The following is a 144,179-nucleotide window of genomic DNA, read 5'->3' on the forward strand; positions in this document are numbered from 1 at the left end:
TTTGGACAGAGAAAAAAAGACACTGTTACATAAGAGGATTGTGACAGAGAAGCATGGTGCATGTCAGTTCACCATTAATACACATTGTGTACCATGAGTTCTAAAGGTTACACATTCATCATTTGCTGCTAAGACATCAGGACTGTGAATGTTTCCACCCCCACTAGTACATTAATTATTGTTAATGCAGTGTACATTAGTTTACATTCACAATATAATGGTCAAACTCGAGGCCAAACTTAGTCATTGCTTAGGTTTTTTACAGATCAGAAGGAGACCTAGTTAGCAGATGGTTAAATATAACAAATGAAATGAATGAGTGCCTTGAGACTAAAAAAAGCACTGTGGTCAGTACTATTCAAGATAATGTGGAGTTATTACAGTTTATAAAAGTAATGCGGTCAATCTCATTCTAAAGAAATTTATTCTACCAATGTTTCATGGGAAGATCAAGGTCAAGCCTTTGAGTAGAATTTCCTTATGGTTACATTGGCGAATATTGGTATCTTACAGCTGAAGATTATGTACAGCCTGTTCTTGTTTTGAAGACCGAGTATAGTACCTGGGAAAAGTGATGCAGTACCTAAAACATAAAAGGATGCCTTGATGTTGCCTGGACCTTTCACTCCGATGTAGGTTGTGTACGTGTGTGGATTTTCAAACCAGGGTCTATTTGTACAAGTGAGCGCCTTCATTAGATTGAATTCAGTGTCATGTTGAGTACTGGCAATTGCAGAGACTGGGGTTAAAGTGATCAGGGAGCCCCACAGCATTCATTGTTACTACAGTCCGGAACAAACAAAAGTGATGCATTAGGCATCATTCGAGTGAGGGCTCTTAATGCACTGTGTTGATGTCAGCCTGCCAACCATTCAGCAACTAAGTATAAAACTTTATTGGTGGTCTGCTTTCCGATTCAATAGGAGCAAAAATAGAAAGCCATGGCAAACCAGACAGACTCTTCTCCTTGTTGTTATCAGTGATTGTAGTGCAGGGGTCTCAAAGGATACAGTGGAACAGGTTTTCTAGGGCCTGCTTAAATCATTAACAGCTTAAGGACGTAAAGAGAAGGGTTAAACAGGTTCGCATTGGTTTATCGTTTTATAAGGGGTAGAAAACCAGGATTGTGTTTCTTAACGGGTTGAGGGACTGTTGCTGTATTGTGTTTAGGTTATGTTAGGAGTTCTCACAATCTTCCAGTATGACCGCTACAGTGCATTATCTTCTCAAAGGAGTTACAAACAGATGAATAAAGAAAAAAAAAAAAACACGGTCTAACCAAGGATGATGTGTACCCTAAGATATATAGGTCTCACAAGCTGCAGCCTGTTCATTTTCACTGCCATTTTTGGAGGAACACCACTGCATTGCAGAGTAACTATGGAGGCAGATTTGTAGCTATTCTTGTAGCAGAACTGCCTATTTCTCTGAGACACCCCCTGATGCAGAATGATGATACCCAGAGCTCAGGTGTTCCACACAATAAAATTGCAGGAATACCTAATGGTTTTGTACCTAATGGTTTTGTGCAAATTGACCTTCTGCTATGCACAATGACTTTGGATATTAAATATAAAACACAAAAAATATATGAATAGGTGATGAAAACATAACCCATGAACTATACCTCTCTGATTATCAAAGTATTCAGTGGTTAAGAATATTGAAATAATTGAAAAGGACAGAAAAGCTCCAGTGAAAAGTTCATAGTTAAGGTATAACAGTGTTAAGCACTTTCTTTCAAAGGCAGTCAATCCTCTCCATGTCTAATTGAACATTTTTGAAGGAGGAAAGACTTCTGATTTAATTAGCTTAACCACCCCTCTGCAGAATCACTTCTTGGTGTTTTTTGGTCACTTTTCATAGCTTGATCTGCATATTTCAATAGTCACTACTGCAAATCTGTAATAAATTTAGGGGGTTGCTTATTTTTTTACTACATTTGTCATGTATGTCTTTATATTTCCAACGAGAAAATAGTACAGTGCATACAGTAGGATTGTTTAGACTTGATATTATTGATTGGGAGCTGGATGGATTGGTTTGGGACACATCTGGGTAGATGCTTAATGTGGACTCTCATGATTACTTATGACCCTGACCTTGTCTCTTTCCCAAGTGTTTAATGATGTTTTCTAATTGATAGATTTGTGTGCATAAGCAGCATTGTGAGGAGGCATTGTGAGAAGGGCAGGGCCGAAATCCAAATCCTGGAGGATGGCAGGCAAATGTTTCACCATGTTCACACAAGTTTATTTTGAAAGCTGATTGTAATGAATTGATTAAATTAATCTGTATTCCCACCACAGTTGGGCATGTGCATAGAAGCTGGCTGCCTCTTACACTCATGTGATATAGATATTTTTACTGTTTTTTTATCATTCTCTCCCCTGGGTATGTTTTTGTCTGTTTTCCGCACAATTCTGAAAAAGTGAAAGTTTGTTTGTTTTGTACCATGTGCCTCATTTTGAAATCTCATAGCTAGGGTTCACCTTTGCTACATCTAAGATTCAGCCAGTCAAAAGTGAACATCCAACTATTTTCTAACCACTTTATCCAATTCAGGGTTGCAGGGGAGCTTGAGCCTATCCTGGCCAGCAATGGGCAAAAGGCGTGGTACACCCTGGGCAGGACACCAGTCCATCACAGGGCACCAACACAAACACGAGGGCCAGTTTTTCCAGAAGCTAAATGACCTACCAGTTCGTTTTTTGGCTGTGGGAGGAAACCAGAGCACCCATAGGAAACCCACGAAAACACAGGGAGAACATACAAACTCTACAACAAGTCCTGAATTGAACCCAGGGCCACTGCACTGTGAGGCAGAAATGCTAACCACTGCGACACTTTGCCACCCACAAATGTATTTACTAAATGCATTTAATTTTTTATTTTCATTACATTAAGTCCTGTGGGAGGTCACTCGAATTCTCTTACTTCATTGTAGATTTCAATTAAAAAAGTTTTCTCCATATACATTGTTTTATGTGCATTTAGAATTTCCTTGTTCTTTATAAACCATTGCAGAGAGAACTTTTGGCATGCCTTGTGCTAAAAGGTATTTCACAATGATTTGTTTTGTTAAAAAAATATGGTTTAAAGAGTTTTAATTATCAGTTCTGCAGACTCTATTTCTATGACATTATGGATCATAATAGTCTTCAATATGATTCTTGAGTGTAAACCAGTGCTCTATATTTTTAAATAATAATGGTAGGTTTGTGTCATAAACAAGCAGTGCATTTTTAGTAATTATTTTAGATTAATGTTGTTTAAGATTAAGTTTTTCAGTTTTTCTAACTGCAATTGTAAATTCATCCATTTTCTAACCACTTAATTTCATTCAGGATCACGAAAAAGCCGGAGTCTTTCCTGGCAAGCAACGGGCACAAGGCAAAATACACCCTGGACGGGACGCCAGTCCATTGCCAGGCAGACATACACACATGCATTCACACCAGAAGCCATCTAACCTCCCAGTATATGTTTGGACTGTGGGAGGAAACCGGAGCATGCAGAGCAAATGGACACAAACACGGGGAGTTCATAGACTATACAGTACATATGCAGATAGCATCCCCAGCCCAGAATTGAGCTGAGAACTCCTGTGCTGTGAGGCTGCCATTCCAACCACTGTACCATCATGCCACCTGCAATTTAAATCATTGATCAATATTCTCGATTGCACTTAAATATTTTAGTGCAATCTAGATTTGAAGACAACAAAGGAATTTGACCCCCTAGGGTTTTGGCTCAGGGATTAGTAGCACAGTGCAGATGGTTTAATTTAATCAATATGATCTCCAAAAGTGGTCAAACAAACATGGTCAAGGATGACCTATAGATATGATCAGCTTTTACAGAGGAACCCACCAGTGCTTTTATGATCTCACTCTGTTCATGTTTGGAGAAATGAATCTATCTTTTATGCTATATTCAAATTTGTTGGTGCTCAGCTGCCCACTAAACATAGAATGTTGAAAGCTCCTTAGTGGAGAAACCTCTTATAAGTTCCTTTCCATGAATAGCATACCTAAAGATACTTAACGAAAATCCTTCTGAGGTATTTAATACTAAATGAGTGATTACTTGAGAGCTAAAGCGACTCTTTCTCTCCCACCAAGCGTCAGATCAGCATAGTCGCCCCAGGACTCTGACAGAGATATACAGCACAGTGCATTTTAGCTTGCTAAGTAGAGTACAATCAAAAGCAGCCAAAATGTGTGACATGGGAGGACTAGATAACTTGATAGCCAACACTGCTTACCTGCAAGCCCGGAAAAGTGGGGATGGTGACACAAAGGAGATGCAAAAAAGGCGGAGGAGCCTGTCTCTTCCCAAGCCCGAGCAGTGTGTGGAGCTGCGGCAGAAGACCGAGATTAATTTTGAAAACCTGTGTGAGCAGCAACCCATAGGGAAAAAGTTATTCCGGCAGTTTACAGCAACCGTTCCTGAGTACCAGGTGGCTATTGATTTCTTGGATGAGCTCAATAACTGGGATCTGGCAGAGAGCACCTCCAAAGACAACCTCCGCCAAAACATCACCACCAGCTTCCTTAAGCCAGGCTCCAAAAACTTCATTGCCTACCTGCGTGCAGAGCTGGCCGAGAAGTGCAAAAACGTCACCGAGAAAGATTTTGAAGAAGTCATGGAAAAGGCCAAAGAGGAGACAAGAAACTTCCTCAAGGGAAACGCATTTGACGAATATCAAAACAGCCCCTTCTTTGAAAGGTTTCTGCGGTGGAAAGTGTTTGAACGCCAGCCCATCACAGAGAAATACTTCTATGAGTTTAGGATTCTGGGAAAAGGTGGTTTTGGTGAGGTAATGATGGTCTATCTTTGTTATCCGCTGTAGTATACACCTTGCACTATCTGCAATATGAAATTCTGGTCTGATGTTTCTTACAAATGACAAATTTTCTACAGATTGCATGTTTCACAGCCAGTGAGTCCTAAATGTATCCCCTTGGGTAGTGGAGAAATTTCCATTTATGATACTCATTGGCAACAACAGATTTTTGTTAAATGCCAAAACATAGAAAGAAGATACTAATTATAATGTAACCTGAAATAAAAGGGCTACTGTATTTCAGGAAATAAATACTCCTGATGTTGGGACCACGTTTCTTTTTCTTTCTTCTGCAGGTCTGTGCTATTCAGGTCAAAGTGTCTGGGCAAATGTATGCCTGTAAGAAACTGGACAAGAAAAGGCTGAAAAAGAAAAAGGGGGAGAAGATGGCACTTCTAGAGAAGGAGATTCTGGAGAAAGTCAACAGCCTCTTCATTGTCAAACTGGCGTACGCGTATGAAACCAAGAGCCACCTGTGTCTAGTGATGAGTCTTATGAATGGAGGGGATCTGAAATACCACATCTACAATATCGGAGAGAGAGGCATAGAGATGAACCGAGCCATCTACTACACAGCCCAGATAACCTGTGGGATGCTGCACCTTCACTCCATAAACATCGTGTACAGGGATATGAAACCAGAAAATGTGCTCTTGGATGACAACGGCCAGTGCAGATTATCTGATTTAGGTCTGGCAGTGGAAATTAAAGAAGGAAAATCAGTCAATCAGAAGGTAAGTAGAGAGCAGGCTTCACTCACTCCAACAGTCATCAGTATCAATCTACTTTACTCTTAATGCCAAAGGATTTGTCCTCACTGAGGGCCTTACTAATGGCCTCTTCATTACACAACAGATGTGTGGTTACTTATTTTTCATTCTATTTATAGGCTTAAGCCCTTATATATATTTTACATTTAATGCAATATTTCACCCTTACATATTTTCATTTTCAAATGAGGCTATAGCCTAAACATAAAGTTTGGTGATTAAGCCGAATGTTTTTGTTTTACAGTAAATTGTGATTTTGAAGATAAAACTGCTAAAACATAATCTGATTGTGCTGCTCTTGTGTTAACTGGAAAAGGATACAGATTAAACCTACTATACCATCTTTCCATCCCTAGAGGAACTAGAATTTTTATTTCATTGGTGAATGGTATTGCCCTGCCATACTGTACATTGATACAAATTAAAACTGACAAATGTACTGTATACTCCCACAGCATTACATACCTGAAGAACTACTTTACTGTGGTTTTCTGGGCTGCGACACAAATAAAGAATGAAGCTGCTCGACAGTAATGTGCTTTAGTAAATGTTATTACATGAGATTACTTTCTTCAGGATAATTAAATTGCTATTGAACATAAACATATAGAAGTACAAGCACTTCTGCTTCACACATTCACGTAATCAACAGACTGCACCCCTCACCAACAGTGTCATTATGGTTAGAACACTGAAAAGGAAACAGTGTTTTGACAGTTAATCTAATTATCTAATGCTCTCCTACAGCCCAAGCCAAGCAAGTACGACATTGCTGGCTTTGTGAACATAATCTTCTTTAGCAGGCATTGCCTAAATCTGTTTCAATCAGATAGTCGTAAAAGCAGGACCTTTATTGTAGTTAGTCTAACTCAAACCAGTTACATTTCTTTAATTAAATCCTAAAACCATTTATATTTTCTCTGATGAAATATAAATTTGAATCATGGTGAAGTAATAAGGCCCTTAATAGGCCTTTGGCACGTTGAGGCATCATCTTCTGTAGAAGTGCTGCTCTCTTTAGACGGATGAAGATGGGCTCAAACAGACAGGAATCCCTTTAGGAGAATCTGATGCATTCACTGTTGGAAATTGGAGCTCTTTTGCCAATCCCCAGATGTGACCAATCAGTGAGCCCAAATGACACCACACGCAGTGGAAAGTGAGGACATTGCAGTCCTTGGCTGGGTCTGAACCCCAGGTAGAGAGAAGAGATATATCTGTTTCTGCTTTGTCAAAGCAGACTACTTGCTTGCCAAAGCTATAGTGACATGGTTCATCCCCAATTCACTACAGTACCACAGCTCTGCCACACTTGGCCAGTCTCTACACAAGAACCCCACTGAGCTATATTGATGGTCCTTCTGTTTTACATTTGTTATCATGACAGAACGTATCCATCCAGTACGTACAGTATGTAATTCTCAGTAATCTCTTGAACAGAGACCTCAATAATGAAAGATGCACAAGCTGAAAGGCACCCAGCAAATAAAATGCCCTATTTTTTTTATTTTTACACAACTTCCTCTTTATTTTTAATGGAGTAGGCTGGCACCAATGGATATATGGCCCCAGAGATCCTGAAGGAAGAAGATTACACCTATTCTGTGGACTGGTTTGCCCTAGGCTGCAGTATTTATGAGATGGTGGCAGGCCGGACTCCTTTTAAAGACTTCAAGGAGAAAATTAACAAGGATGAAGTCAAGAGGAGGACCCTGGAGGAGGAAGTGAAGTATGACCACCCCAAGTTTGATGAGCTCACCAAGGACATATGCAAACAGTTTCTAATGAAGAAAGTTGAGGACCGCTTAGGATGCAGGTATGTGCCCTGGAGCCAAAATGGGTGTTTTGCTAAGTTTCCTTCCACCATCTGATATGTGCATTTCAAATTTTATGTGGCCAAAATAAAAAAAGAAATTACTCTTTAAGAAGATGAAGATTATGTGGTTTTCAAATAAAAACTCACTAACCTCTAAAGCAAATTGAATAGCACAACTATTGACCCACTCTCTGAAAAGTATTGAGGGGGAATGTAGCTCTTGCTATTTAGTTATTGATTTTTTTTCCAACTTTATAGGGCAATACTTACAAAAGCAATGAGGAAAAATGTAGAGGGGCTTACTTTTTTACAGCTTGTCTTGGACCAGCTTGTCTTGGGAGAAGGTACATATATTGCAATGGGGGAAGGAGGAGTAGGGGAGTGGGAGAAGATGGGAAAGCTTGTTCCCACTGTGTTCCTGAGGATGAGGAGTTGCTTCTGCTACCCTGGCTAGAGCAAGAGGAGGATGACTGTAGGCCTTGATGGAACATGAGAAGGCCAGAACCTGAAGTTGGAACTATCTGAAGTCCCCAAGCTTGAAGACAGAGATCCCCAAGAGCCGCACCAGGTACCCCAACCAGAAGCATGTCAACCTTCCACCTGGCTTACGCCTACAAGTGGAAACTACATGGAAGTGCTTTTTAAACCTAGAAAAGGAGGCACTTCTTTACCTGAAGGGTTGGGGTGTATGAGTCTGGAACAAACTATGCAGACATGCTGTTGAAGGCCAATGTTGTTGAAGAAATGGCTGGAAGAGATCCTTGAATCAGTTCACTTCTAACTACCAAATGGGCATAATGGGCCAGTGGCATCATCCTCTTGTTTGTAACTATTCTTATGCTCACTGTGGCCAGCTCACCCCGTTTCCCTGAAGCTGGGAGCCCCTCTCTGTGACATAGACTGTGGACGCTGGCAGCAGCTGCCACTCGCTCTCACTCATTCTTCCAGCCTGTGCTCCCCCTTCTGGCGTAGTGGTGTAGCTGCAGCAGGGCTCCCCTCACTGGACCAACAGTCATACCTCGGCATCATCCTTTTGCAGGGGGGTGGCAACTTCTCCTCCTTCTTCTCATGCCCCTCTTCAAGACTGGGGGCATCTTTGCCTTCTGCCTCCAATCTTCCTCAGGCCAAGGTAGCAGTAGCAACTCCTCATCCTCCTTTCTCTCCCAGTGTCTGAAGCAAGGCAGCCCTACACTGTTACAAAGTCAATTCTTAGAACCAATGAATATTTTTTTTAATTTCCCACCTATCAATTACTTTAAAACACTGAAAGAATTAAAGTGGTCATGCTCCATTCTCAAATATGCATGACTGTCCTTCTGCACTAAGCTTTATTTTAAATAAGCTGAATTCAGACATCATAGTGCTCCTGGTTTTACAGAAAGCCAGGTGTACTACACCTGTAGGTATACTTTATAATGCTATAAATACAAGCCTGGCAGCTCATACTTACAGTAAGTGTTAGGAATTTATTTTATAAAGTATCTTAAATCAGCTGCAATTTCTTGACTCTGAAACTTCTGTAATCTGTAGTGCAGTGTGGGTCAAGAGGCGTAAAGATTAGTGAAGATTCTCTTCATGTGTGGTGCAATCACAAAACCCTCAAACTGAATTTCGGAACGTGATTCACAAGTTGTGAAGTTTTTCGTTTTCTCTTTCAAGTGACAATACGTTATCTCTTTCGTAATGAACAATGCAAAACATCTGTGAATTAATTCTTGATTTATTTTATTCTTCAGAGGGACAAATGATGATCCAAGGAAGCACGCATGGTTTAAGTCTATTGTCTTCCAGCGTCTGGAAGCTGGGCTCACTGACCCACCCTTTGTGCCAGACCCCTCTGTTGTGTACGCAAAGGAGATCGGAGACATTGCAGACTTCTCCGAAATCCGGGGGATAGAGTTTGACGACAAGGATAAGAAGTTCTTCAAGAGGTTTGCCACTGGGGCAGTTTCAATCCCGTGGCAGGAGGAAATGATAGAAACGGGATTGTTTGACGAGCTCAATGATCCCAGCAGGAAGGAGTCGGTCGCAGGAACAAATAGCGAATCCAAGTCAGGTGTATGCGCACTCCTCTGAAAGACGTAACGTCAGGAACACACAAAAACTTATCACAGCACTATGTCTCTTCTGGGTTATCTAAAGACTCTGAGTAGGAATCTGATCGGGCCTGTCTCCTGAGTCTGCCTGGGTGGACCCTAAACAAATGCGCAAGGGATAACTTGTCTGAAGGTGAAACGGGAGCGCCACTTGAGAGCAATGCCCATGAACAGAAAGCCTGCGGAAATCTTCCAGATGCGTAGTTGTGTAGTTCACGAGTCTAACAGAAGAGGGAGACAGAATCTGTGTGTTCTTAATGCTTAAATGCGAGGCAAAATGTGGATTCTGAAATGCAAGCACTGCTTTGCAACTCCTTGATGCTCTGTTTGATCTCAATCTCAGATGCTGAAATCTGATAATACACAGCCTGCTCCTGGATAGATGGGCTCTCTGCTCCCTAAAAAGTTAAACTCAACGCAAATATGCTGATAAATGTATGGTATTGGTATAGCATTGTACTGATGATTCAGAAGTGTAATGCAATGCTAAGACTATACATGTTATTTTTAACAAAAAGCAATACAGAACTGGAATTTGGTAATTTTATTGACATGTTTGAAAATGGAATACTTAGAAAACCTTCACCTTCTTCACCATCTTCAACAGTGGTATTTACTAATTTACAAAGTATATCAAATACCACGTTCATTTGAAAATCAATAGAAAGCCATGGAACTCCAGCCATGGAGCAGTATATACTGTATATTTAAAATAATTGTCCATACCCTTTTTCTGAAATATCTTAATGAACTAGAAAACTATTAACTAATTAGTTTAATGAACTAGCAAAGGTTCCTCACTTGCAGTTATGTGTTTAATAAATACATTACACTTAAGATAAGATGAGATCACTTTTTTAGACGTATACAATTTCTTGCATTAGGAATTTGTCTTTTCACATACCCCAGCTTGCTCTCCATGAGACACACAGGCACACAGACAGGGAGAGAGAAGCTTGGGGGGCAGAGCACAGGGTCAGCCATTTATACGGCACCCCCAAAGCAGTTGGGGTTAAGGGCCTTGCTCAGGGGCCCAGTGGAGTAGGATTCCTGTGCCGGCTGCAGGATTTGAACCTGCAACTTTTTAGCTACAGGTGCAGATCCTTAGCCACAGTGCCACTGCTCTTAAATTACTAAATGCAATTTTTGGAGATGAAGACTGTCAGTGTTTATGTCTACAAATGTATTAATGTTTTAACATATTTAATGCCATTCATTTTATGTATATTCATGCACCAAGTTATAAATGTGTGGTTTCCATTCACATTTGAATATTATTAACTTCATGAATGATGAGCTAAAGCACTAGCTCAAGAGTAGGCTGAGCTCTAAGTTCCCGGGTTCGAGCCTGGTCATGCCACTTGCTGACTTTAACCAGGATTCCCCAAGCAGTGGCCAACAACTGTCCCCAGGGGTAGGGTAGGGATTAGTCAGCCAGGTCTCTCCTGGCTCTTGGCCAAGCAGCGACCCAAGTGACTTCCCGGGTGCCTACAGGCACATGGTGCTGTCAGTGATGGTATCCCTCTCCTCCAGTAGGTGCTGAAGCTCCTGCACAGGGCTGGGATACTTGTGAGTTATGAAAGACAAGTGACTGGAAAGTGAACAGGTCAGAGAGTCTCTCTACACTTCCTCATTCTCCTGTGTGCAGAGACAGGGTTTGCAGCTCTGAGCTGAGACTGACACCACAAAATAATAAAGTGTCTTTTTTTACACATTTTTACAACTGACTGCGTGGAATATGTGTAAGCAAAATGTATGGTCTCTGCTCAGCTTGTATAGCACCACATTTGTAGATCAGATTAAAGTGAAGCTTGAAAACCTGTCCAAGCTCTACTCTTGAAGATTTTCTAATGTAGCATGTGTACACATGTACAAACATACACACATTCTGCAGATCAACAAATACCTACAGTATAATTTTGTATGACGAATACTGTTCATAAACCTTTTACTAATTTTCAAACAGTGGTTTTCTGTGGTGTTGTACATAAACCTGAAAATTCTGATCATGTGTAATGGGGCTGCTGATCTCTGTTTTGGAAGGAGAGGGTGACTTGTTGTATATCAAGAAGTTTGGGATTATTTGTACTGAAAAGTTCCATACAAATACAAAGGACTCTTCTTATCATAAGACAGTTAATCTGTGTCTAGAATCAAATATTTTTCAGTTGAATTTTTGAGAACTATTTTTCAATTTTGTAACTGTTTTATTCTTCACATTTTATTTTTTAAATAAGAAACACAGTCATAACTGTAGCTCAGGACATAGCGAAGCGGTAGGAATAAACATCTACAATCAGTCAAGATGTAAGTTTATGAAAATTGAACATCTAAACTTGGCAAAAACTAATATTTGCAAATCATATCCATTGGTAAATTCTGGAAAAACATACCAGAATCGCTTTACAAAAATATTTTTAAAAAGGTATGTGCTCTTTCCCAAGATTAGTACTACATTGTGTCTTAGAACCAATTAATCACAAATTCCTTGTACATCTGCTTGGAGCACTTTCCTGCTTTGTGAACTATATGTATGCATTAAATATTGAAATACAGTACTTACCTAAATTAGTCCTGCAATGAGGTGACACAGTGGCGCAGTGGTTTGTATTGCTGCCTTACAGCACTGGGGTCCTGATTTAATTCTGGACCTGGGGTGCTATCTGTGTGGAGTTTGTATGTTCTCACTGTGTTCATGTGGGCTTCTGAAGGCAAACTGGTAGGTTAATTGGCTTCTGGGAAAACTGGCCCCAGTGTGAGCATGTGCGTGTCTGTGTCTATGTGTGGCCTGAGATTGACTGGAGTCCCATCCAGGTTGTATCAGGCCTTGCGTCCATTGCTTGCCAGGATAGGCTCTGGCTCTTCTGCGACACTTGATTGGAAGAAGCTGTTAGAACATGGATAGATGGATGGTCCCACACTGGAAATCTCCCAGATGGATTCTGTGTTTCAGGGCTGGCGGAACAGATATCTAAAAAGCACTTTGGAGTCCTTTTGAATGAAAAGCACTATATGAAGTGCAATAAATGAAATGAATTATTGGAACTCTCACACGGTATTGATGTCGTATTACTAAATTTCCACATGCTGCTGATAAAACCTGTAGACTGTCATGGACTAAACTGCCAGAATAACTTCATTCTGCTGGTTAAAAGGTTTTATGGACAAAACGATTTTGTGAGGTAGTGTAATTATCACAGATTTACTCTACAAATCTTTAACTCTTTTCAACTATTTCTATCTAAATATTTTACTTATGGAACCGGTAAATGTACTTTTGAAGAATATAACTGCTAGTTTTTTGATGGATATATTCTCAGCATCGCGGAGCAGCAGTTAGCATTGCTTCCTCGCAGCACTGGTGCCCCTGGGGTACCCTCTGTGGATGTTCTCCCTGTGTTCATGTGTGTTTCCTCCAGGTGTTCTGTTTTTTTCTCACAGTCCAAATACATACCGGTAAGTTAACTGCCTTCCAGGAACACCGGCCCTTGTGCGAGATTGAGGACGTTTGTGCCCCATCCAGGGTGTGTCCTGCTTGCCTGTTCAGACTCCAGCTCCCCTTTGACCTTCTACTGGATAAAGAAAACAGATAAGTGAATATTCTCAGCATATTTTCAAAGTGCACATTGAGATAAGGTAGTGGTTAAAGAATATCCCTATTTGCAGGACTGTGTGCTGAGAGGTGCCTGCTACACTGTCCTGGTCTTCACTTGTCTTGAGGAGCTAATCACAAGGTTTCCTGTTTATCCGCAAAGCCTTTGTTTCAGGCTTTATTAACTGCTCTACACAACTGCATTAGTCCTGTATCAGCAAGACCCCCTCCATGACTTTTGCTCTGTATAACCTCAGAAAGGAGAAGGAGGAGCACAAGTGTGCAGTCTGAGTGCTACAGTCCAGCTGTATTATCTGTAGTCTAACATGCCACAAAACTATTGTTACTCCCTGTGAAACATTGCTCTGTACTCAATCTACACAACAAATGCTACATCAACATAATTAAAACCTGCAAACCATCTGTCAGGGGGATACTAGCAGAGTTTTACCTGGACTTTTGAAGTCCATTACTAAAGCTGTGTACAATATCTGAAGTCTCCTCTGAATGTTTTGTAGATTAGAAAGTATTTTTCCTATACCCAAAGAGTTGTGGGTGTATGCAACAAACTACGCAGCCATGTTATTGAAGCTGATTCCATGGGATCAATGGAGAAAAGACTGGACAATATGTACCGAGACATGAGATACTAACGCTGAAATGAGCGACAGGGGTCCAATGGCCCCCTCAAGTTTGCAGACTCTGCCATGTTCTTGTCACTCTACAAACTGTGCTAGCTCTAAACAGTGTTATATTGCCTATCACTTTCACCCCCGTCTCTGCTTCATTCGTTACAAATCCTCACTCCAACAATGCATCTCATTCCTTATGGCAAACACATGTAGGACGCATGCATTATTCATGCAAGAATTGAGTTCTAAATAATTAACCCTACACCTTATTGTTGTTCATATGTAATGATACACTATAATGTACATATACTGTATGTAACAAAATATTTATACATTAGGGAGTAAATGCACACTGTTTTGGAGGTTTCCCCTTTGGTAGATTGTTAATACCGGAAATGTTATTACAGGACTATTTTACAACGTAGTTGATCCAAGTGAAACTACTGCTTACTGTATGTCTGTTTTTAAACATTTCCAAAAGTAAGATCCCTGAAACAGAGACCGGCGGAAAGCTGAGGCCTCATATGTTTAAGAAGACCAGTCAATTGTTTAGGTTAAGACATGCAGGAGCTGCTTCTTTTAGTATTCTTGCTACATCATTTAGTATTCTTGCTACACTCGCTGTATCAGCTGCAGAAGTGGGAAAATGCTGAGTTCTATCTTGTGTTACTGCCGACATGCAGGGTCTTTGGAAAAACATTGATTTTTATTTTCTGTACAAACAAGTGCAGGATATTCTGACATTTCTCATAATTCATTGTTCATAATACTTTTGTTTCTGTGGCAGGAAATATTTACATTTTCTGCCCTTTGTTTCACTCTATTGTTATGTGGCTATATAGGAAGATGTGCCAGGGAGCTTTTGACCTGGCTGACAACAAATTCAGCAACTCTGCAATTCCACATCACTCACAGTCCAAATGACTGCTAACAGCTAGATATTTGTGGCTTTCTTATAAAGGAGACACGGAATCTGCTTTAAGTTGATATACAATTAAGAGAAATTAAAAATATTGTAAAAGTAGTATAAATAACTTCAAACGGGACTCTTAATTAGTAGTTTGTAATAATTCAGTGCTCAGCAATATGCAGTTCTCTGTGCATTCTCTTCTAAAATCCCAAATGAAGAAGAAATGTAGTATGCTAAACACATAATTGTTTTGCCTTTTAATCTTCAGTGGAATAATGAAAGCTGCTATTCTAATGATGCAGTAGCTATGGAAACAGGGATTGCCTAGCCTGTGGCAGCTTCAGGAATTCCTGGAGATGACCCTATGGGATCATTAAGCTGGAATGTTTTCCCTTTTTACAGTATTCCACTGCAGAAAAGAAAGGAAATCCCACAGGATTCCCTTCACATTCATGCAAATCAACACTGTTGTCACAAAGAAGACGACATTTCAGAATGTGTTCTGCTTTAATGAAGTTTCTCACATGAATTCACATGAGTCTAAACAGCTGAATATTTTTTTTAAAAATCTTTTTAGCAATTTCATTGCATGGTATGTTTAGTAGGACCTTTCCTTTGCATTATTAGTGAAACTAGCTGTTCAGGAATGGAATTATATTGATTTTTCAAATGAAGATTCTGGGTAAGCACTACGAATTCAAAGAAAAAAATAGCAAAGTTGTTTCAAATGTCATTATTAACGACTGGTTATACTAGTAACTGCATTATCAGAACAAAAACATTGAGTATGTGTCTGCTTTAACTTTCCCTGTCCAACCAATAGCATCTCAGAACCAATAGCATGTACAGTATGTGCTGATATCCTAGGTTTGAACTCTTCAGTTCTTTCCTTTACAAATATCTTCTTTAATTAGCCGCTTATGGAGTTATAAAAAAGTAATTGAAGTGTGAACGAATTATTAGGATTATCAAAGACATTTAAAAAACCTTTTAACGGATGGGAGAAACGACTGCGTGAATTGAATTGAATCCCCCTTTTAATTGTAGTTTTAAATGTCTTTCTCCAGCAAAATCCAAACCATGAGTAACTGCCGAATGGTTCATTCTTTTTAAAGAAGAACGAGAAGCCAAGCCACAAAATTATAGTTTTACTACGGTCACTCCAGAATTCTCAAGCTTATACACGAATGTGTGTCTGTCTGCATTATGCAGTGAATGCTGAGGAGGGGTGGGGTGAAAAGTCTCTATAAGGCTAGCCTACAATCGTGTCTCAACAAAATGTTCCTTGTAATTCTTTCAGACAAGATATGTACACTGTAGCTAAGCCTGGAACTTCTGAATGAAAGGGAAGATCCTGTAGAAGCTGCTCTTGTACAGTACAAGTGGTTCAAGCCCCCAGTGTAGTGTCTCGGATTTCTCTACATGTGACTTCAGAAAAAGCGCCAAAGGACATACAGTAAAGCTACCAAGTCTTTACAACGACCTTTCCATTCCCATCTTCTCCCTTAGATGGACATGCAGTCTTCTGCTACTATTTTACAGAACAGCGATAACTGTAACTAATCTCGGGGTGTTCGTACAGTATGATCTGTGTATTAAGAGCACAGAAATGCTTACTGTTGACACAAAATCCCTACTTAATAATCTTCTAAATACAGCCCAAAAACACTAGGCCGCTAAACTTGTATATAACCTGGTATGTTGTATTTTTGGAATCCAAAAATAATCAATCTTAAGAGACAAAGCGGGGTCATCTTGTTAGAAGGTATGTCGTGTCTAATGCCACATGCCTCTTTATCTCCAGAAACACGCACTGTACGGTCAAACGCCGATTTGGGGGCATAACCAACAATCGCGTATCTTGAGATAACAGTTTTCGTCTGTCTGAACGCACACGACTACAGTTCTGCTACCAGTTTACAATGTTATTATTAATAATAAATATTTGTCTCTCACGCAATGAATACGGGAAAAAATGAGAAACAACCTGCAAAGTCGACATGACTTTATTCGAACAATACAATAAAATATGGGGTCAGCAATGTAAAAGGATATATAGTGCATGCCCTTCTGGGCGACTCCGCATTCAACGAAGTTTATTTAATCGTTGTCTATTGTATTGCAGTTTTTCGGGTCCATACAATGTTAAGACTGGATTTCGGTCGTGCCTCCACTTTACCTCGTGCTATTTCAAAATCATTTTTCAGAAACTGAGAGGAGGGGGAAATCGCGCCTGAGTTACGGAAACCGATTCTGGCTTCATACATTTACCGATCAAATTTGTCCTGGAATTTGTGGAGAGCAGCATCATTGCGCTTGCGCTGCCTGTCCTCCAACTCCCTCCCTCAAAGCAGCCCAGCTCTGACTTGGTTCGCTGCTGCGGTGAGGCTGTGGACTTGGGGACAACAGCGGAGCTGCGCCTGTTCAAAAACGTCAGAGAATCTTATTATAAAACATCCCCACTACACAGGCGCCCCCATCATTCGTAATCACATATACACGCTTTATTTCGCTACACTTCATTGACAGCGTTCCCTTTGTAAAACCGAGCCCAGCCATGTCGAACAAGGAGGAGAAGCCCGCAGAACAGAACCAGTCCACCTGGAAGGATTTTATCTACAATCCGCGCAGTGGAGAGTTTATGGGTCGCACCGCCAGCAGCTGGGGTAAGGACCAGACTTTGGGGAAGCTAAAGAATAACGGGAAACGATGATGCATGTGCATAAAAGCGAAATAAATCCTGTATTCCTGCCTTTCTTAACTGTCGCCTCGAAATTCTTCGCTCTTTTTTCCCCGTTTTCGTCATTCATTCATTTCTGACACGGGTCCATACATAGGACGATACTTAAAAATGGAGCCGTGCTACATATTTAGCTTGCAATTTTGAAATATATGCGATAATAAATACGTCTTTTGCCCCTTTTCGGTCCCCTAGAGATGCATAGAAATTACGTTTTAATTTTCCCCCCTTGGGGAAAATAGCCGTCTCTGGCAGCAGAGACGGCTATAGCTATTCTAGCAATAGATGCTGTTCACTGCAATTCTTAGTTTTTTTTAAGTAATATTATCATTAAAACCATTAATGTCTCTAGGGAACGATGTTGCATTTAACATTCCTTCTGTCTTACCTATCCTGCCTTAATTTGCATCCAGATCAGGAAAGCTGGATTGGAATGCCTAGTTCGTCAGCGTTTATTGAAAAGGAAAGACATTATTGTGCCGCCGTGAAGTTCAAAATGTACTGTAGGCTATGATTTTATAAAGGCACTACTCTTCATTCTAAAATGGTATTGAAAACACCTGTGATTAGTCACGTTCTTACAAAAAGATCACTAATCAGCCTCGGTATTAAGAATTAACACAGTTGTTACCATTATAAATGTGTTGATGAGACATTAATCGAATAGTGACTACCAGGCCAAGGAAAACCGTCGAGGTAATTTTTTTTCCCCACCTCGTAAAAGGACGGCAGTCGGTCCTTTCATCAGTTACAAGTTGAAAAGATTTCTATTCGTCGGTGGCTTTTATTTTAAAATAATGCAAAGCAAATACATGGAATACAGTACAGTACAATACAGTAGTGAAATATAGTCATTTTTATCGATTTGTCTTGTGAATCGGCTGTTATCAAGGAATGGGTGATTGATATATGTTAAACGCAATCCTTAATCAGTTTTATAGGTATCGAATTTAGTGACTGTTTTGCCATTTACAAAAATAAACACCGTAAACTCTGAATATTGTCTTCTTTTCCTTGATAGATTTCCTTGTAGATATCCAGATTCCAAAGAACGGTATTTATTTTTTCTTGAAGAACCGAACTACTTCTACTTGATCAAAGGTTCTACACTAGTCACAGGAATTCCTTAGCAATGCCTGCTGCTGGGGCGCTCTCAAAGCTTGCCTTGAGATATCGTGACCGTTCGGAAAGACTTGCTTTTTGCGTTTGCCAGCCTCCTTCTGCTGTCAGTCTGAAGCCACAGCTGTGACGTGGGCTCTATAACCATTTGAAATTTAAATGAGATCTCTGGATCCCACTGTTTGCAGAGGAAATTTCCACTTCTCCGATCGCCTTGGGATTCCAACTACATTCGGTGCAATAGCGACGAGCGATCAGCAAACCGGAAACCATATTTTGTGGCACCTCACGGTTACTGTTGAGGTTTCTGATAGCATCGTTGTTTAATTATTCCAAGTGAACTCTTTGCTTTATTAGGAAAGGATTAATAATTGTTAACATGTTAACATGCTAAGGCCATTGCAGTGCGACGTTGTAAAATAAAGATTGATGCAGATAAGATACTGTATATGTTTCGAATTCTGGGTTACAGTTCTGGGCTGCTGTTTGCATTGACGTCCCATTGCGGTTAGATGTGTTTTGTATTTCTTTATTTTACTCTGTCAACTGATAACGCATTCTTACTTATAATGGCGACTCGGAGACCCTTTTTTGCAGCAGGGCATTTTCTGGAGTAGTCGTTGAGTGAAGTACCTTGCCAAAGTACATAGCAACAAGGTTATGTCCGGGGATTTGAACCTGTGACCACTATTCTAAACAGCTATTATCTGTTCAAATAGATTTAAAAAAAAAAGTGAGATCCTCATTATTTCAAGACCACTTCCCTTTCCCCCCTGCAGAATTCTCAATGGGGCCGGTACCACTGTGGTTGTTAAGAGGCATGCTGTGGTTCTTTCATAGTACACATTGTGAATATTCTTGTCTTAAGATTTGGTTTGGAAAGGAAGAGAGGAATTGTAACAACTGCCTTTAGCACATAGCTCAGATGTAATGCTATCTGCGTAAAGATGGTTACCCCTAAATGAAGGAGAAACATCTCATGTCAGTGTGGATACATTCTTCAGCAAGGATAAGCTCAAAAAATATAGAGGCAGTCAGACCAGACTACTGCTACAGGGTTTAACACAAGGGAAAAAGTACAGTAGCAGTATATTCTAGTATTTTTCCATGACATTTAGATGCCTTTCTTGAAACAAGTAACGTACAAGGGCAAGACCCTAAGCAAAAGAATGGGAAAACCAAGAAAGGAGATAGATGAAACCAAAAGATATAAATAGTTAGTGTTTTCCTAGGACAATTTAAGCCATGATTGTTATCGACGACAACAGTCTTGTATTGTTTATGACATGTATAAAACACATACAGTATATGTCTTGAAAAATATTCAAACTGTGTAGCTTCATAAACTGGCATCAAATCAAAGTAGATTGCATATGGAGGATTTCATAAACAGGGAGTATTATACCAGGCCTGGGATTTACCACAGGGTATTACATGACTGAAAAGAGCAGTAACTCCAAATAGGTGCAGTCATGTGTCAATGATGCACTTCTTTCACACAACACAATAACCCAGTTATGTGGCATTATCAATGCAAAATGATGGTCTTTTTTTCTTAGTTCCGCTTAATAGACGTTGAAGTACTGTAGAAATTAGGATGATATTTTGCTTAGAAGAGAATCGGAATCTTAAATTTGAATTGCCTGCTGTAAAATTGTAAAAGACCTGTCTTCTTTGATGGTGTTGTACCTTTGAGTTTAAAATAATAGTAATAATAATTTTATTAACAATAATATTATTCTTATTATTATTTGATGGTGTTGTACCTTTGGGTTTAAAATGCTGAGGGTGTTACCCAAATTAGGTAATGTGAGCATTGAAACATACTGTATCAGAATCATATCATTGAAATGACAAATTAATATAAAGGGAAGAAGTGCTAAAAAGATGTAAATGGAAACAAAAGGAAGACTTATTTTTAGATAGGAAGTTTATAGAACTGTAAGTTTAGCCTTTTACAAAGCAAAATACAGTTTCTATATAATTTTTATAGAACATATTAGAAATGTTGTACTTCTGATTGTTCTTTACAGTGTTTAGTGCTAAGACTGTTTATGAAAGGCAGTTAGCTATAACAGCAAAAGTGTTTTAAAGGTGTATTCAAAGCTTCAACTCAGTGTTCTTTAAGCTGTACGTATGTGTTTCTGTGACTGAAGATCACCTCTTTCTAAAACAACATAAGCTAGCAAGTGTCAAGATTCATGAATGACAACTATTTTTTTAGAGGTTAAATTTAAGGTTGTGTCATTTACATTCAAGTGCTAAAACATTAAGAACACCAGTCAATTTAATAAATTCTCCTGTTTGGAAGGTAGTTTATGGGTCACATGAGACAGTAATCTCCTTTCCTAACCTGAACTATCTCACCCCTCTGTCCTACTGAAAACGGTGAAGTAGGTTTTCCTTATACAGTATCTTACATTGCATTGAAAATGGAGAGCAGGAGACATGACTGTACAGAAAGGGTCATTGGGTTATGGAACAAGACACTCAGCCATCATACAAGAAATGGCTACATGACGTCCACACATAAATCAGTTACTAACTACCAGATGGCCAGATAACAGGCAAGATGTACAGGCATTGCATAACAGGCAATGGCCTCCTCTTGCTTGTAACCTTTCTTGTTTTCTTTAGACTGGTGGAACCTTTGAAATGTAAGACATGTAGGAATTGTAGGACAATTAGTCCTTCACATCCTTGGCCTCTCAAGTAAGTTATCAGGCTACAGATATTTCAGAACCTTTTAGGCCGCACACCACAACCTCTTCACGATATTCCTAAGGACAAACATTCTGTGGGCATTCCTAATACTTTGGCCAGTGCACAGGTGTGAAATGTACTCTGTTGTACATGCGTTGCACATAGTACAGTTATGAGATATGTTGAAGGCCAAACTGCATTTAGTTGAATGCTCAGTTTTTGCTTTTTTTTTCCGGTCTAGGGATAATTGACGTATTTCATTATGATCACCGTACAGTCAAAAATCCTTTCTGAACTGAATGATTTTCAGCATGGACATTGCACTATAAAGATAAATGGGTATAATGCCATAAGTTAGACAGTAGCACAAGCAATGCAAGATACCACACTTTTAGCAAATAAAACGGTATGGTACAATATACTATACTAGATTCGCAGCTGGTGTTAGTGATCATTATATTCTCTGTTGATATGAAATAGGTCTTATATAACATTATAATAACATTTTCTGACCTTTCTGTGAAGCACGGTATCATGACTTGTTAAACAGAAAGCTTTAAGAGCAGAAAGGTCTGTTTCTTTACACATTATTCTTCTTGTTCTAATGTGGACTGGGATTTTATCAAGCTTTAATATTTTTACCAGTCCTTCATTTTAGGATTTTGTTTGATAGGTTATCCAGTTATTTTAGTTTTATTTTCAAACATCTCTTACTGCCTGCATGCTTTTAGAAAAAGTGGGTAATGTAGTTAACGTAGAAGTCAAATGTAGTACATTTGCATGCAGTAAAGTGAAGTCTTGGCTTAAGAGACAGGGACAACTGTACATACTGACTTGTAACTGGAGATAAGGCATTCCTTTATCTTAAAACCCAGGCAAAATGCTTTTCCAAAACAGGATACACAAAACCATTGCTTTTTTATACTGTAAGTGAGCAGAATGATTAAATGATTAAAAATGAACACACAAGGATTCCCCTCTTCATTTTCAGTTATGTATTTTCCAATACAAATGCAAATCTGAAGTATTCTGAAGCATGGTATAGTATTATGAATCCACAGATAGCAGATTACAACATCAGTGTCTAATTTAGGCAGTAGTATTGCAGCCAATGAAATTTGCAGGTAGAATGAACAGCTGGGTAGTGCACAAGCAGTTAAGGCCTGCTTCTGTAATGTCTGAAAATGAATTCCACCCAGCTTGGTGTTCATCATCTAATACTGTTTACTTCAGTCTCTGATATTTTTAACTTTGATATTCATCCAATTAGTGTCTGGTACTGTAAAAAAAACATTTGATTTTAAATTGAACTTATCTCAGGCTCCTGTGAGCATTTTGTGACTATTTTCTTGTTAGGTAGCTGAAAAAAGTGTGTTTTTGTGAAGATGGTCTTGATGTTATTTTCTGAAGGAAATGAATATATTTTTTTATAATTTCAACATAAAAACTTGAATCTTAGGAATAAACCTTTTAATCTTAAATATCAAAGCCACAAACTCTGTCTCCTGTGAGTTGCAGATGATTAGAAGGCATTGTTATGTTTTTTTGTTGGGGACAGCATCACATATAAGAGGTAATACACAGATATTTATGAAATAGTTTTTTATATTTTTTATATTTATATTTTTAAAGGCTTCTGGGAAAAATGGCCCTGCTGTGAGTGTGCACATATTTGTGTCTGTGTGTCTGCCCTGCGGTAGACTGGCTTCCAGTCCAGGGTGTACCCTGCCTTGCAGCTGTAGCTTGCTGGGATAGGCTCAGGCTCCCCCAGGGCCCTGAATTAGAGAAAGTGGTTAGAAAATAGATGGAAGATGGAAAAATATTTTTCCTCACTAATATATAACTAGCTTGGTGTAACGACTTCCTTCACAGATATATTCAAACACAGAAATAAATTCAGTTTAGTATAAGCAACTTTGAACAGTTCCTGCAGTGGCTGTAGATGGATAAATCTTCAGGCCAAGAGCCCTTTCCCCTGAGGTTGAAGATTTTTCCATGTTACAGGTTTTCTGAGAGGATAGAGGCAGGTCGTACATTTTGCACTCTGTCCAGTTTGGAATGGATAATGATTTGTTCGCTTGCAGGCTCATGGCAAGTGCTGTTGTATTGCACAGGGGGAATGAGGAAGTACAGACAGGCTTCTCTAGCCCATCGTTTCATCATTTCACACACTATGGGCTCCACAGCCACATGCAGGAGGCTCAGGGCTGCCTGGAGGACAGGCGCGTCCCTTGCTAACTGCTAGCCCCTGGGGGGCAAGCCACTGGGGTCGCTGTTTCGGCGTGAGATCCCAACCCTACTCCCACCAGAGCTGAGCGAGATGGGCTCCACGAAACCCAGTCCCTCTCACATCACGTGACGTGAAAAGCCTCACATTAGAGTTTTTTCTACAGATAAAGGAATCACTGTGTCCAAGAATTCCTGGGGCTCCAGAAGGGCTCATCCAGTAAAACTGGTCACACATGTGGCTTGAGCTCAGTCTGCGATGTCATGGGTTCTTGGCCACATCAGTTGACAAATGTGGCTGGGATTCCTCATGCGAGGCCACCTAATAGAGGTCTCACCGGGTCCTCCTAGCTTTCATTGAACACACAGCTACTACAGCTCATGAGGGGTCTTCTGACTTGCAGTGACATCTGCCAGAATCACTCGGGACTTCAGGTGAATGGCAAAGTGGTACCTAGGTTAGGACTTTAGGCTACAAAGGATATACTGTACTGACAGGTTTCATTGGTGAAAGTTTGTTTGCTGAGTTAATGAGTGTTTTAAACCAAAACAGCCCTTTCAACAGAATATATAGCAATATGCTTGCTTGCTATTTAAGATTGACCAGGGAGATTCATAGTGTATTGTTAATGTGTGTTGATATTTGTCAGGTGCGCTAGAAAGATACCTCGTGTTTTGATTTATCTAATAAGCAGTTGCTATGAAGTAAAGCATGACTTTTACACAAGGTAGCATTTGCAAACGTGCTTGAGTTCTGGCTGCATTGTGTAACTCACGACAGCTTGCCTGAGAAAAGCACACGCCTAAATGTTTCATGAAATAATGAATTGGGCGGAAAGGAGGATAGAAGTCCAGGATCTAATAATGAGTAAGATTGGTATGAAAATTGTACATTCCTTTTCACCGTGGCACCCCATTCCTCTGTTCACCTTTCCGGAAATCAATGGAACAGCAGGCTGTTCAGACTCACATCTCCCACTGCGGAAAAATCTATAGCTTTCTAATCCTACAGGGGAAAAAAAAGCCTCTCTAGGCATTCTTTGTGCTGTAACAAAACTGTCCTCCCCCACTTGCTATTTATAGCCACGGTTTACCGTGGAGACTGTAAGAAATGAAAAACGCATCTATAATTAAACTCTCTTTCTCTGAAAAGGCCAACACTTCATGGCTGTCACGTGAGAACAAAGTGTTTCCTCTAGATAATATTATCCTTGTTCTTCAAGTGTCTTTCCTTGGTAACAGGGAGAAGGTTGATCGTAATAGCAGTGGACTAAAAGAAGTTTCCATCCATCCATTATCAGATGGCTGTTTATTCCTGGTGAGGGTCATTTGGAGTCTATCCCAAAAGCTTAGGCATAAGACAGGACAGCACCCTGGACTGGACAGTCCATTGCAGGGCACTTGTACAAACAATCATGCGTGGACAATATAGAAACACCAGTTCACCTTGCTAGCACATCTGGGGAGTAAACATGAGCACCTGGAGAAACTCCACCCAGAAAGCATTCCAGGCAAGAATTGACTTCAGGACCAAAGAGCTTCATCATGGTATCATGCCACCCTAAATGAAGTTCATTGTTTATTTCGTCTGAAAATACGATGTGCTCCAATATTTTTCAATCTGTTTAGTGTGTAGATATCACCATGGTGGAAGAAATGTGATATTCAAACACACAGGATGGATCCCAAGATTATATAAAGGACAGTATTTTGAAACGGTTGAAGAGCTGACAAATGAGAATGTGTGTTTTCAGTATTAATACCATTTCTGAGACGGCTGCATACGTGTCACTAGATGTGACTTCGCTTTTCAAGCTGAAGGACTTGTCATAATATTGTGCTTGCATGGGTGCCTTCCTACAAAGGCATTCCTGAGAGCATGTCATTGGAATGTTTTTGTTGTTTTTTAAATAATCCATTACATGTAAATGGTTGTACAAAAAGCATTTGGAATGTGACACACAACCATGTTTTGGTTCTGCCAGCCAAAATCCCATATTGTAATCTTGGTAAAAGCAAGTTGGATGGTCGTGTTGGCTGTGTGTATCTAGAGGGTGTGGATGTATCATTGCCTACCTCCCCTGTGCCTTTCGCAGGAATTCTTTTCCATTGTCAGACATTCTCTTCATTACAGAGATATACAGTAACAAAACAGCCAGGGGACAGGAGTGACTGGTGAGTTTAATGAAGATGACTTTAATAAAAAATGGATAAAAAATTTAGATGTAAATTCAGGTTTCATGCAAAGCTGGCGGGTCTGTTCGTGTAACAGTTTTGTGACGGCTGTGCCATGCACACTCCATAGGACGATGAATTTGGGTGTGTGCACGAACAGGAACATGGGGAATAAGCTGCACTGGATAATAACAGTACAAACTGTTGATTTGTACTGCTTGTGGCTGCCATTCATGGCCTTGGTGGTTTTTATGAAACCTTTGGTATGTGCGGTCTTACCCCTGGTATCGTTTCCATCATGCACAGATTTCCTGATGCAGTTGTTTAAATAGAATAGCTTTCAAAGCATCCTGCCGTTCATGTGTGAAGACTGTCAGTAGCATGAGAAAACTGTTTTTTTTGTGGACTTTGGTTACTGAACTTGGCCACCCTCTACATCTAAATGACGAATGAAAAATGGGATTCTTTTCATTTGGAACATCTCGGATTTTTCAAGGTCGTGGTACCGCCTAATTTTCCTTTACAATGGAAACAGTATCTCCTAGTTAGAAGAAATGGGAATCTAATAGGTACTAAAGCCCTCTTTGTGATTTTTGTAGGCTTTTTTGAGGAGGAGGGAACCAAGGAATACTATATGTTTGCTACCACCTACACACATTCATCGCATGTCACCCATCCCCGCGATGTGAACTAGTTCTCTTGTTGTAGCTCTGAGGCAGGCCTCTGGTTTCTGCAATGACACTCCCGTGCATATGAGCTCGTATTGGATTATATGCTAGAATGGACACCTGCAGAGATTTACATTCACGTACAACACAGTCTTGTGCAGACGAAAGATTGTTCTCATTCTGTTCCTTCTAATTGTGAGAGACTTCTAAAATGCTGTAATAAGAGTGAGCTTCACACAGAATTATGCTGCTGATTAATACCCAAAGTGTTATATGCCTCTCTGTGTGAATTGCTTAGACATGTGATAGAATATATATTTTCCTCTTTGCCCTTCTTTTACATTGTTTTGAATGTCCAGATACAAATTCTCCAAATTCTAATACCGAGACCTTCTTCACGTTCTGAATCACCTTGCACCTGATGTGAATTTCACGCTGCCCAGAAAGCAAGTTATGATAGAGGCTTCTTCAAATGTGAGGTGGTGGCGTGTTAAAACATTGAGGTTTCCGGATTTGTCACTGAATGAGCAAAAAAGAGGGTCTATTAAGGCTTTATTTGTTTGTGGCAAATACTGTGAAGGAAGTAAATAAACATTACTACAGAATTTGTCTATTTTACAAAGCACATGTCTTCACCTGGCAGGACCGTGGTGGCTTCACAGCACGACGTCGGATATAGACTCATTCATCTGGGTTATTGTGTTAAACTCATGGTTCCTCTCTCTCCGAGACGGGCTCTGTCACCGAGCCCTGGCGTGCAGTCTCTCACTGGCCTCTCTGGCTGCCTCACACACCTGCTGAAAAGGAGCACAGGTTTAAACAGGGAGGATTCCAGCTGTCAGGTTTAGATCAGGATTTTAAAGATTGACAGCTGGTTCCTCCTAGGTGGTGATAAGGCTGATACGGTACACCTTTTACTCAGTAGACCGCGTTTTAAAATTCTTCATCTGGGATTAATTCTCTCCTAACCACTGTTTGGGAGTTATATCTACTCAACTTGGAGTAATGCAGGGTATTCACCTTTTAAATGTTTTCCTTGGTGAATTAATCACAATACAGTATGTGTGTTTCTGCTATGCTGCACCATGGTTTTGGTATGCCTTGAATGTCCTTGGACCTTCAGACAATGAGTGAACCGCAGTATACCATTGTAGACATTCTTTAGACACATTTACTGTCATATACAGTAGATTGGGATTCCCATGGGCCAGGGTAATAAAAAGTAGTTTAGCCAAAGGAAACCATAGCAAAACTAAGAAAAAAACATGATGCAGGTGTGAAAACACTGTCATGAATTTACTTTGATACCTTTTTATGCATCCAGGACTATGGGATTTAATAACAGCCTGCATGGACAACCCCAAAAAAACCACAGCATAAGGAGCATTGCATTATTTATTTAATCTGTGCTGTATAATTGAATATTACCACAACTGGGAGAGAGTGCTTGTGGAGTTCATCACATTCCTTTGTACTGTGACTTGTGATGACATTTAGAAACAGGGGAGGAATTAAAAGGGAGACAAATAATGACTGTACATGTAATCAGATAACATTTGTTATTTTCAACACCAGCGTGTCCTTTTAATCATGGGTGGGACACAAAGTAATTTATTCTCTCTTTCTCTTCCCCAGCGCTGATCCTTCTCTTCTATCTAGTCTTCTATGGTTTCCTAGCCGGGCTGTTCACACTCACTATGTGGGTTATGCTTCAGACATTGGATGACTACACTCCAAAGTACCGCGACAGAGTCTCTAATCCAGGTAATGTCTCTTGCACTGTACATGACACAGACCGTGCTGGAATGAATGCAGATGTTTTTAATGACCTCTTCACTAAAGCTGCAGAAAGTGATTATTTACCTTTTCAGGGCAGTTAAGAATCTAACCAATAGAACATACTGAATAGTGGGTTGAAATAAAAAATGATTGATTTGGGGGAAGGTTTGTATTTTCATTTGGATCTGATTGTCAGGTTCTTGTGTGACGCAACCTTACAGGTAACAGCTGTTAATTGATTTAGAAGGTGTTTTAAGCTGAATTGTGTCCAATGAAACAAACCTGCAAAATTAACCTTTTTTTGCACATAGTGATGTATTGACCATTGCAGAGCTGAGTACTTTTTAGCTGCAATCAGAACTTTCAATTAAATGTTTTGGCTGCTACAGGAGATACCTCTATTAGGCATCATCTAGCAAGATCACCATATGCAAACAGGGAACATGTCATGTCATTTGCCAAACAGCTTTATACCCCGCAGTGTCGCGGGAATCCAGAGCCTACCCAGCAAGCAACAAGCGCAAGGCAGGGCATCTCAGGGCAAGTGCAAGCCAATCATACATGGGGACAATTTGGAGGCTACGGTAAAGGCCGAGGGGGGAAATTTGCCCTGGACACCGGGATAACTCCCTACTCTTATCGAGAAATGCCCGGGGATCTTTAATGACCACTGAGAGTCAGGACCTCGGTTTAACGTCTCATCCGAAAGACAGTGCCCACTACAGTATTGTGTCCCCGTCACTATACCGGGGCATTAGGACCCCCACTGGTCCCACTTACACTTCCAGCAGCAACCATAGCTTCCCAGGAGGTCTCCCATGCAGGTACTGACCAGGCTCAACCCTGCTTAGCTTCAATGGGTAGCCAGTTGAGAGCTGCAGGTTGATATGGCTGCTGGCTAACAGGGAACATCCCTGTTTTATTTAGAATAATAGACAACCAAAACAATATTTTCTGTAACTTATAATGAATGCCCCTTGAGTCGGTTCAAAGCTGTTCCTGCAGCTGTTAAGTGTAAATCACCTCAGTCTGTGTCATCCCAACTTCTAGAAAAAACCATCTGAATAGTGAAATTATCATTTCATTCAACTCTGTCTTTCAATGTTAAGCCTATCCCTACAGTCCGTATCTAAAGAATATTGACTCTTCATTTGATATTTTTGATTCCCAACTACTGAGCTTTAAATTTAATTTCTTAGCAAGACATCAGCACTTTCAGTTCTTTATTCAATGGATCCACAGTTGTTTTTTCCCGATATTAAGGAGCTGGTCGTCACAAAGACCTGTATTGGTAGGCACTGTAGAGTTTCATATTGTTTGAACATGAGAGCCAAAAAGGGTTTTTAAGGACAAGATTAGCAGGTTTTGTGTATCTCCAAGCTCCAAGCAGGCCTTGCTGAAAGGCGCAGAGCTCTTTGCCGTACGAAGACCCTTTCATTGTGCCGCAGTGGTGTGATGTCCCACAGTAGGCCTCTGTCACATTTCAGGCCTAACAAGGCGACGCAGTGGGAGTCTCTTGCTCTGGGGGCCATGGAAACAAGTTCCAACTTGCAAGGGAAAAATCGTTACAGTGTGAAAAACAAAAAAAAGGGTAAAGGGGCTAGCAAGCTTTACAGATGGGAAGAAAAAAAGGCCCTTCCAAACTGAAACGCTTTCGAGAGGAGATAGTTGGTTGATCGCTAGAGAATATACCATGCTTTTGCACTTTTGGTCTTGGAGTCATCGTGAAATACAGCTTTGCCTGTTGTTTCTCCCAGACTGAGAATTCCTGTCATCTGATGCTACAAGCTTGGCGCAGGCCTGGCTCTCCGCTGTGATTCAGACATTGCTGCCATGTAGTGATTCACACATGTTAATGAGTCCCGGACTGAGTGGACTAGATGTTTGAAGAAAAGCAACTGTAGGCAACATAATAATATACCTGCAAGTGCACAAGGGATGTCAGTGGGGCTTCTTGCACTGACATAGCAGCAGTTTCAAATGGCCTGCATGTCTTGCAAGGAAAACTTTTTAAATTGGTGTCTATTACAGTGCAACACTCCTTTCTACTTTCCTAGTAGATCAGTTTAGAATCCTGCTCAACAGTGATCTTATTTGGGATAGTAGCTTTCCATTTTACATGATCCTTAAAGAAATTGTTAGGAAGATGACAGTTTATTTTGTAGCACGTGTACTGACATTATATTGACATTATATTGAGCAGGCAATCATTATGCTGATGAGCATTTGTCAGCTGTAGGGGCTTATGTGAAAGTCACAGTCACAGTTTAATAGCATGCGTAGCACCAATGAAAGCAATAAAGATGCATTTGTGATGCTACTGTATACTGTAATTGCACCAGGTTGCTGTTTCTGTATTGTGGGTTTCTGTCCCGTTTCTCTCACAGGGCCTGGGCAAGCATGTGCCTGTTCACTGGTCTCTGAGCTCTAGGTGTCACACACCCTCTCATTTTGATCTTGCAAGTAAGCTGCTGTTACACGGGCAGCATGAAGACATGTGTTTTCCTGTTGTAATGTTGTCATGTCAGGCTGAGCCTGCAGGAAAGTGGAGTTCTGTAGTGACTCCTGGCCAGACCACACTTTAGTTGCATGTAAACAGCAATTAGCATTTAGTTCCAAACATCTGCACCACAATCGCTTAGCCATCAGGGTAGTCTACATAAAACCTTTATTTGTCTGAAGTGACAAAGTCCAGCCTCAAAAGGGACATTGTTCTTGTGCTAAGTAGGGCATGTTGGTTCCTTTCTTTCTGTGTTTTTCTCTCTTTATTTCTGCAAGGTTGAATCACACCGTCACCTGTTTCCAATTAACTCTGTCACTAATGAGATGAGTAAGCGCTTGTATCACAGTCAGTCATCTAATCTATTCATCAAAATGAAGCCAGAATATTAAAACAATTTCTAGAATCTGTATACTTTATTTAGGCGTGTTTTTACTAAGAAAACTACATGTAGAGTGATATTTTTTAATACTCAGTATACAGTTTAGTTTACAAATGTTAAGATGAGAGACCTAAATCTGTTACTTCTGACCACATGTTGTACATTTGTCTGTTGGCTCTTGACTGTTATTCCATACAGTCTTTGTGTTGTTCAAGCACCTGTAAGAAAACAGTTTTACCCAGATCAAGATGCAGTTTAATAAAAACTAAAATAGCGATAAATCATCTGATGCTTGTAAACAAAGTGTTCTGTCAGTATTAGTGAGTGTATTTATAAGAATAACTGCTTCTGTAAAGGTACTAAGAACTAGGGCTTTGGTTTTACTTTTCATTTGAAAGATGTGGAAAGATGAAAGATGAAGTACTATAGACATATCAAGACAATTTTACCACAATTTTTATCATTCATTACAATATTTTACATTTGTTTCCTTCGCTAACTACCAGTGAGCACACAGGAATTGTACTGAGAAACAATAAAAACAGAACAAATGGGATTTGGAACCAGTGACATGGTATATAGCCATAATTAGAATGTTAAATAGATATGTACAGTAACTTTTGTTCAAACATATTTTCTTTTCTCTGATTTAACGGTAAATGAATGTTGTCTGGTGGCTTGGTGCTGCAGTGGTTAGTATTGCTACCTCTCAGCGCTGGGGGCCTGGGTTTCTCCTGCTCACTCCTGCTGCTGGCACAGAAAGGCAGCTGCATGAGGCCCATGTGGGAGCTGTACTTCAAAGGTGCATGAAGTGGCCCACAAGCCAATATGTGAACATGTGAGATGAAAAGCACAAAGATTTACACAATAAAAATTAATTATATTAATAATAATTGCTTACACTTATATAGCGCTTTTCTGGACACTCCACTCAAAGCTCTTTACAGGTAATGGGGACTCCCCTCCACCACCACCAATGTGCAGCCCCCCATGATGCGATGGCAGCCATAGTGCGCCAGAACGCTCACCACACACCAGATATCAGTGGGGAGGAGAACAGAGTCATGAAGCCAATTCATAGATGGGGATTATTAGGAGACCATGATTTAAATGCCAATGGGAAATGTGGCCAGGACGCCGGGGTTACACCCCTACGTCCTGGGATTTTTAATGACCACAGAGAGTCGGGACCTCGGTTTTACGTCTCACCTGAAGGACAGCGCCTTTTTACAGTATAGTGTCCCAGTCACTGTACTGGGGCATTAGGACCCACATGGACTGCTGGGTGAACATCCCCTGCTGGCCCCACTAACACCTCTTCCAGCAGCAACCTTAGTTTTTCCCAGGAAGTCTCCCATCAAGGTACTGACCAGGCTCACACCTGCTCAGCTTCAGTGGGTTGCCAGTTGTGAGTTGCAGAGTGATATGGCTGCTGGCATTTTAATAAAGTTTAATATCTGGCTTTCGAATACATGTTTTTCCTGAAAAATGAAAACTACGGCCTTTGCTTTGTAGCTGACGATATGTCTGTAGAAATTACACAGTCTTTGTGTCATTTTTACCTCGCCCTCCCCTGTGGCTTTTGAGCCAGTCCCATCACAAAAGAATCTCAGGCATGCTTTGACTGGAGTTGGCTTATGGGAAGTCATTTAACACAGGGGCTCTCTGGATCAGTGATAGTGCTTTGTATCTGACAGCTCTTCAGAGTGATGGTGTCACCTACATGTTAACTTAAGCACCATGAGGTGAAACTAGAAAAACAAACATACTCTGCTACCTGCAAAATCACTTAGAGGTTCCTCCAGTTTCTCCTTAGGACATTATTTGTTGCAGTGGGAAAAACTGGACTGTCTTCTTAAAATTATTGCTAAGGATATATCCTTCATCTCTTTAATTATCCAGAGGGGTTGCCTTTTTAAAATTTGTGGATAATGTGTTTTGGTAAGGAGACATGTTGCTTGCACAATATACTGTATATATAAAGATGAATTACAGTATAAGCTCCTGCTGCAAACATCAGTTAAGTGGGTTTAATTGAAAATGACAAGGCACAAATTTATAAACACTTCTAGGAAAGCAAACACAAAGAACTTTATCTGAAGCACCACATCTGTGTGCGTGTTCAGTGATTAAGACATGCCGTTCGTTGTATAGTGTCCTATGGAATGGACTCATAGCCTTTTCATTCACATAGAATATTTTTGAGTTGTGTGGGTCTGACCTATTTTTTATTTTTACTGTTTCCTTTTTAATTTGTAAGTGGCTAATATATTCCATGGGCTAAGCATCAAAGCACATTAAGAGACAAAACATGCATCTTGAAACCAGTGTCTGTGAAGTGTATTCACAGTGTATTTGAATCAATCTAGATTCTTTACTATTATTTGTTACCATTGTTCTAACTTTTCTACAACTTTTATGTATTGTAAAAATATTTTTTTCCTTTAAATATAGAACAGTGAAAATGACAAAATGCCTTTTCTTGTTTTTCATAAGGACAAGGAAAATGGACTGTAAAGATGCATACATCTTTGTAATTTCCTATATACAGAAAATGGGTGGTGATCGATAAGTATTGCAAATATTAACACATGCATTTCCCCCTTTTAAAACTTGAGTAAAAGAGTAATTTATTTGCAAATGGTGTAAATACATCATTTACAATTATGTATTTTTTTTCAGGTTTGGTTATAAGGCCAAGAGAAATGGATATATTTTTTAACAGATCAGATCCTTTAAACTATCGCCAATATGTCCAGCATCTTGAATCATTCTTACAGCGTAAGTGATCATTCATAGTCTTCTGTTTTTCTCCTTTAAATTCACATTGAATAGGTTCTGTTTTTTAATTGAAATTAAAGATCATTTGCCCTTTGTCGGTAAGGAAATATTCTGTATTTTATGCAAATTACTAATTTTTCTTTGGTATCTATTTTTTGGTTTTTGAAAACAAGTGCATAGCTGTCATTATTTTTTAACACCTCTAATGTGTAAAATAATGTGTAAAATAATTTAGTTTTAAGATGCAAATGAAACAACCAGCAGGATTTTTCTCAGATGTTAGGCAAAAGTTTGTAATTAACAGTCATTCTTCTTTATTCTGGTCCTGTTATGAACGTAATCATACGTTCAGTAAATATCAGTAATAATTAAGTCTTAAACATAGACATTACCTTAATTACTCTTAAAAACTTGATATTTCTCTTTCACACAAGACAAAATTCATTTGTGATGCAGGAGACAAATGTTGGTCCTTGGAAGTACATTATGAAAAGGCACCTTAGATTAAAAAAACACCTGCAATCAACCCGATATTTGCATAATACAGCTTACTGCCTAATTAAAGTGTGTGATCTTTTGTTTAATTTCCAGAGTATAATGATACAGAACAGGACAAAAATGTTGTCTGTACACCTGGGGTTTATTTTGACCAGGATGACATGGAAACTCAGAAGAAAGTGTGCCAGTTTAAGCGTAGTTTCCTGGGCCTTTGCTCTGGACTGCCGGACACCACCTTTGGGTATGCAGAAGGGAAACCTTGCGTACTGGTGAAAATGAACAGAGTGAGTACCACTGCCCTCCATGGTTCCCTGTCAGCCGTGAGTCTATGACACTGCTCCGCGCTGCGGTTTTATAGGCGTCTTCTAGTAATGGCTAAAGAATAAATCAGTTCACTCACTGAAATTAAGTTGGTTAGAAGGAAAACCTGTTCACCAGCATTATCATGACGTTCATGGGCATCGTAATGATCAATATGAGAACATGTTAAAAAGTAAAAGAAGAAACCCAGGGATGTTTGTCAGATGTTTGTTAGGAGCTGATAAAGAGAATAGCTCTGAGTTAAAGAAACTCAGAGGAGATTTTCAGAAGGACTTCAAGCCATCAGTAGTGGGTGCAAGACATTAAAACGCATTTGAGAGTGTTTCATGTTTGAACCGAGGAGCATACTGATCTGTATTTAAACACACCTTTATGCGTTTATGAACATGGTGAACAGACTTGTCCTTTCCGGAAACTACTTTACTACGAGTATTCGAGAAACGTTCGTGGGGCCTGATGTTTTTTAAAGTTTGGATTCACCAATGACTTTTTGCTACCGTTGGGTGGTTTTTGATGTCTCGGTTCATGGCTGTGAACTCTGCAGCCTGCAGCCACACACAGAGGGAGAATGAGGGAGTGGAGGGAGACGGTGCCGACCTGCCCACTTCCCAGTCACTCGTCTGTTGATACTGTATGTACTGGAGGTTGAGTCCTGCCTGAAGGAGAGGCCTGGCCCTTACATGCTGTATCGCCAGCATCCGAGAGGCCCCAGGGGGCACTGTATTGCTAAGTGCCAAGAAAGTCCTGACTCACAAATCACAACCCTTCCTTTGGCGGCACCTAGTATGTAGTGAGCTACTGTTTGGGGAGTCCTGGTCACAGCTGGCCAGTGACGCGACCCAGATTCGTACCCTTGACCACAAAGCTTAACCAAATACAAGCGCCGTTACCAGCTGAGCCCCACGAAGGCACCTGATTAATTTTAAACTAACAAAAAGCACAAACATGATGGATTGATGATTTAATTTCTTTTTCAGATTATTGGACTTAAGCCACGAGGGAGTCCTTTCATAAATTGCACTGCTAAGGTAAGTGACTTTAAAAAATCTTGCCGTGGATTTTTTTTTTAATCACGAAGGCATTTATGGCTTCCTGCATAGTAACGCGTGAATATTTGGAACTATATTCTAAGAAATTGCAGTAGGCATTAATATGGAACTTGTGTACATCCTTTAATGTACACGAGTTTCTTTTTTCACTTATACCTAAGCAAAGGAGCTTAAGATAAGCACCAGCTGACTGTATTCCTCTTAAGATGAAAGTTTTGTAAAACATTGTCTACAGACTTTGAAACAAAAATTGTTTAAACATTAAGTGAAATCGGTATCTTACTATACAATCTTGTAACCCATAAAAAAGAACTGCTGGTATGAATATTAATGTGCCCATCATTTGAAATTATCAACATTATGTTCTTTAAAATCATATAACAATAAAAATGGTGTATGTTTTTTATATTTAGTATCTTCAAGATCTGTAATCCATATGTGAGGCTGAGGACTGTTTTTTGTGATCGGTTTGACTTAATAGAAAATAGCAGCTGACAGTTTTACTGCACCAACACCACTGTATTCATTTAATGTGAAAAGAAGTTACTGTCATTTTTTGCAATCCGAATGCCTATGATTAATCTCTAATCGGGCAGACCTTTATGTATATCCAAATATGATTATTATTTCCAGATTGATTTGAGTAAATAAACAATCCCAGGGAACAAGGTATAGTGAATTATTGGATATATCATATGTACAGTCATTTTACATTACAGTTTTGTTTTCAACAGATTATAATATGATATGCTGTCTCCTGAGTAAATAGATTACCTGGTCTGAGTAAATTACACATCATAGAACTGTTGAGAAAATATGGCAAAATCCATTTAGAGTATCATTGCATTACTTTGCACAAGCTGCTGGTGCTGTAATTGGATTTCAGTCAATCAGATGGAAGATAGTGTCAGTCCATGAGTGTGGGCTGGGCAATAGCCAGATATGAACCCAATGGAATGTGTGTGGCTCATTTATCGCTTTTCCTATTGGAAACTGAGAGATAACTCAATCTTTCACTGGGACTCCAATAAATTCGCTCTTTATCAGGTATGGGCTCTGCTAATCACAGGGTTAGAACTCTTTATATTCAGAGAAATGTGAATCACTAGACAGCTAAACCTCACCATACAAAAACACTTAACCTGCTCTTTTTTTTGATGCGTGCTAATGCAAAGCAAATGCACTGTACAATATGTGGAGATTTTGAAATGTTTGTTTTTTTATATTAGAAGGTAATTGTTTTGTGTTCTAATTTCTTGTCACACTACTTTTCGTCTTGTGTGTTTTCATGTGTTTGTTGTTTTATTTCTCTTCATGCTGCAAATAGAGCCTTAGCCAGTAGTAAGACTGGTGGGTATGAGGCAAGTGCCATGTGTTCCCCTGGATTTTCCTGGGATTTCCTTAAAGACTTTCCTCCAGCTATGCAATCTCAGCAGTGCTTTCGTAGTCCCTGTGTAATGCAGTGCATTTTTGTTTAAGCTTTAAACAGGCATTCATACTTTATATATTGTATACCTTCAAAACCAAAGCAAATTGAGATGAGTTTTTTTAATTTCAGTGGGTCTGGTTATCAGGTCATTTGATTATGGCAATTGGATTAGGTAATTTAATTTGAGGAGTCGATTGACAGAGGTGTTACCATCTTGTAGCCTGACCTCAGCTGATTTCAGAATATATATATACACATATGATAGATATAGCAGTGCTGGGCCTGGCCAGTAATGGGAAGGGAGACCTCTAAGGAGAGCCATTGTGCTGCTGTAATTGGTGTTGGGAGACCAGTAGTTGGCAATCTTCCCTGTAGAACAGAATTTTTAAACCGATGTCCCAGTATGGAGACCAGAGACCCTGTGCTGTCCTTTCAAAAAGACATGAAACCAACATCTGAGCCATTATAGAGCTCATGGCACTGTTCATAAGAGTAGGCTTATACAATCGTGCCACCCTAAAGTGCACCTTTAATTAATTGATGAGGCAATTTCTCTCTTCTTCACCAGATCTGCTGCATAGTGGGGCTGCTGGCGCATAACGGCAGCCGAACATCACCCACATGGGTGCTGCACTTCAGTGGTGATGCAGGTCTCCTCTTATTAATTAATTAGCTTTCAAAAAGGTTATGTTTTATATGCAACTTTGTATATTTTGTGCTAGATGACTTATACACTTGCCCAGCTGATGGTGTTGAACTGAAGGGAAATTCAGTAAACAAATTAGTTCCTGTTGTGCAAGGTGTAATTCCAAGGTCAGATGTTCATACAAGAGATTCATTTAATGGGAAGATTTTGTGTTAGAAATAGATTTTTAAGTCTGCGGCACATTGCGAATTGGAATGATTTTGAAGGTATACAATAAATGTCCCTTGCTGTTTCGTCCATTTTCTTCAGAAAAAAAAATCTAAAACTGCATTTTTTTGCCATCTCTGTGTTTAAAGATTTTTTTTTCTTCCGTCTTAGTTGTCTTGCCTTTTGTGCTCATTCCAAAACCCATTGTTAATTTAGAGGAGAAGAATACTGCCTAGTTAATTAAGAATCGTCTTTTCTACAGGAGATCAGTCCTTGAAAGCTAGGGGGATTTAGTTCATAACAGGATGACTCATCAACATCAGTTTTTTTTTTCTAACTGCACTTTTGTATGGAAATGGCTGCTGCTCTCTACAGGGTTAGCTTTGTACTCCACTCTCCATGCTGACCTACATTTCAAACCTCGAATTTCCATGCTGGCTCCAAGTGGGTTTCTTGCATAGACGGCCATGGCAATGGTGAGGACAGGGCGTGCAGAAATCTCAGCTCCAAAAGTGTAGGGAGGGTGTCGATTCTCTTCCGTAGGATCTGGCACCTCTCACCAGCGGCTGTGCAGCTACCTGTCGTACAGCTTTCGTCTGCATTATTCCCCACAGCTGAGCTGTAGCGTCTCCTACTGCCATCGGGCCAGCATATTTAAGAAACAAATGGAAGGAATGTAGGAATATAAATAAAAAACAAACAAGTCATTTGACTTCTTTAAGGGGGGATCGATGGAGTTTCTGTTTGCTCTTTGACGTGCCTTTTACTGTGTTACTTCATCTTGGCTTAACTGGCAGCTGAGCCAAAGTGGAGTAAATAAATATGTCACTTTGCATCAGTTCTGTATTTTTCCTGATGTATAACCAGCATAATACAACTCGTGACAGGAGCTTGAGTTCATGTTTACAAATGGAAATGCCTCGTGAATGGTGGCTTGGGTTATATTTCCACGTTATAACTGCGTGGCTCATTGTGATAATTTATTTGAAATTACATTAAGATGACTGTTAAATATAATACAGAAGCATCATCTGCATTCAGATGCTCTTAAGATGTCAAAAGATCAAATCTAATTCAAAATTATCACTCAGAAGTAACATTGTCCTTTACTTTGTCAGTTGCCAAATAGACACAGTTGATCTTCAGTGAGTTTATAGTCTTGCGTATCTAGTTCGTGTTAGGTGGATCTCTTTAAGGGTCTAAATTAAAACAATGTTTTGGCAGATTGCTTGTCCATTCCATGAAAATGAGAGATAAACACTACTAGTTCTTCAAAGGAATTGTCTTATTTTGGTTAACTTCAAAGCATTTAAATTGGGATTAAGAACTCAGAGAAAAATGTAGGGCTTTAGTTCTCTACATTCCTGATTTCAACAAAATCTGATTAAATGTTTCTCCTAGATTTTTCTGCTATGAATCTCTGTGAGCAGATTACATAATATAGTTAACCACTGTGAATTAATACACTCAACAGGCAAAGTGATTTGTATAAATAATTCTATATTTGTTCTATGACAGCAATCATTAATCTTCAAATTAGGATTCCTGATGTGTCTGATCTACTTATAAATATAAACAGTGCTGCAAACTAATTGTTTTTTTTGTTTACTTCAATGCAGAAAGAAAACAGTCTTCAAATGAACTATTTTCCTGTTGAAGGGAAATTTGACTTAATGTACTTTCCTTATTATGGAAAGAAAGCTCATGTAAGTACCCACGCAGGGATTCTTTTTCTGTAAGTGAAAAATGATATTTATTGTGCAGCATTGATATGACATTGCCGCACTCGACAATTAAATAGGAAAAAAAACACATTTTGAATCGCACCTAGGTTAAATGAAGAGCATCAGTCCATTTCAGTGACGTATTTCCAAAAACTAAATGAGCGAATCATTTTTGTGGGGTTTTTTCCCTTAGGAAAACTATGTGCAGCCTCTGGTGGCTGTGAAACTCAACCTGACAGGCAGTGACTACAATAAAGAACTGTCTGTGGAGTGCAAGATTGAGGGCTCAGACCTGAGGAATGACGACGAACGTGACAAATTCCTGGGCCGGGTGACCTTCAGGGTGAAGGTCACCGAATAGCGGGTGCAGGAGGCGCGCACGATGCCAACTTTGTGTTGTCACTTAATTTGAATCAGCTGGACCTGCCATTTTGGGACACAAGACCACTTTGTACAAGGGGGTTGGAGCTAGGGGCATTCATGGTAGCATGATGGTGTGCTTCCAGATCTTAGTTTTAAACCCCTAATGTGTCGCTGCCCACTTTGCCCCTGCCTGCCTCTGTCAAGATCCCCACCCTACCCCACCCCTTCAAGCCCTCTGACCTCTTCACTCCTGCAGTCTGAACAGAACATGAACAGATTAAGACATCGTGCCATACTAGGGACCTGTAAATAGCTGTATTTCAAGCATTTAATTAATGTGGTCTTTTTTCCTTATTGTGATGTGGATTTTATCCCCTGTGAGTGTTGCCTTTTTGTGCTGTTTCTATGTACATATTTAATGGATTAAACACTGGTTTAAAGGTCATGTCACACCATGCCAGACCATTTTAAGGAATCAAAAGACACAATATTCAAACTGAAGCCGGCCTGACTTTTAAAGTGATTTTTTTTAACCTCTGCAAAAATCATGATTGATGCAGATTCCTTAAGACCTGTATGGAAGAGACCAAGAGAATCTTGAAATAAAGGTGATTTTAAACAAATGTTTTGGTCCATGTTGTAAACATTATTTTAAGACTCTCAAAAGACCAAGAGGTTGGAGGACCCACTTTTCCTGTACCATATTATTGGTGATTTGACTGCTTGGAACTCTTGCATTTATAATAGAAAACCAAATGGTTACAATTATTTTTAATTATAGGGTAAGACTAAGAATACATGTAAGATGCATTGTTGCTAAGGAGTGTATGCATGGAGACAGAAACTGCCTCTATTGAGCAAATTCATTAAAGGAAACACAATGTGCCACCGAGGGCTCATCCTCCCAATCTTGATCGATCTAAGCCTAGAAATCAGATAATGTTTCTCCAATTCATCCATTCATTTTCATTATGCCAACACTGCTGATGAGGCTCATGACTCTTTACAGAATGCAAAGTAAATTAGAGCAGATTGCTATTGCTACAATACATGATATCCAGTATTGAAGACCTAATGGGATTTTGTGTGCCTATTGGAATTATTAGTTTTGCTATTGCCAATTAATGAGCCATGTAGAAAAAAAGGGAGTGAGACAACAGTTGTCCTATAACATGATATTAATATGCAATATTAGTGCTATATGTTGCTTAAAATATAACAGATCACTTTTGAGATATGTAACAGGACATTACAGTACCAGAGGCTGTGTAATACAAGTTATTGACTTTGAATAATTCATCATGCTGACTTGATAATATTCTGAAGCTTTAGCCTACCCCCAAAATGTTTTATATTCAAACACAGGGCTGCCCACTGTTATTACAGTCTGGGTTATTTGGTGTCAACACAAACTGCAGTACAAAGCAGACAGAATGGGCCTAAATGCCTGTATACTAATTAAATCAGAGGCTGAACACATGATCATTCTTGAACAAAGAACAATAGAATTCTGTCTCAGAGTGAGAAAATAAACCTTCTGTTGAGGTGGTGGACCCTAGTATGTGCTGAGCAGGGAAGGAGTTTAACATTTTTTTCTTTACCTCCAGAGATGTGGGCTTCAGTTGGCTCAGCTCTTAAGTGAAATGAGTTTATTGTTCAAATTTAGGTTAGTGGTCAAAATACCCGAAGCGAAACAAAGAGCAAGGGACATGCACACACACCTACTCCCTTGAACATTACAACTGCCAGTGGGATGGGTACTGTAGGTCACAAATTCTGCTAAATAGCTTTAATTAACATTTTTGAGTTTTTGACATGACTGTGAGAATTTTCTTCCATTTTTTTAGAACATGAAAAGACCGATAATCATTATATGTAACAAGTTTTTGTAATGGTCTGAGCAAGGGTGTATGTGTCGATAAGTGTTGAAATCAGTTCATGTCAAAATCTTGTTGATGTAGTGAACCGCAACAATCCCCTTCTGTATGCATGATTCACCTTTCATGGTGTGACTTTCGAGTACATTTTAGCTTCATGACATCTTTTTGCATAGGTATCTAATCCCTTCAAGTTCTACTCTCATTTAAGCAGCTTTACATACTCGGGTATCTCTTGAGACCGATCAGAATTCCTCTGATTTAAGACTTTTCCCTTCCCCCTGTAATAGTTTGCATTGTTCTATTCACTGGACTCACCTCAGAAGTCAATGATATGTTTAACTGTAATAGGCACTCATAGGAATCTAGATTAATTCTGCTACAATCTTGAGATCATACAATATTATTTATGATCAGCTAACTTTTATTTTTTACATTTGCCACTGTCATTTCTCCTCAGATGTAATTTGGCAATTTCCTTCCATTATTATTTAATGCATTACTTACCTTATGCGTTACAAGCTACACTTAGAAGCTACTGACAATACGTCCAATAATGTAAATGGGTCTATTAAGTATGCAAGGTATCACAGTATAACACATGATGCTGCATTACATAAATATTCAATTGCACATTTATTTCAGATGCCTTATTACTCTCAATTAACACTCAACAAATGATTTATAAGAGGACAACAGAATTAAAAGAAGAAACCCCAGTTACCTTAAACTTCCTGCACATTTTCATCAGATGAGGTGGCATCACGCATGGCGTGGGTCAAAGATTGAGCCATTCTACTAAATATTAAAATAACTTGTGCTAAAGGAAGACTGCCATTTTGCAGTTTTTACATTCACTTATTTGTTAAACATTACTTTAAGTGTTAACGTGAAACGACTATGCAGCTGTGTATGTATTTAATGCTAATGTATAAAACAGATAGTGAAGAATAATAAATCTAACTCGGGTTAAGTGATCCCCGTCATGTTAAGCGACAATAAAAAACAACAATACGTGTTATATTATTATAACAAATTTATGAATGAACTGACATTTCAGTTATTGATACGCTGGACTGCATAAAAACCTAATGCTCAAGAACACAATTTCGCCCTTATTGTACAGACCACTTGTTACTAATATAAGCTGTGTGCCCTGATTCTGACAAGTCAAAATTTCTGAGGTTTCTGAGGACACGGCTGTGTTTTTATACGACGTAAAAAGTCTTTCTGGAAATTGCTATTTTCAGAAGGAAATTTTTTATGTTTAATGACGACTGCTGATCTAGTGAAGAACCAATAGATTTTACTCAACAGACAACCAAAAACCTTCACGAAGACGATGTTTTCTTTGAGAACATTACAGTGGAATAGGAAAAGGTGGCTATCTGGTGACACAATCTGACATTTCCAGCTTTCAAGAAAGCTTAGTTGATGCTTCATTTCCTATCTTTCATTCCACCAAATACAGCACTGTACTTTCTGACTTAATTCTTCTGGGGTTGATGGTTTTGAAAACGTCTCATACATATTCAAATATATTCAATTGCAACGCTGCTTCCACAGTGCCCTGCGGGCGAGCCGGCCCTCAAAGTAGTTTTCATCTCCGGGCATTTCTGAAATTCGGAGAGTGAGGGAGTGCCAGACGAACATGGAATGGCAGATGTGGGTAAATCTCAACACATGCCAGGGCCGAATTACTTGTCAAGGCTGTAGACCAGTTTCGGAAGAGCTGCAACATATCATGTTCATAAGAGTTCTCTGCAGCACAGAGCACAACAACTCACCACAGTTCCATTTTTTGACTGTACCTTTATTTGCTTTGTACAATCTGGATTTCTATTTTCTGGCGACCCAACTGTGAAAGCAGGATGCACACAGAAAGGAAATACGTCAAGGCCACCAAGGTGGATAATGATGAGGAAGAAAGCCCTTGTCTGGCCTGAGATGGTATCCACCAGAGGCCTAACTCTCGCACAGCAATGAAAAAAAACCTTTGTATTTCAGTATAGTACATGTCCTTATATAGAAAAAAATGCTAAAAAGAAATTTGCCAAAAAAATCCAGTGGGGTACTATTTACAAAGCATTTCAAGACAATGATGTTTTCTTTTCTACTGAAGCTACAGTCGTGTAATGTACATGAAAGAGAAACAGGTGAAAGACAAGATTAGATTCAAGCCAAAACAAGAACAGCCTGACTTTTCTTTTCACAAAGGAAAATTAAAACCACGACTGGTCAGTGAGGAGCTAGACCGCAGTTACAAATTCTTGATCAGTCCTCGGAAGTCTTATTTCCTGCCTTGTGGACAGAGTGCCGTATGCCATTGAACATCCATAAATGACATGAAAAATACTTCAAATTAGTCTTTTGAACAACATTTCTCCACAGTTAAGTTAAAACAACCCATTTAGGTTAAATGAGAAAAGACTGTGCCACATTATTATAAGATTATCATAGCTCAGATATTCCTCCACCTTAAGTTGTAAAGACATGAATTTTCATTTATAAAACTGTATTGAGGAGCACTGCATACAGCAGTAACGCTAAATACAAAAACAGCTTGAACCCAAATATATATACAGACATATACACACATATATATAAACGGCATATACAAAAATGAGGAAACTAACACCTTTTTTATTCCTGAAAGTGTGAATTCATGCATTTATGCTGAAATATATATTTTTTAGAAACAAAAAGGTTGTGGTAAAATAGGAAATGTATATATGAAAAATCCTCAGAAGACTCAAATCTGTTATCACCATAAAAGAAGTTAAAGGCCAATAAAAGGATGTGTTTGTGTGCGCAGCTGTCAGAACCGCCCTGACAAACATATATTAACACTGAAATTATGTTTCTCTCTTGGCTGAATAATTACAGGGTCATATCCCAGCACCAGCAAGATGTACTAATGTATTAACCCACAGAAATTCTGTAAAAGACGCAGAAAGAAAAATGGAGTCTGTTAACTGCCACTGAAGAAGATATGTTCAGGGAAGAAAGAGCTCTCTTCAAAGCTTTTCTACAGCTTAGCAGTTTCTGAAAATTTGTTACTTAGGAAGTACAGTGATCAAAGAAATGGACAATGTTAAAAAGTAAGATCAGCATTAATCAGCATAAAAATATAACTGAGTATTACGGAACAGAATTTACTTTTGACATAATGCAGATTCCTTAAGAAAAAAAAATACTGTTTCATTCAATAGCAGTGTGGATTGATTTTAGAAGATTGATTTATGATACGGTCTTGTAGCTACGTGGAATTATTCCCTGTTGAGATCGCCCCATCTACCGCTATTTTCTCCCCCTTTCCTATTCTCCTATTTGATCAGGTGGAGATTGGCATTTCTTATCTTTCCTCACACATCACGTGGTATGCCTTCGCATTCTGCAGAAAAAAGGATGGACATGGCACGAGAGGGAAACCCAAACTACAGAAACCGGGGAAAACGGAACAAAGTCTTGTGTCCCGGAGCTCGGCGAGCTCCTCATTCCGGGGAGGAAGCGTCGTTCTCTTCCTCCTCCTCGTTGAAGGAGCAGGGCGTCTCCCCGCGCGACTCCGAGCAGTGCGAGGCGGTGGCGCTGCTGCACCGGCGACTGCGGCGGCTCAGGCAGTGGGCGGTGGTCAAGGCCACTTCCGTGTCCACGCACAGCGCTGGGTAGGAGCTGCGAGGCCAAGAAACGCAAGAGTCACAGAGAGAACACGTTTAGAAATTCGCTCCACTCCACTGCGCTTTGCTCAACACTGAGTTATAGATAGTAGGCGTTCCAAATCATACGAAACACTGAAGCCGAGCACAGGCCACTGGGGTCACCACGGCTTGTTACTCTTCTTGATGTCGAGGGACTTATCACTTTTATTCACACTCCCTTTTAAAAGATCCCAGCATCTCTGGCTCCACAACTTCTTCCTAATTTATTCCATAAGACGATAACTCTTCTGTAAAATTCTTGCGAGTACCACTGCAAACCACTCTTACTATACAGTATGTTATCACCAGTTATGTCCTCTTGTTTAGCCCCCTGAACTTATTTTGAAATAACTGTTGGGGTCGCCCTTATTTCATCCATTTAACATGATCGAATCTCCCCTCAGCATTCCTTTACTGAAACTGAAAATTTCCTTCAACCTGTCTTTATGGCTGGACTTTCGCTATGTGTTCTGTAGTCTTGGTTCGGATATGAAAAAGGCACAAAAAAAAAGCAATTCCCGCAAAACGAGATAATAAGTACTGATGCCAACACTGAACCACATACTATAAAATTTTACAAAAAAAGAGTTTAAGTACAGAAGTACAATTCATAGCAACTAAAAAAAAATGCTTTTCATTTTGAATTAATCAGGAAACCTTAAGAGTCAAAGAGTGTCTGTGCTTCAACAGGATTATTCAAAAACTGTTTGAAGACTCACCCTATATGAGCTAAGGACATATTGCCTGTGGTATCCAGAGGGGGGTGAGTCTGATCAGTGCTGCTGGTGCAATGATCCTGGTCTAGCCAGGAAGGTCCCTTAGCCATGGCTGTTGGAAAGAGCAGATCTGGGTTATACAGGATACAGCTGAGCTTTCCGCATTAAATCCTGAGTGTTGCAAGGTGAATTACCACCCTGGTGTGCTGTTTTGAATGATCTTATAAGGCCTGATATGCCACAAACTAACACAGTCAAAACTAACTGAACCCTTCAGTTGAAACGCTGCTCATTCTTGGCAGCCTGTCAAATATAAATTGACCTCATCTATATGTCAACCTCCCCATTTTTTAGGTGAGATCCAGGTGGACTTTATTAAGGATTATGAGCTATTAAGTTACTAAATGATGTGCACTAAAAAAAAAGTTTAATGTATTTGTCTCAATATACAATCTGGTAAAAAAAAGGGTAGTCTGGTCATTTCACAGTGGTTTCGCTTCCCTTTAAATTGAATCTTTTCAGTTTGTTATGGCAATATGCATAATGATAAAACAATATAGGCTTTCACTATAACTTTTCATGTCTTCTCATGTTCTGTACTAGGCAGCCCTCCCTCCTTAACTGTTTACTGCTTTTATCACTTATTCTATCTGCATGAAGAAAAGATAAGATGTAAACATATTTTCTTGGCAAACAAAATTGTATGGTAATAAAGATGCTTTAAAATAATCTATTGTGTGACACCCGAAGAAGGCTCCACAGCTGAAACACTTTTTCTTTTCTTCTCTTTTCAGCATGGAATAAACCTCTACTTGTTTCTTTGCAGCCTACGCATGCTGACCCAGCTCCCTACTTGACTAATTGATGCTTGGCATTTTTCTGAACAAACCCAGGGCTTCTATGCTGAAAACGGCAGGGTTAACAGTGATGAAACCGAAATCCACCTTCTGGTTCCATTTCAATCAGACTCCCTCTGGCTCTCCTGAAATTGACCCCTACAGGGACGCTGGCCCACATCCATGCTCTCACTCTCCGAACAGCACCTCCTGTAGTGCCTCTGTAAACCTCCAATGCTTAAGACCCTCTTTCAGCACAAGGTTCAGCTGCCCCACAGACCTTTGCCTCTGAATTGTGATATGCGAAACTTTGTTTTGAATTAGATGCTAGACTGGGCAGGAAGTTAGAAGACAGTGGGCTGTTTCTGGAATAAATAACCTCATCTTGAAAGTAATCTTGCTATAAAACTACAATAGTAAGAAGAATTCCCCACTGTAGATATTTCTACAGTGCAGAAACGTTCCCTAATTGTCACCTCCCTACTACTGGCCTCAAAATACTGCTGCCTCTTTTAATGGGCCTGTTTTCTAACAGGGGATTTAAAAGAGGATTTTCAGGAACCGCCAAATAAAAGGCAAGTACAGTAACTCACTGTAAGCCATAAATACAATCAACACTGTGTGAGTGGAGAAAAACCCAAAAGGGCTTAACTTGAATGTTAATTAAGTACGTGTTGCTAATGGTGACCATGGCAACCACAAGAAACGCCTCTGCATACTACTAGTCCCCATCAGTGATATTTAGGAGCTGGTCCAAGGGAGATCTGAGGCTGATTTATGAGGCCAGGTGACACTTTGTAATACCCAAAAGCAGGAGGGCAGTTCTTAAACTGTTTCCCAGCAGGCCATAAAGTCGTCAGCCAACTGGAGAAAGTCTCCTGTACTTTAAACAGAGAAAACCCTTTAAACAGAGGGTTAAGGATGCTGTGAAATTGAGGCTTTACAGGAATCACCTTTAGAAAAGTTTAATTTAAACACGACATTTTGGTTAGAGGCCGATTCAAAATCATTTGTTAGTTCTAAAGGCCTACCTGTAACGTAACTTTCCAAAGGCTTTGGCACCAAGGATTTTGCCAGTTTTATGTTCTCTGGGGTGCATTTCCCACTCTCCAGGCCCAAAGACATTCCCATCCGTTTGAGCACTTCAATGTCATCGTGGATCTCGAAGGTGTTATCAAAGTTGAAGAGGTATTCACACCTAGAGGGCCATATTGAAGACACATTAAGGAATGGAGACTCTTGTTCTCCATTGGACTTAAAAAGAGCAATGACGAACTGGAGGAGAAAACAACATCCTGGTACCAGAAAGATGCTTTTATGTCTTATATATGTATAGAAATTAAGGTCTATTTGCATCCCTTTAAGCATCTCCATGAATTATTTCTTAACCTCCACAAACCCAAGAAATACATGCAACATTTATGCACTTACATAATCTTTACTTAAACGTATAAATTATACACAAGTTATGTGCATTATAAAGCCGGGTGATGGAATTTTTTTGTGTGTGTCAAGAAGGAACTGTAACAAGTGGCGTCTTCTCACTTGTCACTGGAGATGCTGCAGTCTATGACTGTGCGCACACTGGTGTTGAGGATGATGAAGGGCAGCTGGATGATGGAGTTGGCTGGGGGAGGACACTGGCTCTGCTCCTCTGCCCGCTGATTCCGCTGCACCAGGTTTTTAAAAGCTATTTGCTGCACAAGAGCAAGACCGAGACAGCTGGGAGGTGAGCAACAGTGAGCAGGGGGTGTTCCAAGCAGTCTACTTCTTTCACACACTGAGCATATTTTAGTCCTGTAGAGGCAGCACTCTTATTATGTATACGCTTTACATTTTGTGGTTTATGTGTTTTGATTCCTGGATCCTGACCTGTTCAGCAGAATGATACAGGCCTTCTCTAAGATAACTGTGCTCCTTAGCAAGCCACTCTGCCTGTCTGCCCGTGGGTTAGAAGTGGCTTGCAGCTTCATAAGATGAAATTGAATTTGAAAAAGTCCACTTAAAGAAGTAAATCTCATCTCTTGACAATGCTGCATAGGCATTTTATATGTTACTTTACATGATCTCAACAAAGCCTATGCTCACCATTTCAATATCAAATGCAAATGGAAAGATTACACTTAAAAGACGAGCCAAAGGAGGTACATGAAAAAAAACATTTTTTTTTACTGTAATGGTCTTTCCTATATTATGTATGTGTGTCTCTGGGAAAGAAAGTTTCATTGAGAAATGAAGAGTGTGACAAGGTCCCTGAATTTGAGAGTACTTTCTCACAGGCTGGTGGGATTTAAGATGCTCGTCCCAGTTGGGGTTAAAAGTTTAACTGTTCATATGGTAATCAGCAGCCTGTTCCATTCAGCAGCCTTCTGAATCTCCCAGCTGAAGTGCTTAAGCTTCATGCTTTGTGTTAAAAGGTACCTGCAAAATCAACTCCTGCAGCTGGGCTCTCTTCTGCTTTATCCGTTCTATCCTTTTCTGTTTCTCCAGCTGAAAAACATCAGAAACCATTGACATGCATGTAGTTACAAACACATGATGTACGAAGCCGATTGTTTGTAAGAATTGGTTAGCTAGAAAGCAGCATTTCAGCAGAGTTTAATCAGTTCATCCCAAGGATTAAAAAAAATGCCGTCGTTCTGAAGGATCAGAGTGATTATTTGAAGGTGTGAGGCAGTCGGTCTGCAGAGCTAATCTTCCCAGCGGAGCAGCCTGCTCTCTCAAGACGACAGAGAGCTCGTGAGGAACGTGGCTCTTGCTCTGGGGAGCTGGACTGCAGATGTGAAGTTGTGCCAGATGTACTTAAGATCACCCTGCTAGTCAGGAAGAAGGACATTCCACACAAATCCAGATGCCACCACATACCAAGGTCTAAATGGCATTTTTTACAGAAGGATGCAAGCTAAGATTCTGTATCAAGACATACAAAATCGTATTACATATGAATGTCCCTACATCCAGTTTGATTGAATATATCTGTCCTAAATACTAAATGCTAAATAGCATACTATTATTGTAACATACTGCTAAAATATTTCTCATGGAAAACTGTCAAAACTGGTTCAGAGATTGCAAGGACAATTTATGGACATGGACGTTTTTTTCCCCTCAGTCAAATTTCTGCCTAGCAACAGACTACAAGCTAGAAATGCAAATGTTCTCAATATGCTGCAACATCTTTCAATTTTAAAACTGATCTTGTGAGATGAATACATATGTAACGTTAGGTTACGTTACAGGTAGGCCTTTTGAACTAGCAAATGATTTTGAGGTCAGTAAGCCTCACCTCCAGATTCTGACATTCCTGAGCGGAATTGGTTGGAAGCCCAATCCACTTGATTTCCTTCTTTTCTTTTGAGATGATGTTCATCGCCATCAGAACATTCAGGGCGTCGTAGACCCGGCGTCTAATATTCTTCTGATCGTACACCTGCTGGAAAAACCAGAGCGAAGCGCATTAATTTAACTAGCATGCATTAATTCATATAAGGAAAATATAATTTCTCAAGCCGTTCATTTCAACTATGATACCCAATCAGTAGGAAACATAGAGATGCTTATTGTATTTCAAAACTTATTAACTCCCCGGTTTATTTCCTGTATCAACAAAAAACAAAACATCCTGCATTTCAAGCCACTAATGCTGTCCTAATCTGTGCAATTCTGAACAAGATTCAGTGTAAATTTCTTCAGCCACTGGATAGTGGATATTTTATCAAATTTTAAGGAATGTTGGATGAAAATTTTACAAATCTTATGCAGTGGTGAAACTGTAGTCATTAAAAAATCATGCACACATAAAGATCTACTGTAGATCTCATTAGCAGATGTCAAGTTGCCTGAAAGCCACTGTAGATAAATTACAAAGCTCAGAAACAGCATATTATCCCACCTATTGTAAATCTTTTTTTAATTATAATTTAAACATTCCGCAGAGAATAATCAGATTAATTATCCACCGAGCTATTTCAGTCATCCTGTCAGAAATAATACTGGAAAGTATTTGTTGGGGGCTTTCCAGAATTTTGTAGGGAGCTCAATAACTGAATCAGTTAACCTTTTCTTTCACAAGAACAATAATTCACACACAGTGAATACATAATCATTTTGATTTAAAACATTTATAACTTTTTTACTTTTACAATACTACTACAAAATCTGTCTAAAAATGCACCTTACAGATCAGAGATGTGGTTTAAACTATATATAACGAAACACCCCAGCCAGTTTAGCATGGGTCCTTAAACCAACTGCAGAAGATTTCAGAAAAACAGCCAATTCAATTAAGGCTTAATTGGACTAATTTAATCCTCCTGCACAGATATAAAGCTGCTGGTGCCTTTAAGGAGACCTACAAAAAAAAAAATCAAGCAGGACTTGGTGAGTCCTGTGGTGAAACATCTTTGAAACCCATACAACTGGCCAGAATTTCATAATAAACGTAGTGCCCAGTGGATAATTAATCTGAATATTATTTAGAATGCAGAATTTATCATCCTGTAGAATGATAATGGCTGAAGCCTAAAGCCGCTTACAGAATCTGCAGCCATCAGACTGCTGGAGTCGGCGAACTCTGTCACCAGCTCGTCCGCCACCTCGTTGTAAGACGTTGTGCCCTTCTTCTGCACCTTCTCACACACCTTCATGGAGAAATGCCGGAGTCCTTTCCCATTCTTGTCACCCTTTCTTAGTCGTTTGCTGAATAGAACAGGAGGGGGGGGGGGATAAGTCTGTGAAACCTGTTTTATTGTAGTCTTTACCTTTTCACATCCAGGGTTACCACAGACATGTACCCATACTTGCAGTGCCAAGTAAAAAACACTCTTCAATCGATTGCCATCTGGTTTTCAGCTATTTGGATACTTTATGTGTATTGGTGAACAGCAAAACTACGGTGGCTTGTAGGTTTCCCACAAGCACCTTTCATATTCAATATTAAATATTACTAAAAGCTACAAGCATCACCATCGGCATTAAACCTCCTAATAATACATTCTGATAATGCTGCTTTCACCTTTTCTAAACCCACCCCATCTGGAATCACCAAATGTTTCTTGGCTCAGAATAGTGTCTCTTGTATGGCACAGAGACCTCTTTTAGCCTGACAATCTTGTTGCCCCTCAGTGCCTTACAGGAGAGTTAGCGCAAACTGGATGAGTGGCACATCTCTCAATGATGTCACCACCACCCTACAGATAGATAAGATACTTTATTGATCCCGTGAGGGAAATTGCAGGAGCCACTCTTGGGATAAGATCTAAGACAGCCCTGATGAGCTAACCCTATCCATGCTCTGCGATATTATCAGCTGCTGCCTGGGGGATTCTGGTTCCAGTCAGATCATGGCATGAAACGGGCTTGATAGACTCAACCTGTGCTCTGTGAGAGCACTCCTTCTGGTTCAGTCACTCAGGAATTCCCTTTTCCAATCACCTAATTTTGTGCTGCCATTATGCTATGTAGAAAAATGTTCTAAGATGCACCTCTCAACCAATTTCACTGAATCAAGTCATTCAAATCAGCTGTAGTTTTAGGACTGAAACCATTAAATGCATTAAAGTTGGCCATGCAACTAATTAATTGAAATCTTACTGTATATCTGACTGTATATGGTGCTGCGGAAAAAACGGGTATGAAAAATGTACAAAACAGGCGAGAAAAGCAGCTTAAAGAAAACTGTTTAAAAAAACTCTTTGGAATGAAACAGCAAAGTACAGAAAACTCCAGTATATATATTTATGTTCATATACATAAACTTATACTTACATATATACACTAATCTCATTTTAAAATGATTAAGAAAATACAATCTCTGGACTGACTTGTACACGCAGTCACCTTCATTGATCACGTTTCAATATTAATTTCTTACAAACTGTTAATTAAAATTTGCAGTCTCTGGATAACAGTTATTCTAATCAGTGTTCATGAATATTTAACCTGAGATTGGTGCACTAAAAACGGTACTTACACCCTCCATGAAACAACTGAACTACAGAATGTCATGTCATGCCCACACACAATACTCAAGAGTATTTAACTGTGTGCTTCAGATTGTCTCCAGTGAGAAACCCTGCTACAAAAAATTAAGCTGCATAAAATGGAATTTTTCTACCTCCTGTATTTAAAAACACAGAAAAAATGCAGATCAAAAACATTTTCAAATGCGGGATGAAATACACTGTTTAGCCAGAAAAGTGTTGCAGAATTGCTCTAAATAGACATTACGTCACATAGAAGCTGGGAACTCGGTGACAAGAGCTGATCAGGAGATTTCAGAGCAAGGTCACAAAATAATTTAATGAGAACTCTGTCTGAGTTGACAGGCACCCTACATGTACACTCAACACAAGCACAAAAAAAAGAATGGACTTTTTTTTAAAAAAGATACAACCACTATTCCTGAAATCACAGCATAGTAGTTTTAGTAACTTTTCAGTACGACTTGGTAGAAAAAGTTATGTAACAGGTCAACCCATGATTTATTACAAGCAGCAAAAAAAACATACATATATACATAACCAGCACCCGCGGTCACCCCTCAGAGAGATGGATGGAGAAAGGGTCTGCCTTAGTTGGTAGGTGACAGGCAAAGCTTTCCAGTTGTCAGAAAGAATTAGTTCCAGATTCCCAGGCTGGAAAAACTTGGAACTAATGAATGAGGGCAAGCCAAAAACAGAGACTGCGTACAAGGCAGCGTAGGCTGAAGAAGATACAGCTCAGCGTATAGTATAGAACTGCCATGAGGAATAAAAATAGAAACAACAGCAGCAAAAAGCTGTAACAGCAAAACCTTGGCACCATTCTTCAACGTAGTGAAATGTTGAATCATTTTGGCGTGTTGGCTTTTCTCTAAAGAAAAATGAGCTTTAATGCTGGGGGTTGGCGATTGGTTAGTAGACCGGGGTGGGTTCTGGGATTGCACAGCTGGTTTTAATTTGCATACCCTTATGTATGGAAATTTCCAAGCACCAGGGTGTGCAAAGGTTTATTAGCTTTGCAACCCTTTATCTGCTGTGACTGTCTTTTTAGGCATGTTTGAGATGTATTTTCTTTTGCATCTGAATATATATTTTTTTACATCTTTTGGGGAAAGAACCTTTTTTTGAAAGGTGCTGTGTGAAATAACGTTTGAGGAAAACATTTCAGTCATTGCAGACAGTGAAGAAAGAGAAACAGAGAGGTTATAGCAGAAACTGGAAAAGAAAGTGATAACTACATACTCAAATGGGTGAGCTTTGTCTAAAATTCTAGACTGTACCACTAAATGGACAATCAACCTGTCTTACACTAAATGGATTGAAAATCTCACAAAAAGCACAAAGCACGATCCTCCTAAGAAATTAACTACATATTCTAAACAGGTATTTCCCCCTTTTGGCATAATCCAGCTATATTAAACATATTAAATGATCAAATGAAACCAATATCTTTGTTTTAGATGTTTTTGACATTTTGGGTTGGGGTCTTAACAAAAGCACTTAAAAGTCAGGCTGATATTTGCAGCCTGTTTTTTGCATTGAAATTTGGAAGCAGCATTGCATGGACTGCCAAACACACAAAGTTTAACCTGAGTCTTCCAAGTGTGGTCATAAGGGACACAAATGAAAAGAAAACTAAAAGACAGGACACCTTGTCTTGAGTCCCTACCTTTCTGAAAACAGCAAATCTACTGTCACCCCAGGTAGTGTGAAGAAGGGGAAATACATAAAGGAAATCTGACAGTCGGTCCCTTCCTTCTGAGCACAAAGGGCCAACTGGCTCATCGGCTGCAGGGGGCCTCTGTGTCTCTGGCCCGTGTGAGCACGAGAGAGAAAATGCTTGCTGAGAGAAAGGGAAGCACATGAAATATGGAAAAGCAGCAGCTGAGCTGAAAAGCAGAGAATACGCCAAGGGCTGTCCATAAGCAAAGAGCGCATCACTCTTCTTAATTATTTACACGAGAGTCAAGGAGGGAGGAAACAGGAAATGCAACCCTGGAAAACAGGCTGACGTTAAATTTTTCATGAGGCTCAGCACTTGCCTGCTTCTGAAAGCCTGGCTATATAGAACACATACCTGAAACCCCAACAGCAGGAGATATGTATTTGAAAACAGGGGGCAGACAAATGTAGGGAGCTACTTTGTTTAAAGAAGTGTGCAGCAGAAGGTCTGAAAATAGAATGTCTTGTGGAAAACAGAAGTGTTCTGAGAGAAAAAAAACTTCAAACAGAGCAAGGGTTGAAAAGCAAAGCTCTTTACTTGACATGCTGCTTCTTTTTATAAGTGAATAAATGCTACACAATATAAAAAATAAGATTTCCAAAATTAAAATCAAGTAGTCCTTGGGTTAAAGATATGAAACAAAGTAAGAATCAAGAGCATCATTAATATAATAATGTTTATTAATTTTGAGATGCATTATAAATATGTTCATTTTTAGCATATTAAACCAAGCCTTATACTGCAAGTGAATAAATACTGTGATTTTATTCCTCTTAATTTACACTGAGTAAAATATAATCTGGCTGTGTTTTGAGCCTTCTATGTCTAAGAGGTGATGGCAATAAAATAGAAATTATATTTGGAATGCTGTTAGAGATGATTTTCTTTTTGGGTCACTTCAACTCCCAACAGCAGCACTGTATGGCATGTGCACATGCCCCGAAACAGACTTACAACAGGGCTGTGTACTCGCACTATTTCTCTTGGACCCGTCTTTTCTCTGTTCTTGTGCAGTTTGTACTCAGTGCCCATCACTGTATTTCATTTCCTAGTTCTCAACTTTAACAAACTGTATTAGCTGCTCGGATCTGCGGCACCTGTAGCCTCATCTTAGTTAGGTGAACATCTAGATTTTAAAACAGGATTTTAAAAAATCATAGGTGGGAGAAGGGAAGTCTTTTTTAAAACATGCCAAAAAAAGTTGAAAATCCCTCAGACCCAAAATAATACAACATCTGACTCTTTTACATCTCCATGCGCAGATGCCATGAAGCCATAAAAATATGGCTTTATTTAAGGTTGTTCCCCAGTTATTTTTAAAAATGTTTTGTGTAGAAACTGAAACACGGAGAAATTTGCCTTTTCCCTTTTCAGGTGAGAAGGAAAACTCAAAGTTCCTGTTAATTCAGAATTCAGACCACAATCGCAACCTTTGTTTCGTACCACGATGGACCACTTTACAGTACAACCAATTAAATGTTTTTCTTCTTTTTAACCCGGGCCTGGTGCCTGAATAGAGGAATGTGCTTCGGTCCTCAATAAGCCTCACGTCAAAGCACGGTCGCCAGCCGAACAAAGACCAGCTTGGCTTGTGTTGCTAGGGTACTCTCGGCCTAACACACTCCAACTCTTCGCCCGTCTCAGGCTGCAGTAGCTAAGGCTAAGCCACGCTTAAAGCCAGACACTATTTCCTTCAAAAGTGCGAGAAAGAATGCAGTGCTCTTTTTAAAATATATAATTCAACAAAAATCAATCCAAGAGGTGTTGTATTATAAAGATACCAAGATTAAAAAAACATGATAAGTGATAATGAGTTAGATCATTTTTGATCCTCTTGATATTTTTTCTCCAGGAGCTCATTATTTTTTCTCATGACACCGGTGCAGGGGGTTCAACGTTGCACCTCCAGCACCGGTTCTGTATGTGCAGCCGGGGAGATGTTAAAAGACGAGTGGCTCGAAGGTGGGCTACCCACATTTCCTTAGTACCCCATTGAGAGAGACTGAGACGGCCAAGATGTTAACCATGCACCGGAAAAAAATGGCAAGTCCAAATCAGGTGTATTTATTTAGCCAAAAAATATATTCTATGCTTATAAAAAAAGAGAAAAGAGGGGAACATATTAGTCTAATGAGGTCACAACTTCATACAGATCTCTTTTGTGATTAGACACTCCAGGGAGCGAACGAACTAATAATTACATTTAAAAAATCCTACATTCAAAACAGAACAAAACGTCACAACATATTTCCAGACACCTCCATAATCTTTAAGGAAATTGCAGAAATGTGTAACCAAATTATTAGTGGAGGAATAAATTATTGCTTAGATGTAATGAGTGACTACCGGTTGTCTATGATTATGACTTCTTACTGCGTCACACTGCGGAAGGAGAAGACCCAACCACAGACAGTTCCTATTTTTGACCCAGATCCCAGATTACTAACCTCAGGCTGTGATCACCACAAACATCTTAAACCTGCTTACACAACCTCTCCAAAATACACAGTGAGTAAACAACACATTTTGTATTTCAGACTGTTACAAGCCACTCACCTGTCTGAAAAGTCAGATTCCACATCATGGGTCCGTTTTCTGGCCCTAAAAGTAGATAAATACATTTATTCAAAATACAACGCATATACAAATAAACATAAAAAAACTATAAAGTGAAAACCTTTGGACCCCTATGACAACGGTCTGCTTTCTGCCTACATTGTTGTGTCACAAGAAGTTGCTTTTATTCCTCATGTCAATCAAAATTGTTAGTGAAGGCAAAAAATGGCAAGTTTGAAGCTTCAATGTTATTATCCTCCAGCTGGGAATTCAACAATTAATCTAAATGTATGTTGTTTACACTGACAAAGTTTAAGGGGAGCCAAATATAACTAACAATGTCTTAAATTGTACTTTCCCACTAGTTTTTAATTCTGTTATGGATCAGAACAGCAGGTCAGCCAGCCTAATGAATAGCGGATGTTTCTTAATGGGGGCAGTGAAGATTAAATCAGAGGGTCTGCAGTGAGAGAGAACCCCATTCAAGCAATATGAACACTTCAAAGGTAAGGCAACGCTTCTTCATTCACAAATAAGCAAATGGCTGTGAATTCAAAGACTGTTGCTTTATTAAGTTCAATCTCAGCATACCTACTTGTGCATGAGTTAGAAAACAGAATGAGGTCAACTAAAAGTTCGGAATTTTTAACAGAAAAATTCTGAGAGCAAAATACAGAAACATCAGCCCTGTTTAGGATTAACGAGATTTTAATGTCCGGTGACATACCATGGAAAATCTTTTCTGCTTACATGTGCCACAGCAGGATTCTTCCCCTAATTGCAGGGCACAAGCTCTAGAGTGATATGCTCCTTGACGTACCTGAAGTTTTCAATTTACAACACATAGCTTTTGCTGACTGCAGGTAAGAAACCCATTCTTTCTCTTTTCCTGCTGACAGTAGCAGCTGTCCTTTTCTTCCTGTAGATTTCCTTAAAGCTTCTAAGGCATGTCATCCACATTTTTTTAAATCTCTTTAATTCAGACTGAATTCTCCCAGACCCATGTATACACAGTATAAATAATTTCTAAATTTACTTTTACTGGGGCACTTTGACCACAAAGAAGGGGTCGCTGATTTCAACGAGCATAAAACATTCACTACGTATCCACAGATGATTGTTTTTAGATTTTAGTAACTACACTGCATGATCACTTACACAGATGAGCATCTAACAGCTCACCTGGACAGTCTCGGACAGCCAGAAAATTCTATTTCAGCACTTTGCATTATGCGAGGTGTGGTTAAGGCTGGCCACTTACGTGGCAGTAGTTAAATTGTACATTTCAGTTGAGAATAACAGCGCTTGTTTTCTGATCTGAGATCACGTGAAGTGCAAAGTCTCACATGAGCATCCACAACACGACCCTCGTCTTGCACTGCAGTTTCATCTGCTCTATCCACAATGACCCGACCCTGACCTGGCTGGTGAAAAGGGGTTGTCAAAGGCCATTTCCTGGAGTGACAAGATGCCTCCATGAAAGCAGGGAGCTGGCTGGCTGGCTTTGGGGGGGGGGGGGGGGGAGGGGTGACTGAAGAATTAGCAGAGCGGCAGATCAAAAAAGGTCTGTCCTCTGTTGCTCCACAAGAACAGGTGATGTCTCTGCGAATGTTCCCAGTCTAAATAAGCTTCATCTTTTTGTTTGCATCAAATAATGATTTTCACTATCAATCACAGGGGCATGGCCCTTTTAGCACGCCCAAGGAGCGCAAAGAGTAAAGGCACGTTACTCGGCTTATTTAAGGAATGAATGCTTCTAGGGAGGATTTGTAGAGTCGTGCGGTCTGCTGTTATCCAGTGCGCTGTGAGGGCTGTGGGAGGGAAGACAGCAGAGACACTCACCCTGAAGCCCATTCCGTCGAGTCCGTCAGCCGGCTCTGGGTGACCATTGCGGGCGTGTGGGGGAACGGACTCCCGATGAGGATGCTCCCTGAGTTAGGTACTCGCTGAGGCGTGCTTATGATCTGCAAAATCCAAGAAAACTCAAGAAATCAAAACGGGAAGGAAAAAAACCTCCCACAGTTCAGCAAAATAACCCTGCCGGCAACTGGGAAACATCTTCAATCGCCTTCTGACAGAAGCACAGACTTCTCTTTAAAAAGGCCGCGTGTGCAAACACGAAGATCAGAGCCCCTTCCAGTTTATTATGAAGAGACAGCTGTGTCAGGGTCTCTTTTCTGTCAAGGCTCTAGCAGGGAGACTCGAGTTCTCATGTAACAGTTTAATCACGTACACCAGGGACTCAAAGGAGTATTTTGCTGGGGAGAAAGTGCTTCACCAGGCGGTGTTATTTAAAAGAAAAAAAAACTTTACAATAATACATTAAAACTCAATTAAAATTTTAGGTTGAGTCAGTTGATTAGACAAGACAAAGCACTGAACATTAAGTAATACTTTGCCACCACCTCCTTCTGGATACATATATCTTCCTGCCACCAAAGCGCACTCACTGGCACCACACACAGGGCAGATTCACACTCCGCTCCTGGCCGCTGCAGCCAGCGCTCACAGCGTGCGGTAAAGCAGTTTGTGGAAGTGCAGTGGTTGACTGATTTAACCTGTTACATAAGGAGGTGTAAGTTCATCAGCCACTAATGTCATTTCATGTTGCTGAACAGCTTAGTTATAGCTCAAAGGATTTAATTTGGATTAGCACATCATGTCTGCATGTAGGCAATGCTGTCTAGCAGTTAGAAATAGCCAGGACCTGTACACATTCTCCACTCCGGTCTTACCTAATAATTCTGTTCTAACATTAAGGTTGTTAAGTTATACAAATGTAGGAGGGGACCTGCTTTATTTGAAGAATACTGCTGGAAGTGTACTTATGTAGCCCCCATCATCAAGAACATCAGGAAGATGAGTGGATGTGGAATCCAGACTCTCCTTTGTACAGAAGCTCTTCTGTGTCTTAATTTGCCAGTCTTGACGGTTTTGAAAAGCTCAGTGCATGGTGCTCATTTTTGTTGCTTAGAAACAGGATAAGAAAAAAAATACCCAGCTATTTAATGCGTTCTGTAGCTTGGGATTTTACATGGTCTGTAAAATAGCTTTGAATAACTTAAATCCGAGGACTCACACTTGACATTTCACTTAAAGGGATTCTAAAATAACTCAGATTTTTGGGCTAACCAAATCACTGAGGCCCTATGGAACAATACCGTAGCTGAGATTTTCATTGAAAATATACATTCAAACACAACACCTTCATATGCATATCTTTTTTTTATTTATAAAATTAGCATGTACATTAGAACAAATTAAAAATGAAGAGGCAATTTTGCAGGTCCAGCACATTTTGGTAGGTAGGATCTAATTGAACCAAGGATGTAATCCAGTTGATTCTCGAAATAAGCCAGGGTATCAAGTTCAACAACATGGCTGGTTAGCTTGTTCCATACTCCCACAACCCTTTGCATAAAGTAGTCTCTCCTGTTCTCAATTCTAAATGCTTCTCCACATAGTTTTCCCTTGTTGACATCTACTACACTGATTTTCTCAATGCCTTTGAGAAGTTTAAATGCTTTTATCTGGTCCCCTCATTGTGTTCTGTGATCAAGACTAAAAAGGTTTAGTTCCTTCAGTCAGTGCAGGGCATTCCTTTAAGTGCCAGAATGCAACCAGTTGCTTTTCTCTGCACTGATTCCATAGCGGCTATATCTATTCTATAATGTGGTGACCAAAGGTATACACAATATTTACTGAGGCCTTACTAGTACTATACAGTATTTCTGCATGCTAAAATTTTAACATAACCTCACTTGATTTAAAATCTACTGTAAGATGACTAGGGGAAGGGTCATTCATAACAGGTATTTTCGGAAAGACCTACTTAATATACTCGATATAGACCTAAGCAAAATGGCCGCCAAGAAGAATCAGCTGACCCATATATGGAAAGGGTCTACCCTGAGAAACAATGAGACACAGCTGAGCTTCATCAGGAACTGAAATATAAATGCTCCGGAGGCAGTGAACAGGGTGGAAGCCGATAAGGTGAATGCGGTTTGGAGGAAGAGAGAGGAAATAGGATTGTGTTAAAGATCGGATTAAAGAATAACAGACTACTGAAAGGAGATATGGTTTATGGTTTCGGATTGCAGATTGTGGATAGGATACAGCGCGGATTGGTGTTATTACGGATTTTGGAACTCGGATCGGATCAGGATTAAGAGAACGAATTACGGACTAGATTTGGAAGATAACGTTGCTTTTAAGTCCTGAAAGGCCATCTCTTCCATTTCTGTCCACTTTATTTTTTCAGGACAGCTTGTTTTTGTCAAGTCATGAAGAGGGGCATGTAGCCAGCCACTGTCCTAGCCGGTCTGAACCCAGGCAAGAGGACACCAGAGATGAAGCCAGGTGTGACTACCTCACGAAATGATCTAACACCACTCTTTCTATCACTTGTCCAGAATTTAGTTCTTCAGGCTGAAGCCATTTCTTTGCCAGATGTAACAGGTCAAACATTTGAGATCTAGTGGGCTTGTCCATTTGATATTTCCAGTTATGGAACCGGACTGCTCGTATCGCCATTGTTACCCCTAATCTCGCCAAGATCTCCCCTTTTGAGTCGCATAGTTCTCAGGGTAGACCCTTTCCATATACGGGTCAGCGGATTCTTCTTGGCGGCCATTTTGCTTAGGTCTATATCGAGTATATTAAGTAGGTCATTCCGAAAATACCTGTTATGAATGACCCTTCCCCTGGTCATCTTATACTACACTATACAGTTTAACATTTTGTTTGCCTCTTCATTGCATCTCCACACTGTCTGTAAATAAACAACGTGGAAACTTTAAGTCATTTTCATAAGAAGTCTCTTCTAGCTCCTATTTCATATTTTGCATTACGTTTACATTTAAGGAACATTTAAGGAATATGGCCAGCAGCCATATCACTCGGCAACTCACAACTGGCAACCAACTGAAGCTAAGCAGGTGTGAGCCTGGTCAGTACCTGGATGGAAGACCTCCTAGGAAAAACTAAGGTTGCATCTATGAATTGGCTTCATTACTCTGCTCCCCTCCCCACTGATAACTGATGTGTGGTGAGTGTTCTGGCACACTATGGCTGCCATTACATCATCCAGGTGGATGCTGCACATTGGTGGTGGTGGAGGGGAGTTCCCATTACCTGTAAAGCGCTTTGAGTGGAGTGTCCAGAAAAGCGCTATATAAGTGTAAGCAATTAATTAATTAACAAACAGGATTATAAAGGAAAAGAAAAGAGGCACAGAAGAAGGCTCCACAGCCGAAATGTTGTCTATCTCCTTTTTTCCTTACAGCATGGAATAAACCTTGACCTGTCCCTCTGCAGCCTACACATGCTGACACACTTCCAACTTTCTAGTTTTCATTTATACTCCTGTACAAACCCCTGCACTTCATAATGTATACATTAAATATCATCTGCCGGGTGTATGCCCTGGCTTGCATATTATTCAGAAGTTTTTGAATTTTATCAGCTTCTTCTATTGTATTTGCTAATCCTACTATGTTTTTCTGTATCATCTGCAAACATGACTAGTTTACTAACTGAACCAAAATAATAGACCACTGATGTAAATTAGGAATAACACTGGTCCTAGTAAAGATCCCTGTGGTACTCCACTAATTACATCACCCCTTCACATTTGGCCTTTAACTGTACTCCTTTTTGCTATTTATTAAACAATTCTCAATATATCTGCACGTTTCTCTGAAAAACTACTACCTGTAATTAAGAATTTATCTTTTTTGAGAACTTCATTAGAAGACATCTTAAAATCTAAATACACCACATGATAATTTCTGTGTGTATCTATTACTATTGTTGGTTGTTCAAAGAACTCTCAAAATGGTCAAGCACAATCTGCCATTTCAAAATCGATTATAGGTTGACTATTTCTTAGAATATTATGTCCAAAGAACGAATCCACTATCTTAGTTCTAATAACTGTTTCCATAACCTTACATGTAACAAAAGTCAGTCCAATGGGTCTGTTAATTACTTCGGTCATTTTTTTCTCTCTTTTAATGGATGGATTCTACCTCTGTGCCTCTATCTTAAGCGACTGCTGGAAGAGCTAGACCAGTGGCCTCTCAATAACATCTTTCATTGCCTTGAACACAACTGGTAAGATACCATCAGGCCCTGGAGATTCATTAATCTTGAGTGCGTCTAGTACCCGAAACACTTCTGTCTCTTATATGCAAACACTACTTAATAAAGAAATGTGTCATTCTCTTGCTCTAGTTTCAATTCCTAAACCTGAACACTTTTTTGGATATATAGTGCTACATATCCACCTCTTCTGTGTTTCCTGTCTATCTGAACGAGCGTTTATCCCTCAGTGTTACAATCATATCCATCACTTCAGTTTAGCCATGTTTCTGTGACCCCAATTATATCATAATTGTTTGCTGATGTGGTAGCTAAGGTATAAGCATTTAATTTAATCCCTTGTTGTGCCCAGCACTACTTCCTTTTGGATTTTCTTTGGCTTCTCTGCCCTTCCGTTCCAGGCTATGTGTCTTTATGTTTTTTCTGGATCTTTCCGTCACGGAGACTGGTGTAATTAGGTGTAATCACTCACATTTGTACAGACGGCCTTTGTCAGGGAAAAGGTTCCCAGTAGCCAAATAAGCTGAAGCCACACAATGTCCTCACCCATGTGTCGACGGATTAACATGTTTAACCGTTTACCTTTGCCCAGATTTGGTAGGATTCCTGGGAACACAACTGATTTAGTCCTGATCTCTAGCTTGTTGCCAAATTATTTGAATTTGCTCTGGAGAGAAAGCTTGCAGTTTATACCAATGTCATTTGTGCCCATATGGACAACAACAACTAGGTCATTGGCTGCCCCAGTCTAACCAGGAGCCTGCTGACTATAGATGATATTGAGCACCTTAGCTGCAGGGAGAAATCAGAGCACTGTTGTCTCACGGTCTCTGGTGCGCGTCTCAGTTATTGTATTCCAGAGAAAATAGTCTCCAACAACCATCAATTTTCTTTTTGGATTCTTAGTTGTACTGACATTAGTTGTCATCGAGGCCAGTGACTAAGATTTTGGGTCAGGTCCTGGGGTGAGCTACAGTAGATGTGTCTGGTGTCTGTTTTTTCTACATGCTGTGCTAAGGAGCAAAGTATCTCACCTAATCCATGGTGAGAACTTGTTGTTCTGCAGAGTAAGATTAAATATATACCACCTTTCCGCTAAAAAAACCTCAGTCTTCGGCTTTGACTGCTGTTGTTTGCCTCTAGAATGAAAACCAAGCACCAATACTTTGACCTATCCCCATTTCCTCTGTAAGTGTCGAAACAATATATTCGGTATAGGCTCACACAAACCTGTACACATGCATATAAACAATTAATTACTAATATACATGTACACTAATGTATGTGTACATAAACAGTATACAGATATAGAAAAAATGTACATTAAAATAACTTGAACTGTATGCCTACAGTACGCACAGTAAAAGCTGAGAATTGAGAGCAAAGGGCTGCTCATCCCCTTGATCCCATTGCAGGGACAGCTCTAAAAAGCCAGTCACACTTAGTTGAAGTGGGATGTATCTGATGTAGTGAGCTAAACAAATGAATTGCTTAAGCTGGAATTGCACCCAGGACCCCCAGAACTGTGAGGCATCAATGCCAACTATCATGCCCCCATCGTATGCAGGTGTTTATGTGTAAACTGTATGCAGTATAGTTTACACATACAGTACATTTTTAGGCTTTTGTACAGGATTGTATGATATACACACAGAAACATGTCTGCTCTGAATATCAAGCTTTTCTGGAAACATGCAGACAAGCAGATACTGGAGAAGTCCACCTAAACACCACCCCCTGTGTCCAGAGTATTGCAAGAAAGACTCTGCTCATTAAAGTTCCTGTATCCAGGTCAGCATTTCCCATTCTATCCCTGAAGCAGAGGAACTGAGCAACGGCTTCAGGGATGCAACAGAGTATCCGATTATTCACATCACAAAGGAAGAAAACCGAAGACTGTGCACATAATACAATTAACAGCAAACATATGCCAATACCCTGCAAACCACCCTGTTTTTTTATTTTTACAGCCACGAGGTGAAAATTTACAGGGTGTAAAAGAACTGATAGTATTCCTGGCAGATTGAATGAAGAGAAGAGCCTAGGAGGAGAACAGTGACTTGGAACAACCGCAGTGAGACTGATTGCACAGTGCCACCATGTTTGCGTCTACATAAATAAATAATTATGGGATCATAAAGTATATGAAGGGTTTTACAGGCATGATTTAGAAAATTCCAGGAATTTAAATATACTGTCCATCATGGCATGTTATGTTCTATTAAAAACACGTCTGGCCTCGGGTTAAGTTGTTTTGCTGTGTATAGCAGCGCAATGGAGCGCACGGGCCTTCACTTGAGATTATATGTCAAAATAGAGAATTTAACAATCCCAGCTGCACATATAGGCCAGGATAATGACAGTGAAGCCAAGTCCCTTTCTGTGCACACTACAGACTAGTCTTCATTCAGCAAAAGTTATGTCAAAATTCTCTTTGCACAAACGGTTCATGCAACAGATCAAAGTCATCTTTTCCCTGAGGTGAACTGTCAAAGTACTGCTTCTGTGCAGTAGGGGTAATGTACTTACAGGTTCCCTACAGGTGATGTGATCAGTCTGTATAAAAGAACACAACAACCTAGCTAAAACCACTTCCCAAACATTTCTCTTTAAATGTGCAAAGATTGCTTCATCCAGGACTCTGCAGACTGTTTTCGGTCTTTCAGTTATGAATGATGTGGACAAGGGCTACTCGTGTAACTAGCAGATGTCAATGAATGACGTTGCTGCTAAAAAAAATTAAACCGGCTGTCCGAACACAGGGTTATATAATAAAAGACATTTCCAGGAACTATAAATGAAAAAATATAATATTGTATAATATCTAACATGTATATGTTTATATAATGTTTGTACAAATATGGCTTATTTAGGCTTGACAGACCCATGTTGAGTAAAGACTCTTCCTATGAAGCACATTAATACTTTAATCAAACCTTACTTAAAACATTCTGTAAAACAAACTTTTTCTGCCTTTTTTAAAAGATTAAGTCAAATATTTAATTTTCAGCACAACAATATTTTAAACCACTAGATTCAAAATTGTTGGTAATAGCGAGAAAAATTGTAAAACTAAGAAACAAATGGCAAGACAACCCACCAAATAACATTAAGCATGCAAGCAATTTAAATTGTTTTATGCTTTTTTAACAAATTACAATAATGCATTTTAAATGTTAGATAAAGCTGCAGACAATAGGGCAGATACAATTTTCAGACATGCGGCAAGAAATGAGTTCAATAAGAAAACTCTTGAGTGTCATTCTGTTATTTGGGTGGAGACAAGGAAGGTTGCTAGTTCAAATCCCGCGGCTAGCAGAGGAATCCTACTCCGTTGGGCCCCTGAGCAAGGCCCTTAACCCCAACTGCTCCAGGGGCACCGTATAAATGGCTGACCCTGTGCTCTGACCCCAAGCTTCTCTCCCTGTCTGTGTGTCTGTGTCTCATGGAGAGCAAGCTGAGGCATGCGAAAAGACTAATTCCTAATGCAAGAAACTGTATATGGCCAATAAAGTGATCTTATCTTTAGTGATAATGAGGTGAAAACAGATACATTATATTAATTATCTGAAAGGACTAATTTATCCTCAACTTCTACAAGTAAACAAAATATAAGTAACAGGTCATAAAAACAAGATGTCACTAGAAAATGAAAAAAATTGAACGTTATCATCTTAGGTGCCCAGTGTGAATAACGCTACCATGCTCTCAAGTCCCATGCTGCCACCTGCTGTTACGTTTTCTGAACTACAGCACCACCTTGTTATTGTTAACAATAATACACAATTTATACAATAATTAATACTATACACTGAATTTTCCTGAGCGTGAATACTATTGTTAGCTTCAAAAGTGAACAGATTCAATATTGCTAAATTTATATAGTAATTACTGCAATATACTGAATCTTCCGGAGAGAACTGTAAAATACTCATTAGCTTCCCCAGTGAAAGAACTTCCATTTTTCCAATCCTTCAGCATGTTAGACAATACAATCTAAAACAGAAAAGAGGTGATTCTATGCTTTTGCCATCCCCAGGGATCCTAAGAACGTAAAAATGGAGATAAATCTGCTGATTAAAATTAAAGAAACATTAATCATGCCTCATGTGACAAATGAGCCACTGGATCCACAGATTCTATTTTTGGTAAATTGGCAAGTATGCTTGACAGAGCATGCTATCTGAGGCTGTGGGAAAAGCCCTTGAGAGAAATTATGATTCACTCTGCAAGGGAGAAAACTGGATTTTATAAATCAAGCAGAATTTATGTACAAAGATTTATTTTTACCCCCGTGCCTGAATGGAATATACCATGCAGGGAATGTTACATCAAGCCAAATTATACTCCGAACAATATCAGGTCTGTTGAGTGAGTCGAGTGATCCCAATATTAAGAACGTGACATTTATTTACATTTTTCCTTGTCTTTGGCCATCAGCTACCAAAGCTGTCAGTGTGAAGCTTGTGCACAGCAGTTTCTTTGCAATAATCCTCAAGACTTGGAGAGGGGGAGAGACAGTGTCACGAGCAGAAAGGTCACAAACTCTCATTGAAACTGATGAAATTGTCAATGGAAATTGATCAGTGACAATACAGAGCCATCCGTTAAGAAACAATCAATTAATTAAGCAATTATCAACACAGCTAAAAAATGGCTGTAAGACTACTTCACGTAATTTTCCTACAACCAGGTTAATTTTAAGTCATTCATTATTATTCTTACTGACGGGTTCTAAAAAAGATGAAGAGAAGTCATCACCAACATTACTCTTTATTACTGCCATGCTTTCTAATTCTGAAACTTCACCAGAAACAACATAGAGCCTACATTTGATTAAGTTTATCCCATTATCACAGGAGGGGAAAGCATTCAACAGAATATTCTAAAGAAAATTAAATGCACTTTAACACTGTTTAAATAGCAATTCTTTTGTTGCATTCAAACTGTAGCAACTATGTTTCGATTTTTTTTTTGCAGAAACAATATCAATAAAGATATTAAATCAACTACTATGTGACCTAGGTGTTATAGTATTACAGTACCCTGTGCTTCCATTAACTGCAAGTTTAAATGCAAACATGACAAAAATCAGTTGCAACTACAACTACAATCAAGTATTTACAGACTGAATCATGGACACCATTTTCATTGACGTATTTCTGCTACTCTACAGAAGTCCAAGGAGTTGCAGAAATACAATCTTACACACTGTCTCTTCAATAGACACCTTGCTATTATGAAGGGGGCTCAATAAGGAACAGTCATCACTGTCAACTACTTAAATTCACACAATATTATTTACACTTCATAAAGCCGTGAGTTCCAGTATACCAAAGGTGCCAGCACTTATGCCTGGGCTTGAAGGTTCCAAAATAAGTTCCCACAAACAACCATTACAAAAAAATGATGTTTTATGGTTTATTAAAGTGGCCTATTAAAATATCTAATATATCAATAGCTCCTTGAATGATGTTTCCAGACTTCCAAATTAATACTTACCATTTGGGGTCCCACATTCACGTTTATTGGTCCTAAAGTGATCTTTGATGAGGGACTGAAATTAGAAGCAGCTACCACTGAAATATCACCTGCAAGAAACAATAGACACTATTAATAACTAGAAGCAGCGGAAGTGGTGGGGATGGGGGGGTGGTCGTGAAGAAGTCAAAGAAAGATCACTGTTCCATGTCTTCCTGGCCTTTCTAATTGCAGAAGAAACAGTTGAAATATAACATCAGGAAAGAAACTATAATAAGAAGAAAGAGAGATATCAATTGATACACAAAATTGCGTGCTTTGATCACTATCGACACGTTAAGCCTATGCCTCCAGTCTGTCTGATGTGTGAAGAATTTGACACCTTCATTCTAGTCAAGTCGAACGTGCAAATCTCTGGCTTTGTCTTTGTGATGTCACGTGGGAAAATTCATCCTAGGGATACAAGCCCCATTTGAAAAAGCATCCTAAGTATCAAATATCATACATTCACACAATTAAAATAGATTCAAATGTGAAATGTGTTTATACATATGCACAATCACATGAACACCGGGCATACTTGGCTTTCAAAACAAATACATTTTTGCTTAAAAGGCATACAGTAGCACTAGTATAAATGGGTTTGCTGCCAGAGCTAAACTGAAGGCAGTATCTGAAATTCATGATTGGAGTTCAACCGACTAATAGACATTTTACATTCTAACAGACAGCTTTGATGCATCAGTCACTGTAGCTTATTTTATATGAATAATTCTAATATTTACACTGCTGTGTAAACTGTAAGGCTATCAGGAGTTACAAACTCTATGGTACAAGCAACAACTATTTACACAAAGCCTCCACTAATGATTTCTACTATGATATTAATTTTGGTATTCACGGAGCTTAGTTTGAGTTGCGAAGAAACCAAGCCAGTCTTTAATTCATATTTATTATAATATTCAAAATAGTGATCACAGCAACTCAGGGTAAACTATATGAATAGCAATATGACTTGCTATAGTAACTAAACTATTACACAAAACAAATTGACTCTAATTCACTTGTTCTACCACAAAATACATCTTAATCACGATAAACTGTTAACATACTGTATAACACAATGGTTACAAGATTCATAGAAGATCACCACTGTATTTGTGTGCAAGACAGAGAGTTACGACAGGAGTTCAGAGTTCGCAGAGTGAAAATAATAAACTTACTGAATTGTGTCAAATTACTTACGATCAAGGTACCACAAGACATAATAATAAAAGTAATAATATACAAATAAAAAATAACTTGCAAAAGCTTGAAGTTAACATCAAAATTATGCAACTTCCTTAGAAAATATATTCTTTGTCTTTGTTACCACTAGATCTTTATATTTAGCTTGCAGTCTATTAAAGTTCCAAGGTAACAGAATTTCACTCTGTGAGAGAGCAAACAAAGGTCAAAGGATATTTATACTAAAAAGGGAATGGGATTGTTTAATTTTATGATGAAGTCCTCATCTGCCCCTACTTCCAACACATTCTGAGTGATATTGAGATTAAATGTATTTTGCGCATGTCTAATTTAGTCCATTATCTTCATTATTTTCTAGAAAGAATGTAAAACAAACCAAGCACATGTTGCCTTTATACCCCTGCTGCACAATACTGATAAATTTGATTTACTCAATCAATTGAAATGCTTGGATCATCCACCTTGTCTTTTATAGAACAAAATCAAGCTTGTGTGCAGACCAAATTGTATGGAATAAAATAATATCAAACGACGGGTTACGCATTTCAGAAAATATTTATTATTCAAACCAAGAACCACTACGAAGGTTAAGATTTCTAGCTTCACATTTTGAAGTTAATTTTGAAGAGAAATCCACCCACACCTAAAAATCTAACAGTGTGTCAACTACTGCCTACACGGCATGATCAGTGCAACAGATGCTTAAGTGAAAGGCTTAGTATTGTTGGAATCTGAGCAACTGCAGTCAGCCTTCTGTGTTACTCATTCACTCTGTGTTGGCACATGACGAATGACATTGATGAGTTCATGAAAGTGGAGTACAAGCTGGAAAAAAAGCCATGGTGGTCAGTGGCTCTACCTGTTTGAAAAACAGCCTGGCCGGCACTACATTTTTATGGTGAATGTGTGTTTCGAGTTGGTTGGAGGAGAGCAGTTACAGTTCAGGGTTCTGTACTGAAGCACTGAAGTGATTTTTCCTTCCAATGGACACTTGCCACACAGTTCCACCCTCAATGGGATTTGCAGTGCACAGAAACTTCCTTTTTTATCCTGAAGCTAAAAAGAACAGCTGTCTTAAAATGTTCCACATAGCCTTAAGGAGAAAGCTATAAAAACCTAAAGGCAAACTAGCTAACAAATCAGTCAGCAGGTTTTCCATTTTCTTTTTTTGGTGAACTGAGCTTCTTAAATCTCCTTTTCGGGTCAGTCTTATCTAGAATAATGCTACGTCCAAGAGTTAAGAAAAAGTGTTTGCTGCCAGGAGGTTCCTGGTTCTTCAGCTGTTGCTGACTCACTGAATATTGCCATAAGCAAGTTACTTCACCTCCTTGTGGTCTGCCTTTCACGACAGCCATCAAAACAAAGTCCTACAGTAGCTGCTGATGCATTGTTCACCCTCTAGGCTCTGCAAACTACTTTAAGAAAAATGAGCTGATAATTATTTCCCAGTATTTCCCCATTACATACAACACATAGGATATCTAATACAGAAGAGGAAACTTCTGTAGACACCAAGGTAAAATCAGATCGATAGCTTGGGGCAAAGGAATTTTATAAAATCTACACTGACAGTTATATATCAAATGGGTGATTGCACTGGTCTGACTAAGGTAAAAACAATAAAAAAGTAAGGGGAATGCCATGGATATTTAAAAAAGAATGATGGGATATGGTGATTAAAACAGTCAAAAATTGGACTGGACATTCAAACTGGTTTAACCAGCATACAAAGACTGAATATGTTTACTGAGAGAGAGATACTGTACATGGGGGTTGTTACTGGGAAAACTAGTTTTTCAGAAGAGGATGCCAGCTGGTAGTGTAAGACACTACAACATCTTAACACCTCATCACCAAAGTCTTTCCTGCCAGACCACAAGAATACGTTACACTGAGCCAAGCTACAGCCGAGCCAGATGTTGTAAAACAAAACATCAAGAAGTCAAAACCTAAAAGGTTCTAAGTACATCTTAATGAGAAGAGGAGGGAATGTCCATGAAGGAGGTTTCTGCTTCTCAATAAAAAGCATTCTACAATTTCTATTGTTCTATTGTTCAGATTAATCTCAAGTCACATCTGTTTTATAAATTATCTGCAATATCTATCTGAAGTTTTATGTATCATGTTGGTACAGTCCCACCAAGAAAGAGATTATAGCTGGGAACTTACGGAGGGTTACAGAGGCTTTGAGATACTGGTTATATCAAAAGAAATGGATCTTTGAAGAAATGGAAACAGGACTCTGGAAAAGAAAAATGTTTAGAAAGACGTTGTCGCAATGTTATTGATAGGCCTTGAAATTAAATGTAATCCAGGCCTCCAGGTTTTTTTCCTTGGGTTTGAGAACCTGTAAGTTCTGTGAAAACACACAATAACCTGTTTGCCTTGTCATAGCCGTCATTCTGCAGGAACTGGCAGAACACCCTGTTCAAACTATGAGAGTTCATCCCCATTCCCTGGGTGAAAGACAAAACCCATTGGGACATACATGGAAACGACATGCTGATACTATGTGCCTTGACCATTATGCAGTCCCTTATGAGAATGGAAACGCCTCAAATTCTAGCAGAATTCCTACACTGTAACTCATCAAAACAACTGGAATCACTGCCAATAATCCCGAGGGCAAACCAAAGACTGCTCTTTGAAACATCACGATGGGCCAGACTGTTCAGAAAACCCAGAGTGCTGCAGCAACACTTTGGATTCACACACTGGACTTTTCCAGGCAGTACATCACTAGTACAATGGTAGGCTCTGCCCCAAGCAGCACACAGTAAATGGTGCCACCCACACTCCTGCAGTGAGCCCGATAGAGAGCCATAAAGCATTGGAATGCACAGCCTCTTCATGAACAAACAATGGCTCAACTTAATTAGAATACAGCTGACCACAGTTCCACTGCACACACTTCCAGACTGGCAGGCAGCGCATGGCATGCCTTCATCAAAAAGAAACACGGGGCAACTCATGTTGAGAGGAGGCAGGTGAAATGTTGCTGCTTTTTACAAGTGTCCTTTTTTATATAAAAAGAGCCTAGCCTACTACAAGTGGCAAGGCTATAAGATCAGAAGTTTTATTTACACTACACATGGACCAAAATAAAAATGAAATAGAAAAGCCAAGCAACAAACAACTTACTAATCTCTCAGAAAAGGCAAACACAGGGGATCTTTCCTATGTGAAAATGTAGTAAAGGTTTAGTGTAGGTTACATTTGAAATTTTCTATTGGACTTCCAGCTTAACTTTTTTTAGAAACAGTCCTCTTACTATTTATCCCAAAAGGAGAAGAAGCAGAACAAAAATGTTTTCAATGCAAAATATAAGACATATCATCTACATTTTGGTTAAGATGCATAGCTATATGTATTTGGCTTTGTCTCATAATCAATATTCATTATAATTAGGAGCCACAATCTTACATCTTTTCACTTTGTTCTACTGTTCAACTTTCAGAAGGTATACCACTTCTAGAATATGATCCTCAGCTTTTTACTGCACAAGAAATATTGGGGAAAAAAACACTTTCCTTTTGCACCAGAGAGAAAGAAAGTGATTCATCTTTTTAAATGAAGTGCTGTTTTTTTGCAATTATTTTAGCAACAAAGTAAGCTAACTTTGCCCCTCCCCCCCGACAGCATGCAGTTTGTCTCACTGAAACTTCAGAATGGTACAGACCTTACCATGACACACACTTAAAAGAAATCTTGAAGCGTCAAAACAGCCCAGAAGTGACTGGAAATTGGCAGAGAAAATGCAAAGCGTTAATCAGGATGGTAAAAAAACAGCTTTCATTTACCTGAACTGAGAAAGCATGCCCCTCACTCACTGCAGCAGCAACCAGACTCTCTCCTGTCTTTGTTACCATTCAATGGAAACTTGAGACTTAGTCAGACATCGAAAGCAGAGCACAGAGGACATTCATCTGCTACCCAAACAAAGTCTGAACACACACCATTCACAAAGCCCTCCCTTAAGATCAATGTCTCCACAGTCTCACTGTTCTGCCTGCTTCAACACAGCCAGAGGAATGCAGATTTAATGTGTCCAGAGAGAAGGATGGAATCTCATGTTGTTTCTTCTATTGCTTGCTTTGGCCTGGCTATGCTGACGGTAGAGCAGCACTCTTGAAAACAAGCAGGATACTGTACTGTGGTACTTTCAATAAGCCTGAGAGCATGCCTGCAAACTTAAGAGACTTTAAGACAGCCTGATCAAGCACTAATATACCGTTTAATTTAATTACGCTTAAATTAATTTTTTGTATAGTTGTACTTTTAGAAAAAAAAACACAAACTGATAAATGTTCAAATACTTTAATACAATTATTCATTATTGATATCAATGTGATATGAATGATTTCTTTTAAATTTAAACAGAATGCTGAACTGAAAGAGATGAACACAGAATGAGAATGGAACCCCACAGTAACAAAATTCAGTTGTTGTAGGTAAAGAAACTATCGCTTTTAATGCACTGGATACGTTTTTTAATAAGATACAGTAGATCATCACATTGACAGAGCAATATGCTGGCTGCACGCAAAACGCTTCACACTAAAACCGCAAAACCAAGACGTGGATTTTTAATTTCCTGGGCATTAATGTAGTACAAGGCATTTTGGCAAGAGATAAAAATTAAGACCTGCATGTGACAGGCCAGGCAGGCATGCACACTGAAGCAACACCAGGCCCCAGCACAGATAGAAATCTTATCCCTCAAGACATGTGCAGCTTTTTCACACACCCAGCTCCGAAGCCCACTTTTCTAGTACGAAGAAGAAACTGCAGCAGGCACATTTTGTTACAGACAAATGAATTAATTTACATACATTAGAGATATTTCAGGCCAGCTGTCATTTCATATTTTGTGGCCTTTTTTTTTACATATTAAATGAAGTGCAGTGTGGAGCTGATTTAAACTCAAAGTTTAAAAAGAAACATTGCATTTTTTTTCTTGTTAAATTTAAATGGTACAAAATTCTGCGTGCCTAAAAAAGCCCTTTGAAACTAAGAGGTACAAAGGAATTAGAAGAGCAGCACATAAATCTAATTTTCACCCAAAACTGCTCCATCGCACATCAGGATCAGAGAAGTGAGCAGCAGATTGACTAATAATACTAAAATTCTCCAGAGTCCGTCTCAACTGGTTTGTCAGCTCAAAGATCAGTCTCAGTTGGTTTGCCTGCTTTGGTAAACAGACTGAATTTGCAAAAGAAAAACTAAAGCATCCACTGTGCAGTTTAAAAGTGTAAATGAAAGAAGAAAAGCAGGTCAACCTTCTCTTTGCAGTACATAAGTAGTCATTGACAATTGGACTGCTATATATTGCTATAATAAAACATCTTATACACACAAGTTAACCTTCGACCTTTTTCAAGACTACAAACCTGTAATATGAGCCAGTGGCCAGCCCTGTATCCTGGTTTCCATTGGTAATTTGTAAGCATACAGCACAGCTCATATCACAGTGTCAGCAAGACAATCAAATATGTAAGTTAAGGCATCGCCATATACACCAGTCAAATACAAAATACAACCAACTGACCCAACTCCGAGACCAACCCAGACCCTTCAGACTTAGTATACTGTAACGCATACGGCCTCCATTGCTTGCGAGAGCTGAGCTGGCTTACCAAAGCGGTGACATCACCGCCCTTCCCTGTGAATAGCAGGGGCCGCAGCCGCTGGGCTGAGGGGAGATTTCCCTTTGGCTCAAGAGGCTGGGTCCCTGTTGAGTGACGCCGGAGGCCCGGGTTTGAGTCCATGACGGTGGGGGGCCGACCTGATGCGGCAGTGGCGAGGGCGCCCATGTGAACCCCGTAGCTTTACAATATATACTATTAAGTGATTAAAGTGTCAGAAGTGTACAGTGTACAGAAAGTGAATAGAAATATACTGTAGAAATGTTGTCTTCACTTTGTATTTGGTGTTACTGTTCTTAATACTAATAAAGTCGATTCACCAGGCTCATATCAAACCCAGCATCATTACAGCTGTAAAACACCAGTGCTAACCACTATGCCATCACACAAGCTGAGGTTCCTGAAGAGCTGCAACTCATGACACAACAGTGTATTGCACACACATGCCAGGAACATAGCCTGTACTTGCGAATAGCGTGACACTGAGATATAGAGCTGTACCTGCAGTGAATATTTTATTCTGGCACACTGTTATTGTTTCAAGTGACAAAGCAGACAAATATTGCCTTCCAATTTTTTGCCTAAAAATAGTAAAAGAATTCACCCTTTACATCACATTTTTAGTGATCATGTCTGATGATTTGAACTGCTATTTCCACAATCAAAAATTGATGCAGGTTACTCAGCTTTAAAAATGTAACCCATGCTAAACTTCATACTTGTCCTCGTATAACTGCCCTTTTGAAAGTTGACAAGTTTATCACTTCTGGCACGGACAGCAAAAGGTGTTTCTCCCGACACTGCCCACACCGGCCATAACTCTGCTACTCTGCTGAACCGCAGGGCTGGCCGTTATGGGTAAGCAACTACCCAAGCCACGTGCTCAGACTACTGCTCACATGTACAGTATGTACAGTACTATCACACAGGCTTCGCCACATTATTAAAGAAGAAATCCAAAGAAGGACTTCCAGTACAGTACTCCACAATATGAGAATTAAATTAATACACTTTCATTTTTAAATTATCTCTAGTTAAAATTGACTCAACCAACACTACAACAATTTTGTTTTACCTACTCACAGAGGAAGCGAAATCTGAACACAACAGCGACCTAAAATGAAAACTTGTGGAACTGAGCACTGGGCAAACAGATCGGCGAAACACAAAATACAACATTCATTTTAGAGTTTGTTCCTTTTTATTATCGAACAGTAAATATGCTGCCTTCTGCCTTCAACGTCTTTTTGTACCCATCACTGCAATTTGCCTTACGGATATACAGCAGACCCGACACAGTATTAAACAACCACACCCAATTACTACTTACTTCTGACAAGGTTCTGATTCGTGTTCAAAAAGGCTTTCATGTCTCCACTGATGCCTGGAGCTCCAACCTAGACAAAACAGTAAAAAGAAAGCATTTCACATGAACCCTGAGGCAATGCACCGTGACTGGAGAAGTACAAATATCTTGAGGTTGTGTTATGTACTTGCTACATCGCACGTGTTTAACCTAAGGAGGAAACTGCAGTCAATGGTGTAACACAAAATTGCACTGGTTACCAATCAAAACGAATTTTACATCTGATGATGTATTTCTGAAATGCTTTAGTCATGGCCAGGGCTGTTCTTCTTTCAGGCTGCCAACTCTTGCTGCCACATGAAGGCTGGGGATAAGACTGCTGGCGCAAACACAGTTCTTTCTGGAGGAAGAGGCCGACACACAAAAACAGCACCAAAAACACAGTAGCTCAACCTGCCTGGGGATGACAAAGACTGGGCTTTCCTAGGCTTGAAGCTGGCTGTTAACTGCTAGCTTCCAGGAGACAGAAAAACACAGGAGTGTCTGTAGGGCTTTCCCTGCTCACAGCAAAGCAGGCAGTTAATTAGTGGAGGGCTTGGCAAGCTCTATACTGTACACAGGAAACACAGAGGAAAGCCTATTGCCTAAAATATATATATGCAAATACCTTGCAGTGACAGTTACTTGCAATGGTATCAGGGGCACTCTATCACGTTGCAAATTCATTACAGTTTGCCTCCCAATTGTTGTTCAATAAAGCTGGAAGAGGAGTTTTCCTTTCAGAAATTATGTGGAGTGGTCAAGAAAGGCATTTACCAATTACAGTATATCTTCAACAGGTCTGAATGAGGGGTAAGGGCAACCAGGTAAAAAAAAAAAGCTATGTTCTAGCGCTCTCCAGTGGCACTGTAGTTCAAGACCAATTGCTTGGGTGTTGCCAGTTCCGGGGGTACTTCACTGTCATTAGCTGGCTGTGACAGGGATTCCACCAAGCTTAGGCTCTCGACTGGCTGAGTGACCCCGGGACTTGCAAGGAGCCTGCGAGCTGCAGTGTGGTCAGTGAGAAGCACACCGGTCTTCCAGGCAGTGAGTTTTCCTGTAATGCCTATGAAGCTCTCCCCACGTCAAATGTTGATTATCTCAACAGAGTGCATCTTGGGAGAACATGCATGAACCTATATCCCTCCAGCATTGGTAGAGACACTCAGCAGTGTGACAACCTTCACCAAGTATTTGAGAGTCCAAACCGGAGGGTATATAACCGAAAAATAACTTTCAATAAATCCGTACATGGCTCAACATTTTTTTACCACATCTGTATCAAGGTTCAGCACTGACTGGAGGAGAGGAGGCCCTTCACTGACATGAAGTCATGCCGGCAAGTCCTCAGGAAGCCACAGGGGTCACTGTGGTACCGAGAGCTGAGACGGCCCTAGCTGACTATGACTACTGGCTGGCTCACCCTAAGCTGGGCAATGCTACTAAGGCATTCCTGGTCATAGTCTACTGTGACCTAAGCCAGACATGAACCCATGATCAAGGAGCATCACCTGCACTTGGGTGGTTGACCCTCTTGGGAGGCCCAAGCCATTCTTCTTTTGACCTGCTCAACAGGTACATCCCTCACTGGAATCCTCATCCCTCACTGGAATCCTCATCTCTCACTGAAATCCCCATGCATCAAGTTTGAAAGATAAGGAAATAAAGCTTCCAGAAATTTAACAAATCATGAAAAACACCCTGGACACCCACACAGAATGGTGAACTCTTTCCTTATTCTCGCAACCAATACTCAATCACAGTAAAACATCTTGATCCAGTGGCCAGTACAGCATTTTAAAATGTAAAAAAATATTTTACTTACTGCATTTGCCATGATATCCAATTTCCAATTCATCTTCTTGTAATCAATTCAAAGATAAGAAACTTCACAGCACTGATGACCCCTAAACAAAACAAAGTTGTACAGTTATCAGTTAATTCAAAATGCACTGTACATATACAAGCAGAATGTATACTAGGGCTGTGCAACTCTGGTCCTTCAGGGAAACACAATCTACTGGTTTTCATTCCATCCCTCATCCTAATTACCTAGTGGAGCTAATTATTTGAATAAGAAGTCAGATCAACTGTTTTTTTAGTGTTAGTCTGTTGCTATTTGAAAGTTGGTAACACATTCTGTCAGGGGCGGGGTTTCCCATTTTTGGTTTATAAATTGAGTCTGAAAAATACTGCAGTGATGTGAGAAGCTGAAAGGGGGAAAGAAATAAAATTAGCTACATTTATGACAAAAGAGGCAAAGGGTTATTTTCTGCAGCTCGTCTGGAGGCTCTCCCATCATCTCCTCTCCCCTGACACATTAACAATTTTCAGTTTCCTTACAGAAGAATGGAACGTCTGTCCCTTCACATCTCAACATAAATCTGACGCAGAGCGAGGAAGCACTGAAGAGAATATTGTATTGTGTTGCTTGAAGTAGGGGCATTTCCCATTTAAAAATAACCAATAGTGAAATGTATAAAAACAGTAGAAGAAAACATTACAGATCCTTTAAAATCCATTTCAGTACAACTTCTCCAGCTCTACAACACTCTAGTTATTGCTCCATTATTACAGCTACATGATGACAGATATTTTTTTTTCAGTCTGTTTGCAAAGCTAAAAAAAGAAGGGCTTGTTTAAAACTTCATCACAGCTGGTGATTTAAACACAAGCTTGATGGTCACAAAGAAATTAACAGTGAATCATCAACATTAAAAAATGATTATTAAAAATGCTGCCTTTATTGTTATCCCATTAACAATTGTGCATTGAATGCCCTAGATAATCCATAAAAGAGACAGCTGGAGTTCCTTAAGAATTTAATATGCGGGAGCTCAATTCAATAGATCAATGGCTTTAAAAAATTCCACAGAATGTTGATGGTGTTCCGAGTATAAGGAGAAAACAGAATAAACATACTTCTAGAAGCTACAATTGGCACAGTTAAAGATTATTTTACACCCTGTTCTCAAATTTTAACCAATGTTTGAACTGTATATTATTAATTAGACCTAAATTTTCATCAAAAATATAATTAAATCTGCTTGTGGCATGCAAGAGTACCCTACTACCTATTCACCAATGCACAAATACAGACATACAAACTGTACTGACAACAAAAGCTGAAAAGTATTTGCTAGTCATTTTTGTAATTCAAAGCATCAGAGAAATTAAAACAAAAAAAAAACATTCCTTATCAGAATTAAAGGAGGCTATATTCCAAACAGCCTAGATAAATAATTTTTAATGTAAAACACCTGAAAAAAAACTATAGCTTTTACTCATTCTGATGTACTGACACTGAATATAAACATGTGATGACTGATAAAACAGTGCTGTTTCATCACACGTCATGTATGAGACATGTGACCCATGCAGAACACATCTCTAATCTCCAGTGAAATGAAGGGCACTGACCTGGAATGCACAATGCTGAGTTAACAACTACACAATGCTCTCAGTGCTCCCACTAAAGAGGCACTGCTAACAACTGTGGTCTTCATCTCACTTTGTGGACAGCCCTCTTGACAAAAGCTGAGGAAACCACACACACTGACCTCACCATCTGCCATGACCTCCGCTTGCTGTGGCTCAGGGAGACAAGCAGATGGTCTGGAGTCTACCACGAGGCTCTGCTCCTCTCATTACAAATCACCACTGCCTCCAAATCATTGTTCACTCCACACAAAGCAAACAGTGCAGCGCCCTCAAATGAAAAGCCCTTCTCAGTTACCAGCCCATTTAAAAGGAACCTGCTTTATTAAAGCACTTTGAACTAACTCATACACATAAGACAAACAACTTTTTGCATTTCTAGCACGTGCTCATTTTAGAATAGTTTTTAAACTGAAAGAGCTTTAGGCAAAACAATAAAAGTATTAATGTTGAGTCAGTGCAGGGAAAGTAATATGGATCAGAAAACTCAAACTGAACTAGAGCAGAAGCCCAGTGAAAGACAACCCCCCCCCCCCCCAGCAAACACTAAAGATATTCCCTGCAATTCACTGGTCAGTAATGGAACAGGAATCCTTAATCTTTTCAACTCCATCCAACATACAAGCAAGAAAACGACCAGATTTTAGTGTCCCTGACAAGCAGTAAAAAAGACTGACAGGCGCATGTCCTAAGAAAAGTGCTATCTGATGAATGTCAGTAGTGTTTATTTTGACTGCCAGAACAACATGTAGGGATTAGACTTGAAATGAGGATGTTCCTAACTAATGAGACAAAACCCCCTAGGAGATTCCCAAGGGTTATAGCAGTGAGGCGAAACCTGAATGTTGAGAGCAAAATTAAAAAGAGGAGAGAAAAGAATCCCACATCTCCGATTGTTTCATCACTCTCTGCATGAGGTCTAGAGGAATTGCATAAGAATACAAAATTAAACGCCTGTAGGTTTAAAAGAAAGAAATGAAAGCTACAAGGGTGTCTGGAAAGAAGAAGCCCTGGGCTTGAGTCTGGGTTCCAGTTCTTGGGCGTACACCAGCCAAGAGTGAACTATCAGAAGTACCACAGTGAGTTACCTACCAAGGAGTGACACACCGCTTGAAGCAAATGACAAGGGACAGTCTAAAAACACTGAGTCAATTATACATAGAAAGGACAACGGAGATAATTAGTTCTCCGTAAACAGGGAAAACATTAATTGTTTTATTTTAGCCAGTGTGATCACTGCGGTTTTCACAACGAGAAAAGCTAGCTCACTGAACTGTAGAGAAATGCTGAAATGGCCGTCCAATTGCTTTTCCACAGGTAAGGATTTCAGACTATGCACAAAGGTTTTACCACAGATCCCTCAGAACGGCGATCCTTTATGTCACCCACTCTCGTACTTAAGAGACATGCTCCGTGTGTGATAGAGGCAATCAGAACATGGAGAGAACCACTCTGAAAACAATTCAACACTCTGATAACAACTCGGGTCTTTTACAGATCGAAGTGTATGACTGCAGCAGCTGATGCTGAACTTTCATATTCCTAACCCCACCATAATTTGCTGAAATGCAGGATAGCAAATATCTTAAGACACCTGTTACACACACCACCCCTTCACCCCAGGAGGGTCTCAGTTTTCACAGCCTTGCCACTAAGAGATTATTACTTTAAGCCGTTTGTACAAGCACAACAGATGCCCACCACAAGTATGACAGCTTGTTGTTCTGCACTATGCAAATACACCAACGAAGCAGCTTTAACAGTCCTGCCTCAACAAATGTAGGTTTAGATTCACACTTTTCTTCCTGCCAGACATGACATTGTGTGCCATATGCTGTACAAATACAATCCGTACCTTACAAGGATCTTTGTCCTGAAAAAGTTCTGGTCTTGTAAGGCTGTACTAAATGAAGTGTGGGAACTAAGGAAGGATTTTGAGTGTGTGTGGTTACTTCATCTCACTCTGAGGGACTTCACTGCCTGCACATCTCTGTGAGAAAGCAAGTCTGTGTAAGGCCACTTCTCCAATCTACCATATAATAAAACACTGACGCAACATGAGCTCCTACACTGTATCTCCTTTTAGGACTTTTAATGCAGCCTGAAAGCACCGGAAGAGTTCCAATCTTAGCTGCAGGGTGGACATTAAAAAAGGCTTTCATTAAATACATTCAAATTACAGAAACTCTAAAGGATGAGGCGGTCTTCTAAATGAAGTAAAAGGAAAAATAAAAAAAATAAAAATTCAGAACAAAAATAAAAAGGTAGATGATCTCTAATGCAGAAAGAATGCCTTTTTCAGTAAGTGATTCACCCTTAGAGGGTTGTGGTGAGCCAGAGCCTAACCCCATCAGAGCAAGGCTTTAGGTGGGGCTACATCCTGGATGGGACAACAGTTCATCGCAGAGCGCACACATTCACACAGGGAAGCCATTAGAGACGCCCGCTAAGCAAGAGAGCTTGAGGGAGGAAACCGGAGCTTCTGGTGAAAAAAAAAGGACACAGAGAAAACATGCAAACTCCACACAGAAGGTCCCACAGGCCAGATCTGAACCCAGGGCCAAGACCTAAGATTCACTGACACTGACATCACAGTGCTGCCCCCTGCCATTCATAGTACTCACGTCTTTTTAGTGTATGCTTTTAATAAAGAGAGGAAAATGTAAAAGATACCTGTGATTACTGGGTAGAATATTTGGGCTTAACGCTTTTGTGAATAGTCTTTTTGTAATCTTTACGTATCACGCTGGACGAGTTAGGGGTTGCGCACTTTAGATAACGAGTTAACGGAATTGGAAAATGAAAAAGGGACGGCTAATCAGTCCGTTTAAAAATGACAGCAGTTCTGAAACATGAAGGGGGAAATCAAATTCAGCAGAACACACTAAGTCAGAAGCAAGTGAGCAGCTGTACAACACTGCCTGGAACTGGACGCCTATTCAAAAGGAGGCTCTCTGGCATGAGTGATGTTGATTCCAAAGAGGAATTTGTAGACGATGGAATAATTTACTCGAAATCATACAGGGCCGGTACACTACGCATGCAAAGCAGGGTGTTAACCATTTTCCGCATTTTTACTCTTACAAAAATAGCCCAATTCGTCTTGTACAGAATTGGCATTTGATGTTTCCTGTACTGCTCGCGAATTAGTTTGCATCACAAAACTGTACCAAGTTGGACGTAATATATTAATATAGTATAGCAATTGCAACATAAAATAAATACTGCACACGGCAGTCCAATTATGTACATTTTTGTCAATGAAAGCTTGCACATTAGACAATTGAATTACAAACATCTCAGCGTTACTGTAGTATAAACATATTAAACCCTTCACCGTCGCGTTATTTGATATTTGTCAAATCCAGAAAGCAATACTAACAGTTAAAAACGGCAACGATTTTAAAAAGCATAAGTCAAATATACTTACCATTTTGTTTTTTGTAGAAGAATTCAGAGTCAAGGGCAAACTTTAGTTTCGTTTTCAGTATGTGCGATTTCTTATCCGCATTCATCGGTCGACTAAAATTCTTCCTTATAAACTATTCTTATGAACTAAATAAGCTAAAAATGTGCACAAAGTGATGTCTACGATTCGACACTCAAAGCGAGCTTTAGACCTTACTTAGAATACCAGCTTCAAATTCTACGAAGAGATAAACTCGCTTTCAAATCAAGTGATATACAGTACTGTAGGTCGCTAGACTGTAAAGTTGCAATTTTGGAAAGAGAACAGTCTAAAGTGCAGAAAATAGACTTCAATTAAAAATCTCGAGCACAACTTGATTTTTGCAGATTTCGACATCCATGCAATTTCCAGTGAATCGATGCGCTGTAGTATCCTACCCTGCGGGCTGTCTTTCGGGAGTTTTTTGTTTGCTTGTGGTAATGATCAGCTCAGCCTTTTTTAAAAGAAAAACACTGCAGCTAAAAACTACAGAAGGACGCCAGGCTGGTTGTTATCCTGACGCTAGGCGTCTTGCGGGTGTTGCGCGAAATTGCCCCCCGCACAGTGTTGAAAGTGGGGGTGAATGTCAATGGTCTTTGCCCGAGTTGCACTAACAGAAGGGAAACAAGCTGCAAAGCAACTGTCGTCCGCTTCCGTCAGAGCAGACTCCGCACACAAGCTTGGCGGCGGCTGCAGCTGTTCGCTCTGATTGGACACGCATGTCTGTGATGCTCGACACCAGATGAAAGGAGATTGGACAACCCCCCCCCCCTCCTTACCGGAGCTGTCATCGGGCATTTGACAAAGAGGACAGGCCGATATGTAAACAGTACGGATCTAAGAAACCCATCATTTTGATATATTTCGTGTTAATGAATTAGAGATTCATATTTCAGGATGTCTTTAATATCATTTAAAGAAACCTAAACTTTAGGAGACACCTCAAAGTACTTTATGAGACTTCTGGAAATATCCTTGCAAATATGTGAACTGTAATTTACTCTCCGATCCCTTACAGTTCGGATTTGTATGCCTGCATCATCGAAAGAGATATCAAAATAGTTTGTTTCCATTTTGCACCAACAAACAGGGAGTCGTTCCAACTTATCTCTAAATGATTAGTCATCTCTGAATATGCTGGTATCTTAAAAAACGAAAACAAAAGAAATGTGTCCGAGATACCTCTAAATGATAGTAATGATAATTAATGATTTGTCTTGACTTAATAAAGGGGTGTCCGTTTTTGTTCGCTGTGAGGTACAGGGCACAAGCCCATCACGTAAGAGACATGGGGAAAGAAAATCTTTATCTCGTGCGCAGGACAGATCATGCAAGCAAGAAAAGTAGTGGGGACGACGGTACATAAATCTCTTCTGCACATCAGAATTGTGCTTTACTTCATCTACATCGTTGAGAATGGTTTGGCCACGAGGTATATCTTTTCGCACGACATTATTATCTCACAGTCACGACATAAGAAGTCGTGCGTCAGAGATAAAAAAAATATTCCCCCTTTTCGCCTGCTAGGCTCCATAAAATAATAAGTTCATCTAATTAAATGAGAAGGAAGCCTTCCCAGTATTCCGTGTCTAACAGCGGAGACTTCTCTGTTGCAGGGTTTCTCCAACCAGGAGTCTGGACTAAATGTGTCTTAACCTGGAACTCCTGCTTATACATGTTTTCAAATTCAGAGTAAGGTCATGTAGAGGGATTTTGTACACTTCCGTTTGATTAGATTTTTACATTGAGAGACCTCATCAGGAAAAACTTTTTGTTCATCAGTTATGCAGCAAGAAAAATGTGGAAATCCCACCTTTGTTGTACCCTACACAAACCAGCACCTTCAGAAACAGTGTTGTATAAGGCCCACCCACACACATTTACAATCATTTTGGACATGGGTTTGGGTTTTGGTCAGAAAGCTTATTGGTATAACCTCCAAAGATAAAGCCACTGGGTTGCAATAAAGCCAATTTGGGAATTTCAACATTCAAGTTCTTGGATTCTACATGGCCTACTGCAGTTATTTGCTCTCCAAGACAGACAATCCACCCTTTTACTCCCCATTCCCTCCAAGTTTGGATGAAGAGCTCAATTCAATTCCAAACCTGCTAAACCAGTGAACATGATGACATGGTGTTGGTAAGGGACACCAAGAACAATTTGGGAATATTTATCTACAAGTGTCATTTTCAATGGCTTTGGGTATGGTGAAATAACATACACAATAAATCTGTGAATTGTACAAGTTAAAGTAGTTTTGTTCATTATACGATTGAAATTGAAGTAAACACCTTAGTTTTCTTTGATGATGATCTTGGAAAGATAAAATCACCTTTTAATATACTGCAGACTTGGAAGGGACTCATCGCCTATTCTAGAAAGGTTACTTAAAGATGTTGCAACATCCTTCGTTTATAATGTGAGTGAAAATAATTTTCAAAGCAAACAGCTTAAATTAAGCTTAACAACCCGTTTCAAGATCTTTAAGATCTATCTATCTATCTATCTTAAAATTGCATTTTGTCCCAGCCAGGACATTCCTGCTTCAAAAGGTTGGGCGATACATAGTGTATTCAACTAACTTGTACAGTTATGATGCAAACATGGAACCAACAACAGAATCATATTAGCTCTAATGCAAAGACAGTACACACAGATAGTTTCTGTCGAGGTACAGCTATTCTGTGCTTTGGTGATGGTGTTGATTTTAAAGTGTCTGTGCATAACACTTCAGCATCACCGCCTGTTAGTTAAACAGAGAAGGGTGTACATGTGTGTGTAGGTATGAGGGTAGGGTGGGGCACATTCCATTTTCATGCCAGTTCATGTAAGTGGTATGCAGTGGTGTATACCAGGGTTTGACTTTCCAGCATACAAAAGTGAGGTCTGGTACTTTTCTAGTTTATTTCACCACAATTCTCTAAGTAATGGTTAATTTCTTAAGCCAACCAGTAGACGTGCTGTGATTGGGGCCTATCGGGCCTGGCAGAGTCCCACTAACCTAAGTCATAAAATCTTAATGCCAACTTCGATACTCTGTAAATTATGAATCCCTTTTCAGTAACACTTTAGATTAGGAGTTCTATTTCTAAATATTTTATAATTGAAATATAATAATAACATTAACAGTCAGCAAACTTTGATCATTTCCAAACTTTAGTCTAGATTAATTATGTTTGTAAAAAAAACCCCTACGTCTGATTACACCCCTAGGATTAGAGGTGTGTAATTCAAGAACTCTCTATAAAATCATTAAACACATGTTAATAGACCTTTAGTACAGAGAGCTAAACTTAAGTGAGACCCTTTATAAAGTATCACTTATAACTCCTAAACCAAACAAATAATTGACCAGTTAATTTATCCATCCATCTATTTTCTAAATTGTTAATCCAATTCAGGGGTGTGGGGTGAGCCAGAGCAACCCTGCAAACAGCAGGTGCAAGGCCAGGTCACCCTACTGTAGATGGGATCTGGGTAACTAATCCATCGCAGGTTACTGAAGTTTCCTTTAACCATTTATATACTGTATGAGAACAAACTGACTTTAGTCCATAAACGTACAATTTTTCAGTAAAGGTGAATTCCTAACAGCTTATTAGGATGCTCTCTTGATATAGTAAAGACGGTGAAAATGTATAATACATGAAATTTGCAACTTCTTATCTGAATTTCACTCGTCAGTGCTGTTTTTTACCCTCTGCGAAAACCATGGACAAACTGTTCACTCCAAAGTTAATGAGTAAGACAGGTCACATGCCTAAAGTTTGCCCAGGAGGAAAATCAGACACTTTGTTATAAATCATAAAACAGGGCAAAATAATTATTAACACAACCTGAAAGACACCCAAACAGTGCTATGTGATATGAACAAGAATACTGGAGTAAACCTCCATGCCTCAATGTAGTCAAAACAGAACACAATCTTATACAGAGGTCATTTATAATTACTTTAAATATACAGTATATTAATGGCTTTAATGCATAAAGTCTTAATGATGCCATATTTTAGCAGCTGTAGAAAACAAAAACAATTTGAAATACATTTCTACAGTGTTGTAATCAGGTAGTAACCCCTCTCCCCCAAATTAAATGACATTAACCTTGCTATACAAGATTGTCATTTCTATAAACACTGAAGCCTCCAGAAATTTGGGATCATAAAGTAATAGCCATGGCGAATACAAGTCTTGATGTTAGTGAAAAAACAGCAAAATGCAGTACAGAGGTAGTACTATAAAAGTGCAGTTTAAAAATGCATGATTTGGAATTAAAAAACATTCAATTTCAAAATTAAACATGTAAATACTCGAGTTAAAAATATACTATTTTTAAAAAGGAGTACATTTTCACAGTTTAATTATACCCAGTGTTTATGTTCAATTAGATCCTGTAAACACTGAATTTATTATTAAAAAAATTCTAGGAAATGGATGGTTATACATATTGGCACATAAGCCTGAGCCTGAAATAAAATGCATCTATAAACAGCTCTATAACAGACAATACCTTTGGTGAGACAAAGAGCAAAGACAACTACTACTATAGTGAAGAAAGAAGGAAAAGCAGCCCATGAAATAATATCTCCTCTGTGTGTGGCAGCTGCCCCTCTTTCACAAGCAAAGCAGTATTCCAGCCTGTTACAACCTGTTGGACAAGTTCAGGAAGCTGCCGTTTGAAAGTTATGCATATTTCCCTCCCCAAAACAATAAACAAAGCAGTTTGGTTTAGATACTATGCATCTAATGCACCCAGCTCTGTCAACCTCAGAAATACAAAAAGGCACACTTCCAGATTAAGGACCAAGAAAGACCCACACTTCTACACAGGAACAGAAGAGACTGCTTTCCTCACGGAGGTATACAGAGTGAAAACGTGTTTTTTAATTAAATGACAGCACAGACCTGACATTAACTCATTGGGAAAGTGCAGGCTTCATTTTGGCCAGTATGTCACAGTTAAAAATCATTTTTGATCATCATCAGAGAGAAGCATTTGGAATTATTATGGCACCTAATTTCTGCTTAAATATAAAAATACATCATATTACCTATATTAGGCAAAAGGGCAAATCTTTCTGTTAAGGACTAGCTGGTCTGTTTACATTCAATAGGGATACTCATTCTTCATATCACTCCCATTAACACATACATTTCAAAGAGAGTATAGTTAGTTATGCTCCCCAATATAAAAGTAACACAGATCAGAACAGGTCGAGAAAATAAACAGGATACGTAAAGAAAATATCTTGATGTCTTTTTTGAATTAGCCATGAAATAAAGCTTTTATAACTTACTTTTTTGTTCGCATGAAATCACGCATCCTGGCATTCTTCAGAAGAGCTTCATGTAATATTCCCTTGTAATCACTCAATACATCATCTTTTTACACCCTATGTATTCTAATACTTGGGAACCTTCATGAGAATATCACATATTGAAACATTTTACTTTAATGCCTCAGTAAAATTTGGTGATAGGTTTGTTCTGTAGCCTGATACCTTGAACAAGGTGCTGTGACAGGCTCCGTCACTAAAGGAATTCATTTGTAGGACAGCTTAATATCTGTACCCCACGCCCTGTCAGTTCAGATCTGGACGATATCATTAGCTGATTGTGACAGGGATTCTCCAAGCGGTGATGCATAACCGAGCAAGTCCTAGAGTGTCTGGCCATGTACAAGTCCACTCGGTTTGTCTCATACCAGTGCCAAGCAGACACTCCTCCGTCCATCATCAGGAAGCTGTTCTCATCCAGATGATAGCCATGGAAAGCCAGAGCCTATTCTAGCAGCCTAGAAGGCAGGACAGAGAGAGATGAACCTCTCTCCCCCTGCAGTGGATGCCTGTCTATCACAGGTCCACAGATAAAGCAGCTGTTTAGAATAGTCCATCAAATCTAGCCAGTGTGTGTTTGCCAAGCGGAAGGGACCTGCAGCACTCCGCAAAAACCCACATTGCCACAAGAGAACATGCAAGCTCCACACAGACAGATGATCCAGGTCCCTGGAGCTGCAAGGACAGCAGCATTACTGTAATTAACTGCCACCCCCCCGTTACCACATCACTCCTCCAGCCAACGCTAACTCTCTTGTTAAGGCACTGTTGAACATGCACTCTGAAACACAGCGGATGGCTCTGACATGTTCATGCTGGAAGGAAAGCACACAAACAGCCTTCATTCCAGCACATGCTGGCAAGAGGAATGTAGAAGAAAACCTGAGCTGATTAACAATTGGAGGTTCCAAACTGGGGGAGTTGGGGTGGTCGTGAATGAAATTAACAAAAGACTAAGGCTTTTTTTAGGAAAGAATATTAAACTAAGATTAGTGGTCATCAGGTGCCAAAGGCTGAGGTTGTCTCATCTGTGGATTTATGTTCAAGTTGATTATAGACTTAAAACCGAAGGCTCCCCGGTTATTAATTATCGTTTGCTGTACCAGTGCATTGATCGCATCAGAGCTTTCTCCCAGTTTTCCATGATGGGATTATAGTCCTGAGAAACATTCCGAGGGACAAAGACCTTTTCCAAGCATTTCAGATTCTTCAAGTCTTCCTTGCTCTTCCAGAAACCTTGAAAGAACAAGAAACATTTTTGTAAAATAATTCCTGACAAGGGACACCTAACATACTCCCTCTTGCAAGTAATTTCCAAGATTGCATTCTGTATTACCCCTAGAAGGAAACACCAAACCCTCCCAAGCTTTAATAGCTTTGAATACGTTTGAAATAGTAAAACTAAGTGACGGTTTCACTCTGCTCAGTTCCAAAATGGACTTGGAGAGGATTTTCTTGTGAAAAACAAACCAAGACCACTTGTTCCTATTCAGGGTCTATTCAGCCATAGGCGCATGGCAGGGTACACACCAGGGCTATTTTTCCAGAAGCAATTAACCTGCTAGTATGTTTTTTCAGACTGTGGTAGGTCCAGTTTCCTAGGAGGAAACCCACACCAACGAGAGGAGAACATATAAACTCCATGCAGACAGCATGCCAGGTCTAATATTAAACCCAGGGCCCCAGCGCTGCGAGGCAGAAATGCTAACCACTGTGCCACCCTGCTTTACAGTACACTGTTAAACTTATTTTCACCGGATGATGATGCCCTTTGCTTTGTAGGGGGGTGAAAACTGTTCGGGGAGCTTTGGTACAGTATGTACTTTTCTGGAATAACATAAACCGTGGGACATGACAAATTACAGAATGTAGAAATGTAGCCTTTTTAATTCTGTGTCACATAAGCTCCCCACATACCAATTCCAAGCCCGGCAATGTACGCGGCCCCAAGACTGGACATATCGATGTGTCTGGGCCTGCCAATCTTCTTGCAAATGAGGTCTGCTGTCAGCTGCATGATAAAGTTGTTGCTGCACACACCTCCGTCCACCCTGTGAGAATGGAGTAAACCGCACAATTAAAAGAGCTGATCTTTAGGAGGGCTGAGGAAGAGAAGAACAACTCTGGACAGCGGTTCAGAGAGGTCACCCTCCAGAAGCCTCAGGCATTACAAAACAACAGCAGCAGCTTTACGAAGAACAAATAATAATAATCCTTACACTTATATAATGCTTTTCTGGACACTCCACTCAAAGCACTTTACAGGTAAGGGGGCCTCCCCTCCACCACCACCAATGTGCAGCCCCCACTGGATGACGCGACGGCAGCTGTAGTGCTCCAGTACACTCCCAACACACCAGATATCAGTGGGGAGGAGAACAGAGTGATGAACCCAGGTTACAGATGGGGATTATTATACGGCCATGACTGGCAAAGTCCAGGTGGAAATTCGGCCAGGATGCTGGAGTAACACCCCTATTCAGTTCGAGAAACACCCTGGGATTTTTAATGGCCACAGAGAGTCAGAACCTCGATTTTACATCTCAGCTGAAGGATGGTGCCTTTTTACAGTATAGTGTCCCCGTCACTATACCGGGGCATTAGGAAACACACAGACTACAGATGTGTAAAATATTTCATTTTAAATATTGCACATTATACCAGAACAACATTGTAAAACATATAACCAATACTTTTGATCAACTTTTTTATCCATTGAGCTTCTTGTTCATAACAGCTATGAAGAAAGGAATGCAGTTGGGTGAGTCACAGCATACTCTTTATGAATATTTTCTTAAAATTTTCAGCAAAGTTCCTACTTATACTTTAGTATATCCTATGGTTGTTGTGGTTCTTTTCTTTGGTTTGCTAATAAAATAAGTATACTAGTTAATATTACACAACACACTAAGCTGATTTAATAATGTTATGCAACTGAAGCAAGAGTTCATTTATTAACAATATTAATTCTGTGCACCTGGGTAGAACTTCTCATTATTCAAAGAGCCACTACACTCCAGCAGCCCCTCTATACAGCACACCATAACTTCACCAATTTAAGGGGAAACTTAAGGAGGACTAAATTGCACAAACAAATGGACACCGTGGGTTTACACTCTTCCCCTTTGGAAAAGTGCCTTAATGACTTGAAGAAGTCAGGATCTAATTTTAACATCTTATTTGAAGGATGACCCCTCCTACAGCAGTGTCTTGGCCACACTGAGACATTGGTTTGGAATTTGTGATCCAGAGGGAAGAATGCCACCTACTGGTGAGGTGCACATTTAGAATTTAAGATCCAGTTTTAATGCTACTGTAAAATATGTACTGTATATACTGTATGTTTTATCTACAGGTACAGATTTGGTCTCAATACTAGATAAAAAAAGGATATATGATTGGAAAATTGGAAAGGAAAACGGGAAAATTGGGAGGGATTTACTAAGACCATAATGTAAGAGTGACATGGTACAAATATAATTACTTATAAGACAAAAAAATACCTTATATTTGTAATTGGAATGTGCATCTCTTGTAGCATAACATCATAGAGTTGCTTGTTCCTAAAGACAAAAAGTTTTGTTGCCATTAGACACAGAACAAGGCAAATCTGCAGAAAACACACATTGCAAGATCACATCACTGGTGGAGGAACCAAAAAGGAACGTCGTTCTATTTTTGACCATGAGTTAAAGATTAAATTTTGCAAATTTTACAACAATTCTTAACCCATTTGCAGTTTTGAGCAGTTGGTAGTTGCAACCTAGCATGGAAATGCACACACATCCCATCTTTAGCGCAGTTTGAAAACGCAAAGGTCAACTCACCTGAAGGCTATGGATTCCAGTATAGCTCGGACGAGATGGCTTTTAGTTGTTGACGGTTTTAAGCCCATGAAAGAGGCACACGCTTTGGGGTCGTTAATGGGAGCCTGAAAACAGCCCAACAGAAAATTCTAAATATGTAATTAAATGTATATTGGACCTTTCTTTTTAGCGGTAACATTTACAACAGCAAAATCAAAAGAACGATTAAAAAAACTTATAAGGCACAGATACATGCAGCGATAAAAGCAGGAGGAAGAGAAGAAGTTGTCATACAAAGTCATGTGTTCTGTCCACCCCTGTACTAAAAAACACTGCCCCAATCTTCTGCTTTTAGAGGCAACCCTGAGTCAGTCCAGTGTAATACTGCCAAAAATGCAGATTAAAACTGCTTCTGTTGTTTCCACTACGGGGCCCTTCTGCTGAGTCTTACCTGCAAGCCACTGAAGGATGGAACGAAACACACGCCGTCAGAGTCCTCTACACTGTTTGCCATCGCGTCTGTTGCCGTGACATCAGAGAACAGCTCTGCAGAAATCGGGGTGCTTTTGTCATGAACTGGCCTCAATCAAACACATCTACGCTGCTATTTTTCTATACGGTAAATCCTTTCTAGTTTGAAATGATCAGTTGTTAGTCTGCTTGGTTTGCTGTATCAGGAAACCCAGCACCTGTGGGGATACACTCCTTCGACACACCCACGTCAATGCCATCTGCCACTTGACAAGTGGTGAGCTTTGCCATGCATAGCACCAGCTGGAGGGGTGATGCATTTCTCATTGACAGAAATGCAAACTGCAGGCATCTCAGATCACAGTTATGTGCCAGAACCAATGAAAAACAATTCAGTTCCACCCAAGGCCACAATCTGAGCAATCCCAGTTACCGTCAAGTAATGGCATAACCTGGGTTTTAACCAGCAATGTCTGGATAACACAATCCAGCAATCCCAATAAACCCATCCCAGCCTGTGCTTTATATTAAAAAAATGAAATAAGTGTATACTGATGGAATTCAGAGCAAGAATGAATTACAATACCAGAGAAATTTCAGAACTTCTTACCCAGCTCTTGTGCCCATTTAATGGCATTTCCTGTGTCGGCTGCATTTCCCTCAGCTAAATAGATCAATTCTGGGCCAATTTTCCAACCCACTAATGGGTACAGTCCTGAACAGAAACAGAGATGAAAGATGTCAAACAGGTTTAAGAAGGAGCAGGCAACAACTTGGTACAATTCAAAGAATGGCTGCACTTTCGAATTCCTGTAACACACGCAGTCAGACCTCAGAATGCAAGTTCTGCCTATGCCTCAGCTACATAATACAGAGAAAAAACAAAGTGTTGTGCAAAAAATATGTTCTCACAGAGGCACAGGAAATGCTCCCGAGAATCTATATGCTCACTGTAACTGGGTGGCTCCTGTACTTACACCTGGAGGGACAAAGCTAACGCAGGCCTGGTAATTACCACTGGAGTTACAGTACATGCTCAGCTGTTACACGTGTCGACAGCGGTTCTTTAATCAGCACCAGCTGCTGCAGCTTTGCTACCTCTACACTGTGACTCTTTCTCATTTCAGCAGTCACATGGCAACTCATGAGATAACATTGCCTAACCCTGCTGAAAACCGAACTAAAGCAGGACCACAGACTTCTCTGTTAGCGTGCTTTAATGATCTTACAAGGCTGCCTTGAAAAAAAGGGACTGAAGACTACTGCAGAAGAAGCATTCATTTGCATTATTTTGGGAATTGATTGAAAGTTAAAGCCCCATATGGCTTTTAAGTTACAAGTGTTAGACAGGTTATTTTTTCATTCATTTGTGTGCTTAAATTTCTATTTTCCCCTCAATGGTATCCACTCGCAGTCAGCATAACAAGTTAATTGCATTTTACAAGCCCCATTACACAAAGGCCTAAAAAAAGTGTTTAGTTGAAGACAAATAACAGTTCTGGAAAAGCCTCCTCTGAGTTTACCAGCCATGGAGGTATGAGGCTTGTTCCCAGTGTTGATGTCCATAAATGTTCCTGTTCCCATGGTGATCTTCACATCACCTCTATCAAAGCAGCATTCACCGAACATCGCAGCCTGTTGATCTGCCACCTAGAAAATACTTGCGCATTAGGTTTTAAAACGACCAAGAAATTATCAGAGAATTTATTTTTGAATCTGAGGGGCCAGTTAATTTTGCCCTCTAATTAAGAAATGCAAAACCCTCTTCAATTTTTGTTCTATCAAACCATTAAATTAGCCAGAGAAGGTCATTTTCCTTGACGTCAGAAGAATGAAAACTAATGCTGTAAACTGAATATTTTTCCTCTGCATTCTGCTCTGGAACAAGAAATACCTGAGCGGCCCCCCCCACCCCTAGTTAAAAGACAAATCCCAAAAAAAGTTCTGTATATTTTTTAGAGATCCATACTCACAACAGACATTATAGGTATTGGAACACCAAAAATACTGGGATCAGCTGAGCCGAATCTGTGACTGAGAGAAGAGAAAGATTAGTTCTACTCACGTCTAACTTTACATGCAAGAACGGCAAAAATACAGAAGCTTCAGCATTAGAAATTTCTGTGGGTTATTTGCAAATATTTTTTTCCACTGAATAGTGCTTGAAATTGTATCTGGGCAGAAATCTAACTGAAGTCTGTTTAGCATTTATGGTAGTGCTTTTTTGCATTGTACAATTAATTTAATTTAATCTCTTCTTTACTGTTACGCCCCTTGTTCCTCTCATACAAGCAAGTTGTTACTGTAATGAATGACGTTTAAAAAGGAAGTTCCCATCACTGACACTGAAGCTTCAAAAACTGAACTGTGCTCCTACCCAGTGTTCTCGACGGTGGGGAAGATGGAGACCGGCAAGGAAACGAGAGAGCAGAGAAAGCGACTCCAGCACATCTGAAAGCAAAACACACCTCCTCAGTCAGAATTGCGTATCTCAGTAACTTGCAACATGGAGCAAAGGGCAAGCATCTGTACCTTTGAATAAAGACATTCAGAAAACGTCTTACCTGATAAGAATCAAACATTCCTGTGCTACTTGCATTGGAATAATCTGTAGCATGAACAGCACCTGAATTTGAAATACAAATTGATTCAACATATTAAAATAGTACTGAAAGTAACTGGCATTGTTTTAATTATCGGTATGTGAAAATCCACATTTAAAAGGATGGCAGTGTCACAAGCATTTCTTTCATTTCTGGACTATAGTAATTCAGCATATTAGTCTCCTTGCACTAGCATGCAAAGCTTGGAGCTGTGTTACACACATATGAAAGAAAGCTTTCTTTCAGTTGTTTTCCCTTACAAAAAGTACTCAAATTAATTTGAGAGATTTTCAGCTCTTTTCCTTCCCAAACAGAATTTGTTCTTAATTGTATTAAGTTATATAAATACGGTATAATTTGCCGTATTTGTAGCCTGTACCAAACCAGGCTAGAAGAGAATATGGGTGTGAAAAACAAAAATGTTCTTTTAATAAAAAGTTCAAATGCATTTCATTTATCACAGTTTGGAGATTTTGAAGGGGCTCTTTGTTGCACAAGATGATCTGCTTTTTCTCTATCCATGAAGTCAGAAAATTGTCCTTCTGAGCCATATGCGTATGCTTAGATTTCACAAAGAGGTTTTCCAGACAAAGGGACTATACAAAGAGGATCAATTGTGTCCAGCTGCAGAGCAGCAGTGATTCCCTGCATGACTTCAGCTCACCTTTGGTAAGTCTGTACAGCAGCCAAGTGTCAATTGTCCCAAAGAAGCAATCGTCTTCTTCAACGGCTTCTTGCAACTAAGTAAAAATCACCAAACGAGAGTAAGGCAGTTTTTTCTTTCCATCAAGTGTAAATAAATATATCTGGGCATTTAAATGCAAGACCTAAGGCAGGTGACGACCGTAATGAAATGTATGTAGCACACCCAGGAGATTCAGAGGTCATCACGTGCAGTTTGGTCTTCCTGCCATCCATTTTACTTCCTCAGGAAATACACATTCTTTCACTCACTGCTAGCACAGTCCTGGTCTGAATGGTTTCGCTTCTCACCTCTTTTATGTTTTGGAGAACCCAGGCCAAGCGGAATGTGACGTGTTGTGTAGAAAACACGACAAGGCTTGCAGCCAGGAAACGCTTCTGCCTGGTGAGGAAGTGTAACATTTTCGTCACTCCATGCACTGCCTGGACGTAGAACACACAAGAGCAGAGTCACTCACTGATGTCATAGGATAGAAAACGGATGTTAAAAAATATGCATTATACACCATGCAAGCTGGGGTCTTGGGTTTTAGACTTTAAAGCTTGTTAAAAGAACCCATTCTTCTAGGATGTGTCAGCTTGTCATTGCAATCCTGGGGCAGCCTGATTATCGGTTTATCTGTAAATAAATTCTGACTGATTTCTGGCGATTGGTTTTCCCTCATGTGAGTTTTTGTATCCACGGTATTTGGAAGCATTTTGGCTGGGTTCTGGCTGGTGATGCAAGAAATATTTAGGCTTCCTCACGTTTATTAGTATTGTCTGGCCTGAAAACTGCTATTTTTTAGAAGGATTTTCCTTTGTTCATAAAAACTGAGAAATGTCTGGGATAAGTGTAATTTTTTTAATGAAATGGGTTATTCTGAACTGAAGGTTTTTTTTTCCAAATTTCCTTGTGTTTTGTTTTAAGAGAGTCTCCTACCTTCAATGCATTCTGCCAAGTTATGAGGATGGATTCTGGATTTTACATCTGCCTTGGGATGTTATTCTTTATAAGTGTCATGGATGTGTGCTGCATTAGGCAATTCACAGAATAATATTTATAGTACAGTTTATAGGACAAATGGACTGCTTGTTCCTAGATTTGCATTGATCATCATTCTACCACTTCTGAAGATTGTCCTGATGGTATGCTGAACAAGCACTCTTGTGATAGCTTTACTAATTAACATTTGTTTTCATCGTTTTTACGTTTTATATTTTGACTAATAAGAAGTAGCAGAATAGAAAAAAATGCTTCCCAGTGCCATGAACAAAATGAAAATCAACACCGCTTCTAAAAGAAACTTAAAATCTTTGTGTCATTATTGACTTGGCCATACAGTTCTCATGGCAACACCTTGGCTAGCATTTTATATTCTGTGGAAAATGGCATTTGATAACCATGTCGGGAGTATGACAAAAAAAATAAAAATCAGTTAATTTAACCTTATTTACTCATTACCTTTTCAAACTGACATTCTGACCTGGGTCTTGGCTTGAACTTAGAAAGTTTCTGCTAGAATGAAACCACATAAATGGCGCTGTAACCAGTCTGTAACCTAGCTTGGGCAAGAAAAGGACATGATGTGCGCTTGTAAGCGGCTCACTGGACACACACACCCACGCCACAATTAAGGCACCACTTCCTCCAAAGAGCTTCCACACTTTTTTAAATGCTGTAGAAATTGCACTGAGCAAGGCAGTTATCTCTGCTCTTCAAGAGTCAGGCTTGATGGAGGCACCCAAAATGTTTGAGGATGTACGTATGCATCAGCTGAAGCAGGGTTTCAAAGGCTACCGGTTGGTTGCAAGGCTTTGACTTTGCACAATGTCTTTAAATGCATTGCTCCTTCTGGCGTGTGGACTATGTAACTGCCTCAATGAACGGACTGTAGGTCAGAGGTTCCCAACGCAGGTTCTGAAGCACCGCAGTGTCTTCTGATTTTATGTTCCAAATGAGTTCCAAGTTATCTGTGCGAACTAATGAATTTAATCAGATTACCTGTTCAGATTTTTGGTTTATTTTTTAAATTCACTGCTCATAATCTACAGTTTGAAAAACACCCATCAAACTGTATTGTTTCCAACACCCATTGCGGGTATCAGCAACCTATGGCACAGGTGCCGTTATTGGTGCGCAAAGGGATTTTTAACAGCACCTGCAGTGAAAGCGGCACATGCCGTGTAAGTCTAATTAACCATGAAAAAAAACTATAAAAGCTATGCTTGATTTTTCTGTAATCAAGTACAACATGCTACCCAATGAAAGCTTGTTGGTGTAGAAAAAATGATTCACTTGGTTTATTTGCTACATTCTTTTTGGTGGGGTTAGCCTATTATTTTCTCAAGAAAGCTCAAAATCCATTTTTCACACTTAAGTTTAAAATCAAACGTTTTGGACAAAATGGTGGTTGTTAAAAAGCAAAATTAGATGTTGGCTCATTTCAGCCCTTCTAGAGAGATGAATATGGATTTGTTCAACATAAAGACGATGCTGTTTATGCTCTATGTTACTTATAGAGCTCAAAGTTCTGGGATCTGCAAAATGAAAATGAGAACAGTGCCGCTATCATGAAAAGGAACAAGTAAAGGTTTATTCGACTGTGGAGCCTTCTTCTCGTGTGCCTCTATCATGACCTCAACATTCATCAAAATCAACTTGTAAGGAAAGGACACATGGAAATGAGTCAAGAAATGTGCTTTTGTCTCTCATTCCGCAGTGACCTGAATGTGTCGGGGAACACATCTGAATGAAGGAATTTCTAATACCAATTCAATCCTGTTGTCTTCTTCAGAATGAGCAGTGAATCACAAACCAGAAGACACAAGTGGAATTCAACACTGAAAACTTCACAAAGGGGTACGTCTTTACACCAAGGGTGGTGGAAGAATACTGAAGCTGATACCCTCGGTTCCCTCATGAAACAGCAAGATAATAGCCTTGTATGAATTTCATGCCAATTACCAAGTGGGCTGGACGGGGCAAATTGCCTCCTCATGTTTGTAACTGTTCTGATGTTATAATTAAAAATCACATTCAACATTTTAAGAGCAAATTTAAAAGCATGACCCAAACAGGAAACTGAATTAAATAACCCAGTGATGAAGACCCTGGCGAGAACACAACTCAGAGTCACTACAATTTAGCTGAAGCAAGTGACACAGGGTTTCTGACCTCGATCAGGTGGAACCTGGGAAGAGAATATCAGTGCGAGAAAGACTGTAGAGAAACTACACATCCTGCTGAGCTTCTTAGTTGTTCTTCCTAGTAATGCAGTTACACGCACCTTCATAACATAAGACTGGTTCCACATCCTGACGAGTTCCGTGGCCCTCAAGTCTTGCCAGCTGATAAAATTGTGAAATGGCACTCCCGTTTTCCTGCAAAATCCCATTGGAAAGCTTCAGACAGAGTAAAGCCCGTGCTTGTGGTCTACGCAGGCTTAGCATCACAACTTGGCAGTGATGTTGAGAAACAAGAAAACAGGAAAGAAGTACAGGCATGAGAAGAGGTGCCTCACACAAAAGAACACCCTAAGGCTGGAAGAGTGTACCTTGGTACTGGGTACCAAGTGTACTTGGGAGTTTCCGTCTACTTGGAATTAACCTCTACTTCTTCCTTTCCAGAAGACTTTTGATATTCTAATGTAACAGGCTTGTTGAAGTATATACTTAATATTAATAATGTAATTATATTGAAAATATATATGCATGGCACAAGACGTTGCACTAATCTAGCCTAATCCTGGAACTTCCATAACATCTGGTGTTTAAGTGATACACAGGTCTTATTCTGTCTGATGCTCCTACAGTATATGACTGTAACAGACCTCCCCCACAGACTGTAGTGTGAGAGGGAAATCTGTACCTATAGGACTCACCGATGCAGGGTAACCGAATATGGGTCCCAACCTTGTCCCACTAGTATCAGTGGAAACCCACACACAGTCAAACCTGTTTGGCCAGATCTCCAAATACCGTCTTTTTATTTTACCAGTGGCTGACAAGGCTACGACTGAAGCTGTTACTCAGCACTCCGTTTTATATAAACCTGAATTGCTTCTTTTTTTGTTTTAGGGCTGTGTGAAATTTCACCCTGGCATTTTCATAATTCTCTTCAACTAACTGCTGAACAGACACCCCCTCTGTTACTCTGAATGGCTTTTATGGGAGAGGCTGTGCACTGGTGCAGCTAATTCCCCGATTCCCTCGTGCAAATCCAGTGTAAGGAACGTCTCATCGCCACCCCCCCCAGGTTCCATCCTTTTTCCATCTCCAAAACCTTGCTGCCCTGTTACAATGGCTTATTCTGAGAACCTGCAACTTACAGTGGCGGAAAAGTCCTTATAATTCACTCTTCTCTCTCTCTTTTCTCAATTTCCCCCGTGTGCCTTCACTCTTCTCTTTCTGTCTCCTCCCCTCCCCTCTGTCCTTGCTGTCCTTTTGTTGTTGAAAATCAAACATGCAGTACTGCATTGGATACGGAAATGTAAATTTGTATATGTGTATAAATGTGTATGATTTCTGGGAAAACTCGAAATCAAATACGAGTAAGAGTAGGCAGAATCAGATGAAGAGCACGTTGAAGTTAAGACTAGGAATTGTAGGAAGTGTTGATTATAGGAAGCAAAGCTTTATATATATCATTACCCTTGAAGTTCTTGGTCTACAGTAGTTCTGCCTTCTTGTTTGTTGATAAATAAGCTTCAAATTTAAAAGCCCAAAACATCAACATATTAACAAAATACATTTAGCAACTAGGCAACTATTTAGAACACAGGCAGCATGGTGGTCCACTGGTCGTCACTGCTGTCTTATAACGTTGGACCCTGGATTCTATCTGTGTGGAGTTTGTATGTCCCATCCGCCCTGGGATTTACGTCTTATCCGAAGGACGATACCTCTTTATAGAATAGTGTTCCCATCACTATACTGGGGCATTAGGACCCACACAGACCACAGGGTGAGCGCCCCCTGCTGGCCCCACCTCTTCCAGCAGGAGGTCTCCCATCCAGGTACTGGCCAGGCTCACACCTGCTAAGCTTCTGCGGGCTGCCAGTTGTGAGCAGCAGGGTGATGTAGCAGCTGGCTGCCCTGTGGGTCAGGTGAGGAGGGTCTGACAAGAGTTTCTGAGCCGTTGGCAAATACAGCAGCAGCCCATGCAGCCTCCCACGTGCTGCAGCCGGGGATGGGGGAGACGGGCAGGTCGGAGGAGTCTGCCCACACTTGCTCGCTCTCTGTTGTGTGAGGCTCGCATTGTTCATGAGCTGTGAAAAACACGTGACGAGGTAATCCAAGATCTGGTGGTTATACACATATAAAAATATCTAATTTGACTGCTGTCTTGAAGTCAAGTGGATTTCAGTGAGAGATCGCTGTAGTTTTCAACAACAAACCCAGCAATGTCTCACTTTCCACAGGAGACCCTCATTCCACGAGTGTCCAAGCGACCACTGACTTCCGCATGGCCCTCGTTGTGACGTGCTTTTTTACAGTACCTGCTCCATGTGGTGAACGTCGCTCTCTGTGTTGAAATCCCCAGGGCTGAGATCTGACTCATCTGTAAACCTGCATCTAAACAGGGAGAGCAAAAAAATGGAGTGCACTCAGAAAAAAGACAAAACCAACCAGAAGCCCTTCCCCTCAGGTATGCATCTAAAGGTACAGTATCATCCAGGTGGATGCTGCACATTGGTGGTGGTGGAGGGGAGTCCCCATTACCTGTAAAGCGCTTTGAGTGGAGTGTCCAGAAAAGCCCTATATAAGTGTAAGCAATTATTAATAATAATAATACTATAAAGGAACCACTCAAGAGCAGTGCAACAGTGGCCCTGAAACAGGGGTGTCTGTTAAGTTATGTTTCTCAGGGTGAGATGTTAAGGGAACGGCACTAACTGTCCACAGCTCCTTGTACCACAGCGACAAACTGATCCCAGAGCTCCTCAGGTTCCATCTCCACCCATCCGGGATTGGGGTAAAGAAGGCTGATCTGCAAAAGGGGAACAGGAGACGGCACGATAATAACAAAAAAAATGCAGGAAGGAGATGAAACGGAGTAGGGTATAGATTTTGCTTTTAAAATCCAATTCCTTCTATTTCAACACAGCTTGGGAACTCGCCTACATCCAACAGAATCCGGGTCTCCCATTCTCACAAAGCGTTTTATTCCCGGTAAACAGCGTATTTATAGGATTACGCCCTATAAACTGGGCAATTCACCAGGGCAGAATAATGTATCCCCATGTAGCAAATGACTAAGTCTGTATGGACCCTTAATTCTTCAAATCTATGTAGAATTGCTGTGCTAGCTCCTTTGTATTCTGAAGTTTTAACAGCCGATCATAAACTTAAAATCAAATGCTCTGCCAACTTCTAAGGACCACTGACTAGGACCTCCTCTAAAAGAACAACTTTAGAAATGCATAGATGACACAGCATCGGCACTAGTCATTAAACAACTCTTTAATTTATTTTCCTCAGATGCAATATACAGTACAACGCAATAAACGGGAATTTCTTCTTCAAAGTTACAACAGTTTTTAACCGAAATTACAAAACATATGTCAGTCTGCAGCGTTTAATCAGCTCCTTTTATGGAGCAATCGTTTCCGGGATGTTATTAATTCATATTGTGGATAGAAGTGTCTTGAATTGTCATCTTAAAATGAGGACGTAAATGTATGAGAGCATTACATGTCCCTCAGTTAACAGACTGCGTTGTAGTCTGTGTTGGAATGTAGTAAGACAGACTTTTCCACCTCCATTTTCGTAATTCTCAAAACTAGAACTTCTTGAAATACCTGCTTCGAGAATTGAATGGGCCAATCTATTGCGATGAATATTCCCTCATCAGTTTCATAGTATGGCGTTTACAAAGCAACATCCATTTAATTTGCTTTAATACACATGAACATGAAAGAGTGTCTACTGGTGCCTCCAGCTAAAAACTCATGAAACAACCAAAACATTTTACCTTTTTCCTGCAGGAACCTTGTATGTGCGCTTCTTTGTCGTAGACATGCCCTCGGATAGTCGTTGTACCCACATCCACTGAAAGAACGTACATTTCCTTCTTAAAACCGTTTCTTTGAGATCCCATTCTGCTTCATATATTGCAATAAATCGTTCACATCGCCGCAGAACAATCGGAAACGTCTCAGAGGTCTGACCAGCGAAACAACCTGTGAATCCCAGTTCTCACTGGCATGCGTTTCAGTGTTTTACTTGTCCGGCGTCTCTCTATTTTGCCAGTTGTCCATACAAAAGTCATGTCTTGAACATAATCTCTTTTCATAAACCCATGAAAACAAATAATTTTAAAACTTGACAGAGCAAAGCTCGATGCATAGATTCTCCACCATCTGCTGTAGGACGTAAGCTTTCAGGAAATGTCAAATCCCAATTGCACTTGGCTTCAAATATTTTTCCAACCTTTAGTCCTTTTACAGCCCTGTTGACCCACTATTGATACCCTCTCGAGCTTCGAACCAACCCCTCCTTCCATCCAACAGGCCGAAGTCCTTAAGGTCCGATTTCGAGATTTATTTCTTGCTTTAGGATTCCTCCGTCAATACACTGTATGCACGGCAAGTTACACTTTCCACTTTCACAACAGCGCTTCCTACAACTCCCTCCCATTTTCTTACCACGCTTCCTTTCCAAATATCATCATCAAAGTATTTAAAACGATCGTTATGCGACAATCTTTCCAAAAGCTGCAGAAATATGAATTTGCACGTATTTAATACTCTAGCATCTTTCTGTTACTACGCCGCGTGCTTTGTGGGTTAAATGAAGTTAGCGAGACGTCACGGATCAGTCGATAAATGGGAGGGGACATTTCTTAAAGGCAAGATACCGTTTTTTAGATTTGAAGATGCAGGTATTGATAGTAAAAGCGGAAAAAATATGCCCACCTTTAAATTTAAATTATTTAGAATCCACGGAAAAATACTACTTATCCCCCTTTGGTTTCTGAGAATTGTTCATGAGCGACGTGAATTGAGCTTGAATGTTCTAAAGAATTGTATAATATTCCTGGGAAAGAATTAGGTTTAAAACAGGAGCTCAATATGTTTTGCTAAACCATAATTATTATTTAATAATAAACTAATCTTTGGTAAATTCAGATGTAGTTATCATTATATTTATATTTTCATGCTTTCCCTGAATTTAATTGCTGTTCTCTTGAGGAAAAAGTACTATATATGTGCAGTATATGAAGTGAAAGGATTTCCTATAAACCAATATTGTGAACAGAAAGCTGAAGTCCATATCAATATTTAGGAAATGGGATACTTCTGGAGGAACACAACAACTGAAAAAGTGCCAATGTTAAATTTCAAAATACCTATCAAATCGGAAAGAGAAAGGTGTCAGTTCAGAAAACAAGCCTTGAGCTTTCCATTTTGAACTCGACTGTGTCCTATTGAACGGTGGGGTTATGAGTGTACCCATGTTATCTCGGTTATGTACTTGTTATCTCTATTCTGTATTTTTTCTCATTACTTCTGGAGCTTGTGAACAAAAACTGTATTAACCACATGAAGACGTAAAAGAATAGTTTTCCTTAACTTTTTTCAGTGCTGTTTTTAAAGGTCAACATTTCTCTTTAGTTTTACTACAGTGTCATTAATATTTCACGGTATATTAAAAAAAAACACCCTCACCGAACTGTTAAAAGAGATTGAAGCACTCGGCATACATTTTGAAAATACACCCATCATAAAAATCTGCATTAGAGCCGACCCTCTACATATAGGCACAAACAAACGTGCAAATTACGACTAGCCCACCACAGACTACAATAAATTGAAAAGGGGATGCATTCTTAACTTTCACCGCAACGCTAAATTAACTATTTTCTCCCCTTTTCGAAATCAACGCAAAAAGGTTGCAGTAAAGCCACTGATGATACTAATCTAAGAGTTGCTTAAAGTTATTTAAATGTATGTTTACTTCTATCTTGTAACAGTTGAAAAGCAACGAATGGTAAAATTGCAATAGCGCTCATGTGCAAATACACGAGGGTCATTGAAGGTGATAAAACCTACCAATATCTCATCTATGAAATCTTTTATTTTTTAATCAAACAAAAAGAGTAACAAAAGATTGATTACTTTGATGTACATTAAATTCCAATGGAAAGTGCTTTGTTACCATATTTTATTAACATACGATTTACATAGATTTTATTTAGAAATGCACATCTCAAAACGGGAATCCCTGCCTTTTCTGAACTGTGCATTCCCTAAAGCAGCATTTATTTTAGGAGGTGAAGAGTACTGGTGCAGAAATCTAAAGCAAAAACAAAAAACCTCTCCACAATAAAAGAAGTTTAAAGAAATCATTTCATAAGAATATTTTAAAAACATATTCCAAATATAATTCATTGCCTCTATCACACACAAAAGATTTTAAAATGACCAATTATAAAATTGGGATTTTATTAAAAACAGGAGGCATTCAAAAAACTCTCCCAGTTTTACTCCAGCGTGATATTAAAAATGACAGCATTTAACATACATGATAAAAATAATGATAAACTACTGAAAGCAATATGTAAGCATCATTAAATTTGGTTATGGGTTAAGATAGAGGGCACAGGGAAACTAAACCAAACACTTCTTAATGCACACCTTGTATGAACCATGTCTGAACCTTTCCTTTTAATACATTAAGGAAACGTTTCTTTACAATTACACATGCAGATTGTGACAGAGAAGGGGAGACCCTAATGCTTCCTGTTCCTGCTATACATATGTCTAAACAAAATTCTGAATTTAAGTTACGTCTGAGACCAACTGTTCAACAGAGATCAAGTTTCTGTCAGCTTATTTTTTTTTATACAGACCTAGCCATGACTCCTCACTTGGATGAGCCCAACGAACAAACGTCCACTTAAAATAAAAACTTTAAAAGTCAGACCATGAGGAGAAATATTTAACTGAAGACGGTAACTGTCATTTTGCCAGTATTGCCTTAACATTATTAAGGGTTAATCTTGTACAGTGCCATTTAAAATCTTATTGCACTGGGAGAGTAAATAATAAAACAGATATTGTAAAAATCAGTAACGGTACACACAGCTGGTGACCTGGTGCAAAAAGAGACCACTTCTAAAATATTGTTCTTTTTGCTGCCCTGAATCAAATAAAGCATACTACAAAGAAAAGTGAATGGCTTGTAAATAGAAAGTCATACAAATAATATAGAGCTTTTGTCAAAATAGCCTGGGTGGAGTTCATTTTTCTTCTTCTTGGATAGAATGAAGATTTGTGAAAAATCAATTCAGGTGCTAGAAATTCTCATTCAGAAACCTTAGCTGCATCGAAGTTTACAGCCAGTTTCCTAGGTTTCCGTTTTGCAGAAGAGCCAGTAGCCTGGGGATTGGGGTTCTGTTTCAGGGTAGAGGAAGTAGATCTTTCTTGGGGCTCCTGGGAGGTTTGAGGGGTCTGACTAGGCGTCACAGTGGCAGGTGGAGCCGTGATCCTCTGGGAAGAAGTGTCACACGCTTCAGGTTTGACGGTCTGCTCGCTCTTCTGAGATTTTACGTACTGGGAGTTGTAATACTCCCTGGCTTCAAGATTCTTCTTGCCGGCGGCTCTTTTCTTAGTGACCTGGAAAAGAACATTATATCATGGTTTCAGAGAGGCGGGGGAAACCTGTATCGGGGTAATTAAATCTGATAGTGGCATGTGTAGCAGCTAGAGACTGAAAAGAAAAAAATACCCAATGTGAACGTCCAAAACATCTTTCCAGGCACAGATCTTTTCTCCATTTTGGTTTTGTACTTTGTTATGGTTTACACTTACTGTTTGCACTTAATTTACAGTAAATTTACAGTTTCATTATTATTTAAATTTTCATGCATACATAAACAACCAACCATCCTTAAGGTTAATCATTTTTCAACGAGCATTTTTAGTCCCATTTATCTGTGGGTTCACATGACCATACAGTGCGATTTAGTCAACAACACAACTGCTATTTACTATTTACTGCTTTGTCCATTTACTAAGAAGCCAAGGTCTTTAGTAGCGCCACAATAAGACTGAAAAACCTGTTAATTCAAAAATAAATGCAAACCCCAACACTACAGAATTACATTATTTAATGAAGACAAGTCTTATTGGTTTCCAGACTCGGTGACTGAAGAGAAATCCTTCTGCCATATTCTACCTGAAGTGGCACAAACTGGTTATGTGTCCCAATGGGAACGGCAGGAGCTGGTGGTCTTGCCCCAGGATACGTGCCCTGATAGAAGGCTTGCCCCTGCATCTGAACCGGAGCCCCCCAGTGCAGGGGTCCGTATCCATGAGCAGGAGGATGCATCAACAGATTCCCTAAAAAGAGTCGTTTTAAACAGCCATTAGCAGCGACCACATAAACCAGGTGTTGCACAAGACTCTATAACAGATCGGCACCTTTGACTCCAAGAAAAGTGATGTTTTATCTTGTATATATTGACCTGAAAAAATCATTTTAATCCTGTACAAATTGACCAACTAGAAAGCTGCTGGTAATTCTGTTACAAACATGTAAGTAATTTATAAAGCTGTGGATGCCAGAAAAGAAAAACTACACTATTATTACTTTCTAGCAGTCTTAAAAAATAACAAAAAACAGGTCTAGTTCCCTGTCAATGATGTTGCCCTTGTGTAAAAAACAAAATGTTGGCTTGGAGTGCTCATTAATACACCAGTCCAAGCGTCACAATTTTGCAATGGACTGGGCAAATACCACAGGAGTCCAACCTTATGGGTCATGTTTACCATCCTGCAAAGCAGTCCCTGTAAACACATTTCCTGGAACACTATAATATACTGTAGGTGTTATACCAGGAGAGGACTGCGATCCTGCAGGTCAGGACTGCTGATCTCATCCAGTGAATATGCAAGCACACCACTCTCTTGCATAATGCAATGGGTGGCACCACAATACAGCAATTTTCCCAAAACAGATGAGTTGTCCAAACTCAGACATGTACTTAGTACAACATGGTGAAAAGCAAATATTTCTAAGTACTTCACCTTTCCTACAGCACTGCAGATCTTGCCCAGTGATTCAATGCCAAACGTGCATAGTACAATCTTACTAAAACAGAAAGGGTTCAAAGTCCTAGGACACTGCAGAGCCCCATATGAACACACACTCACCTGGGGGCTGGCCGAACACAGAGTGAACAGGGCCAGATGGGAGAGTTGCTCTCATCTGTTGCATACCGGAGAACATGGGCTGTGCCAAAGGGAAACCTGAACCGACAGAGTTCTAGATGGAGGGAGAGAACAAAAAACAAAAATCACATAATTAAGAGGCTCAGTCTGATTCACTCTCAGTTCCTTTCTACTGATCATCCTTCATTACCACTGTACAAACAAAAGCAGTTTTAACATTTTAACAGCAGCTATACTAGAATGGACAAACCCCCCCAAAAAATAATTTGTGGTCTGAAAGAAATTCTACACTTTTTTACTAGCACAAATGGATATATTCTAACAGGTCAGGATAGCAGCATGAACCCTCCGACCCACCTACACTTCATCCCTTTTGCAGTTAAATGTTTTCCACTTGTCTCAACTGCATGTGAATTTTATGAAATTCTCTTCGCTTACCAGTCGTTGCAAAGCGAACAAGGCCGCTTTTTCCTTGGCTTCGCTTTCAGACTGACACTGAGGCCCATGTACAAGAAGCCCATTAGACAGCTTCACCTGACAGATTGTCATTCCCTGAGAGAGAAATAATACAGCTGTTACACAGACATGTCAAGAGTGTCATTTCAAGAAAGTGTATAAAAGTAAAAACAGCACATAACATTTTAAAAAAATAATAGTTTAATGCAATAGTTATTATTTGGAACCCCATTTCTGCTGATAATATTACAGTAGGATTACATGCTGTAGTGCAGTAACATTTGCTTGACGAATTTTGTTAGATCACACTATTAAACTTCACATACAAAAAGCTCAATGTTTTGTATTAATGCTAAGTGCTTTATTTCTAATTTTCCACGAATAAGCACGGTATATCCTGCAGTTAGGAAACTGAATTAATCTAGAAATTGAATAAACTATGTACTGCACATTCAAATGACGCCTACAGAAAATTAAACAAATACTTCTGTCGTATCTTAAAGAAATGTAAGGTTAGTTTCAAAACATCCCAGCCCCTTAAAACAGTGTCATAAAAACTCCAGAGCCTTTCTTACTCAAAGAAAACCTTAACCTGTTGTTGGCAGAGCAGGGAGAACACATTCACTTTGTTTTTAAAGGAAATGTTTTGGTTTCTTGGCCAAAACTATCACCATTAGTGGTAAAACGTCAGGGTCCAGTTGTCTTAATGACTTAATCCCTGTTAGATTTTAAAATATTTTTTTTAGCATAGTATCCTCAAATGAGCCCTTTTCAATTATTTTCCACATCAAGTGCATCAAGAACTATCGACTCCAGATATAAAGGAGCTGACATTGTTTGTTAAAAAAACAGAGTCTTAATTCACCTGTGGTGTTCTGAGGAAGGCGAACTCGGGCACTGACATTCCCAAGCCCAGACAAATGCGGGAGAGCTCAGAGGCCACAGTAGGAATCAGGGGCTGATGAGGAGGCAGGCACTGTCCGGGCTTATCTGCTCCAGGGCCATGCTGTGCAACACCAGGGACATTTGGCTTGTTGATGTGTGCAGCTGTGAACAACAGCAGATATACAAATTTATACTTTTTTTAGCTATGCAAAAATATATGCTACATAAACCATTTAAGATCATGGCTCATATGTGTATATCAACTCTGCAGTAGGACCCCAACTCATTCTAATGAATGAAAATAATGGTAATCTGAAAGATTGCATGTTATACCTAGCTTTTTACTTGGCCTCCTCCTAGGCTGGTAGCTGGTAGTGGTGGCTGAGGCTACAGGCTCAACGGGTGAGGGCTTGACCTTCTCAGAATCAGCAGAGCTGGAGCCGTCAATCTTTAACATCTCCTTCAGCATCAGCGTTCCCTTCTGCAAAAGGAAACATGACATTTCCTCTCACATCTGTGTCTTTCATAGCAATTTACTTACTGCAGAGGCCCTGAGGTGCCACACATCTCAATTTCCTGGAGAAACGTTCCCACTTACCATTGCAAATGATTGTGGAGACAGAGGCTCTTCAGTGGTGTGGATCTGGTCTTTGGTCTGAGATGGCAGAGTCCCACCTCCTTTGGAGATCTTCAAATTAGCTATTAACTCTTCAAATTCAGTAGAAACCTGGCATAAATTACATCAATTAGCTCCTGCAAGAACAGTATGTTTCATATACACTATTTCAGTTTGCCTTTGTCCTTGCACTCAGATAGGGAAGTTTTATCTTTACCTTATTTGAAGTGTCCTGTGAAGAGCTGTGTGGCTGAGCTGAATCCACTGCATTAAAGTCTTCATTCCTTTTCAAGACTCGTATATTTGCTTTTGTTCTACCAGCACCAGATGAAACCTGAAAAACAGTTATAATAACATACTGTTGCTATGCAGCTGGTTTATGGCATCTTCTCTCCTAGCGAATGGTAGATTTGGCAGGAGTAGTAAAATGTTATGTCTTTGAAAACACTGGAGCTATAAAACTAATTCATTATTCTAATATATTTTAAATGCTAATATACATTTTACATCCATTCTGGAGGAATGGAGATTGGCTGAAATTTATAAAAATTCAGCATAGCACATTATATAACATAGTACAGTGTTTTATTGCTTACAATATACACAGTAAAGGCATAGAAAGGCATGTCCTATTAAAGGCATTGTTATGAATTTTAGTGGATGAATATAAAAATACCAGGATCAAATTAAATTAATGTGGGGTGTACGGCTTGATAAAATCAATTTTTCCCCACCACATTCCATCTCATGACAAATTGACAACATTAATTCATTCATTTGCCATTTGCACTGTAGTCCTGGGGCAAGTGTCTGACGAGTGTTTAATAGTGGTAAAATGCTATCTGACACATTCTGAAAGCCCAGGGACAAACTGTCTGTCCTACTTACTGACAACTGCCTAAACAAAACTCTTTTTGAACAGTTTTTAAAGCAGGGATTTGGAAGTATGTTCCAAAAGTATCCGAGGTAGGGTTAGGGTTAGTGTAGGAACAACACCTACACATTTTCTAATGCATTTGCTGTGCTTTAGGATGTATTTGCAAGAAAGCAACACAGTGCGCCAATGTAACACCACTCCAGAAATCATAACTTATAAAAAATTACAAATTGAAATAGTCAATATGTAGAAACAAAAACAGGAAAAACAGGAACAGAATTACAAAAAACAAGGTCTTTGGTGGGGCAGGCATTTGGCAAATTTAATTTAAGATCAATTATAATGCAAAGTGTTCCAAACAGGTAGTAGAAAGATACACATTTTAATATATGTGATTCTGAGCTGCAGGACATGATCTGGGTGCTTATGCCAGCTCTGCTATGACCTAATTAAAAGTGTGGGGAAGCAAAAAAAAATAAGCACAATGCCTGGGTATGTAGCAAAAGGTGTGAAATTTAAACCCAGGCATGTTCTACACAAGCCTCGCAAAGGACAAATAAGACCATTTACAATACTGTTTGCAGCTTTTATAGAAGAGCAACAAAAATGATTTCTGGTCTCAGGGGATTGTCATATACAAACAGGTCAAGGGGGTTCTCACGAAGGAGTCTGAGTGAAGGTCAGATCAAAATTAAAGTATATAAGATCAAGAGAAGTATACACAGAATCGACAAGGGACTATTTCATACTCAGCAGTGAAACAAGAACACACTTTAAGTCAAAGCATTATGCTTTTTTACACAAGGCATTGTAGTTTCTCTGACATACAAGCCTAGTGGTTGAGGCCCAAACTATGGGCTCTTTTTAAAAACAGTCAGACAAAATTTTAGATTCAGTTTTTCTAAATGACTTCATCTTGTTTGCAACCTTTCTTATGTTATTACAGGATGTAATTGGGAGCACGTGTGTCAACAACAGAAGTTTGATTAAGGATGAATTTGAAATGCTCTGTGCAATGAGCAAATGAAAGAAATTCTTCAATTTAACATACCTGATAAATTCATCATTAGCCGCCCATTCATAAAATGTATATTCATAAAGAAGATCACTAAACTAAGAAATGTAAAAGCCCCAAAAACTGAAGAATGAATTCACTAGGTGCTGCATCTACCAACAGTTAAATATTTATAGATGTTTTTCTGCTTACAGGTTTGTTCTGAGCTCTGGAGGCTTGCTGTGTGTCATTTCGCTGGTTGCGGTCTTCCTCCTTTGTCCTCCTAGCCTGTCCCTGCTGGTGAAGGCCGTCATCTCTTTGTCTGTGCTGCCCCTTCACAGCAGCCTGGCTCTGGGATCCTGCTCCCCAGCCTGACTTAGTGGGCTAAAACACACAACCACACCCACCATCACTTCCAACACAAACTCCTACTAACAAGAAGAGCTTTACAAGCAGTGAAAAGTCAGAATCATTTTCATTGTCTAGGATTACACATGACTGACCCAATATTCAACAGTTGCTTTACATGCAACATGAGTAACCAAAAAATTAAACCAAATCTCAAAAGACAGGAGGGTTGCAGAAATAAAGTTACTCATGATACACAAACATTCATCTACCCTTATTTTTACAGGATGATGGTAAGGAGCACAATTCTAATCTTGAAAAAGGAAGCACTTAAATACATCTAACAGCCCTATAAACAAATGCAAGTGCTAAATCATCAAGAAAAATGTACTTCTTCAATAGTTGGTTTTAAATTTTATTCAGCCAAAATACTGTCACAGAAATCTGAAGCGTGTCGGTGCTTGGTAGATGCTGGAACATAAATGTAATAATCATAAAACTGAACCTCAGTTCACCACACTGCGGTTTCTGCAAATGTTTAAATTCCAAGCAAGAAACCTCTGTTCTACAACACTGAGGCGACAAAATACAACTGAACTATAGGAGAAAGAAAATGAATTTCAGGTAATGGAAGAAGAGAATAGGAGCCGCGTTGCTGGCTTACCGAGTTCTGCCAGTGCGCGGGGGGATTCTGTGGTGCTCCAGAGCCCTGCAGTGAGTGCCACACACTCGAGAACTCGTCCTCCTTGGCATGGCTCTAAAGACAGGAACCAACAGTCATTTATTCTTACGACGCCTTTACACACCAGGAGACATTCATTCAAAACAGTAACTCAACTGTGACAAAATAACAGCGCAGGAAACATTATGCAAACATTCACCAACAAAATGCACCCAGCAACAACTATAATATAATAACAAAATGTGAATTGTGAGTTTTTAGAACGTAAATCACACTATGGCATATGTCCAATTTTTCTGCCTCTACCAATGCATCCACCTGCACCCAGTCAAAAGACCACAGGGGTAACACAGGTAAAACACAATGGCCAGGGATTTTTTTCTTTTAAATTAAGGGGATAAATCCTAACCCAAGCATCCATAATTAAAGGGAAAACAAACTATATGTATATTGACTTGAATTGGACTACCTTCTGAGTGTTTTTCTGATTGAACGTCTTCTGAGAATGCCAGTTCCCCTGGTTGTCCGCCCTGAGATTGTACACTTGCCTCCCATTTAGTTGCTAACAAGAAATGGAAAAATGATGTGAAGACAAAAAGCCAAAGACCTCTGCCTTTTACATCTCTTCACCATGTACGACAGTTTTCAATTACAATTTACATCAATTTCCCTTCGGGATCAATAAAGTCTTATCTATCTTTCCTTACCTGCGTGGGTACAAAAGGAGAGCAGGGGGAGTGATTGAGGCCACCGATCTGCACTTTGTGAGGGTTAAGTGAAGAAGCAGGGAAGTAGGAGTTTTGGTGGGAAGCAGATGCTGGCTGGGGTTTCACAATGGCAGTCAGTTTCTGAGCACCATATTCCAGGCGAATGCCATGTGTCAGGTTGATTAAGGCACTTGGTGGGAGCCTATAGCCCTTTCCTGCAGAGCATCTAGAGGTATGACAAAAGAGAGCAAGATTTTACACAGGAACAATCACAATCATTTCACCCTCAACACCACCAGAATTCGTTTTCAACAGTCAGAGGTCACAGGTTTAAGACCACTGTATCAGAATATACAATGTTCATCTAATATCCAACTTACGGCCTCCCCTTTAACCTCCATCACCTTTATTTTTGGACATAAACACGGCATTCATTTCTGAGGAACAAACCTTATTGTTAGGCCTCCTACAAATTCTTCATCAAAGACCACTTCATACAGGATTTCATCTTCTCTATCAGCTGTAGATGGATAAAAAACATTAAGAACTTAAGAAAAACATTTAAAAAATGTCCATCCTGACTTGCATTTTGTTCATAGCGACGTTGCTTTTTGATCCTTCGATGTCGGCTCTTCTTATTGTGAAGCAGAATTCACCAAGCGTTGGATTGTTCACCCACTAATAGGGAACGTGAGCTGGGATTAGACCGTCGTGAGACAGGTTAGTTTTACCCTACTGATGATGTGTCGTTGCAACACAAAGATGGAGCTTAAATTGCTCATCTGCATTTCCACCTCATCACTTCATGCTACATACAGTGGTGTGAAAAAGTGTTTGCCTCCTTCCTGATTTCTTATTTTTTTGCATGTTTGTCACACTGAAATGTTTCAGATCATCAAACAAATTGAAATATTAGACGAAGATAACACAAGTAAACACAAAATGCAGTTTTTAAATGAAGGTTTTTATTATTAAGGGAAAAAAAAATCCAAACCTACATGGCCCTGTGTGAAAAAGTGATTGCCCCCCCTGTTAAAACATAAATCAACTGTGGTTTATCACATCTTTGGAAAGCTGAGTTCAATTTCTCTAGCCACACCCAGGCCTGATTACTGCCACACCTGTTCTCAATCAAGAAATCACTTAAATAGGACCTGCCTGACAAGGTGAAGTAGACCAAAAGATCCTCAAAAGCTAGACATCATGCTGCGATCCAAACAAATTCAGGAACAAATGAGAAACAGAGTAATTGAGATTTATCAGTCTGGAAAAGGTTATAAAGCCATTTCTAAAGCTTTGGGACTCCAGCGAACCACAGTGAGAGCCATTATCCACAAATGGCGAAAACATGGAACAGTGGTGAACCTTCCCAGGAGTGGCCGGCCGACCAAAATTACCCCAAGAGCGCAGCGACGACTCATCCAAGAGGTCAGAAAAAAACCCACAACAACATCCAAAGAACTGCAGGCTTCACTTGCCTCAGTTAAGGTCAGTGTTCATGACTCCACCATAAGAAAGAGACTGGGCAAAAATGGCCTGCATGGCAGAGTTCCAAGACGAAAACCACTGCTGAGCAAAAAGAACATAAAGGCTCGTCTCAGTTTTGCCAGAAAACATCTTGATAATCCCCAAGACTTTTGGGAAAATACTCTGTGGACTGACGAGACAAAAGTTGAACTTTTTGGAAGGTGTGTGTCCCATTACATCTGGCGTAAAAGTAACACAGCATTTCAGAAAAGGAACATCATACCAACAGTAAAATATGGTGGTGGTAGTGTGATGGTCTGGGGCTGTTTTGCTGCTTCAGGACCTGGAAGACTTGCTGTGGTAAATGGAACCATGAATTCTGCTGTCTACCAAAAAATCCTGAAGGAGAATGTCCGGCCATCTGTTCGTGACCTCAAGCTGAAGCGCACTTGGGTTCTGCAGCAGGACAATGATCCCAAACACACCAGCAAGTCCACCTCTGAATGGCTTAAGAAAAACAAAATGAAGACTTTGGAGTGGCCTAGTCAAAGACCTGATCTGAATCCGATTGAGATGTTGTGGCATGACCTTAAAAAAGCGGTTAAGGCTCGAAAACCCTCCAATGTGGCCGAATTACAACAATTCTGCAAAGATGAGTGGGCCAAAATTCCTCCACAGCGCTGTAAAAGACTCATTGCCAGTTATCGCAAACGCTTGATTGCAGTTGTTGCTGCTAAGGGTGGCCCAACCAGTTATTAGGTTTAGGGGGCAATCACTTTTTCACACAGGGCCATGTAGGTTTGGATTTTTTTTCCCTTAATAATAAAAACCTTCATTTAAAAACTGCATTTTGTGTTTACTTGTGTTATCTTTGTCTAATATTTCAATTTGTTTGATGATCTGAAACATTTCAGTGTGACAAACATGCAAAAAAAAAGAAATCAGGAAGGGGGCAAACACTTTTTCACACCACTGTACAGGAGATAAAAAGTTCATTTATGCTGTGGTCTGCTATTCAAATAACTACTTATATTTCAATATTTCTCTTATCCATCCGAAAAATCTAAATAGCATCAACCTCTTCTTACTGTTCTTTATATTTAAATGTCCTGGCTGGCATATAAGCAGGAACACAAACTCCTGACATCATCACTATGGATATTGTCCCATCAATGCCAATCAATTTTCTTGACTCAAGATTTAAGGACAAAGAAACAATGTTATTACATTTTGCACCAGTCATCATTCAGAAATATTCATAAAAAGCAGGAATTCTGCATTCTGAAAGTTTCCCAGAATGTCCCAATTCACGATGTATAGTAAGACAAGGTCTTAAGAAACTACTTGCTAAATTAAAAGAACACTTTAAAATCGATTAACTCATCTGAACTATGACTGATTATCACCTGAAAATTTCAGGCACTGCTTCTCATTAAAGTTCCACAGATGTGGGTTATAATATGTACAATTTACTGGATAGTAAAAAAAGCCTGAAACAGGTGCTTTGCTAGGTTACTTGATAACTCCTGCAGAGGGCAGGAGTCAACCATGCCTCCTTAATGTCACCATTTCTACAGTCCCCTTTAAGTGATAGTAAGACTGTTTCATAGGAATTGAATTAAAGGTGATAGGAAAAGTATATAACAAGCATTTTAGAGAGCACCTCTTTACCTCCTTTGATTCCAATGACAGTTCCTCTAAGTCCTAGGGGGACAGAGAAGTTCTCCCTGACATTGACAACACGGTCAAACAGATGATAATCTGCATCTTTGTCGGGAATGATTCCATGTTGCTGCTCCAATGGCTGTCAGAGAACAGAAAAACCTTGGTCACACTGGAGACACGTATTGAGAGCAACAGGCCATAAAGAACTGTCGCTGCCCTCATGGGCACACAGCAAACATACTGGGGACACACTGCTTATACTGTATGTCACCAGGCTGAGAGCTCTTATAAAAGAAATAATAAAAACCATTATGATGAAAAATGATTAAAAAATGATAAAAGGTTATTTTGATTTACACTCAAGAAGATTTGGACTAATTTTTAGAATAGGGAGATAGGGTCCCATTCACTTTGTAGCATCCTGAATTATAGAGAGAGATTTAACTGAATGCCATTTTTCTCTTCCTGTTGGTCTGTGTAGGTATTATATAGGATTTCAATACTTGATAGCAGGCTAGGGATTTCTGGTTGGTCAGGATATAGGCCCCTGAGACACCTTGTTTGTAAATAATGTAACTTGTATTTTGCATGTTTATGTTGCCTGTTATTTCGTGTGTTTGTTGTCATTCTTAATAAATATTTGTTTAATCCAGTGTGCCCGATTTTTCACTCTTTTCACCAAAGCTGTACCAGAGAACAAAGAACTCAGGTGCCTCTAATTATACCAACCGCTAGCATATATTCTTGGAGAAATCTTTACAATTTGAGGTTATGACTTTTTTTGCTTATTGACTAGCCTGCTTGCATATTTCATAAAACCTTAGCTGTAATAATATACCTTAAATGTGAGATTTGATTTGATAATTTTATTACAGCAGCTAAGTGATTTGATTTAAACGTTTTCCACTAATTCTGAGCATTAAAAAGAAATTTTACATTAGCCAGTTGCTTGCAAGTCACAACCCTGGCAATCGTGGCTATATTGCATGTGTGGTTAAGGCATGAGAATCATCACAATGAAATTGAAGGCATGAATGCCCCATTACAGATTAAGCATGTGTGAGCCTGGTCAGTACCTGGATGGGAGACCTCCTGGGAAAAACTAAGGTTGCTGCTGGAAGTGGCGTGAGTGGGGCCAGTAGGGGGCGCTCAAACAGCGGTCTATGCGGGTCCAAATGCCCCAGTATAGTGATGGGGACACTATACTGTAAAAAGGCGCCGTCCTTCGGATGAGACGTAAAACCGAGGTTCTGACTCTCTGTGGTCATTAAAAATCCCAGGGTGTTTCTCGAACTGAATAGGGGTGTTACTCCAGCATCCTGGCTGAATTTCCACCTGGACTTTGCCAGTCATGGCCGTATAATAATCCCCATCTATAAATTGGCTTCATCACTCTGTTCTCCTCCCCACTAATAGCTGATGTGCCAGAACGCTCACCACACACCAGGGCGCCATCGCACCATCCAGGTGGGGCTACACACTGGTGGTGGTGGAGAAGATGCCCATTACCTGTAAAGCGCTTTGATTGTAGTGTCCAGAAAAGTGCTATATAAGTGTAACCAATTATTATTAATTAAAGGCAAAAGAAGGGGAATTAGCACTTTGGCATGCTGTGATATATGGACTTTTGAATATTTATTCTTCAGATAAAATGAAAAACTATCCACACACAAAAATGCCTTGAATAAACACAAAATGGGTTGAAGAGTAAAACTTACTCTGTACAAAAGATGTGGCTTCACAGTGACTCGTACTTTCTTGGTGCTCCTTTTTTGCTGCAAAACAGAAAATTTAGTGAGAATGGAGGAAAAACATTTTCACATGAAAACTGTGACCCTAATTTTGCTAAAACATTTTCTAATTCACTAAGTAACTGATGGTATATTAGCACTTTGAAGTGCAGCACTCTGATTAATTATGCTGTGTTAAGTTAACTGTTCTGCATTACCTTGCACTTGTCCACCTCCTCTTCAATCTTCTCCACAATTGCAGTGTCCAAGATCTGGAGATCACAGGAAGCACGCGAAGAGGTGCTCACTGGATGAGTCTTCAGCCAGGATGTTATTTCCTGAACTTTCTCAGCTCTGGTTTTGAAATTTGAAAGATGTAAGATAATTCCATTTAGTTTTCCACACCATAGTGATTTTGTTGACTTTTTAGCTTGCAGCTTCTGTTCTTTTTGCATTTGATTTTACTTGCATTAGATCTGGAATTTCATGTCCTTTCACGTGCCCTGAATTTGGACTCAGTAATTAACCAACATAGCTCACTGCTACAAAACTCTACCAGACCAGATAGATGAACAACGTTTTACTACGCTGCACAGTCAAACCATCATATTACTCCTACTGCAAGCTGACTCCATCAAAGGTTTGGCAAACAAAAGGAGGACAGATGCAGAACTGTCTGATAACCTGCACGATCACAGATTACGTGGCAAGCAGAAACTTGAGAATACTTGGCCAGTTACAAACCCAGCCAAGACAAACAGCACATGGCCACTTCTGCAGTGCTACCTAGGGAAGCATGGTTCGTAGGTTAACGACATTATTCTGGAACCCCTGAACTACAGGACCCAGCATGCACTCCAAATGAGCAATTGGACTGACCGCAATTACAATGCAGGAGCTCAAGCAGAAATTTAGGAAAGAAGGGTGAATTCTAACCATACCCATTTTCATCTTCTCCAGGCCAGACATCATCTTCATAAAAGACATCTTCATGGCTATTTCTTGAAACATAGCTGAAAACCTCAGAAAACCTAAAATGCACATAAAAAGCAGAGACATGTTTTTCAACAATAAAAGTGCAGGACTTCTAAAATCAAATGTTAAAATCCTGAAAGTACATTTAATCGTGGCAATAGAATTTAACTGGTTACAAACCTTTCCAGATACTCTGCAAGAAGTTCTTCCACAGCAACAGAATACAGCCATTCATTCCCAGATTTTTTTGTGTACCCCGGCACCTCTTCATTTTTCTTATTGAATTTCAGATTGAGCCCTACATTGACTTTCTGCTCTCCATGTGGGCTAAAGAAAAAGTATAAGCACAATAATTGGTCAAATATAATGATGAATACATCACATTTCTCAATGTTAAGAAGAAATGTCATAACCAGGGGTTCATGCAATCTTAATTATAAGCTTCTCCAATGAGTATCGGCAAAAACAGATTGGCTCTCTTTCTTGGCTGTTGTTGCCAAATGTCTTTATCTTACATCACAACACATGATCGAGGGGTCAGTTGTGGTTCTCAAATAATTTTGTCACATATCAGCTTGATAATAAATGTTGCTACAGAATAAGAAGCAGAAAAGAGTGTTTTGCGTTGCCCGTCTCATCTCATGCAATGTTTCGGCTGTGCAGCCTTCACCTGAAGTACTTTATACACCCGGTGTATAAAGATAAAGGTAGAAAAATTAATAGCTTACTTTTGTTTGGAACCTCTTCCAATAAATATACTTCCCGAAAACCTAGAGACAAGGTAGGTGGTTATTCCAAGTCGACTAGCCAAAACATAGCCAGGGCTGTACTTCACTGAGTATTTCTGAGAAAAAAAAAAAGAACAACAAAACAATTAAGGAGAAATATATTAAAAAAGGAATCTGCTTCACAAATTTAAAATTACCACCTCTGCACATCTTTGAAGATTAGTACTAACTGGTCTCTTAGCTTTTTTACTCAGCATTAGAACTTCATTCAAATTGCACTTACGTGCTGATTGTGTATTAAGGCATCCAGCTGAGGTTCACAGGGAACAGTGAAGAGAACCCTGAACCGACCTTCACTGATGACATCGGAGGAATCCAGTACCTGTAAGTGATCATACAAAGGGACTGATCTATAACAACAGTGCAGGTGAATTTATTAGATAGGCATGGCGACCCACAAAAACACAAGTTTGAAGCTCTGCTGTTGAACTTCTCTCCAAAGTACCTGCATTGTAATAAGAGCCATTTATGAATGCTTTGGGGATCCAAACAAAGGTCAAAGATGACCATTTTTCAGTACAAAAATATTGGGGGATATTAAAATACATAACTTTTATTTTCAATGGGATCTGCCAGTTAAGTTTTTTTTTTTCAAATCTATTTCAAACTGAAAGGATGCCTGCAATACAAACCTCGCCCACTGAGCCATAGTAGGGATTTCCCAGCATGAATACTGTAGTTCCAGGAGTGAAAAGCTCTTCCAATGTTTTAAAACAAGAGACAGAGGAATCGAAGGTTTTAAGATCCTGTTGAATAAAAAACACAAAGCAAATATCTTTAAAAACCTTTTCCCCACAAGAATTTACAACTAAAATGTTTTTTTGATTACCAATTTGACAATTTAAAAGAACTAAATCTCTTCAGTCATGAACAGACAAGAAGTGAAGTCTTCCAAATCCTGAAATATGTGGTCAAAATTAACCCCGTGTATTTCTCCAGCACCAACAGTGAAAAACTAACCCCAGGACACAAGTGGAAACTAGAGATTTTACAATTGAGAATATGTGGCAAACGGGTGTGGGAGTCTCAAACAAGCCACCCAGCCACATCCATGCAGTGGATACTATCGAAACCCACAAGAAATGGATGAATGAGATCAGTGATTCAATTAGGTTCAAGCAACCAGAAGGGATGGAAAGGCTTCCTCTTGTTTACAATCACATGTTCCTTCAATATTTTTAAGTCAAATTTTATTGGAATTTTATTCCATTGCATTCTTTCAAGATTTAAACAATTTCTTAAAATTGAGACATTACCTTAACAATTGTTTGATAAGCAAATGGAAGTATCTGCTTGGCCCACTGTTTCTCCAGGTGAACTTCACCTTTCTGATCCAAGACATATTTGCGTCCAGTCATTAACTGGCCGTAGAGCAACACAGCAGTTTCATTTATAATGATGCCCTTTCTTCTGTTGTAGCTGTGGATGAAAGCAATAGGATTTAATTAAACCCATCAAAAATACACAGAATTCATGGTAAATATAAAAGCTTTTAGATATTTCTTCTGATTACAGTTATTACAGAAAATAATCAGTCTTGATGGTAGTATGAATACATTACGTACAATTCTACAATGCTTTGTACTTCTTTCAGCCATATGCTTTGTTCTTTGTCACTCAAGTAAACCACTTTTGTTGGTGGCACCGTTTTGCCTGAATAAAGTTTCTGTACACCAGGGGGTTCTTCCAAATAAAATCTGAAATAAAGAAGTTAGATTCAGAGAAAAAAGTGTCATTTGTTTGAAAGGTACAGACACAACTGTACTCAAATTTCTTGGCTAACACTGAACATCTGCTACCATCTGCATAGCAGATGGTAGCAAAGTCTATCAAAGGTGAAGAGCTTTTTTACCTTTAAATCAGTATTTTATTTATAAAAGACACTTCCCAATATAAACCTTCTACTTCAGAGAAAAAAAGTAAGTTGCAGATGCCTTATTCTTTATAAAGGAGCTTCTGACCTAGAAGGACGCACACAAAAGTGGTCTCAATTCTTTTCAAAACATTCAGGTTAGAAGTTCAGATCTTCCAACGTTTTCCAAGCAATCTTACTTTGTTTCTCCATCTGACACGGCAACAATCCGAGCTTCTTCCAAATGAGGCCAGTTCACAAAGACCGATTTCTCCAGCACCGAAGCTGCAACATCAGCACATTCCTAAGGGGTTAAATGGACACAACAGAGCTCACTTAAAACTGAGGCCTTGGAGCCTAAGAAAATAAAGAGTGCACAGATGAATGGGGACATATCTCTTAAGCGTCTTCCATTCTGTTGTTTTTGATTTTTTTTTTTGATTCCTCAGACAAGTGTCTACCCTTCGCAGGACACTGGACAGTCCTCCAGCATTAAGTGTCATCTCTAAACACTCACGGGCTCAACATTATCCTCCGGGATGATCTCCAGAATCATGTTTTCCCCTCGACTGCTCTGTTGAAACACTTGCACACCATTCTTCTTTTTGTAAAACTGAGGAAATAAGTAAAGCATTTCCCATTAATTTTAATACATACACATATACAGTACATATAAACCGCATATACATTTTTGGCAGATCTTGCACTGGATTTTTTTGAATGGCCATTCCAATGACATTCCAATGACATAATCTCCCATTTCAGTGTCACAAATCATTCATCAACATGGTTTGCCAACATCCAGCAGATTTCAGCCAAGCCCTCCGTCACTTCCTGTGCAGCCTTGGTTATAAGTCATCTAATGACCCCAACAGCTTTCTTTACTGCTTTAGCCAGTAAGACCATTTAGCCTCTGCAAACTGCTGAATCACTGACTCACCTTGTGTCTGATGTGCTTCAGTGTGGGGAAGCCACAGAAATACAGAGCACCAGGGTCCACTTTACGACGCGTGTAGCTGGGATCTACACGCCAGGCATCCATGGAAATTAATTCATGCCTGGAAACAAACATTTATATTTATTTAAAAGTACAGCAGACCTGAGTACAGAAAACAAAGGTAAGGGTTCCAATAAATCGTAACAAAAAAAATGCTCTTCCTGAACAAGAAACACAAACCGTGGGATCCTTTGGTTCAGTTAGCAAATACTAGCCAATTCAACTCAGTGGTGATTGGTACTCAGGTTCATACCAATAAATGTAAACAAAGAAGAATAACTGAAGAAAAACTGGAAAACTACCTCAAGACACAGCATGAGATTAGCATTACTTTTTCAAAAATGGATTAAAGCAATAATAAAGTTTTAATTTTATTACTAGGTTTTCTATTACCATCATAAACTCATTAGATTTTTTTCCTCACGGATGAGTAAAAAATACTCTGGGGTATCTGTCTGCTCTCTGGCACAGTTTTTATGTCTCTTAAACAATGCAATGATCTGTCAATTCAAAAAGTATCTTATCTATATATTTCTGAGTAAGAAATGAATTACCTGACGTGGCATTTTACGATGTCAGGAAATTTGCCAGGTAACGGTGAAGGGTACTGGAAATCCGTGTCTTTGTCATACCAGTACACAGCACACTCGCTGTGGCAATTTCTCTCCTGCTCACTTTTTGTCAGGAATGCGTTATAGGGCTCCATTGCTGACAGCAAACGTTTCTGGAAAACATCGCATTTGTTTTGTTATTCTATCGTAGTAGAGCAGCATTTAGCACGAAGATGAGCACAAACTAGGCAAATCCCTTAAGAACAAAGCTGTTGTGTTACAGGCTGACAGACACAGTTACCATATCTGCGTACTTGCTGGATTTCAACATTAAAAAGTTTTACAAAATTACATTATTTGTATCTAAACATCATCTAATACATTCGTAGGAAAAAAATGTCAAAGTTAAAAAATCTATAAAAATATAGAAAGACAATGTTCGAAAAGTAATGAAACTACAATACAAGAGGCAGTTGACACTTTTAGGGTGCTTACATTCATTACAGAAATGTGGCTAATTTGAAAGTTTATTTCTTAAGAGGTACACAGAGAAACAATTCTCTTTTTTTCTTGGTCAGGGGACAAATAAGTTGAATTGGGCCTGATCACCATAAACATGAATTTACAGCACTAAGACAAACTTATTGTTCCCAGTAAATCAATGTAGAAAATCTACTGAATTCTACCTACAAATAAATGATCTGTAGCGGGAAAGAGATCCCCCAATACTTTTTGCCAACAGTTCAGCAGAGGTCAAAAGTGTGCATGAATCCCGAGAGGTTAACAGGAGGTCCAAGAACCTCAGGTTGGCATGTATGACATGACTCAGAGGTTGGCATCTGGCTTTGGAATAGTTTCAGAAATGATTCACACATAAGTTCAATGCATGTGCAAGATACAGGTAACTGCCAAAATAAAGGAAGCGCCAACATAAAGTGGCATTAGGCCACCACGTACCACCAGACCAGCTTCACCTCTTCACAGCTTCGGATATAGATTCTAGAAGTGTCTGGAACTCTATTGGAGTTCACAATTCATTCTGGAGAAATTCCATCTTTTGGTGTTTGGTTGGTTGTGGTGGGAAATGCTGCTCAAGCGCCACTTTAGAATCCCCTAAGTGCTCAAATAGGTTGAGATCTGGTGACTGGAACTCCCATGGCACATGGTTTACATTGTCTTCATACTCACAGAACCATTCAGTGACCACTCTTGCCCTGTGAATGGGGACATTGTCTTCCTGGAAGATTCCACTTCCATCAGGATAGACATTCTTCACCACAAGATGAACATGATCACTCAGAATGGCTTTGTATTTATTGGCATGTGCCTTGCCCTTTGATCGGCTGAGTGGACCTAAACCACGGCAGGAAAATGTTCCCCACACCTAAACAAAGCCGCCAGAACCCTTCACTGCAGTCAACAACAACTTTCATTCATTTATTGATCAAAATGATCCAACAATAAACATCTTTGTTGGAAAAAGTATGTGAACCTCTAGAATTATCAGTTCCATTAAGGGGATAATTAGAGTCAGGAGTGTCAATCAATGGAATGACAATCAGGTGTGAGCTTGGGTGGCTCTGCCCTATTTAAAAAACATAAACCTGAGTCTTCACTACCAAAGTCTGGTCTTCACCACACAGGTTTGTGAACTCATGCCATGCCTCAATCAAAGGAGTTGTCTGAAAAAGAGTTGTCTATGCTCATCAGGCTGGAAAAGGTTACAAAAAGACTTTGGGCTTCACCAATCCACTGTCAGGCAGACAGTTTACAAATGAAGAAAATTATATACCATTGTTACTCGCCAGGAGTGGTCTTCCAACAAAATCACTCCAAGAGCAAGGCATATAATATTCCGGGAGATCACAAAGAACACCAGGGTAATGTCTAAGGACCTGCAGGCCTCTCTTACACTGACTAATGTCAGGGTTCATGAGTCCACTGTCAGGCAAACATTGAACAAGAATAGTGTGCATGGGAGGATAGCAAGGAGGAAGCCACTACTCTCCAAGAAGAACATTGCTGCCCGTTTAAAGTTTGTTAAAGACCACTTGGATAAGCCAGAAGACTACTGGAAGAATGTTCTGTGGACGGATTAATCGAAAATAGAACTTTCTGGCTTAAATAAGAAACGTTATGTTTGGCGAAAACCAAACACTGCATTCCAACATAAGAACCTCACCCCAGCTGTGAAACACGGTGGTGGCAGTATCATGATTTGGGGCTGTTTTGCAACCACGGGACCAGGACGGCTTGCCATCATTGACGGAACTATGAATTCTGGATTGTACCAGCAAATTCTAGAGGAGAATGTCAGAGTATCCGTCCGTGAACTGAAGCTCAACAGAAGGTGGGTCTTGCAGCAAGACAATGGCCCTAAACACACAAGTCAGGCTACCAAAGAATGGTTGAAGCAGAAGAAATTTTGCGTTTTGGAATGGCCAAGTCAAAGCCCAGACCTTAATCCAATAGAAATATTGTGGCAGGACCTGAAGCAGGGAGTTCATGCAAGATAGCCCATCAACATCACCGAGTCAAAGCAGTTCTGTAAGGAGGAATGGGCCAAAATTCCTCCAAGCCGATGTGCAGGACTGATCAACAGTTACCGTAAACGTTTGGTTGAAGTCACTGCTGCTCAAGGGGGGCACACCAGTTACTGTAAGCATAGGTTCACATAATTTTTCCATCAAAAAAGACATTTAAAGTTGGATCATTTTGATCAATAAATGAATGAAAAAGTATATCCTTTTGTGTGTTTTTGTTTTATTGGGTTCTCGTTACCTATTTGTTTTCCAAAGGGTTTACAAACTTTCTAGCACCACTGTACCTCTCTGGGAAGTTCTCGACAGACTGTACTTGATGCAACTCCCTGTTCATGCCTTAGATTGACATTTGCAGGCAAATGATTCAGACTTACTCATCTGTTTTGACTTGCATCTCGAACCAATGCAGAGGCATCACGGTCAAGGATTATGCACTTTTGGCCACAGCTAACCATACTTAATGATGTCTTTCCCTCGGACCTCCATGCCAACATCACCTTAGCTGCCGTTCCTCATGAAACATCAGCAAGTTGAGCTTTGTCACTGAAGCTCCTGCCAAATGTCCCGCAACAACCACTCCTCTCTCAAAGTCACTGAGATATTTTCTTCTAGCCATGATAGCCAAAATGATGGGCAATTGGGCCTGCCCAGAATTTTTATACATGATCTAAGCATAATGGGATGTTGCTTAATAAACTCACAAACCACAACTGGATGGAAGCACCTGCTTTCGATATACTTTGTACCCCTCATTTACTCAAGTGTTTCCTTCCTCAAGTGTGAGGCAGTAAATTCACTGCCATGTGCATGACACCAAAATAATGCTCATGCTAGTCCCATCACCCACTGGACTCTAAAAATCTAAGATTGTTTTTCATATTCAAAATGAGTGCTGGTGATTCAGTACATGCCACCAAACTTCTAGATGGGGATACACCATCTTATGACCATGCACCTGGGGCCCATGTTGCTCAAGGATTTACAAATACAATTTTAATCTGATGAATCGCCCACCCAACAGACCTGGCCTGGTACCAAATTACAACCATTTCCAAAATACAAAAGCTCACCTGGGCAATATGAAGCCTAAAGATAATGAGAGCCTTGAGACTCCACTGAGGCTAGAGATGCATTTTTAATTAAAACTGACAGCTGTATGCTTAGTAATAAACGTGTTCTGCGATGCAATGTGTTTTTTTCCCTTAAGTAAACCCTTATTTAGGAATACGTTTACCTCATCGATGAATGGAATCAGAACAACGGCCTCCCATTCTTGTTGTTTACCATTCAGGTCAGTTTTGAAATCAAGTGGATAATATTCTATAATCGCAGATCCTTCTGATGTCATTAAATGCTACAAGAGAGAAGAAAAAAAAATTGTATACATCATTCACAAATATGTATTTTTACAGTATTAAGAACACATCTGTGGAATTGCACCAAGTTACACCTGCAGTCCAAGTAAAAAAATCACAAACCCGGTAGCACTCTGGCAGCAGGTCTTTACTGGCAGCTGGAAGGACAGCGAGCAGCTGTTCAAATGGCATAAAAGGCTTTCCCATCTCAAACCGCATCTCCAATTTGCTGATGTTACGGATATCAGACAGGAAAGGAGCATAGTGGTAAGGATAGTACCTAAAATAAGGAGGAGACAGAAGTAAGACTCTGGTATGCAAAAATGAAGTGCAACATGGTTTATTAGAAACTAATCAGTCATTAATGCCTGCTAAAAGCAGACGTCCTTTACTAATTCAAGTTTAAATAAATTGGTGCATGTACCAACCCGTTTCCCTTGGCACTCTAAAGGAAAAACACGTGCTCCACAATTCTGACTTCAGAAGTGTCCAAACAACAATATGTCTCACAAACTGCCAGCGAAACTCAAATTCATTTTCAGCGTCTTCCTCATCAGCCAATCGACTGCCTATGAGCTTGAGTGATGCCCTGCCTCCAACAGCCTCTGGCTAAGTACACACACTATTCAGCAATTGCACTGCACCTTCTCTGGTGATATCTACATCCAAAACAATGAGAAATTGAAAACCTCTGTATTAACAAATATGCATATACTTTAATTAAATCTAATCTAATTACTATTTAGGTAATTTCCTCATTGTTCTGAAGATTCACTTTGTGTTTTTAAAAAATTCAAATTGCAATAAAGACCCCTCAATAAAAGCTTTCATTTGTATCCTTGTTCTTTTGCATAGGACGTATTACTCAGGCATCTGCTGAAAGGATGAAGCTCTCATCGAGAAGACCACACTGATTTATAATCTTAAAAATTTATAAAAATATAATGCTGAGAAGTTTACATGATTACTGAAGCCTTACCAACTCCAAGACTGAACTCCATGGTAATAGTAGTGCAAGATCCATTGTATTGCTCTGACATAACACTCTGCCTGACCAGCCAGGAATTCACTAGGAAAGAAAAACAGTGGTAACAGCTGCTCACATCTTGTTTCTACACATGACCCTCAAATGACTTTAATTTTTCAAAAACAAAAGCAGCTCCAATTAAGAATGCAGTGACATATAGCTGTAAATCTTTTCCAGAAATTAGCTCTTAAATTACTATAAATTATGTTATTTAAGCATGAGCTCCCTCACAAAGCAATCATTGTAGCACAAAGCAAACATGACTTACTCCGATACTACTTCCACTCCCATTTTGGTCATGTAATACGTTCTTTTGTACTGTCTGAATTCTGTCTCAAACATGTCATCATCTTCACCTTCCTCTTCAACGCAATCTAAGGTTAATGCAACAGGAGAACATGCTAAAAGATGTTTATTTATTTTAGGCACAAAGTGTAATTTGATTATGTGCCTTGTCACAGGGATTTACCTTTGGTAGGGAGCCCTTCAGTGTCTTTATTCTCATCCAGAGCAGCTAAACATAGGGAGTCCTCCAGCATCTTAACACGTATAATACAAGAACTTGTGAGCATATAGTCAGTGATGATTGCAATACACAAACTAGCACCCTGAAAAATGCAGGTAACATTTAAAACCTTCAACTTTTATATTTGTATATATTTATTTACAACTGTTTATATACATGGTCACGATTTATCATATTCTTTCATTCTATTCTCAGAAAACTCGGATTATAGCAATATAAAAAGCAATATAAACTAGGAATGTCTAGGTTTTCTCACCAATAATGTTAACTGCATAACCAGACATCTTTCTATTAAAGAAAAAAGTACTTTAATATAAAGTAATGGGACCAAAATTAAAACATCAAAGAAGAGAGATCCACTGGTATGTAGTAGTTTTTCAGAAATCAAACTCAACTGTCAAAGTAGTCAAGAGTTAAAAATGGGACTACACTGCTATGTTCTTGGTATAATGTGGTTCTATGTACCAACCCAATTTGGAATTGCCAAGTGTGTCTCGATTCACTACCTCATTCCTTGTGCCCAAAGGGAAGAATAAGGCACTGCGAGCAGGCCCCTCTGGCAAGAGCAGATATTGAGCCAATGATACACTACAAGATCAGGAGGCCCAACTCTGGTTGGAGGAGAGGCACGTCCCCTCATGAAAGTGAGGGACATCACAGAGGTCACAGGGAACTCAGAAAGACTCCTGACAGCACTAATCCAACTGGGAATTGCCACTCTGGGCATCCTAGTCACAGTCGTGATGTAATTCCTTGATAAAGGTTTGTTCTTGTTAATACACTGTGGGTCAGTCACAGAAACAGTGCACATCAGGGCCAGGCTTAAATGGGAAAATTAACATATAGGATAACCGCAGTTGAATTAGCAATATTCTCCTACCTTGTTCCTCTTTCCTTCACGACTCTTGGCTTCTTCTGCGGCTATACCTGCTGCCTCGTTTAGGTACTTATTCCCCACCTTGCTCTCAAACCACTTCAGATCCACAAAAACCTCACTGAAATGTTCACGGTCAAACTGATTATAGGATAAGAAGAACATAAGGTTACAGGAGAAATCAATTTAAACTTGCTCTGTTGGTTGTTAATACAGTAGCTTACCAGGCTAAGCATCCTAACCCACTCAGCAGTACTACCCCAAAAATATCCGATTCCAATCTAAAGTGCGTTTTCAAAAAGATTTGGCTACACTCCTCCTTGCTCACAAAAAAGCCTAGAACACACAATGTTTTCAAGAAAACTATACATTTATTTTTTACATTGGTTTACACAGATATTTCCTAATGCAGTTATCAATATATGCAAATAAAACTCGTAAAACACTCAAGATTCATTTTCAATGGTCATTTTCCCCCCTTAATTTGAGAGTTTCACTTCAAGAACATTTTGATAATAATGTTCATGGCACAAAATAATTTAGTGGATAGCTTTATCTCAAATTAAATGATGTTTTACCTCAGATAGCTTTTCAAGGTACTTCTCAAAGTTGGCAAGGTTTAGGTTTCCATTTTCATTAATGTAGCCTGATGAGAAACAAAAAAGTCAAATAACCTGACAAAAACATTCCTTTGTTTTCAGCTATAAGTAAAATAAAATACTGTTTCAACACACATACTGTTCATGAGGCAAATGGATCAATATTATCGAAATAGTAACAAAATAGTCCATTTGTTTTGATTCAGTTATCAAGGGTATTTTTTCAAGGTTGTTAAGGCCCTGTTGAAAGCTGAAAAGAACAGACTGTGCAAGGGACACAGAAGATACGCAGCCAACTTTAAAATAATGCAAAACAAATTTCATAGTAGACTCAGTAACTTCAGTCATTATCAAGTAATGAAACATCAGCATGCAAAAATGAAATTGTCTGCTTACAGAATAAGTGAACCTAATGCTTTATTCTATGACAATCTGCTTCAGCAAATTGGGTTAGAAAGACTTTCGATTACATCTGGTCGTTCATATATGCTTACCTCCTAGTTTTGGCAAAACACTAATGTAGGTTCTATAGAGCAGAGGCAGTGCATCGTGATTGATGTGCAAGTGAGGTAGATGAGGTATAAAATCATTGCCCACCAAGAAACCCATCAATATCCAGTCATCAATTATCCGCTCAAGGTTGTACTCAAAAGATATTTTGTCCTGCAAAAGAGTGCATAAACCAATATTAAAGGAGGTCTGAAGAATTTATAAATAAAAGAAGGTACAGTAGCACAAAACTTCAAAGGTTGCCACAATAAATTGCATCAGATACTTTGGTATTTAAGAACATTTATAACATTTAATTCCATGTTCTTATGTAGTTTGTCACATTCAAAAACTTCACACAGATACACACAATGAATAAGACCTGTTTTTCACCAGTTTAAACTTAACGATGAACTAAGAATAGTTTTTCACAATCATACCATTAATGCAGATATGCATAAGAGAAAGCACTGCAACAGTTTACAACTTTATTCAGATTTTATAACTAACTGTGGTCTCAAAGCCTGTGACTCGTGCAGGCCACTGTTTTTTTCTAAAGTAAAGCCACGTATTTCTTTAATTTCCCAAAGGAATTACAAGGCTCCAGACTGGAACCTGTGACACCATCTATCTTATATTAGAAAATATTTTACAATGGCTACCACAGACACACATTTAAAAAACATAATGCTCAGCTGAAATATTCTAAAACTGAAAAGGGATAACAGCATATGAGAACAGTGACAGCACGCAAGAGACAATGAAAACGTCTCTCTTTAACAGTCTGATACAGTTGGGTCTGCAACCACATCTGTCATTTTCCTATTCCTAACCCCTGTTCCAAGAGGAGGATACTAACAGTAAATTCACATGCCATAGGACATGAAAGGTACTGACGTAGCTGATATATCAGCAGTGTAAAGGACTTGGAAAAATACTTGCCTTTTCACCCCCCAAAGGATCCCAAAGCATTTTACACATTATAAGGTGATACACTTCACGCACCACAGATGTGCACCATCTACCTCTCTGATGCAAGGCAGCATCACTACATTCCAGACCAGTTGAGGAATTAAGAAATTACTTCACCAGTTAAATTAAATGGAGGCCTTCAGGTAGGCCAGACTGGAGTAAACGACTCACCCCTGTGAACAGTGCCATGGGATTTTATTTAAAGTAGCCAGGACTTTGGTTTAACGTCTCATCAAAAGGATAACTGATCAATATAATTGTAAACTGGTTTGGAATATTCTGGCCAAATGGATGGATATCGACCCTGCCTTGTTTACCCTCCATACTTATGAGACCAGAATACAAAGTGGTAAGACCACTGTCAAAGATATCCTTAAATAAAGTTTTGCAATTCCAGTTTCCAATAAAAAAAATAAATGAAGCTCTTCTAAATATGGTATGGAAGTGCATCACAACGAGCAACCAATATTTTAAAATAATATACTGCGTATATTTCCAAGGTGAAAATAGCAGTCTGCTTTGCCTAATGAGTTTATTATTACTTACCCGTAGCTCTGAAAATTCATAGTCAATGTACTCTCTCATCAGGGACAAGTGCAACAAGTGAAATGTTGTCTCTTCAGGAGTACTTATTCTGTATAAAACAAAACACGCATAAGTGTCAAAAAGAGAAGGAGCAACATGAAATTCAAATATTAAATGGCACTGACATATGCACTTGCCTTTTCTGTGACTTTTTACCACCAAAACGAACTTCTTCTCTCAAAAGAGAGAAGTGAGTTTCATGGCTTGTCAACCCAAGCATTATCTACATGGAAGAAGGAAAAAGAAAATGGTATAAATATTTAGCCAGCAGGTAAGAAAAAGTAACTTTAATTCTACTGGAAACATTTATAATTATTTTGCTCTGACATTTCATAACAGCTCTAAGGTTTAAATTTTGGGAACACCTTATATCACAATCTCAGTCAGTCTGTTAATGAGGGAAGTTTAGTGACAACTAAAGGTACTCGTGATAGTTTTATTATCATCCTAAAATTATTTAATAAGCACTTTTATAACAACTGTTGTTCAATCCCATAGTTCAATTTTTTTAAAGGCAACACCTTTCAATAATTAAAAGTCATGTACAATCAAATGAAAATGCATGCATTTTTCAAACTAAAAAATACATACCAGATCAGCATCCAAACCATAAAGACAGTGCCTGGTATTGGGGTCATGGTCTGGCCTGGCATTCTCTGACCGAATGAATTCCATGATTTTGTGTTCTCCTTCTCCAGGGGTCTATACAGTAAATAAATAGCAGATTTGTGATCATAATACCTAGCATGGAAAACTCTCGAGACTGCAGAAGTACACCGTAACATAAATCACATCATGTATCGAATGACTCTGTTTTTCTATGTAATTTATATACCTCATGACCGGAGAGGTAAACTCGCACCCTCTGCCATGATTTTTCTGTAGATATTTTGTTATGCACAAAATACTCCAGCTGCTCCTGGAGTCTGGCCATAAATTCTGTTCCTGAAAAAAAAAGAGAAAAAGATATTTGAGGGGTAGAGTACAAACATGTCAGAAAACAAGGCAAAAGATTAGCGAGGTGTCAACATAGCCCCAGCTGTGTAGTAGCTACCTGGAGTAATGCAGTTGGAGTCAAATCTAGCCTCTGTAGGAAGAACTTCTCCTTTCTCTAGGGCCTTCTTAATTTTATCTTCAGCTTCTTTTGCTGACCTTCAAATAAAACAAAAAAATAAAAACACCGCCCACAAAGTATAAACCTCCCAGCCAGACTAGCTTTGAATCCGTGGTACACGAAACAAACTGTGTTGTTACCTAAAGCGCCTTCCGCGCTGCTGGTTCATTTTTGCGCGAGGAGCCACTCCATCCACGGCCATGAAGAAGACCTTTCTTGGCTTAATGATACGAAACAGCACTTCCAGATAGTGAAAAATGTCGGCAAATATTTTCTCTTCTGAGATTCGGAAGTGCACGTCTTCATCATTGGGGTGGGAGCACTGATGAATAATGCCATTCATGTCCAAGTACAGGTTGTCAAATTCAGGAATCTGAAGCAAGGACAGAAACAGACTGCCTTTAGCCTCTACCGGGCAATAAAGCAGCATTAAGCAGTCGGTCGCCTGCGCCTCAAAGTGAACTGCAACAATGTCGCTGTTTCAGCTGAAAAGTCTATGAGAGTGCACTCTTAAATGAAGCTTTAAATATAAAAACTAATTTACAATACTAACCAAAGCAAAATAAACCAACGTGTTAGCCGCCCTGGATAGAAGCTAAAATAATAAATACATAGAAAAGGCGACCTCTGTAACGAGAGAAAGAGATAAGAATATCAAATGCAACTTATGAAGATTATTACTGATTCTGTTCGCAGCAACAGGACAAAATTACATATTGAGCATGTTTTTACAAATCAAGTAAAACTGCTGTTGTCAGAGAGATACTAAAACCAAAATGTCTTTTATTTATTGTATCTACTGTATTCAATTGCTGAGGGTTCCGCTCATAAAACAACTTTAAAAAACAATTGCTTCTTAATGCAACAGTCATTTATGCGATCTAAATTAAACAGAAAATGGAAACGAATACTGAAGCTCAATTATTTTATAGAAAAAATAAACAGACAGAGCTATGCAATTAAATCAGAATCGGAAGGAAGGGTTGTATGGTGTAACTCGTAAGGCCTATATATTCTTACCTGATGTTCCTTAACAACTTCACTTAAACAAGGGTATCTCTCCGAAATCCATCGGTAAAATTTCGGTACACCCATCCTTACCACAACCTCGTCCCGAGAGATTTAAAAAAAAAGTGTACAGAAAAAAATGAATTGCAGGGTTGCAGTAAAAGTTTATATTCCTACGGAGGCCAGTTTTTATTTTTGCTTCTATGCCAGCGGGGAAGTGCGGACGGTCAATTCGAAATTGCTGTGACGTAAGACTGATATGGATACAGTACAATGCTAAAACAACAATTCATCAATTTCCACTAAAAGACTTATAACGAAATTTCCATTTTTTTTCCTAATCTTTCGCCAAGATTAAATAAAGCAAGTGCTTTTTGTTTAAACGTTAAATTGTTTCCCTTTCTTATTATGTGTGCAACAAATAATCAGTCCCGGACCGCTTCGACTCACAGTAAAGGTTCCTATGGGCTTTAAAACTGTCAATTACTGCCGTTGTGAGATTGTTAAATCTGCGGCGGCGGAGGAATTGTAATAAAACCAGTGCTAAATAAAATAAATATTAAGGTCATATTTAATCAAACACGGTGGATTAACACTTCTTAAAACCGCAGACGACAATACAGTGGCTAGAATTGTCCACATTAGGCCAAATAAAACTGCTGATGCATGTCAGATGATGAGGTAAGGTAAGGCATTCAACAGAGAATGAAATCTAGAACCCCTTAGAATTCGGATATTAGAATGACAAAGGGCAACACCTGCACTATTCCGGAAAAGACGGCTCAACCTCGCCATCTCATAAAAAAGATTGTGTGACAGTTCGGTTAACTGAAAGTGACCTTTATTACACATACTTTGACCAATTGGGCTAGTATTTTGCCCGCACTAGTTCAACACAACGATGCTGAGTGATTAGCGGAGATGTATTAACTGTATTTTTGTTCGTGATTGAAGTTTTGCAATGTTCAACAACGTGGATGTCAGTTGAATGATGACTTTTTAGAGAATGTTTCTGTTAAATGAATTAAAATTATAGTAACACTATACCTAAACCTCATCTCAGTAATGCGTTTTGAGATAGAAATGTAAGATGCCTTTTTAGTATTTCATTTTTCGACCTTCACTGGAGAATAGAAAATCAGTTACATAACAGGAATAAGAAGGCCAGAATTAAACTGCACTTAGATTCTGTCAAACGTAGTGTGGCACTATAATAACAGAACTTATCCAGGAGATACGGGATATTTCATGAAGTCCTTCAAAAAATGATGAGGGGGAAATTCATTCAGGAAGGCTTTGGAGGGACTATTGTTATAAGAAAGGTTTGGTAATTTCTGTGGAGCACTAGATTATACTAATTAAAAAAAGAACAGGTTTTTGGTAAATAAAACCAAAAGATAGTTACTTTTCTGCTAAAAGATTTTTTAAACGTGTGTAAATCTTTCAAGTTCACCACAAGAATCCAAGACAGTGTTTACAGCTTGTTGAGATTTTTCTGTGTCTCTCTGAGCTATAGTATGTCTCAAACCCAGGCAATACTTCAAAAGAAAGAGCTAAAGATCTTAGTTAAGAAATCAGATCTGAAATTAAGGGAGGTGCTTTGAAAATTTTTATAGAACTCTTTTATTATTGTGGTTATAATGTAACACGTGAATTTACATAACAGAAATAATGTCAATAATTTCCAAACAGATTTGAACACCGCAAAGAAATGAACACGCCAGTAGAAACAGAAATGTTTTTAATAAAAGAAAGTGAGGAATGAATTTGCCCTGAATAATAATTGCTTATTTGAGACACCAAACATGGTCACAGATAGGGAGCCCAGCCCAGGTACATGAGACAAAGCAGTTTCTCATTTGTGGCTTCATCGATGAGGTAGTGAACATGGCCTTCAATGGATAGAGGCAAACCCATCACCTTGTTCCTGTTCTTGATCACCCCCTGCAGCCTCTGCTCTATATCAAGGACATGGGTCTTCGCCTACAGTGAACAAAGAGCAAATGTCAACAGTGCAGGTATTTCCAAGATGCTACCACTCGACAATTCTGTCAGAGAAAGTTCAGGTATTGCTGTGTACAGAAAATACAATAGACAATTCAGTGATTGCGTTTGACACCTGTCAAATTCATTCACCCTGGCTTGAAACAGGTATTCAGAATACAACATCGCATCACGGTTGTCTGTGAAGCGGCATACCTTTTCATTAAGGATTTCTCCGGATTCATTGACGTGGGCTTTTGAACCTCCCTTAACAGGTTTACTCCACTCCACCAACGGATCATGAAGGAAGGTCTTCAAGACACTAAGAAGTTGGAAAGAAACGAGCACAAAGTTCAAATACTTCATGAAAGGAGATTACTCAATGTGTGTAAACCCACAGAGGGAGGAGGTTCCTACCTCATTAACGGCTCCCTCTGATCCCGCATTAGTCGGAGGGTGACCTCACAGGCTTGGCGGAACAGACCCTCAGTTCCCATGGGGCCCATGGCGTGAACCATATTCTGTGTCAGTCGGAAAGGCACTACTTCTGGGACTTCAAATGTTTCACCCTACCACAGAAAAGAAAACCCTCAAAATTCCCTGCATGCACAAAATGAGCACCTAAAACACGGTAATTCACTGATGTCATTCCTTTTTTCCTTATTGTATAGGGGTTCCCAACCTCCCAATAAGGACAAGCAATATTAGCAGTAAATCAGATTGAAACAGAGAATATCAATTATTCCCTGAAAGATATTTGCTGAAAGAAACTGGGCTTAATAACACCTTAAAAACCTTTATAACAAACCTATGCAAAGGACAACAGTTTGTCTTTAAGGCCTTTGAAGGGTTTAAGAATACAAGAGGAATATGGCTCAGGTGTCACCACTTGATTGTAACAGAATTCCAATTGGAACATACTTCACAAATGAGGGGAGACCATATAGCTGGGTTGGTTTTCTATCACTAGGGGGTTTGAGGATGTTTTGGTGAAAGAAACTTCGGTACTATCTTTGACAGATGTCTAGCGTATGCACTCCGTTTTAAAAGCAATTCCCTTATTTTGTCTGTGCAGCATACAGAGGTTGAAGTCATGAGCCAAGTCTTAAAAGGCAGGTGCCAGATTGGGTGGGTATATGATAAAAACACACCTGAGGTAATATGCGCACACACCTTATTAAAGAGACAGTTGAAGTCCACATGCACACACTCTCCTGTTAAAGAGTCAAACAGGATGTTTTCTCCATGTCGATCCCCAAGTCCTAGGATGTAGCCCACCATTGACATCACAGCAATGGAGCGGCAATATGCAGATCTACTGCTGTACCTGTAACGAGACACCGTTCCAGGAACTTGCGTTACATTAAAGTGATGCGGTTTCCCTCAAATTGTTTGAACAATTTAAACAGATGGAATGGTACAAACCATGAAGTAGGATCAGGGAACGTTCTAAGGAACCACTCATAAAAGACTGGAGGGTGTCGGGGAACGAGAACGTTTTTGTGCAGTTTCAATTTTTCCATAAAGGGGGCAGATTTTGGCAACATGTACTTGCGTAACTCCTTTCCACTTAAGTAAATGCCTGAAGAAAAGAAGATAATTAAAATATTTAAGTGAGAAAGAAGAAAATAAGTTAAGGTGAAAGTCTATCATCATTCACACGGGTACTAATAAACTGCAAAATACAGTATGTCATAATATGAAGACCATAAATATTTTCAAGTCTAAATGTCAATGGTGGTTTACTCACTAGTTTCTCTTCTCAATACATATTTCAGAATTTCCCCTTTAAAAATGTTTGACTGACAGACTGCTTAAAATGAGATAATTTTCCTGATACACCCTAATGCCTTTTCAATTCTAGCTTCAGAATCAAATATTTTCTCTGCCCATTTAGTCCCATCTAACTATATAACAATATAACTATGCAACCATCTAACCATGCACCATGTAATAGCATGAAATAGTGTTATGTTACACAGATCTAATCATATACACAAGCATCACAGTGTTTTGTACAGGTTATTGCTGCAAACTGACTTCTGAAATGATAAGTGTATTCCATACTGTAAATTGGCACAATTCTAGTCTAGGTTTATTTTATATCACTTATGTGACAGTTTCCACAATCTAAATTTAAACTTCACTTTTGATTTGTATTACTTCTGAAATAACACATGACTGAGCATGTCCTCACTAATGCCTTTTGATTTAGACTTTTTGCGCTTGTTTTTGTCCTTGTTTAATACCACTAATAGACAATGCTTTAGTGAATTTAATTTAGGTTGGTGTACACCCACAAATAACTACTTTATTTGCAAACACCAGCTTTTCATATGATTCAAATTTCAAATTGCAGCAGTTTAGAAATGAATGACATGCACCTTTTTCTTTGTACAATTTGTTGAGGATGTGCCTCAGCCCTGCTGTATTGTTCACCCACTCAATAATCCCACATTCCTCGTTCAAGGGGATGACAGCATAGGTCCTGATGTGCAACTCTCTCCTCCTGGACTCTGCATCTTTCCTCAGACACTGTAACACAGGGGTCATGTTTTGAACAAATCAGCTTACGTTTCCCAGCCCTAAACACACATTTTCTGCTTAGGGAAAAATTAATGAACAGCTTTAGAAACAAGCATGCTTACTTCTATACCTCTTTGACATATTTTATCTATAATACAGTTCATGTAGGATAATATGCAAGCCAATTCTTATCATTAGTGTTACATACTTGAAATGCTGAACAAAGAGAAATTTGCAGTGAGTATATAAAAAGTGCATGTATTTATATATTTTTCTGGCCTCCTTTGTTATCAGTGTTAACAATGAGAAAGTAAATCAAACCAGTTATTTAATCAAGAAGCTTTTGACTGAAGTGAAATATTTCAGACACTACTAGGCCAATAACAAAGGCTGACTGAATCAATTTTGCCAAATCCTGCCCAACCTTGTTAATGAGGCAATTGAACTCCATAAGCCTGCAGTCCTTCCTCAGATCATCTTTGGGTTTGCACATCATTGTGTAGAACTTCCCATCTGAGCCTTTCAGTGAGATCTTCTTTGGCTTCTGGAGAGAGGCCAGGATCTCGACCTACGGGGAGCAGAAACATTTTTACACCCCTTTTTAAAAATTTGCAACGTTAAAAGTGTAAATGAGGGTGGCACAGTGGCGCAGCGTATATTATTGATGCCTCATAGCACTGGATTCCGGGTTCAATTCCTGCTGTGCTATCTGTGTGGAGTTTGTATATTCACGTGGGTTTCGTCTGGGTGCTCTGTTTTCCTTCCATAATCTAAAGACCTACTGGTATAATTGGCTTCTGGAAAAATGAACCCAGGTGTGAGTGTGTGCATGTTTGTGTCAGTGTGTGCCCTGCAATGGACCAGCATCTGTCCAGGGTGTATCCCTCTTTGCACCTGTTGCTCACTGGGATAGGCTCCAGCTCCCATGTGACCCTGAATTGGATGAAGCAGCTGGAAAATAGATGGATGGAAAAGTGTAAATGAATTTAGGACCAGCATAGCCACAGGAGAAGGGGGAGAAAGCCACTTCACTGAATTTGCCTGTGGTTTAAGAAAACTGGACTGGAGCGCAGGTGGTCCCGACTCTCTCCTACCCTTCTACCCTTACCGTATCATCGAAGCCTGCAAGGTAGACCCAGTGGCCGGGGAAAGGGTCGTGCTCTGCGTTGGCCCCAGCGGTCGATGGCAGAGTGGGCATCATCACGGACTGTAGCGGAATCAGGATCTCGCTGAACGTGGGCTCCTCCACCAGCCTCTTCAGCATTTTGAAGTGGATGCTCATGCTGAGGGTGGTGCTGTTGCCATCAACCTGAAACACAGCAGAAGGACATCTTCTTCATTCTGACCCACCTCACACATGGGGGGGGGGGGGGGGGGGGGAGTCACAAGATGCTGAAAAGCCATCACTGGATAAAAGCATACGGACAGCGGATGACAACTGCGGAAAAACATAGTGGTCTGCTTGTTCACTTTACACAGTAGTAGTTATTCACAGGACACAGACAAAGCAGTAGTAATTATCAACATTTGTACTCGGACCGCTGACACTGTTGTACGACTACAGTGAGGAAGACCAGACAGGATTCTAAATGATAAAAGGACGATACCGGTTTGTTGCTTAGCTCCACCAGTTTGTCAGTCAGCTTAGTGGCATCTTCTATAAATTTCTCCAGGGAGTCCTTCAAGACAATCGCCTTTCTGAAGATTTCTTTGCATCTGGTGACACGCATTGGAAAAGAAGACTGCGAAAGAGAAACGGGGACATTTACGCAAAACACAGTGAAACAATGCGGGCTTTGATTTTTTTTTTTGACCACTTCACTAACCTTAGAAACCGCAGTCATCATCCACATGGCCTGCTGCGGGTAAGCCAGAAACACTTTGACAATGATGTCCAACAGCACCGTGAAGACGTCGTTATTGGAGTGGCAGATGCGGGAAATCAGCTGAGAGAAGGCGGTCAGAAACTGGTACGGTGCCAGTTTCTTGGTGTGTTCTGTGATCACCGAGTTAATCTGTGCGAGTTCAGAGCACATTTGGTTGCGGTCGGCACGGCCAGCTGCTCAAAAGAAACCAAACACCTTGTCAAATATATTAAAAAAATACATTACAGGTCTGTAGCTACCCAGTAATTGTTATAGCATACAGCTTTAGAGTAAGAGTAACAATTTTACCTTTCACCCATTCGGAAACCTTTGCACCGAAGTCTAGCCATAGGGAAAGCATTCTTGGCATTGCTTGGTAGATGTACTGATTCCCGAACTGCAAAGCCCTGCGACACAGCAGTTAGATTGGAGAAAGCAATGCATGAATTTCTTTTCTGTTGCAGTGTACGTTTGTTATCCATAGTAATTTTACTCATTAAGCGGAGACTTTTGTTTTGTTGTCGGCATGAAGAATGGGATATTCTGGGACAAAGTCAGCCCCCCCTGAATACGTCCGTAATAACCTCTATACATAAAGAGGAAGGAAAATTCTTCAGTTGTATTTACTTGTAGAAGGTTATTTTCTGAAAAGACTGTCAGTCCCAATGTAGGGAAGATCCAAGGTACTCTTTAAAAGCTAACTACTTACTTGCCAAAAAAGGTGACAATGTAACGAATCACATTTCCTTGCTTCTCCATTTTGTTGTCTGTAATCATTGGCATCAGTTTATCGTAGTATTTCGCCAGATAGAAATTCCCATCCTCCCATTCTGGCAAAAGAGTGGTAACATCCTAGAACAGGTAGAAGAAATGTAACTACACAACTGACTGTTTCCTTATTCCTTTTCTGCAAAGCTAGAAACAAGGCAAAAGAACAACAATCTATCTATTTTATATATGTTGTATATAAAAGCGGCTTCACAAAATGAAATAACTCTTTAGCTAATAATAGCTACTTCAGATTATTAATGTTGTATTTCATCCATAAGAATAAATACTAAAAGGATGTCAGCCAGTAAAAATTAAATAAATTTAAATTATCTGTAAATTATGCCAATACCAAAGGTTCAAACCTTTGCTTGTAATCTGTTATGAATTACTGAAGATCAGAATCTACAATTTGCTGTTACTTTGAGATGCTTCCCAGTATTTTCTATTACCTTAAATACTTTCATAATTGCATTGCTTTCGAAGTTGGCCGTTTCCTCCATGAACCGTCCCACCAGAAGCATTGCCTTGCCCTTGATCTGTGTGCTTTTTGAATCAAGCGCTGATTCATCGTCACCTTCAGGAAAACACTGCTGTACTCCCTTCTGCAAAACGATCAGGGCTAGATGGACATCGCCCTACAATGAAATATAAACTTGCTAAAGAATCTGTAACCTGGACGTCAGTCCATCTCAGAGCACACACAGTAACAGACACGCACACACTCACAGCAGGGTCAGTTTTCCCAGAAGCCAATTAACCTACCAGGATGTTGTTGGACTGTGAGAGGAAACCACAAGTCCACAAGTTAATGACTAATAATCCAGTACCTGGCGTTAGGTTTTCATTGTGGAAAACATAATCCCTTCCTAACATGAACCTTTCATCATGTATGTGGTTGAAAACCCAGAAATAAATTATTTCTTAAATAATGGAGCAAACTGCTCTTTTCTGAAGATGTGTGAGTCAGGTAATATTCAGTTTACCTTGGACCAATGCCATTTTGCTTTCTCCATGTAGAACTCTGATAGTCTAGAGTGTTCAGCATTGAGAAGAGCATTGTAGGCCGTCTGGTGACGCCCTGCTTTCCTGGCCACTCGGGCGCTCTGTAGCCAGCACTCTCCTACCAGTTCCTCATAACCCCGCCTGTAAAAAAAAAGGGTACATACTGTACTGTCATTGAGTTAATTTAATCACATTATATT

At 39.5% G+C, this 144,179-nt stretch overlaps 6 protein-coding genes across 14 annotated transcripts in view; 2 read left to right on the forward strand and 4 right to left on the reverse strand.

Moving 5' to 3' along the window:
• The first annotated feature begins 4,219 nt into the window (after positions 1 to 4,219).
• grk7a (G protein-coupled receptor kinase 7a) lies at positions 4,220 to 9,516 on the forward strand. Its single transcript, XM_088914434.1, has 4 exons — positions 4,220 to 4,822; positions 5,146 to 5,583; positions 7,164 to 7,435; positions 9,172 to 9,516. The coding sequence occupies exons 1-4, from the start codon at positions 4,220 to 4,222 to the stop codon at positions 9,509 to 9,511; spliced, it is 1,653 nt and encodes a 550-aa protein (XP_088770560.1). The 3' UTR covers positions 9,512 to 9,516.
• Positions 9,517 to 17,006: 7,490 nt separating this feature from the next.
• Positions 17,007 to 40,598, forward strand: atp1b3a (ATPase Na+/K+ transporting subunit beta 3a). The gene is made up of 7 exons (XM_088912838.1): positions 17,007 to 17,331; positions 27,932 to 28,060; positions 33,640 to 33,738; positions 34,330 to 34,520; positions 35,535 to 35,585; positions 39,508 to 39,594; positions 39,806 to 40,598. The coding sequence occupies exons 1-7, from the start codon at positions 17,223 to 17,225 to the stop codon at positions 39,971 to 39,973; spliced, it is 834 nt and encodes a 277-aa protein (XP_088768964.1). The 5' UTR covers positions 17,007 to 17,222; the 3' UTR covers positions 39,974 to 40,598.
• A 3,046-nt stretch (positions 40,599 to 43,644) lies between these two features.
• tfdp2 (transcription factor Dp-2) lies at positions 43,645 to 84,749 on the reverse strand. Of its 5 annotated transcripts, none has more exons than XM_088912841.1 (13): positions 84,055 to 84,749; positions 79,012 to 79,093; positions 77,172 to 77,238; positions 68,970 to 69,058; positions 59,205 to 59,326; positions 57,363 to 57,407; positions 51,638 to 51,800; positions 50,389 to 50,535; positions 49,524 to 49,592; positions 48,648 to 48,799; positions 48,134 to 48,300; positions 46,270 to 46,378; positions 43,645 to 45,524 (listed from the first exon to the last, which is right to left on the reverse strand). In XM_088912841.1, the coding sequence occupies exons 2-13, from the start codon at positions 79,042 to 79,044 to the stop codon at positions 45,347 to 45,349; spliced, it is 1,341 nt and encodes a 446-aa protein (XP_088768967.1). In that variant the 5' UTR covers positions 79,045 to 79,093; positions 84,055 to 84,749; the 3' UTR covers positions 43,645 to 45,346. The 5 variants fall into 5 exon arrangements, with proteins under 5 accessions (XP_088768967.1, XP_088768965.1, XP_088768968.1 ...); XM_088912839.1 differs by having other exon boundaries at positions 50,389 to 50,532; positions 84,055 to 84,746; XM_088912844.1 differs by lacking the exon at positions 46,270 to 46,378 and having other exon boundaries at positions 45,402 to 45,524; positions 84,055 to 84,746.
• A 4,187-nt stretch (positions 84,750 to 88,936) lies between these two features.
• gk5 (glycerol kinase 5) lies at positions 88,937 to 104,785 on the reverse strand. Its single transcript, XM_088914525.1, has 16 exons — positions 103,948 to 104,785; positions 102,870 to 102,963; positions 102,473 to 102,548; positions 100,262 to 100,355; positions 97,284 to 97,415; positions 96,955 to 97,030; positions 96,252 to 96,313; positions 96,065 to 96,138; positions 95,661 to 95,721; positions 95,211 to 95,337; positions 94,298 to 94,402; positions 93,668 to 93,762; positions 93,238 to 93,341; positions 92,914 to 92,973; positions 91,328 to 91,461; positions 88,937 to 90,646 (listed from the first exon to the last, which is right to left on the reverse strand). Exons 1-16 carry the CDS (start codon positions 104,071 to 104,073, stop codon positions 90,498 to 90,500), a joined length of 1,569 nt encoding a protein of 522 aa, XP_088770651.1. The 5' UTR covers positions 104,074 to 104,785; the 3' UTR covers positions 88,937 to 90,497.
• Positions 104,786 to 106,034: 1,249 nt separating this feature from the next.
• xrn1 (5'-3' exoribonuclease 1) lies at positions 106,035 to 136,057 on the reverse strand. Of its 4 annotated transcripts, none has more exons than XM_088914291.1 (42): positions 135,845 to 136,057; positions 134,965 to 135,197; positions 134,765 to 134,862; positions 134,546 to 134,655; positions 134,302 to 134,412; positions 133,848 to 133,933; positions 133,672 to 133,759; positions 132,159 to 132,327; positions 131,644 to 131,711; positions 131,072 to 131,206; positions 130,135 to 130,204; positions 129,934 to 130,039; positions 129,618 to 129,707; positions 128,762 to 128,918; positions 128,518 to 128,637; positions 124,744 to 124,913; positions 124,133 to 124,250; positions 123,710 to 123,805; positions 123,393 to 123,496; positions 122,906 to 123,037; positions 122,597 to 122,759; positions 121,973 to 122,086; positions 121,564 to 121,662; positions 121,281 to 121,396; positions 120,733 to 120,879; positions 120,519 to 120,608; positions 119,796 to 119,931; positions 119,566 to 119,622; positions 117,854 to 117,986; positions 115,166 to 115,235; positions 114,716 to 114,941; positions 114,478 to 114,570; positions 113,991 to 114,083; positions 113,192 to 113,362; positions 111,325 to 111,441; positions 111,090 to 111,218; positions 110,825 to 110,972; positions 110,472 to 110,653; positions 109,589 to 109,702; positions 109,133 to 109,244; positions 108,156 to 108,319; positions 106,035 to 107,593 (listed from the first exon to the last, which is right to left on the reverse strand). In XM_088914291.1, the coding sequence occupies exons 1-42, from the start codon at positions 135,917 to 135,919 to the stop codon at positions 107,282 to 107,284; spliced, it is 5,322 nt and encodes a 1,773-aa protein (XP_088770417.1). In that variant the 5' UTR covers positions 135,920 to 136,057; the 3' UTR covers positions 106,035 to 107,281. The 4 variants fall into 4 exon arrangements, with proteins under 4 accessions (XP_088770417.1, XP_088770416.1, XP_088770419.1 ...); XM_088914290.1 differs by having other exon boundaries at positions 129,934 to 130,066; XM_088914292.1 differs by having other exon boundaries at positions 107,463 to 107,593; positions 108,082 to 108,319; positions 129,934 to 130,066.
• A 1,382-nt stretch (positions 136,058 to 137,439) lies between these two features.
• atr (ATR checkpoint kinase) overlaps positions 137,440 to 144,179 on the reverse strand; it is a 26,736-nt gene continuing 19,996 nt past the window's right edge. Inside the window, exons 34-47 of one of the 2 annotated variants that reach the window (XM_088914661.1) lie at positions 143,961 to 144,120; positions 143,427 to 143,612; positions 142,916 to 143,058; positions 142,516 to 142,613; positions 142,168 to 142,400; positions 141,949 to 142,083; positions 141,450 to 141,650; positions 140,766 to 140,909; positions 140,200 to 140,350; positions 139,241 to 139,397; positions 138,989 to 139,142; positions 138,233 to 138,384; positions 138,032 to 138,137; positions 137,440 to 137,815 (exon numbers count right to left, since the gene is read on the reverse strand). In XM_088914661.1, the coding sequence (XP_088770787.1) occupies positions 137,642 to 137,815; positions 138,032 to 138,137; positions 138,233 to 138,384; positions 138,989 to 139,142; positions 139,241 to 139,397; positions 140,200 to 140,350; positions 140,766 to 140,909; positions 141,450 to 141,650; positions 141,949 to 142,083; positions 142,168 to 142,400; positions 142,516 to 142,613; positions 142,916 to 143,058; positions 143,427 to 143,612; positions 143,961 to 144,120 (2,194 nt within the window). In that variant the 3' untranslated portion in view covers positions 137,440 to 137,641. Of the gene's footprint in view, positions 137,816 to 138,031; positions 138,138 to 138,232; positions 138,385 to 138,988; positions 139,143 to 139,240; positions 139,398 to 140,199; positions 140,351 to 140,765; positions 140,910 to 141,449; positions 141,651 to 141,948; positions 142,401 to 142,515; positions 142,614 to 142,915; positions 143,059 to 143,426; positions 143,613 to 143,960; positions 144,121 to 144,179 lie in introns of both variants that reach the window. The other variant, XM_088914660.1, reaches the window with a different exon arrangement.

This window comes from Atractosteus spatula, chromosome 4 (genome assembly GCF_055471065.1).
Source record: "Atractosteus spatula isolate fAtrSpa1 chromosome 4, fAtrSpa1.hap1, whole genome shotgun sequence".
Classification (NCBI taxonomy): domain Eukaryota; kingdom Metazoa; phylum Chordata; class Actinopteri; order Semionotiformes; family Lepisosteidae; genus Atractosteus; species Atractosteus spatula.

What these genes read in the sequence shown, in the direction of transcription:
- grk7a (XM_088914434.1), top strand. Translation starts at nt 4,220, where the DNA reads ATGTGTGACATGGGAGGACTAGATAACTTGATAGCCAACACTGCTTAC. An exon ending in GAAAAGGTGGTTTTGGTGAG is followed by an intron (nt 4,823 to 5,145) that starts GTAATGATGGTC and finishes TTTCTTCTGCAG; the next exon opens with GTCTGTGCTATTCAGGTCAA. An exon ending in GAAAATCAGTCAATCAGAAG is followed by an intron (nt 5,584 to 7,163) that starts GTAAGTAGAGAG and finishes TTAATGGAGTAG; the next exon opens with GCTGGCACCAATGGATATAT.
- gk5 (XM_088914525.1), bottom strand. Translation starts at nt 104,073, where the DNA reads ATGGGATCTCAAAGAAACGGTTTTAAGAAGGAAATGTACGTTCTTTCA. An exon ending in GAATGTTTGATTCTTATCAG is followed by an intron (nt 96,139 to 96,251) that starts GTAAGACGTTTT and finishes TTTTGCTTTCAG; the next exon opens with ATGTGCTGGAGTCGCTTTCT. An exon ending in CCCACCGTCGAGAACACTGG is followed by an intron (nt 95,722 to 96,064) that starts GTAGGAGCACAG and finishes CTCTTCTCTCAG; the next exon opens with TCACAGATTCGGCTCAGCTG.
- atp1b3a (XM_088912838.1), top strand. Translation starts at nt 17,223, where the DNA reads ATGTCGAACAAGGAGGAGAAGCCCGCAGAACAGAACCAGTCCACCTGG. An exon ending in TCGCACCGCCAGCAGCTGGG is followed by an intron (nt 17,332 to 27,931) that starts GTAAGGACCAGA and finishes TCTCTTCCCCAG; the next exon opens with CGCTGATCCTTCTCTTCTAT. An exon ending in TCTTGAATCATTCTTACAGC is followed by an intron (nt 33,739 to 34,329) that starts GTAAGTGATCAT and finishes TTTAATTTCCAG; the next exon opens with AGTATAATGATACAGAACAG.
- tfdp2 (XM_088912841.1), bottom strand. Translation starts at nt 79,044, where the DNA reads ATGAATTGGAAATTGGATATCATGGCAAATGCA. An exon ending in AGGAATGTCAGAATCTGGAG is followed by an intron (nt 49,593 to 50,388) that starts GTGAGGCTTACT and finishes GATGTTTTTCAG; the next exon opens with CTGGAGAAACAGAAAAGGAT. An exon ending in TGCAGGAGTTGATTTTGCAG is followed by an intron (nt 48,800 to 49,523) that starts GTACCTTTTAAC and finishes GCTCTTGTGCAG; the next exon opens with CAAATAGCTTTTAAAAACCT.
- xrn1 (XM_088914290.1), bottom strand. Translation starts at nt 135,919, where the DNA reads ATGGGTGTACCGAAATTTTACCGATGGATTTCGGAGAGATACCCTTGT. An exon ending in AAGTTGTTAAGGAACATCAG is followed by an intron (nt 135,198 to 135,844) that starts GTAAGAATATAT and finishes TCCTTGCTTCAG; the next exon opens with ATTCCTGAATTTGACAACCT. An exon ending in ATGAATTTTCAGAGCTACGG is followed by an intron (nt 132,328 to 133,671) that starts GTAAGTAATAAT and finishes ACTCTTTTGCAG; the next exon opens with GACAAAATATCTTTTGAGTA.